At 42.3% G+C, this 144179-nt stretch overlaps 2 protein-coding genes across 19 annotated transcripts in view; one reads left to right on the forward strand and one right to left on the reverse strand.

Annotated features, from left to right (window-relative positions):
- Positions 1 to 21895: 21895 nt before the first annotated feature.
- SYT13 (synaptotagmin 13) lies at positions 21896 to 75936 on the forward strand. The gene is made up of 6 exons (XM_056801896.1): positions 21896 to 22507; positions 43760 to 43988; positions 47229 to 47363; positions 55027 to 55328; positions 67517 to 67646; positions 72000 to 75936. Exons 1-6 carry the CDS (start codon positions 22319 to 22321, stop codon positions 72302 to 72304), a joined length of 1290 nt encoding a protein of 429 aa, XP_056657874.1. The 5' UTR covers positions 21896 to 22318; the 3' UTR covers positions 72305 to 75936.
- Positions 75937 to 94993: 19057 nt separating this feature from the next.
- Positions 94994 to 144179, reverse strand: part of PRDM11 (PR/SET domain 11) — a 100538-nt gene continuing 51352 nt past the window's right edge. For 4 of the 18 annotated variants that reach the window (XM_056801898.1, XM_056801899.1, XM_056801900.1 and 1 more), the window contains exons 2-8: positions 142998 to 143119; positions 141067 to 141170; positions 137016 to 137278; positions 133181 to 133248; positions 118440 to 118627; positions 109346 to 109987; positions 94994 to 105845 (exon numbers count right to left, since the gene is read on the reverse strand). In XM_056801898.1, coding sequence (XP_056657876.1) covers positions 103681 to 105845; positions 109346 to 109987; positions 118440 to 118627; positions 133181 to 133248; positions 137016 to 137278; positions 141067 to 141170; positions 142998 to 143113 — 3546 coding nt within the window. In that variant the 5' untranslated portion in view covers positions 143114 to 143119 and the 3' untranslated portion in view covers positions 94994 to 103680. Of the gene's footprint in view, positions 105846 to 108048; positions 109988 to 118439; positions 118628 to 123963; positions 126219 to 129102; positions 129525 to 133180; positions 133249 to 137015; positions 137279 to 141066; positions 141171 to 142644; positions 142766 to 142997; positions 143120 to 144179 lie in introns of those variants that run through there. The other 14 variants (XM_056801912.1, XM_056801911.1, XM_056801910.1 and 11 more) reach the window with 8 other exon arrangements.

Raw genomic sequence — 144179 nt, forward strand, 5'->3', positions numbered from 1 at the left:
AAGACAAAAATTAAGGTGAATTTGATGGTCTAGGATGCAGTGGATGGTCTTGATGTCTTTGATGTTTTGACCAAGCTCTCAGGGCTCTATAGAACATGCTGAAATAAAAGTCCTTCCTAGATGGATGGGAGATGATAACCATCCACCTAGGGACCTCTTCAGGGCCAGTAAAGCACAAAACCCCTTGGCTATAGAAAAAAGTTTTATTTTTTTATAATAGAAATAAAGGGGAAATGATAGATAGATAGGTTCCTAAAAGTATAGATCTAATTTCCACTCACCTTCTTTCACCTCACTGTGAATTATTTCTTCTTCTTAAGAATTCACTCAAGCTATTCTGAACTCCTTATCTTTAACTAAGATCCAGGAAAAACCCAGCAATCTGACTATAAACTAACCTAATTAATATTGACTATCAAAAGGATAAAAAGGAAGGGCTCATATGTATTTAAGCCCTTACCTAAAGCCTGGGGTTGGCTTCACTAGGTAACCCAGAGTCCCAGGTAACAAACCCTTGGGATTACTTTAGCAAAGTGGATTTCTGACAAATTGATCTCAGGCAGATGGTCTCTGTACTTCAGGGAAAAAGCAGTCCACTCCAAGGCAAACTCTCAAACCTAGGAATCACTAACCTCTCCAGGAGATTAGGATTTCCAAGGGAAAATTGCCAGAACAAAGATCCTCTTTCCAGCTCAGACAAAACAGGAGTGAAAGTTAAAACACTCAAACCCCAGAATCTTTTCCCCCAAGGCTTGTATACAAATTCTCCTCTTTTCCTCTTAAAGCTAATCCATGAAATTTACTCTATCCCTTACTTACTTCCTAAAATGTTTCAGCCACTTCATGGCTGTTGGAACTAATAGCTCTCCTCTGTCCATTCTGTCAGTTGGAAGTCTTCACATGCTTGGAGTAGAAACCCCTCTACCTCACTGACAGAAGTTTGTTGGTTAACCTTAATCTTGTGTTGCCTGTCTGCTGAGATGGTTTTTACCAGGATGTGGCCACCACCCACTCTACAGCTTCTTGGAGCTAGGGGTGGGTGTGGGAGGGGAGAGAAATGAACACTCATGGTGGCTGAGCAGCTCTGAAAAGGATTTAGCAAGCACTCACACCAGATGTGCTAGTCCTTTTTAAAATTAATTAATTTAGACTCTTTTTCCATGCTTACATGTTTCATGATTTTTTCCACCCCTTTTACCTCTCCTCTCCCAGCACTGACAAGCAATTCCACTGGGTTATACATGTATCATTGTTCAAGACCTATTTACATATTATTCATATTTGCAATAGAGTGATTTTTTTATGCCCAAACCCCAATCACATCCCATGTGAATCATGTGATCGATCATATGTTTTTCTTCTGCATTTCTACTCCCACAGTTCTTTCTCTGGATGTGGATAGCATTCTTTCTCATAAGTTCCTCAGTGCTAGTCCTTCTTAAACACCCCTTATACCCAAGGATAAATTAGACATAATCAAAAGGCACTAGCTTAATGGGATTGAGAATGACTTCTTTAGGAGGTGAGATTTTAGCTGGGATTTGAAGGAAACCAGAAGGCAGAGACGAGGGAGAGAGTTCTAAGTATGTGGGATAGCCAGTGAAAATATCTGGAGTTGAGAGATGGAAGGTTTTTATATAAGGAATAGCAAAAAGGTGAATGTCCTGGGATGGGAGAGTACTTAAAAGTTAAAAGACTGGAAAGAAGATTTCAATTTCATTTGGTGGCCACAATAACCCTGTTAGATCAGGAGGCAAAGATATTGTTATTCCCATTACATAGATGAGAAAAGTGGTGTGATATGAACCTCTGGGAGGTGGTATGGTGTATACCTTAATTGCCATGGAAGCAGACTGGACATAAATCTATAGTAGGCCAAGTGACATCATCATAGGATTGTAGGTCTAGGGCTGGAAGGCCACTCAGATCAAGCTTTCCATTTTCCAGATAAATAAACCAAGGCCAGGAGAGTTTAAGTAGCTGTAATCTTACAGATAAGAAGTAGCAGAGCTGAAATTTAAGCCTAGCTCTGACTTCAAATTCAGCCTCCTTTCCATTGAACAATAGGCTGCAAAGAAATGTTTCAAAACTTGTCCAGGAGTTTGTTTGTATTGTTTTTATTATGCAAGAGTATCCTCAAATTGACAGATTCCCTAAGTACGCTTAGAAAATATCAAGTTCAATGTCCTACCTATTACTTTATTTAAGTGAAGTGGGCACCTGTGGCTTCCTCTACGTAAGAAAAAACCAGGATGGAAAGTCCTTCCAATGAGAAAGATTGCAAGTTGGTGGTAATTTATAGTTTAAAAATATTTCCTAGAAGACCCAGAGGTTAAAGTTATAGTCACATAACCAACTTATTTGAAGTCATACATGTAGTAAGAGAGTCATGAACTGAAAGTGGGCCCTCTGACTCCTGTCATTTAATATATGTGTGACTTTGAGGAAACTTGGAATCTAGGCTTTGCTTCCCCACTAGCCAAATAAAAACATTGTGGAACCATGTAATGCTGGAGTGGGTAAAAATTCTTTGAGGTTCCACCTAATATTTCTTGAGATGGGGAGCTCACTACCTCACAAAGTAGTCTATTCTGTCCTTTGACAACTCCAGGTGTTAGGAAATTCTGTCTTATAGGGAGGTGATTTCTGCCTCTGTAACTCTCACTAATTCCTCCTAGTTATGCCCCTTGAAGCCAATCAATCAACCATTTATTAAGTGTCTACTATGTACTAGGCAGAAAGGAAGCTAGGAAGTATATGACTAATCCCTCTCCCACATGATATTCCTTCAGATGCCTGAAGACAATGAACACGTCTCTGTCTTTTCTTTCTCAGGTTAAATAGCCACAGCTTCCATTCTTCATGGGGAATGATTTTAAGTCCCCTAAGTTATCCTAGATGGTCTCTTTTGGATGAACTGTTATAGGGAGAGACTGGTGTCATGGTGTGGCTTGAAGGGAGGTAGAAGAGACATTTCTAGCTTCTTCCCCCACCCTTCTCCAAGGGAGATAGGAGGGACAGCAAGAATTTAGGGCTAGAGGCCACTCTGCTCTCCTCAGAGAGATGGAGCGCTGGGCTAGATTTATATCTCATTGCTCCCTTAAATAGTATTTGTCTAGGGAATATGGCAGCTAGAGCTAACTTTTAATTACTATGTCACTATTGAGGGGAAGAAGGACTCCAGGCTTCATATTCAAGGCTGGACCCTTTCCCCCCAAAATGCCAATTAAGCAATGAATATACATGGTGAATAGCAAAAATACCTATTTATTCAAATTGCAACCAAACAGAAATCAGAGAAGGTCTACATAGGACAATAAATGCCAGACAATACAAAGAAGATAACTCCAGAGAGTTCTGGATCTTACCCAAGGGGAGAGATCTGTATCAATGAAAAAGGAGTACCACATCGATGGGCTTTGGGGCAGGAGTTATGCTCTAATTGGTTAAGGGTCCACTGAGTCAACTAATAGTTATAGATGGGAGAAAAGCCAACCTTAGGACAAAGAAGATTGGTCCTCTGGACTTTGGTGAGGGCAGAGTAGGTGGTGTGGGGATGTTTTTGCTTTTGGTGTTGGATAGTATTCCAAGAGACAATAGAAGGGGGAATTTTGCTGCTAGTGAGGACAAAGACTTGAGCCTCATGTGTCTCATATAGCCTTCAATTTGTCTACCTGTCAAGGTGAATTAGGTAGACAACTTCTCTCTCTTTTCTCATCTTCCTCACAACAAGGATACACTTTTACCCAAAGGGAGCACTTTACATATCAGAAAGAACACTGAACTGGGAGTCAGGAAAACAGATCTAGTCTTGGCTTTGTCACTGGGTCATCATCTGATATGGGGAAAAGTCACTCAATGCCACACGGCTTCCATTTCTTCACAGGTAACAGGAAGAGGTTGAATGAGAGGATGTTCAAGGTTCCTTCTAACTTTGGTTTCAGTTCTATGGTCTCAGTCACCATCTAGCTCCTTGTAAGATGATGTTTTGTTTGAGTATTGGGGGTCTCTGCTCGAAATATATATTCTAAATTTCGTATTCTAATGATTAATATGAAGAACTTAGGATAGCATGAAAAGACATGGGAATGAGCCAAAAGTGAAATAGAAAAAGGAAAATGATATACACAATAATGACAGTGATGTAAATGGAAAGAAAATGAAATAGACACTACATAATTATAAAGAAAAAACCTGGCCTCAATAGAATCACTTGGTGTGTGGATTAGTTGTGCTGAACTAACTTGACTTTTTTCCTCTTTATTCTTTCATTAATGGTTCTAAAGAATGGCTCTCTATATAGGGAAGGGGAGAGAATATATCCAGATTATGGTGATGTAAAAACCAAAGATAACAATAGTTTTTAAATTAAAAGAAAGTGCAGAAATAATCTAGGTTCTAAGACCCTTTCAAGCTCTAGGAAGGAAGGAAATCAACATTTATTAAGTGCCTACGATGGGCAAGGCATTGTACTAGGTGCTTTATAAATTGTCATAACAACCCTATGAGATAGGTGCTAGTATCCTCATTTTACAGTTGAGGAAATCAAGGCAGAGGTTAAGTGACTTGCCTAGGGTCACATAGCTATAAAAGTATCTTGTCTTTTTGACTCTATGTCCAGAGCTCTGAAGGTGCAAAGGAAAGAATTAGTAGGACAATGTGATTATGTAAGGGAGAGTATGCTTTGGTTTACCTAGTTCTACTATTTTGTGTTATATATGGCTCCCTCTAGCCTTAGCCTTCCATGTTCTAGGTTCTAAGCTCCCTTCTGTATCTAACATTATATTATTCAGTGATCTCATCTATATAAAAATATGATGAATGGGATGATGGAATGATACCATGATATGGAGGACTACCATTGATGGTTGGCAGCTAGGTGGTACAGTGGATAGAGTGGGCCAAGAGTCAGAAAGACTCTTCTTTCTGAGTTCAATATGGTTCCAGACACTTGCTAGCTGTATGGCCTTAGGCAAACCACTTAGCCATGCCTGCCTTGTTTCCTCATCTGGAAAATTAGCTGGACAAGGGAATGACAAACCACTCTAATATCTTTTCTAAGAAAACCCCAAATGGGATCATGAAGAGTCAGACATGACTAAAAACAATTGAATAACAACAATACCATAGAAGGGTGGGAAGGACTCTTGGATTTTCTTCTCCATTATTCCCTGGGAGCTAGCCAGTAGTGACCAATAATGAATGGATTCATAATATCAGTAAGCAAAATACTCCCTATGCTCAGGGAACTTATTTTCAATCAGGAAAGACAAAAATAACTATTCAGTATATATTGAATAAATACATAGAAAGTATTTAAATGCAAGGTTGTTTGGGAGGAAGAGCTCAAGCAATTGGAGTGGTCCAGTGATGGCCAGTGTCCCCAGAACTCCTATATCCACACAAAGAGTTTGCCTTGGATGCAGGGAGAAGCTAAGGGCTTCCCTACCCTGCTCCTCTTATACTCTTTTGGGAAGCTTTAAAGCATATAAGCCAGATCTACTATGGAATCAATCCAAAGAACTCCTTGGTTTCTTTCTTTTTTTCCTGAAAAATAATAGCTACCTCATGAGTCATCTTTTTTCTTTCTTATTTGCATATGGGATCTTTTTCCTTGTTATTTAATATTTTATTCCATTTTAATTAAGTGCTTTTTGCATTGAAATCAGTGTACTATTTGAACATGTTGATGATGTTGGTGATGTTGTTATTGATGATGATGTTATTGTTGATGATTTGGATGATGATGATTAAATTTGGAGTTGGAGGTTTTCCTTACATTTGAACTTTTCTGACCCTTCCCACTGTAATGATTAAAATTTTCTTAGAGACTGTCTCCAACCTCTTTCACCCTTCCATTGTATTGGCATTCTCCCTACCTCCCCCAATGCACTTCTTTATGCAATATATATTTATGACATTTTATCTCTTTCCCCATTTCTCTTAGTATTATCCTCTTTTTTAACCCTAGTTTTTTATATATCATCCTATAAAGTTTGTCACTGTACCCTCTAAGCATACTTCTTCTAGCTACTCTGATGACAATAATAATTTTAAGAGTTATCAATATCATCTTTTCTTATAGGAATACAAATCATTTGAACTTACTGGGTTCCTTAAAATTTCCCCCCTTTCTTAATTACCTTTTGGTGATTTTCATGAGTTCTGTGTTTGGGTATCAAATTTTATGTTTAAGTCAGCTCTTTTCTTTATGAATGCTTGGAAGTCTTCTATTTTATTAAATGACAATACTTTACTCTGCAAGAATATAGTCAATTTTATTGGGTAGTTGATTCTTGGTTGTAGATCCAGTTCTGATGGTTTCCAGAATATCATATTCCTTGCCTTCTGGTCCATCAGTGTGGATGCAGCCAGTTCCATGTTATCCTAACTGTAGTTCCATGATATCTGAATTGTTTCTTCTTAGCAGTTTGCAGTATCTTTTCCTTGGTCTAGTGGTTCTTGAATTTGGTTATAACATTGCTGGGCATTGTCAATTGTGGATTAAATGTAGGAGGTGACCTGTGGATTCTTTCAATTTCCACTTTTCCCTCTTGTTCAAGAATGTTGGGGCAGTTTTCTTAGATAATTTCCCATAGCATGATGTCTAGGCTTTTTCTTTTGTCATGATTTATTGATAGTCCAATAATTCCTAAATTATCTCTTCTCGATCTATTTTCCAGATCTGTAGTTTTATCAATGAGGTGTTTCACATTTTCCTCAATTTTTTCATTCTTTTTATTTTGTTTTATAGACTCTTGCTGCCTTGTGAAGTCATTTGCTTCTAGTTGTTAGATTCTAATTTTTAAAGACTGAATTTCATCTCTGGCTTTTTGGTCATCCTTCTCCTTCTGGTCTCTTTTTCTTTGTAGATCATCTTTCACTTTCTTTGCCCATTTTCAAGTCGGTTAATTCTGGCTTTCAAGACAATATTTTCCTGTTTTAGTCCATGTGCCTTTATTTCCAGATGACTTTTTTTTTGCTTTTTAAGTTTTTTCCCCAATTGTATTCAGTCTCTTTTAATTTTTTTTTTGAATTGTGTTTTGAGTTATTCCAAAGCATGTATCCAGTTCACTGGAATTTCTGAGTTTTTACTTGGTGTTTCTTGATGTTCCTCTGTTCCATTTGCTCTTTGTTTATTAACTAGATAGAAGCTGTCGATTGTAATTTTTTTCTTTTTCTGATGTTTACTCATATTTTCCCCTTCTTTGCCCTCTGTCATTGGCTCCTCTGATTATTTGCTGGATTTATGGGTTTGGGCTATTCTGTCCTGAAGGGGCTTCTTCTCTGCTCTTCTGATTGACTAGATTAGGCTGATGGAATACTAATGAGCCCTGAAATCAGTTCTTCCCCAGCTGGCAGCAGAAGCTGAAGGTGAGGGTGAAGGTATGGAGGCTGAAGGGAGCTGTGATTCCTGCCCTATTATCAAGGTATTCTGTCTTGCTTGCAGCCTTTGCCCTGGGATCCAAGTCAGTAGGATTCTTACAGAGGCTCTCAGTATAGTTGGTAGGGGAAGGGTATTGGAGATTCTTGAGCAATCCTTAATGGGAAATATCCCTCAAGTAATGGACTTTGTTCTAGGTCTTTGCTTTGATTTTCTGAAGCCAAATGCATTTAATAAATAAACTCTTATTCAATAGAAGTGAGTAAACATAGTCTCCATCCTTGGGAATCCCTTAGAGTAGAACTACTTGAGGCAATCCAGGGTCTTTGTAAGGAAGGACAAGAAGTTCTTGGAGTATTTTACTGTTACCAGGGTATCCTCTGGGCTGGACAGATACAGGGCTGACTGGGGAACCAATCACTGAACCTCCCACTGGATTTGCCATCTTATTTCCTTGTAGGTACTTTCAATTTGAAATCAACCCCTAGCATCAGTTGCCCATCAAAACCCTTTCCAAAGTCATCTGTAAGATTCCAATAAAGAATGAGCATGGCTGTAGACACATTTATAGGTAGGTGAAGGTGACCCTAGAAAGGAGTTCTCAATCCTGATTTATAGAGTTATAGAATGTCAGGGCTAAAAGAGAGCTTATGACATAGAACATAAAATAAAGGTACTAGAAAAGACCTTAAGACACAGAATATCAGAGCTGGAAGGGGTCTTTGAACAGGGAATGTTAGAACTTGGAGAGACCTTAGGACATTGAAGAAAGGTCAGAGATGGGAGGTCTTTATAACATAGAACAATTACAGTGAACCTTTTAGATATTGAGTGCCCAAATGGCAACCTTCATGCCACATGCGAGCCCCCTGCCTTACCCCAGACAAAAGAGGTAGGAAGTGCCACCATTATATAGGCTGCTGGGCAGAGGGATGGGTGATTTGAGAAATGTCCTCAGGTGTGATGGAGAGGGGAAAGAGAGTAGTCCCCTCTGGCATAGGTGCCATAGGTTCACCAACCCAGGTATAGAAGATCATACGTGGGTGGATGGGGATCTTACAACATAGAAGAAAGACAAGAGCTGGAAGAAACCTTAGAGTATAGGATCAATCACAAATTTTGAGGTGGAAAGGACTTTAAAGACTATACAATCAAACCCTCTCATTCTACAGTATATGCTTAAGAAATGTTTATTGAATGAATGAATGAATTCTATAGCTGAATAAACTTACAACCCGAGAAGTAAAGGGGGACTTGCCTCACATCAGTCAACATTCATTAATGAAGGACTCACTGTGTGCCAGGAGACACTCTGCTAAATTCTGAAATACAAATAGACGTTCTCTGCCCTTAAAGAAAACCCATAATGCCCATATAAGGGCCATATAGCATAGATAGAAAGAAGTTCACTGAAAGTGGAAGGTCTCTGGGAGGGGATCCTGCAGATGGGATGAGAGATAGCATTGGAAGGAAGGTGGGAAAACTGAGGTGGATGTGAGGAGGATTGGAGAACATTCCTGGTATAGGGCAACACTGTGAGAGCAAAGGTTAAGACTCTTCCCTACATAGTGGTATATAAGAATTTCAGGAGCCAGAGGACCTACCTTTGCAGTCCCTCCGACAGGATTCTGTGGAGTGGTAGACAGAACACTACCTCAAGTTCAAATCCCTGAACACAAACTGTGAGAACCAGAAGGAAGTTTACACCATAATAACTGTTGACATTTATAGAACATTATTAGCTCTAATATTATATCGCTTATATATATATAATATTAGCATTATAAAAACAGAAATAGCTGATGTTTATAGAGCCCTTAAAAGTTTACAAGGCATAATTTCAATTGAGCCTTACAACAATTTTATAAAGTAGGTATTGCTATTAAGATAAAGCTATGGAGAAAGCACTGAGCCTGGAGGCAGAGGGACTTGAGTTCAAATCCAGTTACAGGCACTTACCAGCTGCCTGACCCTGGGTAAGTTACTTTGCCTCAGCTTACCTCTTGTCATTATCATCATTATTATCAAGCTTATCATTACCTAGTTGTAATGATACCCAACTCACAGAAATGTGAGAATCAAATGAGATAATACTTTTACTTAGCACAGTACCTGGCACATAGTAGGTACAATATAAATGCTAGCTATTGTGTTGGAGTAGTAATAATAATAATAATAGTAAATAAATGAATGAATGAATGAATGAATAAGTAAGTAAGTAAAAAAATAAATAAATGAAGATGAGGAAACCAGAGCTCATAGAGATTAAATGACTTCCCTCAAGACCCAGGGTGGGATTTGAGCTATTCAAACTAGATTTGAACTACTACTCCACATTTTCTCTGGGAAAGTGGAACATTAGAAGTGGAAAGTTCCTCACAGTTCATCTCATCCATCCTTCCCAAAGTTTGATGAACCAGAGCCTTCTGAGAGGGTGGAGAGAGGACTTTTCTTAGCTAAAGAGAGCTGAAGAAGTTAGTCTAGCCAGAAGTAGTGATGGAAAAGCACTGGAAGTCACAGGGGGAAATTCAGGAGCCCTCTGAGCTTCAGTCCTATTAAGCAGCAACTCCAGGCTCGGCTGGGGGCTAATGTACTTTCATGTTCTCCTGAAAGCTGTAATTAAGCTGATAAGAAGGGAAGGGGGGAAAATCCCATCTTTACAGCCTACTGAATAATAATAACAATGAAACCACTAGCAACAGTATGGCCCCCAATGGGTTCCAGGCACTAAACAGACATTAACTAATTAAGCTTCTTGATGGCTTGTTCCAGAGGAGCTGTCCCTAGCAGCCTGCTCCAAGAGGTGTTCTACCTCCTCGCTGGAGGGAGTCCAAAAGCCTCTGTCCCAGCCCTCCCTATTCTAGTCATTCTGATCTCCTTGTTGTTACACTATGTTGTACCCACTCCATAAGGCTGGGATACTCTCAATCCTCATTTACACCTCATGGAATTGTTCAGGATGCCACGTCAAAGGGGGCATCAAGGAGGCTCAGTGGATTGAGAGGCAGACCTAGAGACAGGAGGTCCTGGAATCAAATCTTACGTCAGACATTTCCTAGCTGGGTGACGCTGGGCAAATCACTTAGCTCTAGTTCTTACTGCTCTTCTGCCTTAGAACCTATACATGATATAGATTCTAAGACAGAAGGTAAGGGCTTAAAAAAAAGAGGGAAGGTATGTCTCATGAGAGCCTGCAGTTGGACTATTTATTCTCAAGGTTCCTTTGAAGGAGGTAAAGGATCCTGTGAATTAGAAATGCCTTTCAGACAAAGGTCTGGAGGATTGGAATGTATAATTCTATATTTCTGTCCCCAGCACTGGCATTAAATCTAATAGTCATTGTAATAAATGTTTGCTGACCTGAACTGAATATAGAATTTGCAGATCGGGGCAGAGATTTAGAGCTGAAAGAAGCTGGAGAATATAGACTTCAAGTCAAGAATTATTTCAATGTTTGTCCTTGCCCTCAAGAACCTTGCATTCTGTCAACATGGAATCTAGAAACCCCAAACTTGTAGCCTAGTAAGATCTGATGAACCCCAAGTTTTAGGACTAGATTGTAAGTTGGGGACCCCAAAGTTTGTACTTGTTCCCTGTTCCTGTAAGAATCCACCCTGAAGGGAATCTCTAGAATCTATAATCTAGTCCTAAAACTTGAAGTTCATCAGATATTACTAGGCTACAAATTTTGGGTTTCTAGAATCCATGTTGACAATTCTAACAGTGGAAGGCTATGCATAAATGAAGTTGAAAAGTGCATGTTGGGAGGAAAAGTACCCACATAAAGGCAAGGTGGCTAAGCCAAAAAACACAAACAAGAGGGGTTTGATGCATGACTGCCCTGGGCCCATCCCCCAAATAAAGGCTCTTGGAAGGAACTCAACAGTGGGAGAAAGGGACTGATATGGTGAAAGGATGTCATGTCATGTTAAACAGGGAGAAAGACATACATAAATAACCATACTTTAGAGGAGAGCTTGGTAAGTTGAAAGGAGCAGTAGAGATGGCTATGAATAAAATGAGGAAAGAGCTATCATTTTAGGAGCCTTTAAATTCCTTCCCCATCCTGACCACCCTTCTTTTACTATTCTCTAGCTTCTCCACATCCTTCTTCAAATGCTAATTTCATAACTGGACTCACTACTCAAAATGTTAGTGCTAAAATAAATCCACAATACAGAATACAGAATGGTAGAACTAGCAGGCACTATAGCAATCAGTCATCTAGTTCTAGGGGTTCTTAAACTGGGACCAATGAATTTATAAAACATTTTGATAATTCAATTTTAATTGACATTCTTTGTAATGCTGTGTTTTTTATTTTATGCATTTAAAAGTATTATTTTGAGACAGGGTCCAATGACCACACCGTCAAAGTAGTCTTTGAGCCAACAAAGGTTAAAAATCCCTCTCTGATCTGGTCTAACTTCCTCATTTTAGTGATATAAATTCCATGTGATCAAGGGGCTTGATGAATACTGTCTAGTGGGCACAGAATCCTTAGCACTGTGCCTGGTACATAGTAAGAGTTTAATAAATGCTTGTTGACTTTACCTGAGTTAGTCACCTCTTGTGTAGGAAATGTCTTCCTTTTAATGCAGTATAAAACTTTGTATTGGCCACTCTTTGATACACAGAGGGATAGGTTCCATCATTGCCATCTTTAAGAATGTCTCTAAAGGAGGACTTGCAGTCCCAGATCTCAAACTATACTATAAAGCAGTGGTCATCAAAAAAAAATGTGGTACTGGCTAAGAGACAGAAAGGAGGATCAGTGGAATAGACTTGGGGTAAATGACCTCAGCCAGACAGTCTATGATAAGCCCAAAGATCCCACTATTTGACAAAAACTGCAGGGAAATTTGGAAGATGTATGGGAGAGATTAGGTTTGGATCAACACCTCACACCCTACACCAAGATAAACTCAGAAAGGGTGAATGACTTGAATATAAAGAAGGAAACTATAAGCAAATTAGGTGAACACAGAATAGCATAAATGTCATATCTTTGGGAAAGGACTTTAAAACCAAGCAAGAGCTAGAAAAAAATCACAAAATGTAAAATCAATAATTTTTATTACATCAAATTAAAAAGGTTTTGTACAAACAAAACCAATGCAACCAAAATTAGAAGGGAAGCAACAAATTGGGAAACAATCTTCATAACAAAAACCTCTGACAAAGGTCTCATTACTCAAATTTATAAAGAGCTAAACCAATTGTAAAAAAAAAAATAAGCCATTCTCCAATTGATAAATGGGCAAGGGACATGAATAGGCAATTTTCAGTTCAAGAAATCAAAACTATTCATAAGTACATGAAAAAGTGTTGTAATGCTCTTAAAATCAGAGAGATGCAAATCAAAAACAACTCTGAGGTATCACCTCACACCTAGCAGATTGGCTAACATGACAGTAATGGAAAGTAATGAATGCTAGAGGGAATGTAACAAAGTCAGGACATTAATGCATTGTTGGTAGAGTTGTGAATTAATCCAACCATTCTAGAGGGCAATTTGGAACTATGCCCAAAGGGCGCTAAAAGATTGCCTGCCCTTTGATCCAGCCATAGCACTGCTGGGTTTGTACCCCAAAGAGATAATAAGGGAAAAGACTTGTACAAGAATATTCATAGCTACACTCTTTGTAGTGGCCAAAAATTGGAAAAATGAGGGGATGCCCTTCAATTAGGGAATGGCTGAACAAATTGTGGTATATGTTGGTGATGGAATACTATTGTGCTCAAAGGAATAATAAAGTGGAGGAATTCCATGGGGACTGGAATGACCTCCCAGAATTGATGCAGAGCAAAAGGAGCAGAACCAGGAGAACATTGTACACAGAGACTGATATACTGCGGTACAATCGAATGTAATGGACTTCTCCATTAGTGGCAATGCAGTGATCCTGAACAACTTGGAGGGATCTACGAGAAAAAAAACACAACACTATCCACATTCAGAGGAAAAACTGTGGGAGTAGAAACACAGAAGAAAAACAACTGCTTGATTACATGGGTCGAGGGGGATATGGCTGAGGATGTAGACTCTAAATGAACATCCTAATGCAAACATCAACAACATGGAAATAGGTTTTGAACAAGGACACATGTAATACCCAGTGAAATTGCATGTCAGCTATGGGAAGGGTGGGGTAGGGGAGGGAGGGAAATAATATGATTCTTGTAGCCAAGGAATAATGTTCTAAATTGACTAAATAAATTAATTTAAATTAAAAAAATAAAAAGAGCAAGCCAAAAAAATGTCTCTAGTCCCACAGGATTTGGACTTCCTCACTCTGAATGAATAGAATTTGAAACTAGAGAGGCAGAAAGAAAGAATAGATGATGAGATAGCTCTGGAGTCAGAAAGATCTGAGTTTAACTCCTGACATGAACTTAGACAAATTGTGTGACCATAGTTAAATAACTTGTTAAAAAAAAGAAATCTAAATTATCAATGAGTTGCTGTTCTGCATTGGTGGAGGGAGTTCCCCTACTGGGGGTTCCCTGTCCTTATGAAAATCTCAGGTTAGGAACCATAGGGTAATAACTGCAAAGAACTTATCCTGTGACTGTGACGAATTGTTACACTTCTGGAGACCTGCATAAGACTCCATTAAACAGAAAAGTGTAAACTAAAGTTTGGAGAAGAGTCTTAAGAAGAATCATATCTGGTTGCAGATCAAATAATGATTCAGTGAAAGATGGATGGTTACTATGGAACTAACATTTGGCCAATCCTAAATCTTACAATTTGCCTTTTCTCTCACTTTGTTTTCATCATTGTTTATGGTTGGTTTTTTGTTTTTCAGAGGGAAATGGTGGTTGGGGAATGGTTTAAAGGAACACATTATTGGACAAAGCCTATGAAGGAAAGATCCCTTGTTCCCTCATCTTTCTGGTTTCAATTCCTCACTCCTGCCTGGAAAATGAAAACGTGGGCTGACTCTCAGCCACTGGGGAAATGCCTGATACCTTTGAGAAGCAGGAGTAGAAGCTTACAGATACAGTAGGTCAAGGGTTCTTATGGCTCCCCAAGGGTCTGAAACTGGATAGATTTCAGGGGCTCTGTGAATGTAGATGGGAAGAAGTCTTTATTTTCCATAACCTTTTGCTTTCTTTGTAATCTCATGTATTTTGTGAATTTAAAAGCATTGTTCTCTGAAGGGATCCCTAAATTGCCAAAGGAATCAATGAACCAATGAACCAACCAACCAATCAGCTAACCAAAAAAAGGTTAAGAATTTCACACGTAGGTAGAGGAATATAGGCAATGTGGTGTGGTAGGAGAATAGGACTTGAAGTCCCAGGATCACAAAATCTTCAAGAGAATGGCTAGATGTTATTAAAAGATTTTTGACCAAGTGTAAATTGGACCAGATGGTCTCTTATTTTGAGATTCTATGATCTGCCTTTGAATTTTAGCTTCCTTACTATCTGAATGGCTAATGTTAAATTCTTTCCCTTCTATGAACCTATATTTCCTCACATATAAAATGAGGGGTTGTATTTGATGATCTATTTAATTAAGGATATTCAAAAGTGAAATGGGCTACTTTGGGAAGTAGGAAACTTTCTCATTCCTAGAGGTCTTTAATGAAAGATGAAATGACCTCTTGTCAAAATTTTTTGAAGAAGGAAATCTTAGTTAGGTTGGACTAGATAGCCTCTGAAACCAACCAAACCTTAGAGATAAAACCCCCTCATTTTGCAAATGAGGAAAACTGAAGGGAAATGATTTGTCAAAGTCACTCAATTGGGAAGTAGAAAAAGTCAGGACTCCAACTCAGAACTTTCAACTTTTTAATCTAATTCTCCTTTAACCACTCCAAAATATTTCACTTTTCTTTTGGAAACAGCAAGAGAACACATTTGATAGAACATCACATAGTTTTTAGAGGTGGAATGGACTTAAAGTTTATCTAGACTCATGTAATTTCTGAGTTGAGTGGACAGTGAGGCATCATCTAGACCTGTGTTGGTAAACCTATGGCACATATACCAGAGGGAACTGCTTCCTTCCCCCTTTCCATTACCTCTGAGGACATTTTTCACTTCACCAATTCCTCTTCTCAGCAGCCTAATGGGAGTGTTTCCTACCTCCCTTGACTGGGGTAAGGGGGCAGCTTACATGCAGCATGAGGGTTGTGGTTTGGGCACTTGATCTCTAAAAGGTTTGCCATCACTGATCTAGACCAATGCATCTTTGAAGAAGAGTTATTTCTACAATACACCAGACAAGTAGTTGTCTAACCATTTTTTTAATCAGTCATTGTACTAATGAGGAGAAGTTTGCCTTTTCCTGAGGTAGCTTATGGAGTTCTAACTGGAAAGTCATTTCCCCCCTCATATCCAACCTCAATTTGCCATTTTTAAAAACTTCTACCCATTACTCATATGTAACCAAATAGAACAAGTATATTCTACCTTATTTTGCAGATTAGGAAATGGAAATCAAGAGAAGTAAAGACTTTAAAAAAGAAACATGAATGATAAGTGACTAAGCAGGATTTCAAGCCAAGACTAGTATAAATCCTGTAGTCCAATAGTTCATACTTTTACTTCAGTTTTAATACTTAATAGCTGTGTCACCATAGACAAACCATTTCATTTCTCAGTATTTTACATCTGTAAAATAGGAAACAAAAACCTTTGTACTACCTTCCTTTAAAGAGATAATGTGAAAAATAATGTTATATATGCTTGAATTAGTCTAATAATAATATATACCATTTATATAGCACCTATTATATATGCCTAGTGCTTTAAAAATATTGATTTGATCCTCATAACAATGGTGGGAGATAGGTACTATTTTTATGTCTTTATAGATGGGGAAACTGAGGCAAAGCAAGGTTAAGTGACTTTCCCAGGTTCACAGAGCTAGGAAGTATTTGAGATGTTAGATCTAAACTTATTTTCCTGACTCCAGTGCCTAAGTTTTATCCAGAGCACCACTCAGCTGCCTCTAAACTAGAAGAGATACACATGGGATATTATGAGGTTATAGAAAGAGTGTTGTATTTAGGGCCAGAGGGTATGGGTTTGAATCCTAGCTCTACTACTTATTACCTGTATGTCATTGCAGAAGTCAATATGGGCCTCAGTTTGCTCTTCGGAAAAATGAGGCTTGGACTATTTGGTTTCCTATGATCTGGTGAAAGGAGCTTTGTACAAGAACCCCTCCCTCAGAGTCGCTGGGCCAGAGAGATGTGTTTCATCGCCTCTAGGTGGCAGATTCCTCTCATATTGATATGCATGGACAACTGTGTTAGAAGAGAATAAATAGCTTTGGAGAAGGCTGGATTTTTTCTTAGGTAGGTAGCCTTAGAAAGAGCCATAACCCTGACTCCCCTCTGCTGTTAGAAGCCCTGTCGAGCCTGCCCAGCTGGACCACAGTTCTTGTTTGGGGAAGAGGGCAGGGGGAAAACCTCAGCAAGTCTTTGGCTTCATCCCTCCAGTATCCTTGCCATCAAGCAATTGCAATATTCTGGGAGCATTTAATAACATCCCTGCTTAGAGGCTTTCTCGAACACTGGGAGAGACTAGTATTATATAATGGAAAGAATACTGGAATTGGGAGTCAGAAGGTTTGGGTTCAAATTTCACTTCTAGCACTGTGTGACCTGTTAAAACTATATTTAGGAAAGGGGGGAGGAAGGTAATACAAAGGGAAAATAGCATATATAAATAATATTGCATTTATTAACAGAGAAGGGATAAAGGGAGGGAGGAAAATGGGGAAAAGGAAATCTTACTGCTTTGCCCTCTAATTAAACCCACTATTGAACTACCTTAACTAATTACATAAATTCCTAAAGGCAAGTACAACAGGTAACCAGATTTCTCACAAAGAGTCCTTGGTGAGTCAGGAACAGGAGTTCAGCTGAGGTCCTCAGATGTCCCAGCAAGGTAGAGATCTTTTTCCCAGTTCAGCTGTCCACCAGGAAAACTGGAGATAATTCTCTCACCACAGCTAGTAAATCCTCAAGGCCAGTTGTTAGATGGATGGATTTCCAGGATTTTTCAGCCACACACCTTTCTCCTTCAACTTGCAGCTCCAGAGTGCTGTTGGAAAAACTGGCTCTTCAACAGTTTGGAACCCTGACCCAGTAGCTTGGATCCAGGCCTGTCAATCTTGCTATAATTCCCTTTCCTTGCTACAGTCCCCCCCTTTGCACAAAGCCTAAATCATGTTAAAAACACTATTTTGGCATTTGTGCACAAACTAATTTACTTACAGATTACCTAAACTAAAATATCTACCCAAAATAACAAACAACCTACACTCAAGTATCTTAACTTATCTAATACTATCCTATTCTAGGGATTTTATCAAGGAAAGGGAAAAAGGCATTAAATAATGAACAAGTACAAATTTCAAACATATGCAAAAGCACAAGCAAATAATATCAAAAGCAAAAGATAAACACTACTTCCATGCAAACATTAAACTCATAAATACTACTCTTATCTATGAATACAAAACATTTTACTACTATTGTAATGTATTAACATCAAACTTAGAGAAAAATTTTTTGAAAATTATAATAAACACAACATTGCATAAGTTTTACAAAGAAAATAAACCAAAACATTAAACTCACTTATGCAAACTATATGTAACAATAGATAAAATTACACATAAGTGATCTATTTACATAAAATTTACATATCTATATAGTACAAACATACAATGGTCACAGGCAAGTCATTGACTTCTCTGAATCTCAGTTTCCTCATCTATGAAATGGTGATATGAATACTTTTATGATCTATACATATATGTATATATGCATATATAGATATAGATATCCACACCATGTGGAAAATACTTTGCTAACTAATCATGCAATGTATTTTATAAAGTTATTTATAATAACACTAATTACCTACTAGACTGTAAACTCTCTAGAGGCAGGGACAGAGTTTTATATATATTTATAGTACTCAAAATGTCATTGAGAATCAAGAGACATGTTTGACCTGGGGCAAATCATTTTCCTACTCTAGTCTTCAGCATACTCCTCTGTAAAATAAGAAAGTTGGCCTAAAGAGGGCATTAAAAATCATTTGTCCATTTGTTCAACAAACATTTGCTTTCAACAAAGTAAAAAAAATCATTTTTGTACAATTTGTTTTTAAAATATTCAACATGTGGTACAATTGAATATAATGGACTTCTCCATTAGTGGCAATGCATTGGTCCTGAACAACTCAGAGGGATTTATGAGAAAGAACACTATCCACATTCAGAGGAAGAACTGTGGGAGTAGAAACATGGAAGAAAAACAACTGCTTTATTTCATGGGTTGAAGGGGATATTAATGAGTATGTAGACTCTAAATGATCATCCTAGTGAAAACACCCACAACATGAAATAGGTTCTGATCAAGGACACACGTAAAACCCAGTGGAATTGCATGAAGACTACGGAGAGGGGTGGGGGAGGGGAGGGAAAGAATATGATTCTTGTAACCAAGAAATAATGTTCTAAGCTGACTAATTAAATTAAAAAAAAAACAATTCACAGTTTTTATGACCAAAGAGCTTTAAAAGAATACATATCCTTTGATCTAGTGATACTATTATTAGGTTTGTACCCAAAAAAGATAATTATGAAAAATTTTTGTACAAAAATATTCATAGCGACACTCTTTGTGATGGCAAAAAAATGGAAAATGAGGGAGTGCCGCTCGATTGGGGAATGGCTGAACAAATGGTGTTGTCTGATGGTGATGGAATACTATTGGGCTGTAAGAAATGATGAAATGGAGGATTTCTATATGAATGGAAGAACCTCCAGGAACTGATGAAGAGTGAAATGAACAGAACCATGAGCACATTGTATGCGGAAAGTGAAACATTGTGAAACAATCCAATGTAATGAATTTTGCTATTACAAGACAATGCTAAGAGACTTATAAGAAAGAATGCTATCCATATTGAGAGAAAGAACTGTGGGAGTAGAAACACAAAAGAAAAAAATAACTTGGGGGCAGCTGGGTAGCTCAGTGGATTGAGAGCCAGGCCTAGAGATGGGAGGTCCTAGGTTCAAATCTGGCCTCAGACACTTCCCAGCTGTGTGACCCTGGGCAAGTCACTTGACCCCCATTGCCTAGCCCTTACCACTCTTCTGCCTTGGAGTCAATACACAGTATTGACTCCAAGGCAGAAGGTAAGGGTTTAAAAAAAATAACTTATCATTTGTTTATAGGGACATATGATTGGGAATTTTGATTTTAAAAGATTGCTCTATGCACAAATGAATAATATGAAAATAGGTATAAGTGATAACATTTGTATAACCCAGTGGAAGTGTTTGTTGGATCCAGGAGGGAAGAGGAAAGAGGGGAGGGAAAGAAAATTATGTAAACATGGCAAAAATATTTTAAAAATAAAATACATTTTAAAAAGATCACACAAATATTTGTCAAATGAATGAATGAAGGCATGCATATAGCCACCTTCTGAATTTACAGACCTTTTTCCTTGACATAGGAGGCATTTTAATGGCTCAGCTGCCCAATGGTTCATCAAAGAGGAAACATGGAGATTGTTTAATGTGTCTAAACTTCAAATACGCAACAGCAAGATTCAGAACATATGGCTTCTAGTCTTGTTTTGGTCACTAACTACATGACTGAGGTTGAAAAAGTTTCTTTCCTTTTCTAAGTCTTGCTTCCTTATCTGGAAAATTAGAGAAGAAAACTACATGATCTCCGAGGTTCCTTCCAGGTGTACCATTTCATGTTCTGAGCTGGCATTCCATGTTTTATATTTGAATTAAATATTCAACTCATAAATACTACTCTTATCTTCTTATCTATCTTATACTACTTATCTGTCAAAATATTCAAGAGTTCAACTCTAATATTCCATGTTTTAAGGTCTCTCTGGGCTCCTATACACTGTTTTATGTACTAAAATTTGGGCTTCAATGTTTTATGTTTTGCATTTTAAGGTTTCTCCAGCCTTGAAAGTCTATATTTTAAGTTCCTTTCTAGCTCTAAAATTCTATGTTCCATGTTCCAAGGATTCTTTTAGATCTCACATTCTGTTTTAAGGTTCCTTCCAGGTCTGGCATCCTCTTTTCTCTGTTCTAAGCCTCTTCTTGGTTGTAATGTTCTGAGTCTTTAATTTTTTTAATTTTGACATTTCATCAAAGCCAAGAGGACTCCTCAGTCTTTTATTTCTTTTCTCCTCCCCTTTCTCTTTTAGACTGGTATCTCCTGTGTCTCCAGGATGTTTGCAGACAGAGCACTCAGGTATTTCCAGATACTCACTACCCTCTGCCAACTGTCTCTCTATCAATAAGGTTTATCCAGTTTTCAAAGAAAATAGTCACTGGTTTTCTTGAAGGATAGTCTCACTAAAAGCGTGGGCAAAAATATCAGAGGAAACATTGCTCTGTTCCCCAAACTGTAGGAGATTAAGAGGAGACTGGGGGTGACTCAAGGACAGGCCTGAGAGTCAGAACTCCTTTGTCTTTCTCCTGATTTTGCCAAAGACTTGCTGTGTGAGCTAGGGAAAGTCAGTTAACTTCTCTGTGACACTGCCTCTCTACACGTTAAAAAGATGGGAACCCTATCTTCATAGAGGGACCTGTAACCATATGGTGAGAGACACTCCCTCTACTCACAGATGTTGCCTTACTCATCTGCCCTGGATACCTTTGAGGGTAATTGTTGTCAGGGAGTTTCAGGCACCAGGAGGTTTGGAGAAGACAGTTTTAATTAAACATTTTATTTCCCAAGGACATTTTGCAGCGCTGGGCATAGGAACCAAGAAATACTATGGATCATCCCTGGGGAAGCCTTTCTTGGAGGTCTGCTAAGTCTCACATCAGCTATTGGGGGGGGGTGTCTCATCCTTGGGGTTGGGGAGGAGAAACAGAGTCAGACAGAAAGAAACAGAGAGAGACAGAGAGACAGAGACAGAGACAGAGAGAGAGACAGAGACAGACAGACAGACAGAGAGCACAAGCCAGAGGCAGAGGAAATCAAAGACCTAGGGTCTAAATCTAAGTAGGCACACCTCTTCCCCTTCATCACTTCAGATTCCTCATCTGTGAATAAGATTGTAGAAATGACCTCTAAGATTCTCTCCAGCTCAAAATAAATGATTGTATGATTTTAGTTCAACTTTCTCATTTCAGATGAGTTAACTGAGGTCCAGAGAAGGAAAATTACTTGTCCAAGGTCAAACAAGTCCATAATTCAGAGCTCTGCCCACAGTTAACGACCCCATAACACCTCGCCTTTGAGAGCTGCTGATCAGAGAAGATTCTAAGACTAAGAATTTCAGAGATTTATTCTCCAGGTGATGTTCTGATTTGGGGGCTAGTGGGGGTGGAAGAGCTGAGAAAATCTGACGTGATACCATGGGGTTTGGGGGGGCTGCAGGAGGGATGAAAGTGAGCCTGGAAGGAGAGAGCTTGGCTGGGGTGGGAGGGTTTTGGGGGGAGGGAGGGAAGGCTGTTCCCAATCTCTGACGTCTTCCTGTCTCCACTGCATAGTGGCTGCTCCTCTCCCCAACCCCTAACCCGCCCCCAGCCCCAGCCCCGCCCCTCCCGCCCCTTCCATTCCCTCCCTTCTGGGCCTCTCTGCCAGCTTCAATGAGAGCTGCGGGTTCCAGAGGAGACCAGGGGCCGTGGAGCTCCGGTAGTGGGCACCGGAGGGCGGCGCCAGGGGTCAAACCCTGGTCCCTGGGGAGCCGCCCCGCGGGGACTAGCGTCTCTCCTGTCCCCTCCCGGGCCGCTCGGATCCAGGGACCGCTGGGACAGTAATCTCTGTAGTGGTTGGGGGTCCAGGGAAAGCGGAACTGAGCCCCAAGGGGAAGGGCAGGCCAGAGAGGTCCAGGGACAGAGGGAGGTGGGAGGACGCCCTTAGTCGCAGCCCTGCCCTGAAAGGATTGGGATCTACCGGCCAGACCATGGTGGTGTCGGTGCCCATCATCGCCCTGGGTGCCACGCTTGGCACGGCCACCAGCATCCTCGCCCTGTGCGGCTTCACCTGCTTGTGCCGCCGCCTGAACCCCAAACACGGGCTCCGAGAGCAGGACCAAGGCCAGGATGCTGAGAAGGCACCGTCCAGCGTGTTTCGGCCCGCGCAGCAGCAGCAGGTACCCGGGCGCCTTGTGCTCCCGGCACGCGGATGGCAGCTGGGAGCCAGGGGCAGACCTCTGCGGCCGCGCCCCCTCCCTCTTCTGGGGGCGGGGCAATCTGCTTCTGGAGTGGGGGGTGGGGACTGGCTCCCTGGGGTGGGGGTGTCACCTTGTGGGCCAAGGGTGGGAAGTGGCTGTAAAGGGGGAGACAGGGAGAAAGAGAAGGTTGGGGATACTGGGTATAATAAGAAAGATCTTGGGGCTGGGACATGGAGGAGGCAGGGCATTCTGGGGGAAGAATGGATTGAATGGAGGGGCTACGGGAGAGTGAAAACAGAGGGTTCTGAGAGCGAATGGGGGGGCAGTGAAGAAGGTCCGAAGATGGAGGCTAGGGGGTGAGAGTGGAGGCTGCGCGGGGTTGTGGGGGGATGCACTGGGGGCTGAAAAAAGAAAGTGGTGGCACCCAGGGGTACAGTAGTGTTGTGAATATGGTGAGAGAGATGATGAGTGGTGGGCTTCAACCTTGGAAGTGGAGGATACTGGTGGAGCTCTAAATAGATGCTTTGACTTGGAGAAATAGGGACGTGCCAGTTAACAATAGAATTGGGAAATTGGACGGCTGTGGCCAGGCAAGGGGTGGGAGGAAGAGTGAAGAGGGGACTCGGGGAACATGGAGAATGGGGGCGGGGTGAGAATTGGAGAATTGTAACAGGAATGAGGGAGGTTAATACCTGGAGGAAGGTGGGGGAACAGGAGATGGGAGGGGAGTGCTTGGGAAGTGAAGGAGTCCCTGACGACTGAGTAGTGGTGCTGTGAGGAGAGGGCAAATTAGGGAAGGAAGGATGGAGTTATAACAGGAGGAAGAAGGATTAGGGACTGAAGGGAGGAAGACTGGGGGATGGGAAAAGTAGGGAGATGGGAAAAGTGTAGGATTATGGTAAACAGGGACTGTGAGGAAGGGGTAGAGGAGTGGGCTTTGATGGAGGAGTGGGAGATGGGGAAAGCATGGGGGCCAGTAGGGAATTGTAAAAGGGGAATAAAGGATTCTGAGGTTAGACTGGAGGATGGGCTTCAGGGAGATGGTGGAGCATATGTGTGTGGAGTGAAAATAGAGATTGGAAAAAAAAAACCACCAACAAAACAAGTGATGTGGGTCAGGGACCAAAATGAACTCCAAATAAGGAAAAATGCAGGGATCTCTGCAAGAGGGAAAATTCTTCCTTGTGGGTAGATTTACAAGGAGGTGGGGTTACCTGGGTCTACAAGCTCTCATTTATCCAGAAGACTTGGGAGAGGAAGCAGATAAGACACTGGAGGCTGGAAAGACTGCTCCCTTCTTCAACACAATCCTTCTCCCCATGCTGACCCCCCCCCAAGCTCCTATTGTTGACCTACAACCACACATGCTGGAGTTGGTTCCATTTCCCTGAAAGGGGTCCCTGGGAGTGACTGGCATTTTATGGGGAATACCAGCACCTGACCTCTGGAGAGCAGGGTTTGGAAACAGCTCTGTATTGTTAAATTGCCAAGGTAGGGATGAGAGGATGGATGTGTATGTACTCTGTCCCTGGAGAGCCAAAGAGGAAAGTCACCTTTTTTGGGTGATTTGAAGAAAGGAGATGAGTTAACTAGAATGAGTTTCAGGACTGAATTGTAAACAGCCTGGAGAACTGGGAAGACACTGGACCAAGTCGGTATAGTCAGGCCCCAGAGTGGAAGTTCCACCCTAGAATCCATTAACTTTGGGTTTAGATTTCTTCTTTTCATTCTTTTCAGTAGGAGGCTCACATGAATATTGGGAAGAGTTCAGAATCATATAATCTTAGCTTATTTGAATAGCTTCAAGGAAACTCTAGAACATAGAATGTTAGAGCTAAGAGGAACCTTAGAACATTGTCAGTCAAAAAAGAGATTTTTAAATAGTTCCAGGCACTGTGCTAAATTCTGGGGATACTAAGAAAGGCAAACATATAGCCCCTGCCCTTAAGGAGCTCACAGTCTAAGGGGGAAACCATATATAAATAACTAGGTACAATTAAGATATACACATACTAGATAGAAGGTAACCTAACAGAATACTGAAATGTCAGAAGTGGGAGGGACATTAAAATATAGAATGTTAAAACTAGGAAGAACCTTAAAAGATAGAATGCCAGAGCTGGAAGATACCTCGCATCATAGCATGTTAGAACTGAGAGGGACCTTAGAACAGAAAATGTAGTAGGAAGAGACCTCAGGGCACTTGAAGTTAGAGCTAGAAAAGATGTTAGGAGAGAGAATATTAAATGGAAAAGGATCTTGGGACCTAACATATCAGCTTTAGAGAAGACATTAAACCTAGAACTAGAAGGGGCCTTAGAACAAAGAATGTCAAATTTGAAAGAAACCTTAGAATATACAATGTTAGAACTGAGATAGACCTTAGGACATAGCAAGTTTAGAATTGGAAGGGATCTTAGAATGAAGAGCATAGAATACCAGAGCTGGAAAGGAGGAACCTTAAATACAGACCTGGAATGTTAGACCTAGAAGACCTGTAATGTCAGCATTAGATGGGATTTTAGCACAAAGAATTTAAATTGTTCCTCTGTAGTTAGCTATTTCGGGGAATAGCTTCCTGAAGCATAAGTGCACCATCAATATGTATTCCAGTCTACATAAGCTTTTCTTCACAGACCCATCTAGAGGTGACCCCTTTCATAAAGAAGGCTACCATGTCTCTACTGACACTGTGCCATCTTCTTTTTCTAAATCTCCCCCCCCCATTGTGCTAAAGATCACCCTACTTAATTCACTATAAGAAACACCTATCTTTGTAGATTCCGTGGTGCCTAGCACATGATAGATCTCAATAGCCTATAAAAGGCCCTTTCCACCACAGAGCAAAAAACTTAGAACTGGAAAGGACCTTCGAGATCATTTAGTCTAAGCCATGTCATTGACTAAGGATGAAACCAGGGCTCAAAAAGGCCTTGACTCCCAAGTTACAGAGGCAGAATCCAGTCTCTATTTGAGACCATCTGACTCCAGATTCAAGCCTTGAGAAGTCACTATGTATTCCAGATATAGGGAGAGGAGAAAAAAGTGAAGGGAAGGGAGGAGAGGAGAGGAGAGGAGGGAGGTATTGACTGAAAAAGATGGAGAGGTAAAGGTGGAGAGTTTCGTTTTATGGAGGAGTTGGCATTGGGGCTGGCAAGACCAGGTACTTGCCATGGGTCATTGCCAGAAATGAGAAAGAGGGTATTCTGGCTCTGAGATACAATATGGGTAGAGTTTGAAAAAGCAGGATGAGTTTCTTCTGGTCAGTGCTGGTTTGGCCAGAAGGAAGGTCCTATCTATCCCCTTTTAGTCTTGGTCTCAGTCCCAGCTTAGGCTTGGTATGATAAACATGTTGTGGCTGGTTGCTTAGCAATGGGGAAGGCAGCCGGCTGTATGAATTTTTCATCAAGAAATTAGCATGGGTTATTTCAGGGAGATGTGCAGAACGCTGCCTACTGGAGATGAAAAGCGTCCTTAGAAACCTCTGACATGCTGACAGTTTGTTCCCTGAGGTTGTACTCAAAGGGCAAGCCTGGAGTCAGCTGAAATCTGATGGCTCTCTTCAATTTCTCCTCCTGGTAAGGCATGGGAGTCCTCATGATAATGGCTTCTGTTCACCACAGAGTCAATAAACACCTTTCACTTTATTCCAACCCAAAGCATTTTTATGATCTTGGCATTCTTCAAGCTTTTAATCACAAACCACTGGCTGTGGTCAGTTGTACTGGAGAAACAGAAAATAGGGAGAGGAGAAAAAAGTGAAAGGAGGGGAGGAGAGGAGAGGAGGGAGGTATTGACTGAAAGAAGTGGAGAGATAAATAAACAGAAAATAAGGTAGGAGAGAAGATTGAGGAGAGAGACACCAAATGGGAAAGTAGAGAGATAGGGGGAGGGAAAGGAAGAGAAAGATGGAGTTGAAGGGTAGAGACTGAGAGAAAAATGGGGAGGGAGAAGGGAGAGCTAAAGGCTGAAAAGAAAGAAAAGAGCAGGATGAAAAAAAGCAAGAAAAAGCAGTAGAATGGAGGGGGAAAGAAGAAAGCAAATGGAAAAGAGAGGAAGAAGGAGAAGGGTGGAGAAGGTAGAAAGGAGAAACATGAAAAAGATCACAATTTAGATAGAGAAGAGAGGAAATAGTGGGGTGGGGAGAGGAAGAAGAAGATAAAAAGGAGAATCAGACAGGATTGGGAAGAAGAGGGGAGTAATGGAAAAACACAGGAGAGGAGATAGAGAGGAGACAGGAGAAAAGAAATAAACTGAGAAGGGAAAGGAGATAAGGAGAGTTGAAAATAGTTGATTGAGAGGAGAAATAGATGATGAGAGGAAAGAGACTGAAAAGGAAAAGAGAATAATTGGAAAATAGCCCACAAAAGGGGCTGATGGAAACAGAGAGGAAGTAGAGAAAGCAAGAGAGAATATAAGAATGGTCTGATATTGTGACCTATGTATATTATGAAGAAAAGGAAAGAAAGAAAAGAGAGAATTAGACTAATCAGAAGGAAAGAGAGATATGGAAACTCAAAATTAACTGGGCCTAGTAAGAGAAAGAGGCAAGGAGGATTGAAGATGCTGTAGAAGAAGGAAGAGGATGACTTAGACCAAAACAGAGGGAAAGGCAAAGGAAGACAGAGACCCAGACAAAACTCAGAGGAAGGAAGGAGTGCTCAATATCAATGGCATGTGCTCTCTTTCCACCACCTTCACCAAAGAGGATCACATTTTTCTCAGTGTCTCCTAATAACTTCAGAGCGGTTTACCCATTATTCCTATCATCAATTTTCCTATGCTCATTCCTCACTAATAAATTGTATAAAATCCTTTTGGGTTTGGGGTGGCAAATAGCCTCAGAGATGAATTATAATCACTGATGAGTCCTAGCTCAATTCCTTCTAGGAGGATTCATTTCTAGGTAGTATGATATAGTAGGTAAAATCTTCAATTTTGAGTCAAAAGACTTAGAGTCTCTTCTCATCTCTGCCTTTATGGATCCTTTGTTAAGTCACTTCCTATCAAAGGATCTTCCATTAAAAAATGATGGACTTGGACCAATTAACCACTATGGTCCTAACTGGCTATAACTATCTGGTCCTTTGAATCCTGGTCAAATAGGCAAAAACAATAGTTTTAGGACATTTAATTGAACATTCAAAAGTGGGCATAGACACAATTATATTGAAAGTGCTAAGGTAGTTAGGTGAATTCAAGTCTGGCCTCAGACATTTATTAGCTGTGTGACTGTGGGCAAGTCTTTTCACCCAGTTTGCCTCAGTTTCTTCATCTATCAAATGACCTGGAGAAGGAAATGGCCAACCAGTCCAGTATCTCTGCTAACAAAACCTTAAACAGGATCACAAAGAGTCAGGTATGACTACATAAAATGCTGAACAACAACAACATGTACCAGCCACTTTGCCAAGCTCTGGAGATACAAAGAAAGTCAAGGACATGGTCCTTGCCTTCAAGGCAGTTTAACTTGAACCCAGTCTCCTAACTCCAGGTTCCTACCAAAGCCTGGAGCAGCCCACCTTCCTCCCTCCCTCTCTCTTGATTATTGCCTCATTTCTAAAAACATGAACTTCTAGCCCTGTATGAAGCCTGTGCTTAGTGAGGCAGAACCAGCCCTCCCTCCTTGACACCCCAACCTGCTAGGAAGACCCAAGAATCTTGGGGTAGGCTTGGAAAGGCCATTATGTTCAAATTTAATGAGGATCTAAGGCTTAAAGAGGATAATGGACAGAGTAGAGGCAGTTCTCAGAAGCCAGGACATTCTTAATTCAGATGTAGACAGTGTGTTAGAAGTCCTGAGTTGGCTTCCAACCACTTAGTATGGACAAACCACTCTAAAGCCCCCATTTCCTTTTCTGTAAAATGGGAATAAGAACACTTGCCCTCCCCAGCTCACAGGACTGTTGATGCAAGTGTAAAGAGACTAGGTTATGAAGTATGGCTGCTAAATAAGGGTCAACAGCTGGTGTGGACCCTTGTGCCAAGTCCCCTTCCTCAACTCCCCCCCTCCCAAACTCAGCAACACGTGATAGCTTTTCTGTGTCTCCCCTCTTAGCTCAGTGCATCACACATGGTACTCATTTAATAAATGCTTGTCAATTGCCTGCCTGGTGGCTTGATTTTCTCAGGTCTATATTAGGAAATTATTTTGTAAATTCAAGAATATGATATAAAGAAGAGAAATGGCATTTGAGAGGAAGGGCTTCTAAACACACTGGACTTGGAATTAATATACCTCCATTCGAGTCTTTTATGATCTCTAAGTGAGCCCAGATATAGAAATGGGAGGGATTGGGAAGGCTACAATTGCCTTCCTCTCCAGTTTTACAGATAAAGAAACTGAGGCCCAAGAAGCAAAGTATTTCACCTAAGGTCACACATCAGATCATCTATCTTAGATATATCTATATCTAGAACTAGAAGGGACCTCAGAAGCCATCGTAATTTTTTAATTGAAATTTTTTATTTAATTAATTTAGAATATTTTTCCATGGTTACATGATTCATGTTTTTTCCCTCCCCTCCTCTCCCAACCCTGTAGCCAATACACAATTCCACTGGGTTTTACATGTATCATTGATCAAGACCTATTTCTATATTATTGATAATTGCACGAGGGCAATCGTTTAGAGTCTACATCCCTAATCATGTCCCCATCGAACCATGTGATCAAGCAGTTGTTTTTCTTCTGTATTTCTACTCCCACAGTTCTTCCTCTGGATGTGGATGGTGCTCTTTCTCATAAGTCCCTCAGAATTATCCTGGATCATTGATTGCTGCTAGTAGAGAAGTCCATTACATTCAATTGTACCACAGTGTATCAGTCTCTGTGTACAATGTTCTCCTGGTTCTGCTCCTTTCGCTCTACATCACTTCCTGGAGGTCGTTCCAGTCTATGTGGAATTCCTCCACTTTATTATTCCTTTTAGCACAATAGTATTCCATCACCAACATATACCACAATTTGTTCAGCCATTCCCCAATTGAAGGGCATCCCCTCATTTTCCAATTTTTTGCCATCAGAAGCCATCTAGTTAAACCTTCACCATTCCACATTTTATGGATGAGGAAATAGACCAAAGCAAAGAGAAATGACTTCCCCTATGCTCCGCTGGTAAGTAAGTGGCACAGCAGACATTTGAACCCAGGCCAATTCCAAAGCCAAGGCGCCAACATGACCTTGATTCTTCTAGGGTATAGCTCTATACCTCTCTACAGATTATTTTACCTTTCTGCATTCCAGTTTTATACTCTGTAAAATAAGCATGATACTGCCTATTTGACCTGATTATAGTAAGGAAAGAGCCTTGTAGAAGGGTGATCCATTCTTTGTTGGTGTATGAGGCATCCTCAGTACTCAAAACAAGTATTTCCTGTGCAGTGAAGTGGAATAAAACAAAGGTCACAGGCTTCATTTATTAACAAATATTTATCGAGTACCTGAGAGGGTACCAGTTCTGTATAAACAACAACAACAAAAAGGAGAATAATGCATTAATGGAAAGAAAAGGTTTTTATTTCTCTCATTTTTGTTGAGATTAGGTGAAACCAAGAAAGATCATGTGATTTGGGTTGAAGTCTCTTGTTAGCTCAGTCACTTAGTATCTGACAATTGTCCAAATGTCGGCAAACACCTACTTGCATCCCTTCCTGGGCTTTCAGTTTCCTCATTTATGAGAGTGGAAAGAACATTGGCTTTCAAGTCAGAGGACCTGGGGGTCAGATCCTGCTTCTAATACTACCTGTTGAACATTGGGGAAAGTCAGTCCATCTCCCTGGGACTCAGTTTTCCAACATACAAAATGAGGGGGTTAGACCAAATGGCCTCTGAGATCCCTTCTTGACTCTAGACCTCTGGTCTTCTGATACTAGATCATCTCTAAGGTCTCTTCTACCCCCCTCCCCCTTATGATTCTATTTCCTCTAAGCTTTCCAAGAAAAATGGGCTGTGATTAAATGAGATAACAGTGCTCCTGAACAGCGATAAACCATAGAAACATGAGCTGCCTTTAATAAGAGCATTGCCTTGCATCCTTGCTGCCTCTTCCAGGCAAAGAGCCTGTTGAATCCCCCATTTAAGAGCTTGTTTCCACCCCCCACGATGGAGAGTTCCCTATCTGTCCTTCCCACTCCCATTGTTCATTCCCAGGCCCAGCAACTCCAAAGAAATGAAAGGACAGGCTGCTCTCAGAGACAAAGCCAGGCAGGGCCATCTCAGCTCAGCCATTCTGGGCAAGTGCGTCAGTCAGAGGGAAGCCATCTTTCCCCAGGCAGCTGAAACAGACCTTTTTAGCCTGCTGATGAGCAATAGCATATGATTAATGTCTGTGACACAAGTAGACCTACAGAGAGAGGTTTTTGATGAAGGGAACAAGAGAGTTTTTCTCTAATTCTGTCAAGGAAGGATTTTGGTAGGGCTGGAGGTTGATTGGTCCCTGTTTGCTTCCCCCCTTCCCCATCCTCCCACTCCAAATCAACAGCTGGGTTTATTTTTAGGCAAAGTTCTGTTCCTTAGAGATGATGGCCTTGTCTGTTAACTGAAAAGCATCCATGTAGTGTCTGAGGACCTTGGACTCAATGCCTGGCTTTTCCACTTTTCTACTTGTGAGACCTGGTCTCTCTCTCTCTCTCTCTCTCTCTCTCTCTCTCTCTCTCTCTCTCTCTCTGATCTTTCATTTCTGAAATCTAGGTCATATGCAGGAATTTATTATTTAAAAGGCTTCATAAATAGTTATAAGGGATGGAGAAGATCATGCCTACTCCTCTTGCTACCAATGTCATTGAATGGCTGAGCTGTCAATCACGCGTCACTCAAAGCTTAAATTGGTTATTAGACAGTCTGTTATTAGCTTCTCTTCGCTATGCCTCAGTGAGAATAGTAGGGCCACAGTATAAAAAGCATAATAGTAGGGACACCTATAAGAAAGAATACAGAGAATTCTGGATTTAAAGTCAAGAAGACCTGAATTCTAGTTGTGCCTTGGACATTTACCGGTAGTGTGACCCTGGCTAAGTCACTTCATCTCTTCTGTGCTTCAGTTTCCTCAGATATAAAATGGGAATTGTAAAATTTGGAATGCTAACCCACAGGACTGTTGTAAGGATCACAAAAAGATGAATTAATTGTCTATTGATCAATTAAGAGATATTTATTAAGCATGGCTTGGTGCTGAGTGCTGTCCTAGGTGCTGGGGAACAAAAGGCATTAATACCAGCTGGTTCTGAAGGATCTCACAGGGGTTCTTAATCCTCTGTGTGTGTGTGTGTGTGTGTGTGTGTGTGTGTGTGTGTGTTACAGACCCCTTTCACAGTCTGGATTGCTTTTAGAAAAATGTTTTTAAGTAATTAAAGAAAATGCTAAATTTCAGTTAGAGGTTAGTGAAAATAAAGATTTTTCTTTTGTGGGTTCATGGGCTCTCCTAAAATGTATCTACTAACCTCTTGAGTATCTGCAGACCCTACCTTAAGAATATCTGTTTAAAGATATATAGAATGTATGGGCACTATACAGTATCTTATTGCTATTTATAATTTAGTAACACTAATTCCTATTAACCTTTAGAATTGGGAAGAATCTTAAAGGTCTTGGAATCCAAAGATCTCATTTTATAGACAGGGAGACTGAGGCCTAGAGAGGCTAAGTGATTTTCCCAAGGTCACACAGGTAACAATGTAGATAGTCTGGATTCCATCAGTAGATATTCTGCCTCCTTTTTCTTCACTTAGTTCATGGTGATAAAGAGGACACATGAGGTCCTTTGCTTATCTATGCTTTGCTCAAGTAGGCAATTGTTTGAATGTTTAGCATATTGCTTCTACCCAAAGTATCCTATAATCATCCTGGGGTAGTTGTGGGGTTCTGGCCTCTGAGGGGAACCTAGGACCTCACCTGGAAGCTCCTCCCATTCATTTCTTTATGATCAAAGATCAGAGAGGACCTACTTGAACCTGTTCACTTTCCATAGGAGAAAATAAGTCCAGAGAAGGCAAGCAATTTGCCCATTGGCTATACAGAGTGTAAGTAAATTGGAAATCTACCAGTTCACTATAGTCTGTAATTTCCAGCATAACAACACATGCACATACTTGCTCATTCATTCATTAGCTGTTTATTAAGACCTACTATGTTTGATACTCCTTGCATATTTGGACTGCTGCCAAGGATTTTCAATTTGTGTTGAATCAGAAGAAAAGAAAGTGTTCCAGTGTTCTCTGTCACTGGCTGGCCAAACTGTCACTTAACATCCCACAACCAATTTAAATGATGAATGATGCTTATTGATTGCTCAGTCAGTCAGTGACATTAGTAGCAATAGGAGTAGGCATGGTTTATCCTCACCATAGGACTATTTATGGAGATTTTAAAAAATAATTTCCTGCATATGACCTAGATTTCAGAGATGAAAGACTAGAGGGGTGGATGATTAGAGGGAAGGGGAGAGGGAAAGGGAGAGGAGGAGGGAGAGGGAGAGGAGAAGGAGAGGGAGAGGTAGAGAGTGAGAGATGGGGAGAGGGGGAAGAGAGAGAGGGGGGGGGAGAATTTCCTAAATATTTTCAGACTCAAATGTCTTCTACTTATAATAGGTCCAGCTTCCCTATAGCTGCCATATTGATATTTCCAAAACAAAGATCTGATCAATTACTCTCCTTCTCAAGAACTTCACTCCTGATTGTCTATATTATGAAATACAGACTGTCCTGGAATTTAAAGCCCTACACAATCGGGCTTCAGATTATCATTTTGGGCTTATTACATAGTATTCCAGGTGGCTTAGGGGGAAAAGCACTGGGCTCAGAGTAAGGAAGCCCTGAGTTCCCATCTCAGACATATATTAGCTATGTGACCTTGGGCAAATCACTTAACCTCAATTTGCCTCAGTTTCCTCACTTATAAAAATGAGGATAATAATAGCATCTACCTCCTAGGGTTGGTGTGAAGTTCAAATAAGATAATATTTGTGAAGAACTTAGCACAGTCCCTGGCACATAGTATCCACCTAATAGTACAGAAAGAAATATCATGGTATATTGGATAGGGCAAGTAGGTGACACTCTGCCAGAACTAAAGTCAAGAAGACTCATCTTCTTGAGTTTAAATTTGGCCTCAGATTTAGCTATGTGACCCTGAGCAAGTCACTTAACCCTCTTTGCCTCAGTTTCTTCATCTGTCAAATGATCTAGAGAAGGAAATGGTAAACTGCTTCCATATCTTTGCCAAGAAAACCCTAACCGGAGTCATAAAGAGTTTGACATGATTGAAATGACTGACCAAGAACAAAAATAGTGGACAGAGAGCTGGCCTCTCATAGCCAGGAAGTCTTTGGTTCAAAGTCTTTTTAAAAAAATCCAAACATCTTCTCAGTGCTTTGGCAACTCTAGTATCCTTTCTAAGATCCTAAGTGGCAGAGGTATTGTCAACTTCTTTGGTAGTGGGAGTTTTCTTATCTGGGAATTCTCTCTGCCTATGAAATCAATTGTCAGATCCCCATCTTTCCCCCTTTAGATGCTCTACATTCCAGTCAAATAGGTCTATTTGTTGGGGTCCCTGTGTATAAAATTCCCATCTCCTCACTTCTGCCTAGGCTGCCCTCCCTACTCATTTCCACCTCGTGGGACCCCTTGTGGCTGTTGTTCAGTCATTTTAGTCATGTCCATCTCTTCATGATTCAATTTGGGGTTTGGGGGGGATAGAAATGCTGGAGTGCTTTACCATTTCCTTCTCCAGCTCATTTTACAGGTGAAGAAATGGAGGCAAAAAGGGTGAAGTGACTCTCAACAAGGGTCACAGCTGGTAAATATCTGAGGTGGGTTTTTAATTCAGGTCTTCCTGACTCCAGGTCCAGTGCTCTATCTACTGTTTGGGATCCCTATTTTCCTTCAAAACTCAGCTCAAGTACCAATCATCCAAGAGGTTTATCCTGATCCTGATACTTCTTAACTCCAGTTTTTACCAGTATATATAAAAAAAAAACAATTAGATCAGATGAAGTCTAACGTCCCTTTCTCCATCTAATCCTATGATTCTATTCTCCTACTTTCCTTTCAAAATTACTTTGTATTTACTTAATGGGTTGTTTCCCCTTGATGGAATTTAAGTTTCCTGAGGGGAGGTTCTATTTCATTTTTTCTTCTATATCTCCAGTGCTTAGATCAATTCCCTCCACACATCAGATGCTTAATAGATGCTTCCTGATTATATGAATGAATGGAGGGAAGTAACATGGTGCAGTGAAAAGAACCCACTTTAAAATCAAAGGTCTTGGATTAAAATCCTAACTTTGTCATTTACTATTTATGTAACCTTGGGCCAGTTATTAAGGGCTTTACTTACCTTATCTTTAAAGTGAAATATAGATCTAAGATCCTTTCCAACTTAATCCAAGATCCAATGAATGAATAAGATCTAAAGAGAAAGAAGCACCAATAATTTGGGCCTCTCTTGTAGTTCACTGAACTCAGAGATGATGCTATTATGGACAGAGAGGAAGTATCAGCATGATAGAATGGAAAAAAAAACTGGATTGGAAGGCATAGAATCCGAGTTCAAATCTTGGTTTTGCTACTTGCCTACCTATGTGACCTTGAACAAGTCCCTTGACCTCTAGCATTCACGTTCATCTTCCACAAAATAAGAAGGTTGAATTCAATGATCTCTGAAGTCTTTAAAATACATAATTCTAAGCTCCTGTCTCCCAACAAGAATCTGAGAATAGAATAAGTCAGGTATGGGGGAGGTTGGAGGAATGGGTGGAGGGGTGATGCCAGCTGGGAGGAAGGGAGAGTAAGAAGAGAAAAGAGCTGCTTTTTAGAGTGAGTAATTTATGTAATTAAAGTTATTAGTAAGGAAGAGCTCAGTTATTAAGAGGCAAATGAGTCAGCAGCAAGTGGAAGCCAGAGGCTCAGTGCCATGTGGTGTGTCTAGAATTCTGGTATATTTCAGGAAATCTTGATTCCCTGTAGGATGAACACCTTGGATCTGTTATCCTTAGAGTGGATGAAAATAACTTAGCTCACTTCAGTGGACCATATTCTTGACATTAGTGGGCTGCTAAGTAAGGGAGTCCCTGAGAGAGGTAATGAGTGGTGGAGCCAACTGGTGTTAAAGGAAACCCAAGGCTCATAGACATAAAGCTGCCCTTAACCCTTCTCTACTGTTATAGGTACATAAATTAAGACCTGGAAAGGACCTCGGAGATCATTTGGTCCAACCTTATCACTTTATAGATGAGGAAATGAGCCTGAGGCAAGTTAAGTGAAAGATCTGTTGCCCCAAAAGTCATTTGAATAAAAAGTGATAGTAATAAAAAGATCCAGGACTCTTTGACTGTCCTGATGTCCTTCTTGTACTGTAATGGTGACTGGGGTTATCAAAGTCTAAAAGGAAACCAGTTTTGATGGATTTACCAGTCTTGAAAAAGTGTCCAATGAGTAGTTTGTGCATCTATTGTATGATCCTGGCTAAGTTTGGAGATGCTCATCACCAACTTGGCCATGTAATGATGAACTCTTTCACTCTAGCAACTCTTTTAAGTTCATTGACTCAGTTTAGAGAATTTTTGCCCCCTTAGGATAAATATATATAGTACTCATCCTGGCCTTTAGAACCTTCCTACAATTTGGTTTTCGATGACCTTCATATTTTGTTTAATTTATGTTAATTAGCTAAACTCTTTCCCCCCTATGCTCTGGGTTCCAGTCAAATGGTTCATGACATTCCATTTCCAGTCTCTATCCAATTGCCCAAATTTTTTGGGGGGGAAGTTGGGAAGCTCAGTGCTTTGAGAGCCAGTCTAGAGAGAAGAGATCTTAGTTCAAGTCTGGCCTCAGACACTTTCTAGTTGTGTGACCCTGGGCAAGTCATAATCCCCATTGTCTAATAAATCCAAAACAAAAACAATTGTCCCAATTTTCATCCCTTGTGTAGAATTCTCTCTGTCCTTATTGAATTTGTACTTCCTTCAAAGTATAGCACCCTGCATAAGACCCTTATTTCAGTTATTAAAGCTCCCTTCCCCTTGAAGTTAGTTAGCTATATAGTCGATGGGGGACTATATCCATTCTCCTATTCCCTGCAGCATCGAGCAAAGTACCCATAACATAGTTGGCACTTAATTATGTGTTGAATAAAATTAAATTGCAATCTGGTTTCTGACACCATCACTTGACTGCAGCTGCTCTTTCTAAAGTTTCCAGAGAGCTCTTCATTGCTAAATCTAATGGCCTTTTCTTAGTCTTCATCTTTCTTGATCTTTGTGCTGCTTTTCTCACTCCCTTACTTACTTCTTTCCTTCCTTCCTCACTCCCTTCTTTCCTTCCTTCCTTCATTCCTTCCTTCCTTCCTTCCTTGCTCCCTCTCTCTCTTCATTATTTCTCCCTCACCCCTCCTCTGGTAGCTAGGCAGAATAGTGAAAAGAGTGCTGGGGTTGGATTCTGGAAGACTTGTGTTCAAATTTGACCTCACACACTTACCAGATGTGTGATCCTAGGCAAGTCTCTTAACCTCAGTTTCCTCAATCATAGAATAAGGATAATAATATAGATAATAATAGCACCTACCTTGCAGGTTGTTGTGAGGATTGAATAAAATTATTTTTTAATGCTCAGAACAGTACCTGGTACATAGTTATAATATAATAATTGTTAATTTTTGTCATATTATTTTATAATATATATGTATATAAATAATATAAATGTTATTATTATTTTATGTGAATCTATCTTGCTGTTTCTCTATCTTTCCTTTTCTCTCTCTGTCTGTTTGCCCCATATCATCACATCAGTTCCACTGGATCCTTTATGCAGTTGACCTTCTTTTCTCTCTGAATACCATCCCTTGGTGATTTCTCATTATTATCTCATTTCTTTCTATGGATTCAGTAGTTATCTTCATGCAGGTAGCTCCCAGATCTACATGTGCAGCTCTCCTCTCTGCTTCAAATCCCTGCTAGACATTTCCAACTCGATGTCTCCAAACTACCTCAAATTTAACATGTTCAAAATTAAACTGATTTTCTTATTCTCTAAGCCTAGCTGTCCTTCTGAATTCCTTTTATCAGTGGCCCCACCATCCTTCCAGACATCTGGGTCTCCAACCTTAGAGTCACCCATGACCCTTCCCTCTTCTTCGCTCCCATAGATGAAGTCACCAAATCTTCTATTTTCATGTCTCTCACATTCATCCCTTTATTTCTATTCAGCCAACCTCCATGTTCAGGCCATCATCACCTCTTTAATAGACTATTGTAATACCACCCTATTTGGTCTGGTATCAGGAAAAGCAATTCAGGAAAGGTTAATGGGGCAGGTAGGTGGCTCAACAAATAGAGAGCCAGGCTTGGAGATGGGAGATCCTGAGTACAAATCTGGCCTCAGATACATACTAGCAGTGTGACCCTGGGCAACCCCCATTGCCTAGCCCTAACCATTGTTCTGCCTTGGAATCAATACATAGTATTGACTCTAAGACAGAAAGTAAGAGTTTTTTAAAAAGAAGGTAACATTGTCTGGGACACAAGACACATGAAGAATAATGGGTAACAAGGTGGAAAAATAAATCTAAGAAATGTTGCAGAGAATTCTGAATGCTAAATAGAAGTCTCAGGCAATACCCACTGATTGCAGAGTATGTTATTCTAAGAACAATCATGGGAAACCACTCCAGTATTTCTGTCAAGAAAACCCCAAACGGGATCATGAAGAGTTGGACACAACTGAAAAGACTGAACAATCATCACTGCTTTGGAAGCTAGGTGGCAAAGTGGATAGAGAATTGGACTTGGAATTGGGAAGAACCAAGATGGGATCCCACCTTAGACCCCAGCAAACTACAGAAGCTCTCTGAGCTTTTCTTTATTTCCTCATGCTCTTGCCTCGTAGGGTTTTGGTGAGGATCAAATGAGATACCAAATGCTCTGCAAACCTTAAAGTGCACTGCAAACATTAGCTCTGGTTATTATGATTATTATTTGAAAAATGCTTTTCTCAGTACTGTTGAAGGCAGGAACCAAGTCATCTATAATGCTTTTTGACTAAGTCCTCACATAATTCAGGACATTCCATCTCCCATCTCTATGCCTTTGTATTGACTATCTCCCAATGCACTCCTTCCTCTTAGAAGCTCTAGTTTCATAATTTAGCGCAGGCGTCCTCTTCTCTATGATTATGAGTTACCAATATCTTCCCTCCCATTCCTTCCATTATCTTATATCTATTTTATATACTTAAAAATGTACATTTATCAAATGACCAAATGTCTGGTCCTTGAGGGCAGAGGCTGTTTCACCTTCATCTTTCTTCCTAAAAGCTAAGCTTTGTAGATGCTTACTGACTAATTGGTTGATTTATCAAGGGAATAATGGTCTGATTGCCCAGGGAGTCAGAAAATCTCTTACAGATTTCCTGGTCCATCAATGGTAGATCTAGGCTCTGCCATTGACTGTAAAGCTGGGGCTCAGTTTCTTCATCTCTAAAACGAGTGTAGTGGATTTTGTCCAAGATCCCTTCCAATTCCTATGTTCTGTGCTTATAATCACAGCCAAAGGTAGAATCAATGTATCCTCAGCTATTCTGAGCTAGGTCACAGAAGCAGGGAAAGAAAGGATGTTATTTATAGTAACTAGAATGAAGTACTCTGGGAAAAAATCTGTTCCAAACATTTGCAGATGTTCTAAGATCAGACTCTATTTTTACAAAGAAATGCACTGCATTTCTTCTATATAGTATACAGTAGCCTGTATAGTATACAGGCGGCTCAGACATTGTCCTTTCCAGTGGGAAAGGAGTTTGTAAACTGTTCCTCTCCTCCTCCCTCAATTACCTTGTATTTATGTGGTATATATTTTACACATATTTATATACATGCATTTTGTCTTCCCTGATAGGATGTGAGTTCCTTGAGAGCAGGGACTCTTTTATCTTTGTCTTTGTTGCCCCATTGCCTTTACGATACTCAGCAGTTATTGAATGAAAAAAAGAATCTCTGAACTGAGCTAAATGGTAATGTCATTCCCATATCAGATCAAGATAGAGGAAGAAGTAGAGAAATGAATCACCAGCCTTTCTGCATAGTTACAACCAAACCAAGAAAGGACAACTATAAAGAGAAATTCCATCCAAGATAACTCCAGAATATATAAAACTTTTTGGAGTTTGTATACCAACTCACCCACAGGAATGATAGGAGTATAAGAATGTTCTTTGCAGAAGTGAATGTGAGTCTAAATAATTGAAGTGTTACAAATTGCTCATGTTTGGGTGTTGCTAGCATAATTAAAATGACAACACTGACTAAGTCAATGTATTTATTTAGTTTGGAACCCATCACACTGCCAAAGAATTACTTTATAGAACTAGAGATAAAATAATGAAACTCATCTGGAAGAATAAAAGGTTAAGAAACGGGAAGGAAATGAACCCAGAAGTATAAGATCTCAAATTATACTACGAAGTAGCAATCATTAAAACTATTTAAAACTGATTTAAAAATAGAAAAGTCAATTAATAGGTCATATTGGGAACATAATCTCCAAAAATAAATATAGCATCATAGTTTTTTCTTTTGGGGGAAATATTTTCATTTTTACTTTTAAAGTTTATTTACTTAATTTAGAATAGTTTTCCATGGTTACATGATTCATGCTCTTTCCCTCCCCTCCTCCTACCCCCTCCCATAGCCAATGATCACTTGATCACTTCAATTGGGTTTTACATGTGTCGTTGAGTATCCTAGTTTTTGATAAATCTAAATATCCAATTTCTGGAATAAGAATCAGAAAGAAACTGTTGGAAAAACTAGAAAGGAGTCTGGAAGAAATTAGGTTTAGACCAATGTCTTACATGATATACCACAATTTCCAAATAGATACATGGCCTAGACATAAAAGATCACATCATAAACAAATTAGAAAAGAATGGAAATGTCTTTCACAACAATGAATAGAAGAAGACTTTTTGGGGGGCAGCTGGATGGCTCAGAGAATTGAGAGTCAGGTGTTCCTGACTTTCTGGCCTCATACACTTCCTAGCTGTGTGACCCTAGGTAAGCCACTTGACCCCCATTTACTAGCCCTTACTGCTCTTCTGCCGTGGAACCAATACATAGCATTGATTCTAAGATGGTAGGTAAGGGGTTAAAAAAATCAAAAGTGAAGTGTTTATTTGGAAAAAATCAATGGAGAAAATTTTTCTAATAAAGGTCTCATGTTCACGATATATAAGGAATTAATTCAAAGATTTTTTAAAAAGCTATTTTCCTATAGCTTAAGATGCTCAAGGAATAAGAACACATTTCTCAAAAGAAGAAAGCCATCAATAACTACATGTAAAAGTATTCCAAAATATGAATTACATGAGAAACATAAATTAAAACAGCTCTGAAATTTTATCTCATGTTTGTCAAATTGGAAAAGATGGCAAAGAAAGGGAAATGATAGTTGTAAGAAGGGATTTGGGAAGACAGGTACATTAATGCACTTCTGGTGGAATTGGAAATTGACAGACATTCTGGAAAGAAATTTGGAACCATGCCTCCAAAGTCACGAAACTGTACATATCCTCTGACACAGCAATACTCCACTAGGCACGTACCCCAAAGAAATAAAATCAAGAAGACAAGAACCCATACATGGGAAATATTCATGGAAGTACTTTGTTATAGTAAAAACTAGAAACTAAAGAGGTGATCATCAACTGGGGAATGATTGAACACATTCTAGTATATGGATGTGTGGAATAGTATTTCACCATAAGAAGTTGGACAAGAGATTAAGAGAAACCTGGAAAGCCTTTAATAAACTGATACAGAAGGGAGTGAGCAGAACCAAGAGAACAATTTATACAACTACAATATTATAAAGAAAAATGACTTCAAAAGACTTAAAAATCGATGCAATAACTGACCTTGGCTCCAGAGGACCAAGGATGAAGCATGCTTGTCACCTCTTGACAAAGAAGATGTGAGAAATAAAGTCATATTTTGGGGGAATTTCTTATATTTAGATTATTTTATTTGATTATACTATCTTCCAATATACTATGTTCCAAAATCCAGATAGGTTAGTGATAGAATAACAAAAAAAGAGAGGAAAAAAACATCAGCAAAGCATTTTTGAAAGTTCATAGAAGAAAACCATGAAAATCAGAGAGATACAGGAACAAATGGGAAAGCTTTTATTTAGTATATACTTAATTTAAAAAAAACAAACTATGATTTATCATAAAGTATTTTCTTCCATTTTAAATATATGGAAAGTTTGTGTTTATTGGTATTTGTCTAGTTCAGAATAAAATATATTTAAGAGATGTAGGGAATCTGAGATCCAGAGGGATTGAGTGATTTCCTACAGGTTCCAATAAATGGCGATTAGCAGAGGTATGGATCAAATGTGGATTCTTTGGCTTTGTTCAGATGCCTTTCTACTTTTTTTCCAAACTATTTTTTTCAATCTTTATTTTTCAAAGATGATTAAACATAGGGGAATGTAATCACATTATTGAAAGGATTGTCTCAAGGAAGAGGGATTAGGCTTGTTCTATTTGACCCCCAAGAGCAGAACTGGAAATGATGGGTGGGAATGAGAAAGAAGCAAATTTGGGCTTGGTGAGAAGACCTGGCAATATAGACTATCTGAGAGTATCTCCTTACCCCTTGCCTCTGACCAACCCTAAAACACTACTTACTAATAAGTCCAATGTCTTCTCCTCCTTGACATCCTTATGGTACCATGTGCCATTATGGAACATTTATTTTATTTTAAACCCTTACCTTTTATTTTAGAATCAATACTGTTTGTACTGGCTCCAAGGTAGCTAGACAACACTAGGGAGCTAAGTGACTTGTCTAGGGTCACCCAGCTAGGAAGTTTCTGAGGCCATATGTGACCCTAGGACTTCCCATCTCTAGGCCTGGCTCTCAATCCACTAAGCCATCTAGCTGCTTCCTGGAACCTATATTTTAGAAAGGCTGTTGACTAGCTGGATGGGTGTCTAGAAGAGGATGAGCTGAATGTTAAAGGGCCTAGAAATTGTGCCAATCAGTCAACATTTGTTAAGCTCCTACTATGTGTTAGGCACTGTGCTGAGAACTGAAAATATGAAAAGTGGGAAAACAAAGTCTCCCTCCTTAAGGAGTTTACAATCTAATGTCATAGTAGGAAAGATTAAAGGGATTAGAGACATTGAGCCTGGAAGAAAAGATTTAGGGGAGGCACATTATTTCCAACTCTTTGAAAAGATGTTATGTTTATGAGCGGTTAGATATATTTTGAGGGCAGAATTAGGAATGAGGAAAAGTTACAGGGAGTTAGATTTCAGTTCCACATATAGAAAATCTTCATTATGTCCAAAAGTAGATTGAAACATCTAAGAAGGCAGTTAGTTCCCCCTCAATTCAATTTCATTCTTATTTATTAATATCTTCTATGAGCCAGCATTGGGCTCAGTGTTAGAGTGCAAAGAAAAAGAATCTTTCAGCAGAGGGTCGCTGACCACTTTGTAGGGGTGTTCCAGTGAAGATGGTCTTCCAATGGACTACCAAGCTCCCATCTGAGAGTCTATCAGGTTCAAAGAAGGTTCAATGATGATCTCTTTTCTTTATTGGATTAGCCTCCTTAGACCACTGGAATGGGGAGATATCTAAATTTGGTTTATTTACGTTGTGATCTTAGGCAATTCACCAGAGATCCAAGTAGTATGGGGTCTGGCTCTATTTTGGAGGAAGCATAACTCCCTTCTCAGCTGTTTGTCCATACTAGTTGTGGTGCTGGGTAGCACCATTTTGGTAAGGAGGAAAGTGGATTTGCATTCTGAATTCTAGTGCTGGTTCTGTCTTTCAATATGGGGATATGACCTTGGAAGAGTCATTTCACTTTTAGGGGGTCTCAGTGTCCTATATAAAATTAAGGGTTTGGATCATGGTTTCTAAAGTCCCTTCTGGTACCTTAATCCAATGGGATTATTTATCCTTTTGGGACCTAAAATGTCCTTTTAACCTAAAATCTGCTGATCCTAAGATCCAGTGCTGTTCTTAGAGGTTAATCCTTCTCCAGTGCTTAGGATCAATTGATCAATCAATAAAGATTTATTAAGCACCACTTATGTGGTGCTAAGCAATGAGGATGAAAATGAGGTGAAATAGAGTCTCTGCCCCTAAGGAATTCACAATCTAAGGAGAGGCAGTATGGAGATGATGGGAAAGTAGGTAACTACTAATAAAGGCAATTTATGTTTCAGTTCAATATTAAAAAGTCCACAGAGCCTGTCCAGCCCAGAGCCCTCCTGAAGTTCCCAGACATCTATGGACCAAAGCCAGCAGTGACTGCCCCAGAAGTCATCAACTATGCTGATTATTCCTTGAAGACCACGGAGGAGGAGGAGTCTGTCCCTGCCAGCACACAGGCCCTAAATGACAGTCGCCTCAAAAGACAGGTCACAGAGGAGCTCTTCATCCTTCCTCAGAACGGTAGGCTCCCTTCCTCCCAATTCCTCCTCCTCCTCCACCACCATAGCATCAATTTTGTTGGTCATTGGCTTTGCCAAATAACTTGCCTCTGAGGCATTGATGCCACCAGGAATGATGGAGTCAAAAACTTTCCTGACTGGGATGGAACAATGGGATTTTCCAATGGAAAAGCATTATGGTCCAAGTTTCAGGGTCCCAGATTAAAGTAAGTGGCCGTTGAGATCCCAGGCATAATTGGCTAGTAAAACTGCCCATCCTTCTGTTTCCGTGCTTTGCTGGGAAATTGGAAATCTCAATCTCACTCAAGTCGGCTCTAGAGGGGTTGAGCCTAATGCTAAGAACTATGAGGGACGTAAGGAGAGCAACAGTGTTTAAACACAGGGAGAAGCTTATTGTCTCTGGTCTCTTTCCCAAGTAATTTCCTCTAATCAGGTAACTCATGTATCCAGCTGCTCTTATCCTCTGCAGAGATGGGGTCCAAATGCCCAACGTCCTGCTCCTCTAGGAGAGGGACAGTGAGGAAGGAAAATGGGTTGTTGGGAGGATCTTGGAGGAAAGGATCGTGAGGAACAATGGAAAGGACATTGATTCTGGAGGCAGAATCTCAATGCTAGAGTTTATGAGTTGCCTGTGAATTAGGCACTGTGCTAAGTGATGATGATGCAAAGAAAGGTAAGAAGCAGACCCATCCCTCAAGGAGCTCACACTCTAATGGAGGCAACAATATGCTAAGAAACCAGCTACGCACAGGGCGTCCCAAAAGTCTTAGTGTGATTTTAAGTCTTAATACTTTAATAAGCTTTAAGTGATTTAATAGGCTTTAAGGTTTAATAGCTTAAAGCCACACTTAGACTTTTGGAACAGTCTGGACATTTGGTAAATTGGAGCCAATCATCAGAGGGAGGGGACTATTATTCAAGTCACTTTACCTTTTCAACTCTCAACATGCTTCATCTGTAAAATGAAGGGACTGGAGGAGAGACTCTGAGACTCCTGCCAGCTCCAGGGATATGATCCTATGGAGGGAGGAAGTCCTGGATTGGGTGCCTGCCCCATGAACCCTGAGCATCTTAGTCTTGGTCTCTCCAGCTATGAAATGAGGGTGATATCCTGAAGCCTACCTACTGAATACAGGTATAATAAGGATTAAATAAAATGGAGGGAGAGGATTCTGTTTTAGAGACTCCAAGATTCTTGAAATGTAATCTATTATTCACTTATGTTTCCATAGTTTGCAAGGAAAAACCCTCTGCTTATTCTCCAGGGAAACCTGCCTAGATTATAGGGTTTAATTCTGGAATGGAATTATAGCAATCACTACTCTAACCCAACCATTTAATATGGGGTAGCTAGGTAGCAGGCCTGGAATCAGGAAGATTTGTCTTCCTGAGTTCAAATCTGGCCATAGGTACTTATTGGCTGTGTGACCCTGGGCAAGTCACTTCAACCTGCTTACCTCAGTTTCCTCATCTCTCAAATAATCTAGAGAAGGAAATGGCAAATCATGCCAGTATTTTTTAATATACCCTTACTTTCTATCTTAGAATCAATACTGAATATCAGTTTCAAGGCAGAAGAGTGGCAAGGATTAAGCAATTAAGATGAAGTGACTTGCCCAGGGTCACACAGCTAGGATATGTCTACATTCTGATTTGAACCCAGGACCTCCCATCTCCAGATCTGGTTCTCTAGCTATATAAACTACACAGGTGCCCCTACTCCAGTGTCTTTGCCAAGAAAACCCCAAATGAGATCATGTAGAGCTGGACACAACAGAACTGGAACTGAGAAGGAAAGTGACTCCCCTGAAGTTGCATAAAACAGAGTCTGTCTCCAACATCCACTGCTCCTGGATATATTCCATCTTTGGGGCTGCTTTAGGAACTCTGGGAGTTCTCCTTTCATCTTGTTTCTGTGCCTCCAGTTTTGAATTCTGTCTCAGAGTTATTTAGTGTTTTTAAATAGGAGGTGTGTCTGTGTCTGCCCACATTCCCCACCAATCCCCCAGCAGGGAAAGGCTGCCAAGAGAGAGCCATTGATTCTGAAGTTGGAACTGTCTGCAAGCTGGAAGCTTGAGAACGTGGTGCTCTCCAAGGTGTTTGATTGTCTCCAGAGCACTGTGCTGTTCAGATGATGATGACCCCTTTAGAGAGTCTAGGAACATCCGAGTCCTCATGCTCTTGGCCTTATACAGAATGAAAAAGAACACAGAAGATAAAATGACAGGGCTAAAAGGGCTCTTTGAATGTGCAACAAAGAACCCCAGAGCTGGAAGGGACCATGGATCGGTGTAACATAGACCATTAGAGCTAGGAACATGGAATGTTGAATATCCTAGCAGGAGAGGTCCTTTGATCTAGAACCTAGAATGACAGAGCTGGAAAGGGACTTTCTAGAATGTAGGATCTGAGCTAGGACAATATATAGCATTAAAAATAGTTTACCATCTAAGATCTTAGAATTGATACTAAATTTTGGTTCCCAGGCAAAAAAAAAAGTGGTAAGGGTTAGACAATTAGGGTTAAGTGACTTGCCCAGGGTCACACAGCTAGAAAGTATCTGAGGCCATATTTGAACCAAGGACCTCCTGTCTCCAGGTCTGACTCTCTATCCACTGAGCAACCCAGTTGTCCCAGCCATATAGACCATTTAACTGGCTACACCTTTGGGAATTTTTGAGACCATCTGGTCCAATTCTTTAATTTTACAGTCAAGAAAACAAGTCTAGAGAGGGAAAGTAACTTGCTCAAAGATACACAGCTGATGAGTGACATTCACCTGACCAATTAATTAGTCACTGAGTATTTACAAAGTGCCTACTCTTTGTCAGGGGCTAAACTTGGCAGTGGATGTGGGCACATCTCTGAATTAGATGTTGTTCACTTATTTTCAGTTGTGTCTAACTGGGTTTTCTTGGCAAAGACCCTGAACTGGTTCCCCATTTCCTTCTTCTGCTCATTTTTCCAAATGAGGAAATTGAGGCAAACAGGGTTAAGTGATTTGTCCAGGGTCACATAGCTAATAAGTGCTGGAGGTTGGATTTGAACTCAAGTTTTCCTGACTCCAGACCTTATGCTTTATCCACTCTCCTACCTAGCTTCCCCACCTCTATATTGTGGAATTTTTTTGGCTGGTTTTGCTAGCAAAGCATTAAGTAGGAGCATAGGGGAAAGATGGAGAGGGGAAGAGATGGGATCCCTAGGGGACTGAAGATGACTCCTGTATGCCTCTTCCTCACAGGTGTGGTAGAAGATGTCTGTGTGATTGAGACCTGGAACCCGGAGAAAGCTGCCAGCTGGAACCAGGCCCCCAAACTCCACTACTCCCTGGGCTATGACCAGCAGAAAGCCCAGCTGTCTGTGACTCTCCTGGAAGGTAAAAGTCTCATCCTTCCTTCTGCTTCCATCCTAATCCTTCACCAGAAGTTTCTTTACATTTCAAGGCAGTGAAAGAAGGGGAGAAGCACTGACGGAGAACATATTTCATAAAGAGACTCTTGAGATTATTCAATTTACTTCATCTTCTTTTTCCAAATCTCTCAAAAAACTTTTATCTGGCCAGAAGTAACCATGAAAATTCCCCCATGGCTCTGATTTGTGATTGCAGCTATTTTTGTTAGCGATAGGATAGGCATTCCAGAGGGCACAATGGAAGGGAAGGTCCTTGCCTACATTTCCCAATATATCTCTTCCCTTCTACTTCTCAGGTAGCCACCCCTTATAAAGGAAAAAGTTAGCAGACCTAATGAACCATTGCATCCATCCAAGCTGTCATTGCCTACATGTTCCATACCCATCATCCTCTACTTCAGCAAAGAAGAGATGGAGGTGCATTCTTCTATCTGCTTTGGGACTAATGCCCTCTTTTTACAGATGAAGAAATAAATGCTCAGGGAAGTTAATGAACTTATTATCCAGGGTTACAAGCCCAGTAAATAGTAGAGCTGGGCTTCAAACTAGCCTTCTGGTTTCTTTTTTTTCCTTTTTTTTTTAAATCCTTACCTTCCGCCTTGGAGTCAATACTGTGTATTGGCTCCAAGGCAGAAGAGTGGTAAGGGCTAGGCAATAGGGGTCAAGTGACTTGCCCAGGGTCACACAGCTGGGAAGTGGCTGAGGCCAGATTTGAACCTAGGACCTCCCATCTCTAGGCCTGGTTCTCAATCCACTGAGCTACCCAGCTGCCCCCCTAGCCTTCTGGTTTCTTAACAGGAAGGATATCTCTACAATATCCCAGATAAATGGTCATTTAGCTTCTGTTTGAAAACATTTAGTGACAAGGACCTCACTGCCTCCCAAGATAGCTCATTTTACCTTTTGACAGCTCCAAGTATTTGTAAAGTTTTTCTTTGTACTTAACTGAAATCCCCCTCTTTGCAGATACTACCCACTAAGATGCTGTGAGGTAGTGCTGGAGAGAGTACTAGGCTTTCACTTAGAAGATGCATTAGAATTCCGCCTCAGCTACTTACTACCTGTGAGACCTTGGTAAATAAAGTCAGCTAGACTGGGTCTCATTTTCCTCCTTAAAATGAGGGTTGGTTTGATGGCTTCTAAGATCTCTTCCAGGTCTAAAATCTTTGATTTATCCTGTGAATTTCTTTCTGGCCAGAAATAACCATGAAATTTCTCCCATGGCTCTGATTTGTGATTGCAGCTATTTTTGTTAGCGATAGGATAGGCATTCCAGAGGGCACGATGGAAGGGAAGGTCAGAGCAGGATAAAGACTTGGGAAGGGAAAGGCTGAGGTGGATGGGAATTTGGGACCAGAGGATGATGGCAAGTAGAGGGAGTTTTTACCTAGGCAGTCTGCAAATCCAAATCATAGAATAAGAAAGAAACAAAAACGATCCTTGGGACAGGTGATTTTCATCCTAACTTTGTCCACTTTGGCTCAGTTGAACTTACCCGAATTGCCCCAATGTCTAGTGGCTGCTCTGCTCCTGACCTTTCTTCTGTCTCCAAGGCTATGATTCTGTGGTTGATCGCCTACCTGGAGAAGTATTTAGGTCTAAATCATTAGGAGCTTGCAAGCAATAGAAGGCTATTACAGTGTTCTTGGCTCAGGGCAGTAGAGCTTGTGTGGGATGATTAGGGGGTGTTGGCAGTTATCAGATAAGCTTCTGCTTCTGTGTTCCCAAATACAGTGGAAGGTGCCAACTTTCTAAAGGAACAGGGTGTCCCCTGGTCTCCTTCCCTCCACCTTAGACAAACAAAGCTGAATATACACCCACCACGATGGGCTGCTTTGGTTCTAGAACCTCAGGCTTGAAATTGGGAGGAGAGGGGGCTCTAGATTTTTTTTTATCTTTCTAGATCAACATTTGAGAGCAACCTGTTAGAATGGAAACTTTGGGAGAGATCCAAGTTCAAATCCCAACTCTGGTTCTTGTTAGGCATGTGAAATTGGAGAAATAAATTGATCTCTCAGAGCCTTTTATTCACTCCCAGAATAGGAATAATAACACCCATATTTCCAATATCACCAAGCTCTTAGTAAGACTCCATGTTGTAAAGCTTGAAGTGATATAGAACTGTTTAATTTTATCCAGAGCGCCTCCTTCTCCTATTCTTGATTTTCCCCCTTTTCTTTAAAAAAGCTCCTTTGATTTATTTTTGGTTGTTACATCACATTCATTTTTTAAGTCCTTGCCTTCTGTCTTAGAACCAATGTTACGTATCCGTTCCAAGGTAGAAGAGTGGCATAGCCTAGTCCATCTTAGAATCAGTATTGATTCTAAGGAAGAAGACTGGTAAGGGTTTGGCAATTGGGGTTGAGTTCCTTATGCATTTATTAAGTACCTGTTAGGTTCTGGGCACTGTGCCAAGTATTACAGACCCAAATAAAAAGGCAAAAAAACCAGTCCCCATCTTCTAGGATCTCACAATCTCATGAGGACACCTCACAGGGTCATAAGAATGATAAAGTATTCAGCACAATGCCTGGCACATAGTGAGAGCTTAATAAATACTTCTTCCCTTCCTTGACCCCCCAGGGCCAAACTTAGTCTTAATTACATAGCCACCTCTTCTTAATTAATTATAATTACATAGACACCTCTTAATTAGTTGATCCTCTTAGTGATTAGATTGCAGTGAGCACATTGAGGGAAGAGATTGTTTTTGTGTTTCTTTGTGTCTCCAAATGCCTTCAGTCAGTGCCTGGCACATAGTAGGTACAAATACTTGTTGATATGAACATTATCCTGAACAGTCAATTGGGACACACTTGAATGGCCCACCCTTGAACAATGAGTAGAACCTTTCAGAGCACTTCAATTTGGATTGTCTCTCATGTTCTGAAAGCACAAATCTGACCACACTACCATCCAGTTCAAGAACACTCACTGGCTCCCTACTGCTCCTGGGATAAAATAGAAACTCCTTGGCTTGGCATTTGAATCCTTCACCATCTGGCTCTTGTCCTTTCCAAGATCATTGTAAAGTCACTCCCCTTAGTGCATTCTATGTTCCTGCCAATCTGCAGGGCTCCAAAATGAATGTACCATCTTCCTTTGCCTGGCTTGTGGCTCATGCTTGGAAGGCACTCCCGACTCACCATTGTCATCATTTAGCATCCTCAGCTCCCTTCAAGGATCAGCTCCTGTGTCACCTCTTATGGGAAGCCTTTCTTGGTTCCCTTAATTATGGATGGTCCTTCCTTCCTCCTGCTTCTCCTCCTCCAGTTATGATGTATATATTTACTTGTTTGTGTGTTTTCTCCTCCACCACCTCTTCTAGGAGTATGCCAGTTCCTGATAGGCAAGGACTATTTCACTTCCCCCCTCCCCTGTCTCCAGCACCCAGCTGTTATCAAATAAAATAAGAATATTCATAAGTTACTAGTAAGTGCTCATTAGATTGGTTGGAATGGATTGAATTGGATTAGAATGGATGGGTTGAGTTGGATTGGAGTGGACTCAATGAGAATAGATTAGAATGGGTTAGATTAGCTTGGAATGGATCATACTGGATGGCATAGGATTGGGTTGCATTAGCTCAATAGAATTATTTATAACAATTATAATGTACTTCATTTCCACTTTATAGGTAAGTTGATCTCCTTGGGGTCACACAGTTAGACCGTGGCTGCCCAGGTCATCTGATTCTCAGAGCCCCAGTTTTCCACTTATTCGTGTTATTTTGCTTCCTTTTCTTTTTCAAGTACCCATGAACCCTTCCCAAGTCAAAAATGTGATTTGGGGAGCCTGAGCAACCAGGTGAGACAGGGATGTGTTGGAGTAGCTTATTTCTTGTGGAATTTTCAGAGTGAGCATTAAGACACCTCAGAAATGGACAAATGCTACAGAATTGACTTATGGGTTTGTTGATTGTCTAGACTTACGAAAGTCTTGGAGAAAATCTTTAAGATTCAGATTACAGGCAGCTGGGTGGTTCTGTGGATAGAGAACCAGATTGGAGAAGGGAAATATAGGGTTCAAATCTGACCTCATGTACATCCTAGCTGTGTGACCCTGGACAAGTCACTTAACCCCATTGCCTAGCCCTTACCACTCTTCTTCCTTAGAACCAATACACAGTAAGGTAAGGTTTTTTTTTTTTTTTTAATGCAGATTAAACTTAAAAATGGGCACATTAAAAAGAATTATAGATCTGGTTGTTAAACATTTACCAGCGTTCTCCTTGGTTTTCACCATATTTAAATATGCTTTTCAGCATATTTAGGGATGCAGTTATGATGGTAGGGGCACTTGGCCAGGAAATATGATGTCATTCTAGGGACATGTAGCTACATTTCTCTCTCAACTGATTCAGTGTTGAAGCCTGGAAACTGTCATTTTGCCAGAATAGGGGGATCAGGAGGCAACATTTTTCTGCCAGCCTGGAAGTGATCAGTCCTGGGCAGTCCCTTCCCTGAGGGCTATGAGTCAGGGCAGACTATAGCCAAGTGTCCCTATTTCCAACCCCAAGACTATTCTGGCTCTCTTCCTCCTGAGTATCACTTTTCCTCACCTTAGGCCTCAGTTTCCTCCCCTGCAAAATTGGAGGATAAATGGAACATTCCCACTATTACTCAAGCTGGGAATGAGTAATGGGAAAGAATGCACCAGTGTGTATTCTCTGAGAGCCTCCCGTGCCAGGTTCTGGATAAACACAAATTAAAAATCATTAAGAATGTCAGTGATCAGAATACAAAATCCTGTTAATGAGTTAGCATCCAAATGATTCCAATTACAAATAGTTTTGTTGTAAATATTTTAAATACAGAATAATCTAATTATCATACTTATGAAATAGAAGAAACAACAAGCAATTTGGCCCCGTTGCTTTGGTAGCACTAACAATAAAATCTTCTGGCTGGGAAATCTCTGGAGAAACAGGTCACAGAGACACAGGTAAGGGATCATAGGATTGAGAGGTGAAAGGGAAATAGAACCTAGAATTTCAGAGCTGGGAGGAACCTCAGAACTTAGAATGCCAGAGCTCAGAGGGACGTTAGAATACAGAATGTCAGAGCTAAAAGGGACCTCTAGACATAGAATGTAGAATGTTCAATCTGAAAGGAACTTTAGGATAGAGAATGTGAGAGCTGGAAGAGGTTATGGATTATAGAACACAAATTGTTAGATCTAAGAAGGACTTTGGAATATAGAACAATATTAGGTTGAAAAGGGACATAACATACAGAATTTAGAATGTTAGAGCTGGAAGAAATCAAACATAGAATGTTAAAATTTGAAGAAACCATTGAACATGAAATCAGAATGTTAGATGAGAGCCTAGAACATGGAATGTCAGTTCTAGAAGACACTAACAGCCATGTGATCCAACAGCTTCATTTTTACAAATTAAGAGACTGACACTCAGAAAAGGGAAATGACTTGCTGAAGGTCATATGTGTAGTAGCAGGAAGGAAAGGAGGAAGGAAGGAAAGAAATGGAGGGAGGGAGGAAATGAGGAAGACAAGAAACATTTACTTACTAAAAGGGGCTAAGTGCTTTACAAATATTATTTAATTTGATCCTCATAAGTGTATGAGGAAGGTGCTGCTATAAACCTCATTTTACAGTTGTGGAAAATGAGGAAAATTGAAGTTAAATCACACAGCTAGTATATGAGACTGGATTTGAATTCAGGTCTTCCCTGCTTTAGCTCAGTGCTCTATCCATGGTGCTACTTAATAGTAAATAGAAAAGAGAAAACTCAAATCCAGACTTCCCAAATTTCAGTGCATTATTTTTTTCCATTATATGGATATCATTGCTAGTCCCTAAAAATAACTCCTATTTCTACAGGCAGCTAGGTGGCACAGTGGGTAGAGTTCCAGGCTTGGAATCACAAAGACCTAAATTCAGATCTGGCTTCAGATGTTTATATGCTGTGTGACCTTGGGCTAGTCCCTCAATCCTGTTTGCCTCCATTTCCTCAAAAGCAGTTGAAGGAAATGGTAAATTACTCCAGTATCATTGCCAAAAAAGCCCAAATAGGGTCTTAAAGAGTCAGATGCCACTAAAAGTGACTGAATGTCATCATCCTCATTTCTCCTTTTAAGTAGGGCTTTTAAGGTTAACAGATCTTTTTCTCATAACCTCACCTCAGGATGATGTAGCTTGTACAAATATTCTCACTAGCATTTTTTAATCAAGAGAACTGAGGTTTCCAGCATTGAGGGGTTAAATAGCCAGTGAGGGATGGAGCCAAGACTCAGGTCTGTTGACTCCCACTCTGGGACTTTGATCCTAGTCCCCAAGACCATACTGTATTATCCTCAATGGGTTTTTCTGGACCTCTTTTGTAAAAAGACATTTCTATGTGTAAAAGGGATCAGTAATTCTTTATATTATTATTTATTTCTATTCTTATTTATTTCTATTTTAGTATTTATAATTATTATTTGTATTATTATTTACTTATATTTTAGTATTTATAATTATTTATCTGTATTATTATTTTAAATTATTATTTATATTTTAGTATTTATATTTATTTTTGTATTCTTATTTACATTCTTATTATTTATAATTTGTATTTATTTGTATTCTTATTCACAATTATTTTTATTATTTATACTTATTATTTATAATATTAATTTATTATTCATTATTTATGTTTATTATTATTTATATTCTTAACATATTTTAGTCAAACCATTAAAATGTAATTCTTACATATGGAAGGTGTTTCCTCCAAGGGGATGTGATTTAGACATGACTCGGGAAAGCCGGGATTTAGTCCTGGATTTGCTTTTGATTTTGCTGTGTGACTTTTGGCAAGTCATTCCCCATCTCTGTGCCCCAGGATACTCATCTATAAGAATAAAAAGGAGCGGATTAAATGATCCTTGCAGCCCCACTCTGCTCTAACAGCCTCTGAATCCATTGTATTTCTGTGTTGACATGAACCTCTTCCATCAAATGTGAATTTCCATTGCTTCCGTTGGACTCTAATATAGAATGCTGGGCTAAGTTTGGAGTCAGGACCAGTTTCAACCTCAACTCTGCGAATTATTATCTAGATGATTGTGGACAAGTTCTGTTAAGCCTTGGTTTCCTCCTTGTCAAATGGGAGAATTGGAAGGGGTTCTCTGCCCTTTTGAAGCCCTATATATGAAGCTGTTTCTTCCAAAACCTTCTCAGGCTTTCACATGCTTTTCCCAGCAGTGCTGGAGGGGTCATGAGGTGGGGAGGTAGTAGGTACATACCCTGTGTTTTATAAAGAACTTTGTACAGTCTTTGGGAAATCAAATATGAGGTGCCTCAACTGATCCATCTGGAATCCGGAGTTGGGGAAAATGGATGTTGAGTATTTGAAGAACAACTGAGCATTCTCCAGCTTCTGTTGACAATTCCCATCTTCGCTAATGAATTTCCTTTGGGGGAAATATGACCTAAAAACTGGGTAGCTTGTCCAAGTTGTTATAAGTGCCCCTCCTTGAGAAAAAAAATGGGAAAATGCCCTAAGTCCCTTCCCATCCTGATGTCCTGGGATCAGCAGTGCTGGGCTCAGTAGTTCTCTCCTTAGCCCTCTCTTAGATCCCGTATTTTGATGGTTGACTCTCTTCCCTCTGCCTGTCCTGCAGCTGTGACAGGGGACCATGATGTAGGCTGTGACTGCTACATCCAAGGAAGTATGGCCAGCCGGTCGGGCACTGTAGAAGCACAGACAGCCCTTAAGAAGAGGTTGCCACACACCTCTTGGGAGGAGGCGCTGGTTTTCCCTCTGCCTGAGGAAGAGCGGCCAGCGGCCACCCTGACCCTGACCTTGAGGACCTGTGACAGGTTCTCCCGCCATAGTGTGGTGGGAGAGCTCCAGTTGCCCCTGGATGGTGTCTCGCTACCCCTGGGGATGGCCCAGTGGGGGGAATTGAAGACCTCAGCCAAGGTAGGTCCATCCCTTACTGCTTCACTGGCCCCCTTCCACTAGGTAAAAAAGATGTTCTGGATAGAATGGAAGAGGAGGAAAAGCCCCTGACATAATCTGGGTCAGAGGATCATCTCAGGTATTTACTAGCTCTGTGACTCTAGGCAAGTCCCTTTACTTGTTCTAACCTTTATTTTAAAAAAACTGAGCCTTTCTCCTTCTCCCTTTCTCTAAACTCCAAATTCTCCTTTTCCCTTTCTCCCTTCCTTCCTCTCTCCCTGAGATGGCAAGTAATCTGATAGAGATCTTATATGTGCAATAATGTAAAACATTGTCCCATATTAGTCATTTTTTGCAAGAGAACTCAAACAAAAAATGAAGAAAGAAAGTAAATATTATATGTTGTATTGTATTAAGATTCCATCAGTTCTTTCTCTGGAGGTGGATGACATTTTTCATCATGAGCCCTTGAGGATTATTTTGGCTCATGCATGCTAAGAATTTGCTCCTCCCCTCCTCCCCCCAGATTCAGTGTTCTTGGGTAACTAAGTGGATTGAGAGCCAGACCTGGAGGAGGGGGGGTCCAAGGTTTCAATCTGGCCTCAGACATTTCTTAGTTGTGTGACCCTGGGTAAGTCACTTAACCCTCATTGCCTAGCCCTTACCACTCTTCTGCCTTGAAACCAATACATAGTATTGAATCTAAGACAGAAGATGAGAGTTAAAAAAAGAAAATAAAAATGCTCAGTGTCCCCAACTGACAAATGGGAATAATACCTGGCTGCCTTTCCCATAAGGTAGTTGTGAGATATCAAATGAGATATTTTATAAATCTTTGAGCACTATAGAAATATGTGTTGTTATTATTTGGCGTACAAGAAGATAGAATCATCATCACGATGAAACAGATAAATAAACATCACAGAATCCTGGATTTGGAGCAGGAAGGGACCTGGAAGTTTCTCTTCATCAGAGCTGCAACAGACTTTTTCTTCTCAGGCAAGTATCCCACTCACCCCCACTCCACCATCTCACGCTCTACTTAGAACATCAAAGTCACTTGCCTCTAACTGCCATCTTCCCACTCTTCTTCATCTGGCAACTCTGCCTGCACATTTTGTATCTCCCATGATATTCGCTTCTATGCCTGCCTTTGATGAAGAGATGGCCATTCTCTATTCTAAAACCAACACCTCTACATGTACTCTTGGTCCCATTCAACCCTCTCTTCTCCATCAGATTACCCTGATATCAACTCTTCTCTTAATCTTAAAATTTCTAATAATCTTAATATCTCTAATCTTAAATCTCCATCAGCTAGTCCATTCTTGCTACTCTCTTCCTTTAAAAATCTTCACTGGGGGGGGCAGCTGGGTAGCTCAGTGGACTGAGAGTCAGGCCTAGAGATGGAAGGTCCTAGGTTCAAATCTGGCCTCAGCCACTTCCCAGCTGTGTGACCCTGGGCAAGTCACTTGACCCCCATTGCCTAGCCCTTACCACTCTTCTGCCTTGGAACCAATACCCAGTATTGACTTCAAGACGGAAGGTGAGGGTTTAAAAAAAAATCTTCACTGGAATCCTACATCCCCACAAGTCCTCCAATCCTTTATTTCTCAAACTCCTTGGAAAAGTTGTCTTCACTTTCTTCTTCCTTCTTCTTTTTTGTGGTTTGGTTTCCACTCATCAGTCAGTTGAAGACTGCTCTCTCCAAGGTTACTGGTGATCTCTTAATTTCCTGCCTCTTCTCAACCCTCCTCCTCCTCTTCAGATCTTTCCACAGTATATAACACTGTTGATTGCTCTCTCCTCCTGGACATTCTCTATGCCCCAGATTTACCTGTCCCTACTTTTTTCCAGTTCTCTCTACTTATCTGCCTGCTCCTTCTCGTTACCTTTATCAGTCATATCATAGCTGTTCTGAGCCCCCCAAATCTTTGTCTTTCTACTCTCCCACTTAGTGATGTCATCAAGTCCCATGGATTAATTATTATCCCTTTTCTGATGACTCCAGATTTATATATCCAGAGTTACGTGTGTGTACCCTCAGCTCCGATACTGTATCCCTATTCACCTATATGACATTTCAAATTGGATGCCCCATAGGCATCTCAAACATCTCAAAATATCCAAAGCAGAATTTGTAATTTGCCCCCAAACTCACCCTTCTTCTAAACGTCCTTATTTCTGTCAAGGGCACCATCATCCTTCCAGTCACCCGGATGCTCGGTTGCAGGGTCATCCTCAACTCCTACTAAAATCACTTCACATGTCCATGTTTTTGTTTTTCGGTCCCAACTTTTTGTGACCCCTTTTGGGGTTTTCTTGGCAAAGTTACCAGAATGGTTTATAATTTCCTTCTTCAATTCATTGTATATTTGGGGAAACCAAGACAAACAGGGTAAAGTGACTTGACCAGGGTCACACGGCTAGTAAATGTCTGAGACCAGATCTGAACTTGAAGATGAGTGAGTTCAGACTCCCTCTCTATCCACTGTGTCGCCTTGCCAACCACTTGCCAAATATTGTCTCCTCCTTCCCATCTATATGTCTCTTGAACATTCCTTTCTCTCTGCTGATACAGTCACCACTTCATTTCTGTCTCTCATCACCTTGTACCTGGACAATTACAATAACTTCCTCTTTAAATTTCCTTACTTCAAATCCTTCCACTCTTCAAGTCATCCTCTAAAGAGCTATCAGAGTAGGTTTCTGAAAGGACCATGTCACTTCCCAACTCAAAACTCCAGTAGCTATCTAGTACCTCCAGGATCAAATAGAAACTCTTCTGTCTGACCTTTAAAACTCTCTACAAGTCGGTGTTCTACTTGTCCAGTCATCTTGTCTTCTCTCCCTCTACTCTACACACACCATGGTCTAGTCAAATGGGGCTCTCTGTTATTCCATATACATCATTTTCCATTTCCCATCTCCATGCCTTTGTACTGCTTTTCTCCTATGCCATCGCCATTCTTCTTCCTCATCTCCATCTCTTGGAGTCCTTGGTTTTCTTCCATTCCCAGATCACTATCTTCTTAATGAAATTTTCCCTACTCCCCACTCCCTCCTCTTCCTAGGTGTTGCTAGTGCCCTCTCTCCCTACATTTCCCAATATTTCTATTGCGGATGGTCTGTATAGACTCAGATACCAAATCCCTTTTCTTACTGTTACACTATGAACTCTGTGAGAGTAGAAATGATGGCATTCTCTGCTTCTGTATCTCTAGTGCCTAGAAGATTGCCTAGAACTTAGGGGACTCTAAATGAATGCTTAGTGATGGATTAATTGCTCTGGTTTAATCACCCTCATTTTACAGAAAAGGAAACTGAGACCTTAACTATAGAAGTTAAGTGAATTTCCTGAGGTAAGACCCTAGTTCAAATCTAACCTTAGACATTTACTAATTCTTTGACTCTAGGCAAGTCCCCTCGCTTCAGTTGGCCTCAGTTTCCTCTTTTATAAAATGATAGAGTTGGACTATGACCTTTGAGGTCCTTTCCAAACCTTGAGCCATGATGCTAGAATCTCATGAAATGGAAACATCTTCAAAGTCTAGAACCAGTGGTCCCCCTTTTGTTACTTAACAATAACTTACACTGACATGATGCTTTTAAGATTGGCAAGAGGCTTTCCTCACAATGACCCTCTGAAGTGGATAATAAAAGAATTAATGTCATCTTGTTACAGATGGGGAATGCCTACTAAAGTCTTCCTCTGAGGACACAGCATGTCATGGAGGTGACCCTGGGTTCTTCAAGGCTATGTTAGCTGACCACAAGCCCTGGCAGGTCTTACCGGAGAGGTTCTAATATGCCTGAATGCAGGGAAGACCTAGACAAAACACAATCACAGATTGTAGCCTCATAGATCCTTGAAGTATCAAGGTAGAGATGAGTAAAATGGAGTCTTGGAGAGGCTAAACAACTTGCTCAGCACCACACATCTAGTTTTGCAAAAGCTCTAAGATTAATTTTGTTGTTACTGCTATTATCACTTTTGCCCCCAGTATTTTAATGCTTCTGGGCAGCTCTGATTCAGGGCTGTCTGAATACATTCCTTAGCCTTTTCTAGACAAATTCCTAAGAGATCATAAATTCAGGATTATAGCTTTTAGAGCTATAATGACACCTCTATTACATATGAGGAAACTGAGTCTCAGTTAAGTGTTAAGTGGCTTGGTCATGGTCACACAGGCAGAAGGCATCAGAATAAAGATTTGAACTCAGGTCCCCTGACTCCAAATCCTGTGTCCTCCAGGTCTGACAGTCTGTGTTCTAAGGTACCTTCCAGCTCTGGAATTCTATGTACTAATGTTCCTTTCATCTCTAACATTCTAAGTTCCACATCAAGTTCTTTTCACTTCTAACTTTCTACATTCAAATCTTTCCAAGGAGCAGTCATTTTTACCTACCACATTTATTTTTATGGCAGATGCCTCCCCCAAGTAGATGGCTGAACTTCAGGAGAGAGCTGGGCACTTACACATCCCACCTTGCCCATTCTTTGTACTTTTATAATTCCCTTTTTCCCTTTTAACTATGAAAAATTGATCTGGAGAAAGTACATCATATTTGGAGGAAGCTGAGACCACACAATAAATCCAGATCGGTAGGCTGGAATATAATAAACATTTGCACTTGGATTTTCTGGGCAATCATTGACTGAAAGCCTGGGATGGAGGACTCACATTTTTGCTCATTAAATTAATAAACAAGTCATCTCAGGAGATGGCAGTGCTCCTTGGCTGTGCATTTTGGGGTTTCCCCAGTTGCCTCTAAGGCTAATATCTGGCAAACTTGGGGAGAGGAATTGGCAGAACTACTGGGGAAATCTAATGCAAATTTCACCAAAGACAAGAAGTTTGGCGTGGGGAAAAGTGAAAATATGATGGGAAAGAGAAACACTGAGCGACCTGGGCACAGATCTCAGCTAAATTCATTCCCTGTGAATATTCTTCATATGCTACCTGATCTAGTCCTTCCCTCTCCCCATCTCGTGTTGGGGAGGGAAGCTCAAAGTCCACCATTAGGGTATTTTTGAAGATCCTTTGGTTTCCGAATTTCTGTTTCATATTCTAAAGTTGGGGGGATCTTTTCCAGCACTGCCAAGAAGAAACTTTAGATATAACCCAGGAGCATAGAAATCATCCTCATTGGGCCTCACTATCCTCATGTAGAAAATAAAGGTGGCAAAAGCAACATGCTACAGTGGAAAGAAAGAAGCTGGCTTTAGCTTCAGAGGATCTGGATTCAAATCTTGACTCTGATGTTCTCTAGCTGTGAGACCTTAGGCAAGTTCCTTGATTTTCCTGGGCCTCAGTTTCCTCATCTGTCAAGTGAGGGGGTTGAATTAGAGACTTTCTGAAGTCTCCTCCAGTTCTAAATCTCTGATTAAGTGGTCTATAAATGTCCTATTTCTGACTTTCTCAGTTTCCTATTCTAAAGTTCCTTCTAGTCTTAGGGACTTTCCTCAAGTTCTGCCTTTTAATGTGCTAAGGATCCTCCCTACCCTGCCTTCTCCATTCTTGGTCCTTTATCTCTCCAAAATCCTGTGTTCTATGATTTTTCTTTCCTCAAATAGCTTAACAAAGGTAACATGCTTTTGAAGTCTTAAGATTACTATGCAAATATCATTTGTTATAATTATTATTCACTATACATATATCCATGTATCTATAACATGGTAGCCAGAAAAGCTAATAAAATAATATTTAAGAGAGGGATGGCTCCCTGAAATAGGGAGGCAGAGTCCCACTATACTCTGCTTTCATCAGACTTCATCTGGACTATCACATTAGTTCTAGGCACCACCATTTTAGAATGAGACTCCTAGTAGAAATGCAGATGAAAACATGTTTATTGGGTATGTTTGAGGGTTTGGGTTTTATGGGATTGTTCACTTACAAGAATGAATAATATGGGGGGGGGGCAGGTAGATGGCTCAGTGGGTTGAGAGCCAGGTCTAGAAACTAGGTTCAAATCTGGCTTCAGATGCTTTCTAGCTGGGTGACGCTGGGTAAGTCACTTAAGCCCCCATTGCCTAGTTCTTACTACTCTTCTGCCTTAGAACGAATACACAGTAAAGATTTTAAAATAAATTTTTTAAAAAAATGAATAATGCTGATATTTAAAACAAAAAAGAGTGATGCTCCTGGGGGCAGCATAGGTGATCAGTAGATACAGAACCAGGCTTAGAGATGGGAGGTCCTGGGTGACTTCTTAGCTGTGTGACCCTGGGCAAGTCACTTAACCCAATTGCCTAACCCTTGCTATTCTTCTACCTTGGAACCAATACTTAGTACTGATTCTAAGACAGAAGGTCTTAGGGTTTCTCAAAAAAAAAAAAAAAAGAATGAAGCTCCTCCCATTAGATTGTGAGCTCCTTGAGGGTGAAACCTGTCTTTTGCCTCTTTTTTCTATCCTTAGTGCTTAGCCTGGGCATGTAGTAGGTACTTAATAAATATTGACTGACTAATTGATTGATTGAAATCAATAGTGTGGAATGTCTCAAAGAGGCTAACCTTCAGTTAGTGTAATATAAGGCTCAGTTGAAGGAAGCAGATGGGTTTAACTTGGACAAGAGAAGAGTCAGGAGGCATTATAGCTGTCTTCAAGGATCTGAAAGGCAACTGTGTGGAAGAAAGACTAGACTTGCTCTGTTTGGCCTTGTAAGTCAGAACCAGGAGCCTTGGGGTGGAGGCTGAAAAGAGGCATATTTATTTAGCTTTGAAGTCAGGGAAAACTTGCTACCAATTAGAGCTGGCTCAAAAAGGAATAGAGTGCCTCCAGGGGAGGTGGGCTCTCTCCCTCTTTAGAGGTCTCCAAGTTAGCTTTTTTATTGGGATTCCTTTTGTATATGGGTTAGACTAGATGGGTGCTGAGGCTCCATCCAAGTATCAAGCCTTGGGAGCCTGTGATTTTGTCACACACACATTTAAATGTCACATATACACACCCACATCTATCTGTATTTGTAAGGTTTCTAGTATGAGCACTCACCAAGAAGGCAGAGTGGAGCCTGGGCTAAGACTGGGGGTGTTTCCAGCAGAATAAAATCACTCATCAGGGAGACCAGCTTAAAAAGGTACTATGAAATAGTGGCAAATCTGTAAGTTGTTGCATCTTGGATAAATGACTTATCTGGACAGGAAGGGGTTAATAGCAGGACTAGCCATGCCCTAGTTCTAAGGAAGATGCTCAGCAAGAAAGGGAAGAAAAAAAAGTGGTTTACGTCACTAGGGACCCTGGAGAGCGACAGGCTGCCCAAATACACAGCTTGAATCATTCATTGAGAACTGGGAGCAAAGGAGAGGGGGAGTGGAGAAAAGAGGAAATGACCTGGGAAGAATAAGAAGGGAGAGGAGTTATTTTAGTCAGTCACTCCTTTGAAGATGGAGGCGGATGGGTCAGGCAGGTATTAAAAACATGATGTGGTACAAACAGTAGGGAGCTTAGGAATCAGAACTCGTGAAGTGGTGAGTCAGTTCTGCCGTTAGCTGTGTGACCCAGTACAAGTCATCTCCCCTTTCTTGGACTCAGTATCTTTATCTGTAATGGACTAGATAACCTCTGAGTTTCCTTCCAGGCTTGATGCTAGGTTATAGGATTTAGAGTAGGAAAGGACTTCAGAAGTCATCTAATCCACCCTCCCCCCTCATTTTACAGACTAGGAAATTGAGATCTAGACAGATGATTTATTTGCCCAAGGTCACACATGTATTTAGAGACAGAACAAGGATTTGAACTGAGGTCCTCCAACTCCTAATCCAGCACTTTGCATTAAAATTGATTGATTAGGTAGATGTCTAAAACTTGAAACAATCAATCGATAAACACTTATAAAGTGCTTTTTATGTACCTAGATTCTGTGAAAGGGGCTGAGGACACAAAGGAAAAGCAATAACAGTCCCTGCCCTCAAGGAGCTTACATTCTAATGGGAAAATTAACATTTACTTAATACTAGTACCTACAAAGTAGCAATAATATCTTATTAAATCAGTTGTATCTTATATCCCAAATTTGAGCTTTCAAACTCTTTAAGTCCAGGCTCAATTGCCTTACCCCTCTGAAATCTAAGGCTTCTTCCTGGTCACCTGGCCCTTATAATGAATATGCATAGTCAAGAAAAACAAAGTCCCACATAGTCTTTTTTTTTTTAAAACCTTTACCTTCCATCTTGGAGTCAATATTGTGTATTGGCTCCAAGGCAGAAGAGTGGTAAGGGCTAGGCAATGGGGGTCAAGTGACTTGCCCAGGGTTACCACATAGTCTCATTGTGCAGTTTAAATCCAGTGATTTATCTCCAGTCCTTGGGCATCATGGCTTATCCTTGCATTGATCCAAGTTTTAAAATCAAATTCTCTGCAAATGGCAGACAAAGTGCTGACCTGCATTGATCCTGGGGGTTTCCTCTCCAGGAAGGTCCTTCTCTCCATGAAAAGCAGTACCAGTGTCTACCCCATCTCCTGCAATATTTAGTGACAGCTAAGTGGCACAGTGGAACAAAGAGGGGATAAAGAGGAAGGAAGACCCAAGTCTGAATCCTACCCAAGATACCTACTAGCCATGTAGCCTTGGGCAGGTCACTGCATTTCTTTGTTTTCTAGTTTTTCCATCTGAAAAATGAGTATGATAAAAATAGCATCTGTTTTCTAGGATTGTTTGAAAAAGCAGATGAAATATTTGTAAAGCACTAGATCAAGGCTAGTTAATGTTCATATTATATAGGGTGGCCACCTTATGTTTATGTAAAACAGATTTCTATAAGGCTAACAAAACAATTGTTCTGTTCTTTTTCTTTTCTTAAATCCTTCCCTTCTGTCTTAGTACCAGGGCTGGGTAATTGGGATTAAAGGATTTATCCATGGGCATTTAGCTAGGAAGTGTCTGAAGTCATATTTGAACCCAGATCCTCCCAACTCCATGCCCTTTCCATTGTGCTACCTACCTGCCCCTACAAAACATGTTTCCTAAGAATTGTGTTACCTGATCCTCACAGATATCTGTGATCTCTGTGATCTGATCCTTACACTGATTTCCTGTGAGGGAAGTGCTGCATTTTATCCCCATTTTACAAATAAGGAGACTAAGGTCCGAAAAGGGAAGGGGTTTCCAAAGCAAAAGTTGATCTCCAGTTTTCATGACTGTCTAGTATTTTAGCCATTGTTATAATTAGACATCATCACTCTTTGGAAAGAAAACAGCCTGGTACAGTGGGGAAAGAGCTTGCACCTTGAGAGTCACAGGGCTTGGGTCTGAATCCCAGCTCGGTAATTCACTAGTTCTGACTTTGGACAGGTCATATCACCTTTGTGGGTTTGGGGGCTTTATCTGGAGAATGAGGATAACCTACCTGGAAGAACTGTTTAGGAGAAACCAGCTGGTGACCCAGAAAGTGCCAAAGAAAAGAGCTTTGATGCACATCAGCATATCCTTTGTGATTCCCATGACCACCACCCACTCTCATTGCTTTCCAGTGTTATTATTTCTGCTCACTCCTACACAAAGCCTGAAGTCTGCTGGGGGTAGCTGGGCTGCAGTGATTAATTTCCTGTTTCACCTTCCCCAGGAATGATGCCATCCTAGAAGGTAGGTAGCTAGCTAGGGGAAGAGAGCTCAGCTCTGCGTCAGCCACGGACTGGAGAGGAAGGACTTCCTGAGGATAGGAGGAGGCTCCATCATCTCCCTGACTTTAGGGCAGTCTGGGGATTTTCTTTGAAATGACCCACATTGAAAAAGAAGTACAATATCATCCCTCTGCTCGATAGAAATGATTTGGTTGCCTTACCTGCATTTCTGTCTTCCCTTTCTCTCTTTCTCCCATGCACTGGATGAATCTCGACGTGCTGGAAGAAGCATCAAGGTTTTAGAGTGAGACATCTCCCCTCTAACTTAAATCCCTCGTCCCCAGTTACCTAAAGTAAGGATGTTTTAGTCTGGACTCCCCAGAGACGTCTCACACTCAACAGGTCCAAAGTGCTCTTCCTTCTCTCTAAGCCCTTTCTTCTTCCAAACTTGTCTCTTTCTGCCAAAGGCATCACCATTCTTCCCAGTTCTTAGGCTACTAACCTTATTATTCTACTCAGCTTATCCTGTTCCCTCCCCTCATGTATCCAATCAGTTTTTCTCTACAGCTCTCACACCTACCTCCTTCTCTCTGCTCATGCAGCTTCCCCCTTAGTTCAGATCCTCCTCACCTGGGTCCTGAATTATCCCAACCACCTCCTCCCTGGGCTCCCTGCCTTAAGTCTCACTACTCCACTCCGTTCTCCATATTGTTGACAGTGATCTTCCTTAAGCACAGATTTCACTGTCACCCCCCTACTCAATAGACTCCCTGTTTCCTGTAGGAGAATGAAATTGCTATTGTTAAAAATATGCATATATGCATGTTTGTTACACATATTCCTGTTTCATTTTTAAATCTCTTCCCAACTTAGCTTACCAGTCTCATTGAAAATTACCTCTTTTCTACACTGTGAGCCAGTCAAACTAACCTTATTCCCTGTTCCTCACCGAGATTGCCTTTGCACTGTCTGTTCCCCATGCCAGGAATGCATACACTCCCTCCTCACCTTTTCTTTTAAAGCAAAATTCAATTATGTTAGCTTGGAAATAAATACAGAACTTCCAAGTAGTCAGAACATTAATCAGGAATAAGGATAGACTCATTAATCTGGGCACCACACTGACTCATAAATCAAATTCCACCCAGAACCAAAGACTCTGGGCACCACATCCCTTCAAGAAGACACAGCTCTCGATACCAATTCCAAAGAGATACTGGACCTGAGAGTCTCTTTATACCTTCGGGAAGCCTACAAAGGCTAACTACAGACAGGTGTATAAACCTCCAAACACTCAACAGCAATGGCATTAGAAAATGGTCAGTTGTAACCAATTAGAGATAAAGGTCAAACTCAGGAGCTGGACTTCCTGAGAGGAAACTTTCAACCAATAGAGAAACCTTCATAACAAAAAAAGGTGCCTAATATTCAAATCAAAATAGGTGTGCTTGGTACCCGGTTTCTCAAAAGTAAAAGGTAAACTGAGTCATCCCAAAATTCACACTGACAAGTATAGCCTTATACTGGAAGCCATTACTGATCCCCTCAGTTGTTAATACCTCCCTTCCTTAATTACCTTGTATTTAAGGACTTTGTATTTATTTTTATTTAGGCAGCTAGGTAGCACTATGGACAGAGCACTGGCTTTAGAATCAGGAAAAACTCATCTTTATGAGTTCAAATCCACCCTAAGACAATTACTAGCTTTGTGACTCTGGGCAAGTCCCTTCACCCTGTTTGCCTCAGTTTCTTTATCTGTAAAATAAGCTGAAGAAGGAAATGGCAGACCATTGCAGTATCTTTGCCAAGAAAACCCCAAATAGAATCATAAAGAGTAGCAAATGATTGGACAATTTATTTATTCTCTTCATTTTTTTTTCCTCTCACAGGGTATTCCAAAAGTCTTAATGTACATAAAGCTTTAATAGTCTTTGGTCTGGATGATCTCTAAATTTTCTTCCAGTTCTAAGACTTTTGGGACACTCTGTATACATGTCCTTGTTTCCTCTTACATTAGGATAAAAGTTCCTTTTGAGTAGGAGTCATTCCATTTACTGTCTTTGTATCTCCAGTATGTCGTTCAGCACCAGACATCGACTCTTCTACTTCTGATTCTGGCCATCAATTTTCAATGTCTACATAATAATAGCTTTGACATCTTAGAGCTCAGTTAGCTCAGTCCCTCATTTTACAGATGGGGAACCAGGATCAGATGGATTGGGGAAGTCTCCATACAAATACTATGTGCCAGAGCCAGCCAGGTCTTGGCTTAAACCATTACCTTACATCTTAGAATCGATACTCTGTATTGGTTCCAAAACAGAAAAGTGGTAAAGGCTAGGCAATGGGGTGGGGGGTGTTAAGTGAATTGCTTTGGGTCATACAGCTAGGAAGTGTCTGAAGCTATTTGAACTCTGGACCTCCCACGTCAAGACCTGGCTGTCTATCCACTGTTCCACTTAGCTGCCCTGGGTTCAGATATTTTTGACTTTCTATAAAGTTGATTTCTGTTATTGCCATTGTAGCAAGATTTCCTGATTGTCCATGAGACCTCATAGTACGTGCTGTGTCTGGAACTCTGATTGGCCCTGACCCTACCTTGTTCAGACTGAAACCAGCTCAGAGTAAGCCTCTTTCCTTCTTAGGACCTGGCCACTGGCTCTGGTGAAGTCCTCCTCTCCATCAGCTACCTCCCAGCAGCCAACCGGCTCCTTGTGGTATTGATCAAGGCAAAGAATCTCCATTCCAACCAGTCCAAAGATGTCCTGGGGAAAGGTGAGTGGGGCAGTGGAGTGATGGGTTTACTCAAGCTCTAGGAGACATGTGAAGAGAGCCATGGGGGGATAGCAGGATTTATAACGAGAAAGCTTGGTTCTGAGTACCACTCTACCAACCACTAATTAAATGGGTTGGGGAAATTTCTTTACCTCTCAGTTTCCTCATTTGTATAATGAAGAGGTTGGTCTACATCAGCAATTCTCAAACTTTTTGGTCTTAACTCCATGACTCAGTGGATAAAGATCAAACCTAAAGTCATAAAGACCTGAATTTAAATCCAGTTTCAGATACTTACTGGCTGTGTGACCCTAGTTAAGTCACTTACTCTGTCTGGCTTGGTTTCCTCATCTGTTAAGTGGAGACAATAATAGAACCTATCTCCCAGGATAGGGATTTGAGGATCTAGTGAGATATAATATCTATATATATATACATATATATATATATATATAACATAATAACTCATTTGTTTCCTTCTCTTGCCTTCCCAGGACCCCTTTGCACTCTAATTAAATTATTGAGGCTTGACCCCTTCCCCCAAAACTCTGTTTCTGTGGTTACATTTATCTATAGTTACCATTTTAGAAATTAAAATGTATTAATGTTATTAAAATAGTTTTGTCCTCATGGGCTCCCTGAAAAGGTCTTAGGGACTTCCAGGGCTTTCCACCATATTTTGAGAACTGCTGATTTGGATGATCTCTAAATTTCCCTCCATTTCTAAGTCTATGAGTCCAACTTGCTACCTGTGGGACTTTGGGTAATTCCCTTTCCTAGGTGGTACAGTGGATAGAATGTTGGATTTGGGATTAGGAAGTTCCAAGAGTGAATCTTGCTCCAGATACTTACAAGCTGTGTGACCAGGGCAAGTCACTTCATCTTTCTTTGCCTCCATTTCTTCATTCACAATATGAAGGGATTGATATTGATGGCCTTTAAGATTCTTTGATCCTGGGACTCTGTTTCTTCATCTATAAAATGAAAATATTCCCTTCCAGCTTTAAAATGTCGTAGACAGACAACTGGACTTGTGGGTAGGAAAATCTGGGTTCCTATCCTGCCTATCTGAGATTAGATTTGATCTCAGGAAAATAAGTCTTCCTGACTTTAGTCCAGAGACTCTATTCACTGTACCACCTAGCTGTCTGCCCTGTGGCACATAGTAGGTGCTTAATAAATGTTGATTGAATTTATTGAATTTTCTTTATAACTCACTTCAGGTCAGTCCTCTCACAATACTTCATCTCTCAAATGTCTTTGGCAAAGCAAAGAACTAATGACCCAGGGGTGATAATTATAGCAATAAACATTGAGTTGTAATTATTTCCACATTAGCTTCCATAACCCTGATCTAATTGAAAACATCTCTGGCTGTTAGATTATATATGAAAAATCTATTGTGGCATAATGGGAATGCGTTGGTTTTTGGAGTCAAGGGATCTGAGACTGAATCTTTGCTCTTTGTGACCTTGGTCAAGTCTCTTCCCCACCTGGGCCTCAGTTTCCTTGCCTAGAAAATGAGACAGATGGATCAGATGATCCCTATGATCTCTTCCATCTTTAAAAACAATGAATTCCTATATTGTCCTTGGACTTAAAATTTCTGGGAGGAATTTCTGATAGTGCTTCAGGATCCTTTTTCCCTCAGCCCCCTTGAGGGAGAATGTGGAACAATTTGAAGCCAGTAGAGGTTGATTTGAAGGTGGAGAGGCAAGGGGGGAGCAGTGCAAAGAAAATTGGTACTAGAGTTAGAGGACCTGAGTTCAATCACACCTGAAATACTAGCTGGGTAATCTTGGGAGAGTCATTGAGCTTCCCTGGGTCTCTTTCCTCACCTGTAAAGTGAGAGTGTTGGAACAGACGACCTTGGATGAGCAGTCCCTTCCAGAGCTATAATTGTGTGTCTTTGGGCAAGTAACTGCCTCTCTTACTCTCTGTTTCCCCAGCTGTTAAATGGAGGCTGAGACAACCTCCAAGTTCCCTTTTAATTTTAAATCTGTGAGGGTTAAGCCAAGGTTTATGGTTGAATAAGCCTCCCCACCCCCCAAAGAACAAAAGACAGATGAGAAGAAATGAGCCAGACAGTCAGCCAAGAGACAAGTCATTTAAACTTGGAAGGACGTCGAAAACAAGGGAGAGGAAGATGAATGCCAGTTGGTCCATCCCAGCCCCCATTTGTACTTAGAGGGCTGCCTTCTCTAGGAAGCCTTCTTTTCTCTCCCTATTCATCAGCTTTTTCTCTTTTTGATACAGAGAAAAAAGTGCTGATCTAGGAGTGAAAAGATAGCTTCCAACCCCACCTGTGTGACCTTGGGCAAGTGCTTAGGACAGTACCTGGCACATAGTAGACACCTAATTAATGACTTTGAACTGAATTATTGAAGTTAGTTCACTTCCTTGGCCTCAGTTTCTGCCTCTGTAAAATAAAAGAAATTGGACTAGATGATCTCTGAGGTCCTTTCCAACACTAGATCTATGACCCTATTATCTTCTATTCTCCCAGGCCCTTGTCTGAACCCTCTCCCTTCATTTAACAGATTCTGATTGGAACTATAGTTTCCTATGACCCTGGGTATTTTTGTTGTTTAATAGAAAGAACATTGGCCTTGAGGTCAGGAGAGACTTGAATCCCAATCTTGGCTTTGCCACTTACTGGGAGAAAGTTGCTTACCCTTTAAGTGCCTCAGTTTCTTCATGTGTAAAATAGAAATAATAATAAACAACAAACAAACAACCTTTCCCTACCCTATTAGAATCAGTAATGTGTATTGGTTCTAAGGTAAAAGAGTTGGTAAGAATGAGACAATGGATTTGCCCAGGGTCACACACTTGGGAAGTGTCTGTAGTCAGATTTGAATCTAGGACTTCCTGTCTCTAGGCTTGACTCTCAATCCACTGAGCCACACAGTTGTCCCCAATAATGATTCTTACATTGTGTTCTGCATATGATTTTGAAGATGGTATTGTGCAGCCCTTAGCTTTTTGTTTGTTTTTGGATTAATTCTGTGATTTAATAGGCATTAGGAGCTCCCAAAGAGGAAATTCTCATAACCAGTGAAGATCAGCTTTTACCCCCAAATTTATAATCTTAGAGATTAAATGGCTTACCAAGAATCACAGTCAGCACTAACTCTGAGCATGGCCTCTGTCCATCATACCATGGCTGGCTCTTGATCTTTGGACTGGTAGAATTTCATCTCTGACACTTATACCATTTGTGACCCTTAGCCAGTCAAGTAACTTCTTTGGGTCTTGATTATCCCCTCCATAAAATGAAGGGATTATAGTATGTGGTCAACTCCTAAGGTGCCTTCTAGATTGATTAATTGATTCATCTATCTGTCTGTCTGTCTATCTGTCTATCTATCTATCTATCTATCTATCTATCTATCTATGTCTGTCCATCCATCTATCTATCTGTCTGTCTGTCTGTCTCTCTCTGTCCATTTGTCCATCTATCTATCTATCTATCTATCTATCTATCTATCTATCTATCTATCTATCTATGTCTGTCCATCCATCTGTCTGTCTCTCTGTCCATCCATCCATCCATCCATCCATCCATCCACCCATCCATCCGTCCGTCCGTCGGTCCATCTGTCTGTCTGTCTGTCTGTCTGTCTGTCTGTCTGTCTGTCTGTCTGTCTAACTGTCTGTCTGTCTGCCTATCTCCTTTGTTGCTTATTTATTTAGTGACTGAATTGCTCTCTTGCCCAGGCTAGAAGCCTAGGATCATCATGAGAATTTTGACGGGTGCCCTTTCTGACCTGGGCTGTTTCAGCCTGCCTTAGGAAGGCTGATGTCCCTGTTCCCAAACCTACCATATTCTTGCTGGAAACACGCTAAAAAAACTTTAAAAAAATTAGCCTACTGTAGCTCAGACCTCCTGAGTCTAAGCAATCCACCAGCCTCAGTCCTTCTCAAGATCAAACATTATAAGCATGTACCATGATGCCCAGTATTCCTTCTAGCATGAAATCTATGATCCCAAAATGCAAACTAATTGAAATCCCAGTAGGAGAACCTCTATATAATTGTGTTCAGGAATAGGTGGACAAAGGGGTGGGAATGTATAGGGTAAAAATCCAGGTTCCTTGGCCCCATCCCCACATTCTTCATCTCTAGAAAAAGAGGAGGCTGGATTAGATTTCCCCTCAGGTCTCTTTCAGATTCCAAATTCTAGGTTTCTTCAGCTAGTTCCACTCTGCCCCTTGTTCCCCAATGATTGGCTGGAGCCCCAAGGAGTTGCGAGGAGGTCCCTCTAGACCAGTTGGGAGGGACAACATGGGTGGGATCGAGTGGCAGAAACTCACCAAATTCCCCCCCCCCTTGATGCTCCATCCTTTGCAGATGTCTCTGTCAAGGTGACCTTGAAACACCAAGCCCTGAAACTGAAGAAGAAGCAGACAAAACGGGCCAAACACAAGCTGAACCCGGTGTGGAACGAGATGATCATGTTCGAGGTGCCCGATGACCTCCTGCGGGCCTCCAGCGTGGAGCTGGAGATGTTGGGTCAGGATGGGGCCGGCCAGAGCCACGTGCTAGGTCGCTGCAGCCTGGGCCTGCACTCGTCTGGCACTCAGCGCAGCCACTGGGAAGAGATGCTCAAGAATCCTCGCCGGCAGATCGCCATGTGGCATCAGCTCCAGATGTAGCTCCATGAGGCCTCTGCCATGATGCCTCCTCCTTGTGGCGCCCACTTTCATCCATCTGTCTCCCTGACTTCCCCCCATTCTGCTCTCAGTCTGTGGCTCAGGAGACCATGGAAGATGCTTGGGAAGGCCAAGGCCCCCCTGGGACACCCATCAATGAGCACTGATTACGCACTTAGAGTGCTAAGGCAAAGGCTCTTCATATCTGGCCCCAGAGTAGAAACAGGACCTCTGAGGTCACTCGACTAAGTGCAGACAGTTAGTCCCTTCCTACTCGCCAAAGAAATGGGTGAGTACAGCTTGTGTGCACGAGACAGCCCACACACAGATGGGCAGGAGGCCCTGGGAAAAGGCAAAGGAAAGCTTGATTTAGCAAACATTTCATTAGTTTTGAAATGACTGTTCTTCAATGCCATGTTCCTTTTATTGAATGAATAAAAGAGAGTTTCCTTATTTTTTAAAAACTTAAAAGAATCCCAGAATGTCAACAAGGAAGGACTTTGCAGGTCTAATCTTCCACTCCCCCCTCAAACAGGAATAAATTCCACACCATTGCAGAGACATCGTTATTATAAGGAATCTACCAAAATTTGTTAAACATAGGTCTACCCTCTGCTTAAATATGTCTAGTCATGGTGAACTGGAGTGGCAGAAAGAGTGTTGGGTTTGGAGTCAGAGGACCTACATTCGAATTCTGACACAGACTTCTATTTGTTCCCTGTCTTTGATTCTCTGAGGAACACTGGACCACTCACTCCATCTTTAATTATCTTGGTATGGCCATCTCTAAAACCAGATCTCTGTGGCCTTGGGCAAGGGAGGTGAAGCTCTCTCACCTCTTCTGAAAAATGAGAGGGGTTAACTAGATGATCTCTAGCATCTCTTCTGTCTCCAAAGGTGTGCTCCTAATGAAGCAACCAAGAAGTAGAATATCTATTTTTAAAAAAAATAAGTTCTATAAATTATCTTTTATTTTTAAACCATAGTTCTGGAAATACCTCTCTCCTGCAGAATGAAGCTGTTTTCCAATCCCCTATGCCCTTGTGAATTAAAAATAATTTGGATTCTAGTTTTGGCCCATCACTTACTCTCCATGTCACTGCAGGCAAGTCATATGGTATCTTGAGGCCTCAATCTTCTCATCTGTAAAATGGAAACATTAAGGTTATTCCCTACCTACCTACCTGATCAACCCCTTTGTAAGGAGTAAAGTGCCAATGAAATATCAGCTACCATGATTATTTTCTGTTAACTTCACTATATAGTTCTTGAATTGAGCTTTCCTCTGCATTTTGGGCAATGCCCAGAGGGGTCTACCCACTAGCAAATGGGAGGTGGTCACCATGCCTGAACTGAACCAGGTTCTTTGTTTACATAATAAAGAGGACCGCCTTTGGGAAATGTTACCCTCAGCCTGTGAGCCAAAATATTGGGAGGCAGTTGTGGTACGGTGGGAAGAATCCTGGCTCTGGATGTAGAGCACACAGGTTCAAAACCTGCCTCTGACATTCACCCTCTATGAGAGTTTGGGTTTGTCTCTGCCCAGGGCCTCAGTTTCTCCATTCTAAAAATGATGGGGATTTCTGAAATCCTTTCCAGCTCTAGATCAGAGAGCCTCCTTCTCTATAATGAGAATCTCTAAAGAGTTGACCACATGGATAGAACATGCATTGTAGAATGACATGAGCCCAGGGACACCCAACTTCTATTTGTTCCCTGTCTTTGATTCACTGAGGAACACTGGACCTCTCACTCCATCTTTAATTATCTTGGTATGGCCGTCTCTAAAACCCAATGAACAATGCATGACCAGGCTAGAAGTTGTAGGTAGACAAGATACCAGAACAGTCCTGGAGGCCTCCTGAGGAATTTTTTCTTTTAATGAGGAATCCAAATTATTATTTTTAGCTTGGATTACTGTCTTTCCCTTCTAGTTTTCCAAGAGGGAGCATCAAAAATACTGTAGGAGTATGCACATAGTTTCTAGACCTGAGAGGTTCAATTCAGGTACCAAGAAACAGATGAAATTTGGGTTTCTATTAGTCAAACCCTTATCCTTTAATATTCTCAAAGTAAACCCATTGCTCCAAAAATTGGAAAAACAAATCCTAGAACCCAAAGAATATCTGTATTCTAAGGAAAATAAGAAAGTAAAATTAGTGCTTTAAGGAACTTTATAATCTGAAACATGCAATGCTAGAGCTGGAAGGAACCTTAGAACACAGAATGAAAGAATTGGAAAGGACCTTAGACTATAGAATGAAAGAATTGGAAAGGACCTTGGAACATAGAATGAAAGTCTTGGAAAGAACCTGAGAACATAGAAGGAAAGAATTGGAAAGGACCTTAGAACACAGAATGAAAGAATTGGAAAGGATCTGAGAACATAGAATGAAAGAACTGGAAAGGACCTTAGAACACAGAACAAAAGAATTGGAAAGGATCTGAGAACATAGAATGAAATAATTGGAAAGAACCTGAGAATATAGAAGGAAAGAATTGGAAAGGACCTTAGAACATAGAATGAAAGAACTGGAAAGAACCTTAGGACACAGAACGAAAGAATTGAAAAGGATCTGAGAACATAGAATGAAAGAACTGGAAAGGACCTTAGAACACAGAAGAAAAGAATTGGAAAGGACTTTAGAACACAGAATGAAAGAATTGGAAAGGACCTTAGAACACAGAATGAAAGAATTGGAAAGGACCTTAGAACATAGAATGAAAGTATTGGAAAGGACCTTAGAACACAGAATGAAAGAATTGGAAAGGACCTTGGAACATAGAATGAAAGTATTGGAAAGAACCTGAGAACATAGAAGGAAAAATTGGAAAGGACCTTAGAACATAGAATGAAAGTATTGGAAAGAACCTTAGAACACAGAATGAAAGAATTGGAAAGGACTTTAGAACACAGAATGAAAGAATTGGAAAGGATCTGAAAACATAGAATGAAAGAACCTTAGGACACAGAACGAAAGAATTGGAAAGGATCTGAGAACATAGAATGAAAGAATTGGAAAGGACCTTGGAACATAGAATGAAAGAATTGGAAAGGACCTTAGAACATAGAATGAAAGAACTGGAAAGGACCTTGGAACATAGAATGAAAGTATTGGAAAGAATCTGAGAACATAGAAGGAAAGAACTGGAAAGGACCTTAGAACATAGAATGAAAGTAATGGAAAGAACCTGAGAACATAGAATGAAAGAATTGGAAAGGACCTTAGAACACAGAATGAAAGAATTGGAAAGGACCTTAGAACATAGAATGAAAGAACTGGAAAGAACCTTAGGACACAGAACGAAAGAATTGAAAAGGATCTGAGAACATAGAATGAAAGAACTGGAAAGGACCTTAGAACACAGAACAAAAGAATTGGAAAGGACCTGCGAACACATAACGAAAGAATTGGAAAGGGTCTGAGAACATAGAATGAGATAATTGGAAAGGGCCTTAGAAGATAGAATGAAAGAATTGGAAAGGACCTTAGAACACAGAATGAAAGAATTGGAAAGGATCTGAGAACATAGAATGAAAGAACTGGAAAGGACCTTAGAACACAGAACAAAAGAATTGGAAAGGATCTGAGAACATAGAATGAAATAATTGGAAAGAACCTGAGAACATAGAAGGAAAGAATTGGAAAGGACCTTAGAACATAGAATGAAAGAACTGGAAAGAACCTTAGGACACAGAACGAAAGAATTGAAAAGGATCTGAGAACATAGAATGAAAGAACTGGAAAGGACCTTAGAACACAGAAGAAAAGAATTGGAAAGGACCTGCGAACACATAACGAAAGAATTGGAAAGGGTCTGAGAACATAGAATGAAATAATTGGAAAGGGCCTTAGAACACAGAATGAAAGAATTGGAAAGGACCTTAGAACATAGAATGAAAGAATTGGAAAGGACCTTAGAACACAGAATGAAAGAATTGGAAAGGACCTTAGAACATAGAATGAAAGTATTGGAAAGGACCTTAGAACACAGAATGAAAGAATTGGAAAGGACCTTGGAACATAGAATGAAAGTATTGGAAAGAACCTGAGAACATAGAAGGAAAAATTGGAAAGGACCTTAGAACATAGAATGAAAGTATTGGAAAGAACCTTAGAACACAGAATGAAAGAATTGGAAAGGACTTTAGAACACAGAATGAAAGAATTGGAAAGGATCTGAAAACATAGAATGAAAGAACCTTAGGACACAGAACGAAAGAATTGGAAAGGATCTGAGAACATAGAATGAAAGAATTGGAAAGGACCTTGGAACATAGAATGAAAGAATTGGAAAGGACCTTAGAACATAGAATGAAAGAACTGGAAAGGACCTTGGAACATAGAATGAAAGTATTGGAAAGAATCTGAGAACATAGAAGGAAAGAACTGGAAAGGACCTTAGAACATAGAATGAAAGTAATGGAAAGAACCTGAGAACATAGAATGAAAGAATTGGAAAGGACCTTAGAACACAGAATGAAAGAATTGGAAAGGACCTTAGAACATAGAATGAAAGAACTGGAAAGGACCTTGGAACATAGAATGAAAGTATTGGAAAGAATCTGAGAACAAAGAAGGAAAGAACTGGAAAGGACCTTAGAACATAGAATGAAAGTATTGGAAAGAACCTGAGAACATAGAATGAAAGAATTGGAAAGGACCTTAGAACACAGAATGAAAGAATTGGAAAGGACCTTAGAACATAGAATGAAAGAATTGGAAAGGACCTTAGAACACAGAATGAAAGAATTGGAAAGGACCTTAGAACATAGAATGAAAGAACTGGAAAGAACCTTAGGACACAGAACGAAAGAATTGAAAAGGATCTGAGAACATAGAATGAAAGAACTGGAAAGGACCTTAGAACACAGAAGAAAAGAATTGGAAAGGACCTGCGAACACATAACGAAAGAATTGGAAAGGGTCTGAGAACATAGAATGAAATAATTGGAAAGGGCCTTAGAACACAGAATGAAAGAATTGGAAAGGACCTTAGAACATAGAATGAAAGAATTGGAAAGGACCTTAGAACACAGAATGAAAGAATTGGAAAGGACCTTAGAACATAGAATGAAAGTATTGGAAAGGACCTTAGAACACAGAATGAAAGAATTGGAAAGGACCTTGGAACATAGAATGAAAGTATTGGAAAGAACCTGAGAACATAGAAGGAAAAATTGGAAAGGACCTTAGAACATAGAATGAAAGTATTGGAAAGAACCTTAGAACACAGAATGAAAGAATTGGAAAGGACTTTAGAACACAGAATGAAAGAATTGGAAAGGATCTGAAAACATAGAATGAAAGAACCTTAGGACACAGAACGAAAGAATTGGAAAGGATCTGAGAACATAGAATGAAAGAATTGGAAAGGACCTTGGAACATAGAATGAAAGAATTGGAAAGGACCTTAGAACATAGAATGAAAGAACTGGAAAGGACCTTGGAACATAGAATGAAAGTATTGGAAAGAATCTGAGAACATAGAAGGAAAGAACTGGAAAGGACCTTAGAACATAGAATGAAAGTAATGGAAAGAACCTGAGAACATAGAATGAAAGAATTGGAAAGGACCTTAGAACACAGAATGAAAGAATTGGAAAGGACCTTAGAACATAGAATGAAAGAACTGGAAAGGACCTTGGAACATAGAATGAAAGTATTGGAAAGAATCTGAGAACAAAGAAGGAAAGAACTGGAAAGGACCTTAGAACATAGAATGAAAGTATTGGAAAGAACCTGAGAACATAGAATGAAAGAATTGGAAAGGACCTTAGAACACAGAATGAAAGAATTGGAAAGGACCTTAGAACATAGAATGAAAGAATTGGAAAGGACCTTAGAACACAGAATGAAAGAATTGGAAAGGACCTTAGAACATAGAATGAAAGTATTGGAAAGGACCTTAGAACACAGAATGAAAGAATTGGAAAGGACCTTGGAACATAGAATGAAAGTATTGGAAAGAACCTTAGAACACAAAATGAAAGAATTGGAAAGGACTTTAGAACACAGAATGAAAGAATTGGAAAGGATCTGAAAACATAGAATGAAAGAACCTTAGGACACAGAACGAAAGAATTGGAAAGGATCTGAGAACATAGAATGAAAGAATTGGAAAGGACCTTGGAACATAGAATGAAAGAATTGGAAAGGACCTTAGAACATAGAATGAAAGAACTGGAAAGGACCTTGGAACATAGAATGAAAGTATTGGAAAGAATCTGAGAACATAGAAGGAAAGAACTGGAAAGGACCTTAGAACATAGAATGAAAGTAATGGAAAGAACCTGAGAACATAGAATGAAAGAATTGGAAAGGACCTTAGAACACAGAATGAAAGAATTGGAAAGGACCTTAGAACATAGAATGAAAGAACTGGAAAGGACCTTGGAACATAGAATGAAAGTATTGGAAAGAATCTGAGAACAAAGAAGGAAAGAACTGGAAAGGACCTTAGAACATAGAATGAAAGTATTGGAAAGAACCTGAGAACATAGAATGAAAGAATTGGAAAGGACTTTAGAACACAGAATGAAAGAATTGGAAAGGACCTTAGAACACAGAATGAAAGAATTGGAAAGAATCTGAGAACATAGAAGGAAAGAACTGGAAAGGACCTTAGAACACAGAATGAAAGAATTGGAAAGGACCTGAGAACAAAGAATGAAAGAACTGGAAAGGATCTTAGAACACAGAACGAAAGAATTGGAAAGGACCTTAGAACACATAACGAAAGAATTGGAAATGATCTGAGAACATAGAATGAAATAATTGGAAAGGGCCTTAGAAGATAGAATGAAAGAATTGGAAAGGACCTTGGAACATAGAATGAAAGAATTGGAAAGGACCTTGGAACATAGAATGAAAGAATTGGAAAGGACCTTAGAACATAGAATGAAAGAATTGGAAAGGACCTTAAAACATAGAATGAAAGAATTGGAAAGAACCTTAGAACACAGAATGAAAGAATTGGAAAGGATCTTAAAACATAAAATGCTTGTATTTAAAGGGATCTCAGAAAAGAATATGTCAGAGCTGAATGGGGCCTTTTAGAACAAAGAATTCTGGAATTGGTTGGGGTGTTAGACCATAGAGTACTGGAACCAAAGGGCATTTGGAGAACCTTTACTCAATCCTTCATTGAACATATGAGAAAACTGAGGACCTGAGAGGGGGAGAGACTTGTCTAAGGTTATGAAAGGAATGAGTAGCAAAATCAGGACTTGAAGTCATATCTCCAGATTCCTAGTCCCTTGCTCTTGCCAGTGAACTGCATGGTAGACAGTTCCCAGGAAAGCACATTGCCCCATCTGTAGATCCCCCTTGGCATCTCTTATTAGAATTCTACTGGTAAAACTTGGAGCCTTTGTTCCCTGATGAAGAGGTTTCTTGGAAGCTCTCTATTTGTCTTCTGTAATGAGAACTTGGTGTGCCTAGTAAACTAGAAGGTTGGTGCTTGAGATAAGAGAGTTAAGGAGTTGGACATAGGGAAGAGGAAAGAGAACCTCTGAGCAATGACCTGGGAACATATTCTCTGGGTCCTTGTTGGCTCCCTAAAAGGTTTTGGGGGTAAAAGTGGCCAGACATTGTGTCTGGATTCTTTTTTTTTCTCCTTTGATTCAGGACTTACTTATTATTTATTCTGAGAGCACAGAGTTTGTGGACTCTCAGCTCTTCCTTTCAAGCATTTCCCCTTCCTCTCCTATGTGTTAACAAAAGTTCATGCTTGGCAAGGCGAAACTATGAGGGCAGTCACATCTGTGGCAGTTCAGCCACACATTGGGCCATGTTGTGGCCCAAGGCTTGACAGTATCCTGGCTAGACCTTGCCCCTTGTGGCCTGGCTTGATGAACCCCATCCAGCAGGCAAGCCTGAATCCTAACTGAATTCTAGTCTCTGTCCAGTTGTACCTAGTGTGCTAAAAAGGGTGTATCATGGCACACCCATGGTGGCATGATTTTAAGAGTCCTGAAAAGACTCAGTTGACTCTAAAAAGGCTTCTTCCTCCTAGATTGCTTATGTCTGACTGGCATTGTAGTTTAGACTTGATTTAAGACTTTATTGTCCTGTTGAAATACAGATGCAAAAAGGGGGGGGGATGGACAGGATGGCCTCAGTGATCCTTTTTAGTTCTGAATCGATGGCCTTATAGTTTTTGATGCTATGATCCTATGGTCCCATGATGCCTAGGAACCTATCTATGTTCTCTCCCTGGGAGAGGTGACCCACCATTACTTATTTGTAGTGCAATATAGTTGAGTTTTCAGATCTCTTTCAGGGATCAAGTTCAGAGAAAGAAGAAAGTAGAATGATCAGGAGGCTCCTGGGTCCCTGTAGAGCAGAGGGGTGAGTGAAAGGAGTGACAAGGAGATATATACTAAGTGCATTGAAAAGATACCCAGAACAAATGGAAAGTAATCTGAGAGCAGAAGGCACTAGCAGCTTGTGGAGACCAGGAAAGTCCTCCTACAAAAACTGAGTCTTAAAGGAAGCCAAGTAACAAAGAAGTAGACATGAGGATGAAGAGCCTTCTGGCAGGGGAGACCGGGACTTTTGAAGCTCAGAGATAGGATAGGAAGTGCAACTTTACAGGATCCGTTGTTCTAGATGGAAGAGATTAAAGTGTCCAAAGATCAGAAAGGAAGGAAGAGACCAATTTGTGGAGAGCTTTAAATGTTGAGTTTTAGATTTGATCCTAGAGGTGATAAGGAGCCAACAAAATTGGTAAAGAGGTGACATGAGCCAACCTTTAGAAAAATCATTTTGGCATCTGGGTGGAAGATGGATAAGAATGGGAAGAGTCAAAGCAGAGATGAAAGTTAAAAGAGTATTCCAGGTGAGAGGTGATAAAGGCTTGATCTAGAGAAGTGGCTATGTGAGGGGAGAGAAAGATATACACATATGGGTATATGTGTATATAATATATAAAATGATGTTATATATTACAGATGTGTATGTGAGAAAGAAAGAAGAGAGCAAGAAAGAGAGAGGGAAATATGTATAGAGAAATTACAGGATATGGTAATGGATTCCATATTTAGGAGTGAGGAAGAGTGAGGTGCTGGAGATGATCCCCAGGTTGTGATTCTAGGAATTTGATGGTGCCCGTCATAGTAATAGGAAAGTTGAGAAGAAACTAAGGTATATAACGGGAAAGATGATGAGCTCCATTTTGAACACTGTTGGGTTTGAGGTTCCAACAGGACATTCAGTTTGAGATGTCCAAAAGATGGTTGGTAAAACAGGTTGATAACTCAGGAGAGAGACTAGTGCTGGGTAGATAGATCTTGGAACCATCTGTATAGAGATGATAACTGAACCCTGGCAGTTGATGAGTTTACCACGTGAGATAGTATAAAGAGAAAAGATAAGAGGTTCCAGGACAGAACCTTAGGGCAAACACATCCATGGTTATTATGTGTGACATAGATGAAGAGCAAGTTAAGGAGACAGAGAAGGAGCAGTCAGATATGTTGGAGGGGAACCAGGAGAGAGCAATGTCACAGAAACCCAGAGAGGAGAGAGGATCCTAAAGAATGCGTTTGGTGGTCTCAGATGCTGCAGAGAGGTCATGATGAATGAGGAAGAAGAACAGGCCATTAGACTTGGCAATGAATGTCATGGACATCTGTAATTTTTTTGGTGCCCAGCTGGTACACATCCATGTTGTGGAGCAATGCTATATCAAACTGTTTTAGGCTCATAGGATTTAACACCCAAAGGGACATTAGGGATTGCCTAATCCGTACCCTTTCTGTCTAACCGGTAGTTATTTTTGAGGGTCAGTCCTGCTGTCCTATGTCCTGGTCAGACCATACTGATAGTGTAGTGTTCTGTTATGGGGGCCAAATTATGAGAAGGATGTTGTCAACTTGGAGTGTCCTGCGGAGAGCAGTTAGAATGGTGAAAAGACTTAAACATGCCATCCAAATATCATTTGAAGGTTCTGGGGATCCCTAACCCAAAGAAAAGAAGATTCAGAGTGGGGCGTCAAACAGCCAAAAGAAAGAATCTTTAATGGTGGAGGGGGACAAGTGGTAGAATTGATATTGTTGTGGGACAGTAAACTATATCAGGGGTTTTATATTCAGTTTTAGGTAGCACCTTTTAAAGGGGAATCAACAATTAAACATATCTGGAGAGAAGCAATGAGAATGGCAGAGAATCTGTTATAGAATGAATGGTCCAAGGCATTAGAGATGTATAGTTAAGAGAAGAGATGTCTTAATGAAAGTGAGGATTTGACAGCCATTGTGGATGGAAACCACACCTGTGTGACATTGTGCAACTAAGTCCCCTCATCTAGAAAAGGAATGGATCAGATTAAATGATCGTTAAGGTACCTTCTAGTCCTTGGTCCAATAATTCTGTAGAAAAGATTCAGTGAGAAACAAATTTAGCCTGCCTGGTCTGTCAGATGACATTTCTCCTCATCCTTAAAGCTAGAGCTCTGAATAGAGAATGAATGGCAGGGCCGGAGGGAACCTTAAAATAGAATAAGGGCAAAAGGAACCTTAGACTAACTGTACATGAATGTTAAGGCAGAAAGAAATTTGAGAAAATACAAAACAGAATGTTAATGCTAGAAGATCCCTTTAACAACAGACTATCTGAGATGGAGGGGAGATTAGAATGCTGAATGTCAGAGATGGAAGAGACTTCACAATGGAGGATGTTGGGACTATGTTAGTAAACACTGAATGGCAGAGCTGGGAGGAACTTGAAAACATGGACTATGTCCTTCATTGAGAAAAGAGAAGAGGACCGAGAACAGAATCCTAGAGCAGACACATCCATGGTTAATGGGTATGATATGGGTGAAGAAGCAGTAAATGTGTCAGACATGTAGGAAGAGAACCAGGAGACAGCAGTGTCACAAAAACCCAGAAAGGAGAGAAGATCCTGGAGAATGTGGGATTTTAGGACATGGAAAAAAGAATGTCAGATCTGGAAGGATATTAGAAATGAAGGAGAGGCCTAAGAGATAGAATATGGAATTTCAAAACTAGGAGGGACTTTAGAACATGGAAAATGGAACACCAGATCAGGAAGACACTCTAAAATCAGAATTTTAGAAATGGAAGAAGAGCTTAGAACATAGAATGTCAATACTGGGAGGGACTTTAGACATTGGAAAATGGAATACCAGATCTAGAAGTCACTCTAAAAATAGAATATAAGAAATGGAAGAGGAGTTTAAGAACATAAAATGTCAGGGGTAGGAAGGACCTTAGGACACAGAATGTCAAAGCAGGATGGGCTTTGTAGGAGAGACCACTGTATGTTAGCACTGGACTGGACCCTAGAACATAGCTCATGAAATGCTAGAACTTAATGTTCTAAGTACCCTGATGGGATATTTTTACCACATTTAGGTCATGGAATATGGAAAAACACTATGAGACTCACTTCAGAATGTCTTCTGACTTCATTTCAGTTCAACAGTCATTTTCTAGTTGGTCAGCAAGGCATCAGGATGACAGCCAACATGTGAAAAGGCATATCGTAGGCACTGAGGTTCCAACATTAAAGGAGAAGCTAAGTGGCTCTCTTAATCCTGGTCTTTACAGATTGATATGTGTCCCTCATAGATATGTTGAAGAATAGTTGTTCATTCACTTCAGTTGTGTCCAACTGAATCAGTTCATGATCCCATTTGGGATTTTCTTGGCAGAGGTACTGGAGGAGTTTGCCATTTCCTTCTCCAGTTCATTTTACAGATGGAGAAAATGAGGAAAACAGAGTAAAAATGACTTGTACAGGGTCATACAATGTCTGAGGTCAGATTTGAACTCAAGAAGATGAGTCCTCCTGACCCCACTGCACTATCTAGTGGCCTTCAGGAAAAGGAAACAGTGATCCAGAATAGGCTTGTTATGTGTCACCACCAGGTAAATGGGTTTAACTAAGCCAGTTGTAGGCTCTGATGAAACTTAAGGATACTGGTTATTTCCAGATCAAAACTGGCGTTAGGTTCACAGAATTATTCATCCATGAGATCTTAAAATTGGAAGGGAATGTTGGTATCCCCTCTATGCTATTCTTGACAGAGGCCACAACATCTATGCTTGCATACTTACAATGATAAGTAGCTCATTACCATTCAAGGGCACCTATTCCATTTTTAGACAAGTCTAGTTGTCAGAAAGTCTTTTTCTGGCTACTGAAACAAAATTGGTCTTCCTGAAGCTCCTACCCATTGCTGCTAGTTCTGCTCTCTCAAATCTTATGCATTTTCTCTATGACAGGTCTTCCAAATTGAAAGACAATTAATATCTCCCCCATTTCTCCCCAGGTCTTCTCTCCTCCAATCTCACCTTCCCCAGTTCCTTAAATCATAATATCTCATGTCTGTATAGCTCATTAAAGTTTGCTAAGTGTTTTCCCACAATAAATGTGGTTAGTAAAGACGTTATTATTGAAAATATTATCCTGACTTTACCGATAGGTAAATTGAGGCCCAGGGAGTGCAGAAGACTTACTCAAATCTAAATAACTAGTAACCAGAATGGGAGGGGGGGACCCAAGTCTGATATATTGAGAGTGTGCTCTTTTCACCAAGCTAGGCATCCTTTCACGTGTTTTCTACCATCCTAATGCACTTCCTCTAGACACACTGGTGTGTCAATGCTCATTTTAAAATCTGGTGCCCAGAACTAGTCACAAACTCACAAAAGGGGTCCTAATAGCCCTTTGGGATGCTGAAATATCATCTCTCCCTCCATCATTAGAGATTCATTCTTTTGGCATTGAAGTCTTTTCAATCGTTTAGAATCTATTCTCCAATCAAAATGTAAATTCCTTGAGGTGGGTCACATCTTAACCTTTTATCAGAGAACATCTTGGTCAGTCTTCAAACAGCCTGGCAGGGGTGGAAGGAGAGAATCATGGCTCTGAATTTAGAGGACTTGATTTCAAATCCTCTCTCAGGTTTATTATTTGTGTGACTTTGGGAAGCCACTTATCATCACTGAACCTCAGCTTCTTCCTTTTTAAAAAGTATGAGTTGGACTAGATGTTCTCTGAAGGTCCTTCTATATCCTTCATCCTCTGACCTTAAGGAAAGGGCAGAAATGGGTCTCAGGATGGGGGTGGAGAAGATAGGGTGCTAGAGGGAATGAACTGAGTCCTGATGGTAAAAAGGGAGAATCTAGTATGGGAAGAGTATTGATCTTAGAGTTCAGAGATAACCTAGTAGACTACTGAATCAGTCAAATAACATGACATTTAATAGGAATAACTGCAAAGATTTACATTTAGACTAAAACCTTTACCCATGAAAGATGGCAGAATCATGGGTAGAATGTAGTTTATCTGAAAAAGATCTGTAGAGGGGCAGCAAGGCAGCAGTGAAGAGTATTGGAATCAGGAGGACCAGGATTGAAATCTCGCCTCAGACACTTTCTAGATGTGACTCTTGGTAGATCACTTAACCTTAATTACTTAGCCCTTACTGCTCTTCTTTGGAACTGATGCTTAGTATTGATTTGAAGCAGAAGATTAGGGTTTAAAAAAAGAAGAAAAAGATCTGTGGGTCTTAATGGCCCGATAACTCAATAAGTCAGTAGTATAATTTGGCAACCAAGAAAGTTGTAAGGGTAAACTTCATTAAGAGAGGTCTAGCTAATATCCAGGAACTGGTCGCCTGGGATTAATTCAAATCCCAATAAAATACTCAAGTCAGTTTGGGAATTTTATGGTGGTTTAATTAATATAGAGGGAAGGAATTAGCTGACAATGTCCTTTGATATGCTGGGCCACAGGGATTTTAGTAGCTGTACCCTTTTGTCCCTCCAAAGGACCTCAAAGCTTGGTCAACAAATTATGGCCATTTTTGTTGCCCTCATATTTTTGAGTTTGAGATGCTACAGACAAATTTGATAATAATGGACAGAGCATTGGATGTGGAGTTACAGAACCTGAATTTGAATCCTTTTGGAGTTCTCTAAAAAAAAGGGAGATAAGGTCTTAGCTATGGGCCCCCAAACCTAAGATTCATAATTCAGATTCAATTATAATTATTTTGGTTTCATTTACCAGAGCTAGATGGAAATGCCTTTTGGCATAGTACATAGAATGCTAGATTGAGAGTCAGGAAGATCTAAGTTCAAATCCCATCTCTGAGACACTTTGTACTAGTTGTGTAGATGACCAAACCATCATAGGGTCAAACAATTCACAACGATATGTTAAGCTCCTATTATTTGCCAGGCATTGTTCTAGATGCTGGGGATACAAAGAAAGGAACAAATTCTACTCTCATAGAGGCTCTCGAGTGTCATGTAGTACAACCCCCTCATTTTAGAGATCAAAAGACTGAAGCAATGGTTACATGGCCTTCCCAAGGTCACATAGGGAGTGACTGAGCTGGCTCTGATTCTTCAGGGTCCACTCCCTTTCCACTGTGCCATACTTCTTTTTTTTCTTTTAATTGACATTTTTATTTAATTAATTCATTTAGAATATTTTTCCATGGTTACATGATTCATGTTCTTTCTTTCTCCTCCCCCCCCCCCATAGCTGATGCACAAGTCCACTGGGTTTTACTTGTGTCATTGATAAAGACCTATTTTCATATTATTGATAATTTGGGCCACACTTCTTGATGATGATGCAACCTCTCTGAACCTCAGTGTCCTCATCTTTAAAATGGAGAAAACAAAGCATCCTTCTCAGAATTGTCCAGAGCATCAAATGCTATAATGGATTGCTTTTCAAACCATAAAACACTATGGAAATATGAGCTGAGAAAAAGAACAGGGGACTGGTATTAGAGCCAGGAGGACCTGGGCTTAAAACCATTTTTGACCACATACTAGCTGAATGGCCCTGGACAATTCACTTAACCTCTGAAAGTCCAAGGCAACTCCCTAAAGCAAATAAATGGCAAAGAAGGTGCCCTTTAGCATTGGGAGAAGTTACTCCCTGAAAGCAGGAGATCCCTAAACCAATGAAATCACTGGGCTGAAAACAAAATTGAGCTGTTTTTCTTAATATCCTCATTTCTGTTTAGATATAAGTGGTTCTGCTATTATTGTCCTTTAATGTTTCACATTTGGTCAATTATTGCCCTGGTGAATAAAATGACTGATTTTGCAGTTGAATGAAAGTATTGGGATTGAGGTTCATCTGTAGATTCAGTGAACTATTATTATATTACTTGTGATCACCACTCCCAGTTACCAACATGTGAAAAGATCCTTTGTTGTGTCATCTGACCATGTATGTATTGGACTTGTTTATGGTGACCCCACAAATTAGAGTAATTTACTATGTGTGAAATAAACATATCATTCTGGGATAGACCCAGAAAGTCTGAGTTCATTTGATTATGGAAGAGTTTTTAAAGAATTGAATCAAGGACGTGAATCAGAGATGAGGCAATTAAGAGGCACCAGCTCAAGCAAGATCATGGCTACCACTGGGATGCAAAAGGAAAAAAAAATCTGCTCCCTCCAGAACTCAACCTGTGGTCCAGCAGTCTGCCTCTCCATGTGTCAGACCATTTTATCTTGCATTGAATCCAAATGGATTAGCCACCATTTTCTGGACGTCTGCTATGGACAAGGGATGCTGTGTGCACATCTGTTACTATCCATTCCAGATGTGGTCCTAGATATGGATCCTCCAGTAAAATTACCAAAGGGAATCCCAAGAAATACTTTTTTTCCAGGAAACTGGCTGCTGTTGGATCTCAAGTAAGCTGGGTATAAGAGATGAATGAAAAGACAAATGGCATTGGGAGATAGAGAGCTGATCAAGAGAATGCTATCCCTGGTGATCCTGTGTTCCTGTTTCCTATTGTCTGTTCAAGTACTAAGTGTTTTGGTGTTTGTATTTCAATCATGCTCTGAAGCACAAGGAGACAGCATGGGATTTCTGTTGTTATATGTCTGATGTGATGGTGCCAGAGATCAAAAGCACCCTGTGGTAAATAAATAACCTTCAACTGGGAGATTTTAGTGGTACTTTCTTTCTTAGGCTCTGATGGGGCTCTTTGTGTTTGGGGCCTATTTAATTCAGTTCAATTGTAGTCAACAAATACTTTTAAATTATTTTAATTAAATTTTCTTTTCTTTTTCTGTGAAACTCCTTTCTTTTTTCTTTTCTTTTTAAAAAAATGTATTTGTGAGAAATATTCATTGCTCATGGATGGGCAGAGCCAATATAATTAAAATGACAACCTTAGTTAAATCAATTTACTTACTCAATGCCAACCTAATTAAGTTACCAAAATTTTTTATTGAACTAGAAAAAAATAATATTCATATTATTTTTTAAATTGAGATTTGCCTTCTCTGCCATTCCCCTCCACTCCCTACCCATCAGTGACAAAACAAGAAAAATGAAATTCCTCCTACAAACATGTACAGTCAAATAAAAACAAATTCCTTCATTGGCCACATCCAAAAAATAAATTAATATGTATTCTGAGATCATATCTTTTCTATCTGTAGATGAATAGCATGCTTCATTCATGACTCCTCTGGATATTGTATTCCATCAGCATTCTTATACCTTTGAAGAACAACAGTATTGTACAGACAAAGCTGTTTGTCTGTATATCATTAAAAATAAATTCTGCTCATGGTTCTGCTTACCTTACTCCGCATCAGTTCACATAAGTCTTCTCAGATATCTTAAGATATCCCCTTCATTGCTTCATTGCACAGTAATACTCCATCACATATCTGTATCATAACTTGCTCAATCATTCCCTAATTGAGAGATATACCCTTAGTTGCCAGCTTTTGTCATCACAAAAATGTATAAATATTTTCATACATATGGATCCTTTTCTTCTTTCTTTGATATCTTTGTGGGATAGACTTAGTTGTGGTATCTCTGGGTGAAAGGGAATATAGAGTTTCATAGCTTTTGAGGCATGGTTCCAAATGGCTTTCCAGAATGCTGGACCAGTTCACAGCTCAACCAACAGTACATTGTTGGATCCTGTTATCCATTGAAACCCCCCTTCCTCAAGTATTTGTCATTTTCCCTTTTTATTTGTCAACTTTGCCAATCTGATACATATGAAGCCAATACACATTTATTAAGTGTCTGAAAGGTAAGAGGAATGGTAGATAGAATATTAGAGCAGGAAATAGAAGAATTCAAGTCACAATCCAGCCTTTCACATTGATCATAGGCAAAGTACAGATTTTCTGAGCCCCTAACCACTCTCTAAGATTTAGTTATTTATTGTGACATAGCTAACAAAAGAAGACATTCCCTGGCCATCCCCACATAAGTGAACTCAACACAGTGAAGTTTAAATCATTCGAGAAGATCCATTGGTTGGATCTACCAATTTATAGCTGGTTGTAGTCTATCTTGGTGGTCCTTCTTGTTGAAATCCCAAAGCCTTCATATGCTAATAAATGTTTAAGTCACTATATACATATATATATATATATATATAATATATATATATATACATTTTTATGGATGGGTGGGAGCAAAAAACAATATAATCCTTGGTTTCCAGACTCATATTCTATTTGGGTGGAGAGGGGCAAGAGATTGACATGTGTTTGTGTTACGTGCCCAATGTTAGAAGAAAGTCCACATAGAATTTACGTAGGGGACAATTTGATGTAGTGGAAAGAACGTTGTAATTTGAGCCCCAGTCATAGAGTTGCAAGGGATCTTAGAGATTATTTGGTTCAATCTTCTCATTATGTAGATAAGGAATCTGAGTCGTAGGTTATGGGATTTGCTCAAGGTCACATAGGCATCTGGGATTCAAACTCAGGACTTGTGTTAGATCTTCTTTTCACTAAACCACAAAATCCTGGGATTGAATCTTGGCGCTTCTATTTGCTAACATGTATGACCCTGAGTCAATCTCCTTCCATCTCTGCGTCTCTATGTATCTTCCTCTGTAAAAGGAGTAGGTTGAACTAAAAGATCACTAAGGTCTATTCCAGCTCTGTGTCCTGGGATCCTAAGAGATGTGTCACAAAGGGACCTTTGTGGTTCTGGCAAAAATAAGGCAGGAAGCAACATCATCTTCCTTTGGACAAAGAGTTTGAGCAGCTGGGCTGATATTCACATACTCAAGGGTAAGAAGGATTCCTGGATTCCAGAATTTCACTGACATCAGGTCAACTGAGGTGCCACGAAGATGCCATCTGTGGCCAATTGCTTGATCATGAGCTTCTCTGCACTGAGTGGAATCCACCAGCATTCCTTTCTACCTCCAGCATTTTCAGGTTTGTCAGATCTAGAGAATTCTTTCTGATGGCACAGATTTTCAGGACTCAAGAAAAACTCCCCACCATATTGAGGAATTTAAGGACGACTTTATTTTTATTTATTTAATTAATTTAAAATATTTTCCCATGGTTACCTGATTCATGTTCTTTCCCTTCCCTCTTCCCTCCCCTCTCCTGGAGCCAATGAGCAGTTCCACTGGGTTTTACATGTGTCACTGATCAAGACCTATTTCCATATTATTGATATTTGCACTAAGGTGATCCTTTAGAGTCTAAATCCCCAGTCATATCCCCATTAACCCATGTGATCAAGCAGTTGTTTTTCTTCTGTGTTTCTACTCCCACAGTTCTTTCTCAAGGAGAACTTGTACCAAAACCTACCCTTCTGTCATAGAACTAATAGCACTTCCCCACTGTACCCACCTTTAAGGTACTGCGCTCTGGTTGTCCCAGTAACTGTCCTCCCTCATCCCCAAAATGGTCTAGCTAACATCTAACATCCTTGTTAGCTCTTTAAAAAAATCCCCCCAAAACAAATTTACCTTCCATCTTAGAATCAATACTGTGTATTGGTTCCAAGGTGGAAGAGTGGTAAGGGCTAGGCAATGGGGGTTAAGTGACTTGCCCAGGGTCACACAGCTAGGAAGTGCCTGAGGCCAGAATGGAACCAAGAACTCCCATCTCTGGGCCTGGCTCTCAATCTACTGAGTCATACAGTGCTAGCTCTTACATTCAATGTTCTGTGCTCTAATGTCCCTTCCAAATCAGACATTGTATGTTTTTTGTACTAAAGTCCTTTCCAATTCTAACATTCCCTTCTCATTTCTCAGGTCCCCTCCAGTCTGGCCATTCTTAGTTCAATGTTTTAAGGCCCCATCTGGCTCAAACATTTATTGTCCTCTGTTTCAATGTCCCTTCCAGCTCAGACATTGTTATGTGAGCTAAGATCCCTCCAGCCCTCACATTCTTTTTTTCTATGTTCCTTCCAGATATGAATGACATTCTCTATTTTAAGTTCCAATGCCTCTTTTGGCTCTAATATGCTCTGCTCCAATGTCTTTCTGGTCTGTGTTTTAAGTTCAAATGATTTTTTCCCAAAAATTTCAAATGCTTTTCGCTGTGCCATACTATGCTCTGTCTCTGTCAGCTCAAAAATTTTGTTTTCTGGGACTCTTCCAGGCCTTGGTACTCTGCCCCTAGTCGTGTCCCTTGAGGCCCTAGATAAACCATTTCTCGTTTGTTTAAGTGCCCAAATGGTATTTTCCACCAAACACTTTCTAGACCTGAAGATCCAGTTAGAAACACTCAACCCCACACAACCAGGATAGGCAAACCATCAGCTCCCATCATCCTCCCAGGGCAGACACCTGGCAAGGAGAGAGACACAGAATGTGGTAGGCAGCAATTTCAGGGTTCCAGCCATTTTCCTGATGGAAGTACTGGATCATTGCCCCTATTCTTTCTTCCTTCATCCTGTAAAGGTGAGTCAGCCCAGATGGTCCTTTGGCATGAGCTCTTGCCTTAGCAGGTCTGTCCAATCAAATGGTGGAGGCACCTACCTGTGAGGGGAACAGAGCAGAGCTGGCCTTTACCTTGAAAAGGCATGTGTTGCCATGGAAACCAGCCTAGAGTTAGGCTATATCCTGATGGAGAAATCTCACAGTGAAGGCTTCCATGACATGGAAAACAAAATGACCCTTAGTTCTGTCCACTCTCTTACCATCTTTCAGACACTGTGTCTTCTCCCTCTCATTTCCTCAGCCTCTTCTTCGGACAGCCTACTGTCAAGAGACCAATGGCATGGGGCAGCTAGGTGACCCAGTGGAGTGTGAGCCAGGCCTGGAGGTGGGAGGTCCTGAGTTCAAATCTGGCCTCAGACACTTCCCAGCTGGGTGACCCTGGGCAAGTCACTTAACCCCCACTGCCTAGCCCTTAACACTCTTCTGCCTTGGAACCAATATACAGTATTGACTCCAAGATGGAAGGTAAGGGTTTAAAAAAGGGGGCCAGTGGCAGAGATTCTGCCCCATACAAGTCCCATTACAGCTAAGAAAACCAACCCATGGATCGGACAAGGAACCTGGTCTCCTCCAATTGCCAAGTGTTATGGTGGTTCCAAAACAAATTTGGTTCATGGAAGGAAGAAGGAAGGAATTTGGGTCTAGCCATCCAGTGAAGCATGAAGCCTGGAATATAGGCAGATAGACTCATGAAATGCTACCAGTGGCTGCCATTTTGCTAAAGGAGCCATCATGGCCAATGAAGACTTCAATCTTGGGTATCATTAGGAGCTTTGAGGAAAAGACCCTGGTGGTGACAAAAACCAAGCATCACTTCTTTATGTAGCTAAAACCAGGTAGAGGGGAAATAAATGCATTTGGGGTCAGGAGATTTGGGTCTGCATCATAGCTTAGACACGGACAAGCGCGGGTCCCTGGACAAATCACTTCACATCTCTAAAAGGCAATTTCTTCACCTGTAAAAACTGAATTAGGTGTCTGCCAACCCAAACATTCCAAGTTCTCTAGCTGATCAAACTGGCTTTCATCATGGAATTAACAGCCACTAGTTCCTCTCCCTTGGGTCCTGGCAGCTGCACACTTTGGGATTTGAGGGCATGAAGGCAGAGATCTCCCCTTATTCTCTCAGCCTTCCTGTTCCTATAGTTTCTATGATTTGTCATCATTGCTTTGGTCTGGGCCTGGTCTTTCATGGGAATGCTAATCTCCAAGGTGAGATAATTCCATCTATCAGGGCAGATGATAACCTGCCCTGCAATTTATAGGCAGAAAGAGTGCCCTTAAGCTCGGAGGCTGAATTAACTTGCCCACAGGATGTATAGTCAGGCAGAATTAGAACTCAGATCTTCTTCCCCTCAGGGCTGGCTTTTCTCCATGAAGTCATGTGGCCTCTTCCTATTAATATTACTTATATCATCCATCAAAAAGCATTCATTTTATGACAACTTTTGTCACATGCTAGGGAAAGAAAGACAAAAACAGTCTCTGCTCTCAAGGAGCTTACATACTAAGGGAAGAAACAGCATGTACAAGACTTTAGAGACCAGCCAGTCCAAAAGCTGCTTCTACCCATGTCTGGTAATGTCTGGCAGATAGTACCAAATCTCATCAGTTCTACCTCTTTCTTTTAAAACCCTTACCTTCTTACTTGGAATCATTACTGTGTATTGGTTCTAAGGCAGAAGAATGGTAAGGGCTAGGCAAGGGGGGTCAAGTGACTTGCCCAGGGTCACATAGCTTGGAAGTGTCTAAGGCCAGATTTGAACCTAGGACCTCCTGTCTCTAGGCCTGGTTCTCCATCCACTGAGTCATCCAGCTTCCCCCAGTTCTACCTCTTGAATATCTCTCAAATCAGTCTTCTTCTCTCCATGAACACGGCAATGACTCTAGTGCTGTATCCCTGTGCTGGTTAGTATCTGACACATAGAAGGTACTAATGAATGCACATAGTAGGTACCAAACAAATAGTAGGAACTAATGAACACACTTAGTAGGTGCCAAACAAATAGTAGGTACTAATGAATGCACATAGTAGGTACCTGCTGGGCGCCATCAAAGACCACGCTGTTTGACACAGTCCACGTGGAAACCAGGGACTGCAAAGCAGCCCCCAGGAAGGATGGAAACATCCACTGAAACCCCCCAAGTAACTTTCATTATTAACATCCCCTTATTATTGGAATTGCTATAATTATTATCCTTACTTAGCCTAAGGAAAAATAGATGAGAGCAACATGCTTGCAGGGTTAATACAAATGCCCCACTCTTTCCCCCTAGGATATTACCAAGAGATCCCACTTATAAAATTAAACCTAAGGATTCTTATATACCTATTTAGATAGAACTCTCTTTTTGAGGCATAAAAACTTCTGGCAAATCTGTGCTCTGAATTCCCTAACCTATATCTGGGTCATGTTTATTCTACCCACTGATCCTTCCCTTAGCAACAATGTTTCATTGACTATGTCCCTAGGCTTCCTGTCTGTTGTTAGGTTCCATGGAAACATGTATATTGAAAATGAAACTGTGTGCCAAGTAGATGTGTGATCATGAGGGTATAAAATAAAGCCAGGCCTCAGCCACAGTGGAGCAGTATCCTGTGAAACCTGTGCTGCGGGTTAAATGTGAAAGCTGTGTCCCATCCATCCTTTCATCGACACCGTCCCACCTCCAAGACCCCATCCCCTGTGGGAGGCTGGCTCACCCCACAGCAGGTACCAAACAAATAGTAGGTACTAATGAACACACATAGTAGGTACAAAACAAATAGAAGGTACTAATGAATGCACATAGTAGGTACCAAACAAAATAGTAGGTACTAATGAACACACATAGTGGGTACCAAACAAATCCTTATCGATACGAGTTTTGACAAATGATGGAGAATGACAGGGATGGGGTTGTGAGGTGAGGAAGGGAAAAAGGCAAGTAGTTGAGGCCAGCAAGTAGATTTAAATGATTTTATTAACAATCATCTTACATTACAAGGATAATATGACAATAGGAAAGTCTCCGTGTACATACTATGGTATACCAACATAGCTCTATTTGTATCCAGTGTCCTAGGGCCCGTCACACAGGTACTATAAAGCAGAGTCTGTCAAATAATAACATTGAGAGGTTTTTTTTTTCTTTCAGAAAAGTGATATTAACATATTAATACATATGTAATAATAGACTTCTAGATACTCCCCATTATCCCCCCCTTTTTTATTTTAGCTTTTCTTGGTGACTGAAATGAACTGTTCAGCAGCAAAGGGAGAGGGAGGAGAAAGAACAGGTTGAGAAAAGCCCCCAAACCAATCTCTTGGTTTTCCCTAAAAGACAAAAGTGAAGATCTGTAGTGGGTGGGGGTAGAGGGATGGAGGTATGGAATCCTGTGCCTTCACTTTTTTTTTTCAGCATTGTCCCTCCAGGGCCCCCTGATCATCTTCTCTCACAGAGGGTCTAGAATTGCCTCCGTGCCCTGAGGAGCTGAGGTACAGTGCATGAGGGAGCCCTAGCCACACCAGGAATGCCCTATCTCCTGATAGCCCACTTGATTTGATTTCTATGAGGGGAGAGGCAGAGATCAAGTTGGGACCGTATTTATCTCAAGCTGGGCACTGAGGGTCTTGTTGAAGCCTGTTTGGCAGTTGTGGCTCAGCAGAGACCATGATGGATGGGGGCGGGGTGGTAGTGGTGGTGGTGGTGGTGGTGGCGGCAGAGCACTGGTCGAGCCAGGAGGTTGGGCACACCAGAGGCAAGATCCTAGGACCCCGGATTGCAGTAGAAATGGGGATCTATTGGAAGATGAGGTACGTCTGTAAAATGGTGGGGAGGTGGGGACAGGATCAGAGGGGGCGGCTTCGTCTCTGAGCCTCAGTTTCCTCATCTGTAAAGTCAGTGGAGGAGAGGGAACCAGAGGACCTGACTCGGAGATTTTAGGAAGCGGCCCAGTCTGAGAGCTGGAGAGTGACATTGGCCAAGGGGCCATCCAGCCATCCATTTCTGGGGGAACCACCAGGCCTCTTCTGACCCTTCCCTCTTCCGCCTTCCCCTGTCTCCTGCAGAAAGAAAACGATTCGGCTGCAGGTTATCTGATTCTGTCAGGGCTAGATGAGCCCTCCGTCTCGGGTACAGACAAGATGGCGCACACAAGCTGCTCTATTTGCGGGGTTCCTGCTGCCCCAGAAGCCTTCCCCCATGCCCTCCCGGGAGCCGGGGAAGGGCAGAAGAAGGAGGCCCTACTGCTGGGTGCTCAGGCACTGGCCCTCGAATCACAGAATCAGAACAGTGTAAAAGGACTAAATAAACCTGCCTGGGGTCGGGCGTGGGACTGAACCTCGCGAGAGGAGAGAGAGGAAGAGGATGGGGGGGAAAGTGCTGTCCTGAGCTGAAGCCAGGTTGTGCAAAGTTGAATGGGCTTCCGGAAGCCCTTGGTTCTGAACTTGAGTAGCTACTGTGTGTGTGTGTGTGCGCGTGCGTGCGTGAGACCCCACTCTAGCAGCAAGTGCCTACTCTGACCTTCCCAGGGCCATCCGCGTCCTGTCTTCGCCTGTAAGGACGCTGGTGAATCCATCCGGAGGGGCAGAGCTAGGCTGCTGAACTTCCGGCCAGGAGAGGAAGAGGTCTTGGACATCCTGCCTAGGACAGCTCTGCTGGCCCCGGATGCACCCGGTGTGTCCCTTGGCTACCAGCTCCGAAAATCCTTGGCCCGACTCCGGTGGCCCCCGAGCCCCTAGCCTGGGGGGAGGAGGACAGGAGGGGGCGCCACTGCACGCCTCATGGGGGAGCCCCATCTCCCTGTCCAGGACAAAGAGCCGATGGTCCCAGCGGGTGGGAGCCGGTGATGGAGTTCATGAGAGGGAGGCAGCAAGCTGCTCCTTGTCATCCCGGCAACCCAGCGTGGCCCAAGAGCCTCTCTTGGAAGGCTCTTTTCCTGCCCCCACTCCCTCGTGCCCCACAAAGATAGGCATTCGGCGGGGCTACCTCAGCTCTCATAGACTCTATTTTTATATCTATCCAAAACATAGAAATGTATAAATATATAGGATATTATTTATAGATATATAGACACGATTTCATCTCTTCCTCTGCATGGATACATACCGTATATGCCCATATATACTACATATGTGTGTGTATATATATGTATGTATTATGCACCTATATTATACACTGATATAACCCCTGCATCCATGCACACACTCTATGGAATTGCATAGGTCGAAGGGGGGTGATACCATTTAAAGATTCAGGCGGGAGGCTCTGTGAAGAGAGGCATGTACCATACCATTTCCTCCTACCCCAAGAGGACTCCTTTCTGTAGGCGAACATGCAAAGATGAACTAAGGGGGCGCCACATCTACCCATCCCCCCCATCTCTAGCCAAGGAAAGCATACTGGCCAGTAGGGCAAAAGGAGCCCTTCCTCCAAAGCAGGATTGAGGATTCCGGAAGGCAAGAATCTCCAGAGCAGCCTCAAAGAGGCTGGAATGTGGAACAGGGGTAGCGGGGAGAGGAGCACTTCAATCTCACCGATCCACAAAGGGCCCTGCTCTTCCCCAAGCGTCCCACCTCTCCCAGGGCCTTCGACTTGGGTTAGGACAGTCACATCAGAGCTCGAGTCAGTCCCTGACCCTCCTGCCCCAGATACTGGCTGGGCAGGCCCAGGAGAAATGGGGAGAGGGGACTCAGGTTTGGTAACCAACAGAGTGCTTCAAGAAAAAAAATATCAAGACATTTGCAAACCGAAGAGAAAAGATTCTAATTCTAATTTCCAAGTCAAACCCGTTACCCACTGGACCAGATGGAGTTAAAAAAAAAAAGAGGTGGTAGGGAGTTGGATGTTCCTAGTCCAAAAGCTGGAGGTTGGATGCAAAATGCTAAACAGGAAGAGAGAAGATAGGGTTATGGTGATGACCAAAGGAGCAAGAACATGAGGAACCGAAATGAGAAAAATGGCGGACAAGGAAAGAAGATTTGAGTTTGGAGTTTTTCCTACCTCCTAATACCACTTCTCAGGGCAAAGGAACATCATTTCATGCCTTTCTGACACCTCCCATTTAGAGGGAACTCAAACTCCTGTCTCATTCCCTCAGCCCACAAGGGGAAGGGCAGGAGACATCCTTGCTCTCATCAGTCTTTCCCATGGAGGCAAACAAGTGTCTTCAATTCCTCCATCCCTCCTCTGCTCTAGTATCACCCCTACGCCTTTCCTCTTGGTTGTAAGAAGGGAAATACATAACCCTTAATGATATTATTTGCTAGCAAGGCTGGATGGTGTTTGAAGGCTAGCTGGCTTTCAGCTCCACTCTGTATTAACCTCTATTCCTACATGGCATACTTCTGGAATCACACACACACAAACACAACTAAACTGGGGGGGAAATTCTGTTCTAGACAACCAAAACATTGGCACCAACTGCTGGATGGTGAAATATGACACAGAAACACTTGGCAAGACCAAGTCATAGAGGAGCAATCTTGAATGACTTCCATGGGATAGTGTTCCTTCTCTTGGGGGCAACCAAACTAGGAGGGTCCCATACCTGACTGAGAACAGGAGCATAAAGATATGAGATCTTGGGGGTTTAGAGCTAGAAAGGACCTTGGATAATGGAAAACAGAATGCCAGAGCTAGAAGGAACTCGGAATACAAAACAAGGAATGTCAAAGCTGGAAGAGAGCTCAGAACAGAGAATGTCATGGCCAGAAAGGTTTTCAATGTTTTCTCACTGAGAATGTTGAATGTTAGAGTGATAATGGACCTTAGAACCCAGAAAACATAATATCAGACCTGTTAGAGATCTGAGAATACAGAATGTTAGACCTTGGAAGAGAATGGTAGACCTTGGAAGCACCTTAGACCATGTTATATTAGAGGTTAATAGAACTTCATCTTGTATTAAGAGCAAATTATGATAAAAGGAAAGATTCCAACCATATATTATGAAACGTATGAACTTGGTAAACAGAATATCAAAGCTGGAAAGGATCTCCTTCAGAAAATAGAAACAAAGTGTTAAAATTGAATGGCTCTTCAGAACACAGAATGCCAGCATGGGAATGGGACTTAGAACTCAGAATGTCCGAGGTAGAAGGAATTTTAGACATAGAACATTAAAATGAAGAGACTATAGAACATAGACTGATCTATAATGGACTTTAGAACATAGAAAATAGAATGTTTGAGTTGGAAGGAACCTTAGAACATAGAATATCTGAGGTAGAAGGGATCTTAGAACATCAGACTGAAAAGGAACTTTAGAACATAGACTGTTTTGAGCTATAATGGACCTTGGAACACAGAAAGCAGAATGTTTGAGTTGGAAGGAATTTTAGAACATAAACTGTAAAAACAGAGTGACCTCAGAACCCCAAATGCCAGAGCTAAATTGGACCCTGGATAGACTGAAGAGAGTTAGAGCAGGCTTTAGAACCTAGAATATTCAAGTTGAAAAAAGGCTTTGGGAATACAGAATGTTGGAGCTAGAAGAGATCTGAGAACATAGAAAGCCTAGTCTTCACAAACAACCTAGCCAAATTCCTTCATTTTCCAGATGAAGAAACTGAAGCCCAGACTCTTCTCTCTGGCCATGGTTTCCCCAAAGTCCTACAGGTCCTTCTACCTCAAAACTCTATCCTCCTATAAATGGAAGAGCTGTTGTGAATGACCTAGTCTAGGGCCTCAGTGGGTTGTTCTGGCTATTGTGTGAATGACCTGGGTCTTGGCAGGCTTTAGGTCATTTGGAAAAGTCATCTCTCAAGTGCTTATCTTGAAGATCACAGGGAACTATTCTCCCATTAGATAGGCAAAGGCAACAATGGGCACTCCCTCTCCTCCAGTTTAGAAGGATATGACTCCGCCATTACAAGAACTTCCCTCTTTGTCAGGGATGTATTGTACCTACTTGAACTGTTTTCAAATTCAACCAGTGCCCCAAGCTTGCCCAAACATAAAGGACTAGATCCATTTTCCTCAGTTAGCCTATGGCAAGAGCTCCAAGTGGACAAAGGTAATTCCTAATTAGACAGAGTAAGCACTGAATGTCAGGTCCACAAGTCTTACTTTGGAGCCAAATGATCCTGCTTTAGACTAAAATGAAGATAACAAGGTGGCCTGAGGCCCCGAGAAAATAAAAAACCATCAGTGGTAACTGGAGGAAGGGGGGAAATCTGAGAATCAAGTGAAGGGAACAAAAAATAGGGTTTTCTGGGCAGTTCACCTGAGAGTGCCATCTACCAAAAGACCCCTTTTCAAGGATGCTGAAGGGTGAGAAGCTGCTTCGGAGCACAAGAATTCACAGGTTAGATCTGGTGTAGAGGAGGTATTGATCCCTTGAAACTAAATGGCATGTGAAAGGAGGTCTAAAACTATAAGTGAGAGCACCAGGGATGCTGCCCCAGTCCCTCTACGTGGGGCAGAGGTTTACTTCCCCTGGAAGCCTTGCCTGGGGGTAGCCAGTAGCCTCTGCTTCTTCAGGCCCCCTTCCATGTCCCACCACATCTTAGGCCTGGCTGGGACTGCAGAGGTCCACCTGGCCTCGCACACGTCTGGACAGGCTATGGTAACTTACTATTGTCCTCGTCTGGAGGTTGGAAGGACTTGGGATGGAAAGCTGGCCATAGAGTTCTGGGAACACGTCTCTGTTCACTCTTACAAGCTCAGAGTTGAGGCCAAACCCCAAAAGGCTAGTCCCTGAGGCCAGCAAGCAGAACCCCCTTCTGGATTCTACATCGAGTGGTTTTGAGATGGGTCAAGGAAACAGTATAGTATGGGAGGGGCTAGAAAAAGGTGCAAGGGTCCAGTTGGCCTTGAGAGTTCCTTGCTTTGGGGGTTTCCCAGGCATTAATCTTATTAATGTCCAACTCTGCCCTCACACATTTCTCCCTGTCTTGTCTAGCCTTTCCAAGCTGCCTCAATGGAAATCTTACTGAAAGATATGCTTGTGAGTCTGAGTAGAGTCCAAGAGGGGACCCAAAGGGGAAAGGAGGGGGTTCTGATGAGTGCTTACCAGTAGTACCCTACTTGGATGATAAGATCTAGAGCAGGAAGGGGACTTAGAGGCCAATGACTCCAACACCCTTTTGTGACAGAGGAGGAAACCAGGAGTGCAGTGCCTTACCCAAAGCCACCAAGGGAGTAAGTAGCAGAAGCAGGAATGGAACCCAGACCTCCTGGCTCCAAATTGAGTGCTCTTTCCATGACCTCACAGCTGCCTCCCATCACCATGCCCACAGGATGCATGCAAGGGAGTCGGGTCACGTCACTGTGAAGCCAGGTCAATGGGCCCACCTTTGGGGGCAGGCAGGAAGTGCTTGGGTCCTCGGGCACAGGTCCTGCCCCATTCCCTCCTTGAGACGGGGTGGGGGAGGCTGCCAGGGCAGGGGATGCTGAGTGAGAGCCAGGCAGAGTTGCTTTCCTTCATGGCAGAAGGCAGCTAAGGAGGCCCAGTGGTGGAACAAGTGGGAGAGATGGGATTTTGACAACATGCTACATCACTGTTGAAAACAAACAAACAAACAAAGTTTCAAAAATAATATATATATAATATATAATATATTTATATAATGAAAAGCTATCAACTAGCAGCAATGGTTCTAGAGTTCTCTTAGCACCAAGACCAAGGAGAGGGGTAGGGATGAGGGATAGGGGCGGAAGGACAGGGAAGGGAGACCGGGAAAGGTTCAGTGTTGATGACATCTACACTATGGGTTCTAGATGGCCCAGCTTCTGGTCCAAGACCAGGTCCTCTGAGATAGAAGAAAGTGAAAAAGGAAACCTTCTCGGCCTGGCTGGTTCTCCACAAGCCAGGCGGAGGATGCTGGTGACCCAACAGGCTGATCCCCATCTGACCCATTCCGCTGCCTATGATGAGGTGTGTGAAATGTGGATGGTTCCCATCCCCACCCAACAAAATGGACCCACGTCCATATTCGAGGGAATTGGATTTTGATTTAAATACACATATATGCCATCCTTATAAATAAGTACAAAAGTGTATCAGCCCACACAATTATTTTTGACTCCCTCAGGAGGTACAGTGGTAGCAAATGAAGGAAATAGCCCTAATTTAGACGATCCGGGTCTAAATTGGTCCTTGTCTTAGAGGGGCGGGCGAGTGGCTATTTCTAAAGCTTATGACATTTGTGTGTGTCTGGTGTGTGCATGTGTGTGTGTGTGTGACTATGCATTCAGGCATACGTGGTTTGGACCCCATGTCCAAACATGTAAGCGTGTCCAGGATCATGGGCTGGTTTGGGTATGTGCGTGTGTGAAAGTGCATATGTGTGCAACCTTAGAAGTGTGGCTGTGTGTAGGCTATTCACGGAGAGGCCTGTCCCATTTTTTGCTTTTTTCCTTCTCTTTAGGACATTTGGACCCTTCCAAGAAGAAAGATTTCACAGGGATAGACGAAGCGTCCAGCTTCTTGCCAGGCTCTGAACTGACTGTGTGATCGATCGCCTTGGTCACAAGAGAAGGCGTGAACCTCTGGGAAGTCCCTGATGGGACGAGCCCAGGACTCACCTTGCATGGATAGCCCCTGCTATGGAATAAAAGCAGGTATTCTGTGACTCTATTATAAAATAATAATAACAACACCATCCCACCCCCCAACACAACAATCTATGACTATAAAGAGAGAGTATAAATAATTAGAATATCTTTTGTTGTTGTCGTCGTCGTTTTCTTACTTTCAGCCCCAAATCCTTGCCTCGTTTGGGGCCTAGATTTGGAGGCCATTGACGGTTCCCAAAGGCCCTGGAACTGAATGGGTGTCACTTTCTTATCCCTTATGACATCATAACAGAAATGCAAAAAGTCCACCTTCTCTTCCCTATCATCGATTGCCATTGGTTGACCATGTACTGAGGGGCCTCTTTGGAGAGACCAGAGGAGAAGCAAGGGGAGGTGAATGGCCAAGTTTTCCTCCCTTTCCCATCTGTAGAACCTGGGGAGGAGGGAAGGGATGAAAGACGTCGCCGTTTGGCTGACCCTTTTGCTTCTAAGACAGTTGAGAAAAATAACATGGAGAAGATTCCCAAACTGAAATAAGTGGAGGGAGGAGAAGGGAGGAAACGCTTCGATTTACAAATTGCCATTAGAAATAAGAAACATGACTCCAAATGGGCCCAAACCAGCCTACAGAGCCCCCTTCCCCTAAAACAAATAGAGGACCAAATACACAACAACCCCTCCAACAGAGGAACCAAAAAACCGAACGAACCAACAACAACGACAACGAAAAAAAACACCAAAAACCGAAATGAGAACATACATGAGGTGAGCTACCAGAGAGGTGGTTGACAGAGACCCGTCATTTTAGCTTATACTGTTGGTTGATTGTTAGATTGGAACCCCAGTGGCCCCCAGCACGGGCCATGATGAGTAAGAGTGAATTGCCATGGTTACTGCAGCTGCCAGGTTTTGTAGATAAGAGGAAAGTGTCTGACATCATCCCGTTCTGAAAACTCCAAGTAGCTTCAGTTAGATGCATGTCCCCTTAATTTTTTTTAAATTTTCAGTGTGGGTTTATATATATATAATATATATATATATTTATATAATATATCAAAGCTTAGGAGTATAGATATTTTTTCTTTTAAAAAATTATTCAACAGCTTGGTAAAATCTGAGACAACAACTCCCTAAAGATCTGAGTAAAACTCTGACCCGTGGTCCATGGTGGGAAGCATTGGCTTCTGGTCCAGGGCAGACATCCTACTGAGAACTTCCGCAGACAGTGTGTAACTATTGCCCGACTTCTCCTCGAACCAGCTATCCAGTGCCCTCTTGGCATCAAAGTTGGCAATGGGGGGGCCATTTACAGCAATTGTCAAAAGGTCACTGAGCTGTTCCAAGGTCAGGCGAGAGCGGTTGTTCTTACGCACTCGCTGGAGGGCGACTCGGCCTTTCTCGCAGCAGGCGGTAGAGGTGGGGAGGACCTTAAGGATTTGGATGATTTTATTCAATAGAGGAAACCTCTGTTTGTACTTGCAAATGTGGCTGATCAGGTCTTTGAAACCATTTTTGGTGTAGTAGTCAGCCTTGAGTTCCCGCCACTCCATCAACAAGCTTCCGCGCGGGTCCATCCCTTCGCGGCAGATTTCCCTGGAGAACGATGGGATGGTTTCCAGATGGTCAAATATCTGGATCATGTCCTCTTTGCCATAGCTCATGAGCTCCTCGGTGCTTCTGGGCCAGGCCGCGAGGTCAAACACCTGGCAGGCTTTCACAAAGGTCCGGCTGCGGGAATCAAACCTCTGGGCCAAAATCACCTGGGTCTTCTGGCAGATCTTCTCCCGGATGGACTGGAATTTGGCCTCGGCCACGCGCAGGTTCTTCACGGCGACGCCGTTGAAGCTCTCTCGGAAGTTCTCCTCAAACTCCTGAAGATATTCCCCAGGAGAGTCGGCCAGCCGACTGATCTCCTGGATGGCCTCCTCGATCTTGTCGTCCACCTGGGACACGAGGAGGTATTCGCCCTGGAAGATGTAGGCCAAGCGGGAAAGCACGGCGATCACATCGAGTAAGAAGTAGATGAGTTTGATGGACTGGTAGTCCATGAGGAACTGGAGCAGGGCCAGGGCGATGGCCGAGGCATCCGCACGCTGTGTTTGCCCACTCACGTCCTTGAGGTGGGCCACCACTTCCAGGTAGTCTTTGATCAGTGCATTGAGAACGTTTTGCTCCCCGATGATCCACCTCACGGCCCGGATATCTCCCAGGAACTCCGTCTCCTCGCAAAGGGTAGAGGCCGTCAAACGGAGCTCACACATCAGCCGGGGGGAATAGCGGTAGAAACTCAACAGCTGCTTTAGGTTATTCTCGAGCTCCTCCAGGCAGGGGAGCTCCTTTCCACTGATAGCATCCAAGATCTCCAGATGGGGTCGGTGCACCATGAAAGGCAAACAGAGGAGCCACGGCAACGTCTTCCTGATCGTCATGAACATGCTCGCGCGCAAACTAGCCGTGATGTTGGCCCCATCCACTCCCAAGCCGATGGTGGGCTTCTCGTCCTGCAGCCTGATCCCCAAGGAAGAGAAAGCCCGGTCTAAAGCCTGGAGATAACTATCGGTGGTGGAGAACCCCAGCTCCTGTAAGGAAAGGAATTCCGTAGCGGGGGGCCCATCACTACTCGTGTACTGGACGTAGACGGCCACCGTGTCGGCAAGGATGTCGTCGCTCTGCCCGTCCAGGATGATGCTAAGGAACGGCGACTGACGGATGCGCTCCACCAGGTCTTCCCGCAGAGCCCGGGCGATGTGGTGGATCAGGATTTGGCAGTCGCCCTCGTTCATGTACTGGTCCACCACTTTGAGCTCGCACTTCCTCAGTAATTCCGCCAAGGGCCGGAAATCGAAGTAGGGTCTGCCCTCCAGGGCCAAGTGGTAGGCAGTATTGAACAGCAGAGTCATGTTCCGGCACATCTCCTCTGTCTTTTCCGGGTGCATCCGGAGCTTGTAGAGTTGCAGGCATTTCTTATGGAGGTTGCTTTGGCTATGGAGTTTGATGGTGTGGATCTTGAACTGCTTGGAGCCGATGATGAAGGCTGAGGTCCGGGAAGACTGCACCGTGTACTGGCGGCACACGTGGCACCACATTTCATTGAGCGTCGGGGAGTACCGCAGGAACCAGAACTTTTTCAGCCACTCCTGTTTGAAGCGCCGGATCCGGCGACCGGTGGCAGAGGACATCTTGGAAGGCTCGTCTGTGGCCGTGATCATCTCGTTGGACACGGACTCGTCGGCCGAGTCCACCTCCTGGTCGTCGTCCTCCAGCATGGTTGGGACGGAGACCACGCTCTCCGAGGCTGAAAGAGAAATAGAAAGGGAAGCTTTATGCCCTGTTGGAAAGGACGTGGGATCTTCCAGAGCTAATTCACCATTGTCCAAGGCAGTCCAAGGGTTCTGTCGTACCAAACAAGTTAATGACAATTATAAGTTGAATTCCCACTTTCAGATCCTATTTCTAAGGGAACTGATTGAATTAAATTTATTTATTTATTTAAGGATATATTTTTAATTTATTCTTAAATATTTCACAACTAAATTGTTTAAAGTTTTTTTTAACATTCATCTTCATATTCTTTTGATGCTTTCAGCTTCCAATTCTCTCCCACCCCATTGAGAAGGCAAGCAATAGGCTCTCCATTATCCATGTCAAGTCACACAAAACACATTTCCATATCCGTAAGGGATCTGATTGATCAATAACACCAGTGGTTCACGTTGATCACCAACCTAGAAATGACAACCCCCCCCCCCAGCGTGTTCCTGTGCTGCCCGTCCTCCCTCCGAGTCGGGGCATCCCTTGAAATGCAAACAAGCTTCCAGCACTCTGGCTTTGACAACGAAGAGCATTTACTTAAGCAAGACCCTCCTTAGTCCAGGTCTGTCAAATGGGGGCGATAGAGACGTGTCCCACTCACCTGAAAAGAAAAGGCTTAGGAAATCTTAGAGCCCTCGGGTCCCAAGTACTCAGAGTTGTCGTTTCTGCAGACTGCAAGCCCTCTCTGCCTTAGTGAACACTCTGGCGTCTACTACGCGGTCAGGGGACCACAACAAGGACACTTAGGACCCCGAGGCCAACTTGGAGGGGTGAGCTGGGCTGGTCCTCAAAGGGTCCGTCCCTGGGCAAAATGGTCTCAAAAGCCTCTCTGGCTTGGTAGACTTGGTCAGTGAAGTCCAACCGCCACCGCCTTTGAGAGTCCAGGCTTACGTCTCTAACGTGATGAGACACTGAAGTACAACTGAGAGAAGGAAATCACTCTTAGGATAACGGAATCCCTAATATATTCTCTACGGACTTCTGTAAGGCAAACTGGAGGCCAACAGAGAGAATCAGAGAAAGCATTCAGGAGACAAAGCAATGACTTCTCTTCTGGATGAGCTATGGTCACCTGGAGATAGTCCTCAAAGAAGGACTCAATGAGATTTTAGCTAATACCCGACCTTCATGCCCTCCCTTCCCACAAATGACTTTGTATTTATTTTAAATATTTTGTGTACAAGAGGTAGCATGGTATAGGGGATTGGTTTTCAGTTTTAGAACCTGGAAGACCTGGGTTCAAATCCTGCCTGTGACATGACCCCAGGTACTTTTCTTTGCAACTGACAATTTTCTAAGATTAATAAATAATAAATTTAACTAATGCTAATGAACACAATTAATAAAACGTAGCACATATATTAATCTGCACTGATAGAGGAAGTTTCTGAATTCAGAGTTCCATATTCTCACAACATCACACATCCAATAAAAAAGCTAATGTTTTGCATATACTCCATATCATCTCCTCCCAAATAAATATAAGCTGCCAGAAGGCAAGGACTGTTCCATTTTCATCCTTTTATCCCCTAAATTTACAGACAAACAGTTACAGACAATTAATAAATGCTTGCTGACTAACTACTGATTGATGACACCATTGGGTAGGTAAGTCAGTATCCCTGATGGGGCACAGCGGACCTTTCAATGGGATGGCCAATCAGGCTTAACACATACAAGTGGTCAAAAGAAAGTGGGAAGTCCATTGAACCAAATGTGGCTACCAGGGGCTCTTCAACTTACCACCCAAAGCCAGTCTGTTCCTTTGGTCACTTTAGCCCTGGATGGAAAGATGGGAGAACGGTAGAAGGTAGGGGTAAGGGGGAGTCAGGGGCAAGGTTTAGACAGTTCCCCTGGAAGCAACATTCTCAGGCCACACTCCTAGATTAAACTATTAGATCTCAGTCTCTGGGTTTTGATAAGGCTTCACAAATGGATAAATGGCAAACAGTTTCTGCAGCCTGAATATACATCTATGCATTGCTATTCTCTATGTAGAAGCAGATTTTATATATACATATATATGTACATACAAATGTATCGATGTGTCTGTGTATGTGATAAAAATACACATTTATTTCTTAGAGAGTTTATAAGATTTTTATCTCATAGATTTGAACATCTTAAAGATGTTCAATGTGTCAGAAATTTTTTGACAGGTTTTTATTTTAAATCCATTCTATGGCTTTCTTTTTTATTTTGTCAACATTGATTTTAATTATGCAAATTCTTTTCATTTTATGTAATTAACAGTTTTGGCATTTATGATGTCTTCTATCCTGTTTCTAGTTACACATTTTTCTCTATTTCTAGTCATGATAGATTTAACTTTCCATCATTCTCAACTTGTCCAGCAGACAGATGTCAGATATAGATATACAGGAGCTAAGTACAGAGATCAGGAAATTTTCCAATCATTTGATACTAAGCGGACAACTACTATTGGGAAGCAAGGGGTTCTCATATCCAAAGGCTAAGAACCATGGGACTAGATTGTATGTTCTACTCACAGTAATAAATACCATTTATATAGCACTTTATGGTTTACCTAGTGCTTTACAAATATTAAATCATTTTATCATCACAATAACCCTGGAAGGTAGGGGCCATGATTATCCCCATTTATAAATGAGGAAACTGAGGCAGAGAAGTGATTTGCCCAAGGTCCAATAGCTAGTAAGTGTTGGAGGCTGGATTTGAATTCAGGTTTTCCTGACTCCATGTCCAGTGCACTATCCACCTACCTGGGCAGGGACTACTCCTTATTTATATTTGGATACCCTTCACACATAGTAGCTACTTACTCTTGGTCAGATTGATGTAGGTTAGGCCACTTTCAGACAAGGTAACAAGGCTCTCCACTCCATGGATACTACCCAACTTGCCTCTTGCCCCTACTATGGACATAGTGATGGACTGGGAATGGAGACTGGCTGGTCTAAGAAGCCAGGCTCTGGGACAAGCTCTAGGGCAGTGATGGTGAACCTTTTAGAGACCGAATGCCCAAGCTGCAACCCTAACATGGCCTGTGAGCGCCTTGACTTACCCCAGACAGGGAAGGGAGGAAGAATTCCCATTGGGCTGCTGGGCAGAGGGGCAGGTCATGTGAGAAATGTCCTCAGGTGCATGTAGAGAGGGTAAAGAGAGCATCCTCTCTAGCATGTGTGCCATGGGTTTGCCAACACCACTCCAGGGGGTTCCACCACAAAGAGGTCAAGAACAGAGCACATACCCTCTTCCTGGGGTGGAACCTGCTTTATTGACAAGGGGTGAGGGTACAATGGAAAGCCCACCCACTGTCATGTAACACAGACCTCTGGGCACTTTCGGAAGGCCATGGATAATCTCTGCCCAAGGTCCACCCTGACTTCAGACACTCCACATCTCTCCTTGGAAATTCAAACAGTGGCAATTCTGGCCACTCTCTGCACTGCCTACTCTGTTCTCCTCCCTCTAGCCATCATCTCAATCAGGCCAACTTACCTGTGGGGTCTGAAAACTCGGGGAGCTCCGGTACCTGGGGTGGCAGCAGAGGGGGCTCAGGTAGCTTCCCAGACTTGAGCATGTCCAGTTCTGCCTGTAGCTCTCGTATCTTCTTTTTTAGACGAATACAGTTAGGGCAGAAGGAGGTGGTGGGGAGCTCGTGAGGGTCCGATGCAAGGGAAGCCTCTGCTGGGCTGTCGGCCTTGAATGATGAAGGCTCTTCTTCCTCATCCTCCAACAAGCTTGTGTCCTTGGAGGGACCATATGAAGCCCCTTGGGGAGCCTTCCACTCCTTTTCCCCCTGATTCCTAGAGAGATCTTGGGGCCCATGGGATATAGCCATCCCACACTGATCATACACATCTTCTGTGTGGAACTTAGGAGCTTTCCTGAGGACAAGGGGGGTTCCTGGGGCCAGAGGGTGCTCCTCTATCTTTGAAGTCTCCAGTGAGGCCTCCAAGACATCCTTGAAGATGAGGTCAATCTTCTTCTTCTTGGGTGGAGGGTGGGCATCCACCTCATCAAAGCCACGCTTGTAGGCGCTCTTGCCATGCCTCAAGACCGTAAGCTGAAGAGGGCCTCGAAGGTCCTCCTGGTGATCCAAAGCCTTCTCAGGCTTCTCTCGCTGCAGCTTTTTATCTCCTAGGAAGGAAAACCAGGGTGTGAGGAGGTGGGGAGAAAAGATCAAATTGGAAACACCAAGCTAGATCAACACAACTATCCTTTGATCAACCATGGCTGGTGCTGGCTTCCAGATACCACCCAAAATGGTGGGTGGGTCACCCAGAGAATCATGAATGGAGGGTCCTAGAAGCAGATGTGAAGATGGAGTCTCTATGGAGTCTTAATGGGAAAGCAGTGTGCTGTAATGGAAAGAGTCCTGGAGAATTGGAGTCAGCAGACATGGGTTCAAATCTTGGCTCTTCTATTCACTACCCATTAGATCTTGGGCAATAATAATAAGAATACAGGCCTGGAGACAGGAGGTCCTGGGTTCAAATTTGACCTCATACATTTTCTAGTTATGTAACCCTGGGCAAGTCACTTAACCCCAATTACCCTTACCACTTCTGCCTTGGAACTAACATGAAGCATTGATTCCAAGATGGAAGGTAAGTGTTTAAAAAATAATAATGATAAATAACATTGATATAGTGCTTTAAGGTATATTATCTCATTTGATGATTTGGTTTGAATAAGCTACTTCCTCCTTCAGACTTCAGTTTCCTCACTCTATAAAATGAGGGCTTTAGACTAGATGAGTTCTAAGGTTCCTTCCAGCTCCAAAGCCTAAGATCTCATGAGCCATTCATTCATTGAAAAAGGAAAAACTTGAATAATCTCTAAGGTTCCTCCTATGCCCAGGACTCTAGAAGAAGAGGACTTCCATAACCAAGATGGTGGGAGGAGGCAAGGCTGGAAAAGTGAAGTCACTCATCACTCCCCCCAGATCCCAAGAACTCCTCCTTCCCTCCACCCTCCCATCTTCACTCCTAAGAAGCCGAGGGAGATATCTTCAACTTGGTAAAAGGTATCAACCACATGAAATTGAAGAACTGGCATTTTCCATGAGTCACCGACTTTCCCATTCCCCATCCCAAGAGAACCTGTTTTGCAATAAGACTTTTCCTATGGATTCTTCTCTAGTGGAAAAAGAACATTGACTCTGGAGTCATTGAACCTGGGTTCAAATCCCATCTCAGATAATTGCTACTCTTGTGACACTTAAGTACCTCAGTTTCCTCATCTGTAAGCTAGGGAGCTGAACTAGAAGATCTCTAAGTTTCGTTCCAGGGCTAGATCGAAGAATCATTTTTTCTTGATTAAAAAATTGGACAACATAAGAGCAAGCAAAGCTTCTTCATCCCCATAGCTGCTATTGTTCTCCTTGACAAAACCCTCCTCTAGAACACACACACACACACACACACACACACACACACCACACACAGAAAAGTTGCCTTAGATATAGGGTGATACTGAAGAAAAGAATGGTAAGTTTGGAGCCAGGAGGATCTAGGTTCAAATTCTAGGTTTGCTATATGACCACAAATAAGTAATTTAACCTACTTGGTCTAGTATTAGTTTAACTGTAGTAACTTTTTTATAAAGACACACATGGTTTGGAATCGGGAAAGTGCTACCATCCCCAGGTAGGACGGAGGCTAAGTAGACAAAGGAAACATGACTCTGAGCTCTTTTCCAATCACAGTGTGATGGCATGTGTGCCCCAGTTCTCAGAAGGCTTTGGGGGAAGGTCCTAGACTCTTTGGGTATATGAAGAGAGGAAACAGGAAGGAAAAGATGATTAGACTTAGAGTCAGGAAGTATGACACTTCCTGGTTATGGGACCATGGATAAGTTGTTTGGCTTCTCTGAGCCTCAGTTTCCTCCTCTGTAAAATGGGGGTAGCAATACCTATAGCACTCTTCTCAAGAGGCTTTCATGAGGTGTAAGTGTGGTAATATGGGGAAAAATTAAAATGCTATAGAAGTAGGCATGATTACTAGTCCATCCTAACATCCTGAAAGCCAGGGATTATTAGTTCAATTTGAAGCCTCAATATATACCTGAAGTTATAAAGACAGATATGTAGGTAGAAAGATAAGATTAGATAGATAGATAGATAGATAGATAGATAGATAGATAGATAGATAGATAGATAGATAGATGGATGGATAGATAGATAGATAGATAGATAGATAGATAGATAGATAGATAGATAGATAGATAGATGGATGGATAGATAAGTAGATAGATAGATAGATAGATAGATAGATAGATAGATAGATAGATAGATAGATAGATAGATAGATGGATGGATGGATGGATAGATAGGTAGATAGATGGATACCTAGATCAATAGATAGATAGATCGATTGATGGATAGATGGATGGATGGATGGATGGATGGATGGATGGATGGATGGATGGATGGATGGATGGATGGATGGATAGATGGATAGATAGATAGATCAATAGACAGACAGACAGACAGACAGACAGATAGATAGATAGATAGATAGATAGATAGATAGATAGATAGATAGATAGATAGATAGATGGATGGATGGATGGATGGATGGATGGATGGATGGATAGATAGATAGATAGATAGATAGATAGATAGATAGATAGATAGATAGATAGATAGATAGATAGATAGAAAGAAGATGGATGATAAATGGCTGGCTGGATAGAGATAAATGGGATAGATGATCAGTAGATGGAGAGATGATTGGGTAGATCAACAATTGATTGAAAGAGATGGCTATATTTAGATATGATAAGTAAGTAGATATATGCATAAATAGATGGATATAGATGCATAAGAGATAGATAAATAGATGGATGGAAAAGTGGTTAGATAGAAGGAAAGATAATAAATAAACAAGGATAGATGATAAATGGGCAGATAGATGATAGTTATATTGACATTTGGATAGAAAGATAGATGGGGGACAGCTAGGTAGCTAAGTAGATTGAGAGCCAGGCCTAGCCAGAAGATCCTGAGTTCAAATGTGACCTCATATATTTCCTAGCTATGTGACCCTGGGTTCATTACTGGACCCCCATTATCTAACCCTTGCTGCTCTTCTGCCTTAGAACTAATGTCCAGTATTGATTATAAAATAGAAGGTAAAGGTTTTATTTTTAAAGAAAGCTGGGTGGGGGGCAGCTGGGTGACTCAGTGGATTGAGAGTCAGGCCTAGAGATGGGAGATCCTGGGTTCAAATCTTCCCTCAGACACTTCCCAGCTGTGTGACCCTGGGCAAGTCACTTGACCCCCATTGCCTAGCCCTTATCACTCTTCTCCCTTGGAGCCAATACACAGTATTAGAAGGTAAGGGTTTTAAAAAAAGAAAGCTAGATGGGTAACTATATGAATAGACAGATGACTAAGATGGATAGATGCATGGGTAGAAAGAAGAACTTGTCTGAGTACTAATACAGTTGAATTGCTTGTCCATTCTGGGAGGAGAGAGGAAATAGGGAAGGGAGACAACATGAATCATGTAACTTTGGAAAACTTATGTGTAAATTTGTATTGGAATAAAATAAAGATAAATTTAATTAGAAAAAAGAATAACTAGATGGATAGTAAGATGGGTAGGTAGATGATAAATAGATGGCCATCTGCCTGAATAGATAGATATACAGATAAATGATGGAGGTAGATAGATAGAAGCATTTATTAAGCACTTACTATGGACTAGGCACTGTGCTAAGTAATCGTTGGGGATACATATACAAGTGAGTATAACAACATAACTTAAAAATTACCTTGTTCAATAGCCTCATCTTACAAATGAAGAAACTGAGACTCACAGAAATTGTTATCCTCCCTATTTTACAAATTAGGAAACAGACTCTGAGAAATTAAACCTGTTCATTCCTATTCTGCAGATGACCACACTGAGGTACAGTGATATGATATGATTTGCCTAAAGCTAATAAGTGGTAAAGCTTGGATTTAATCTCAGGACAATCAATTGATTTGCATTTATTTAAAAACCAAACCAAGAAGTCATGAAGGGTTTGGGTGTTATGTATAGTACTAGGCACTAGGGATCAAAAGGCAAAAAAAATAAAAATAAAAATAGGAATGTGCCATTGTCCTTTTATGGAGTTTCCATTCTTGATGTTCACCTGACTCTAAATCCAATGCACTTTCCATTCTACACTTTAATAGAAGGCATTTCTAACGCTCCTTCTGGACAAAGACTTTAAAGTCATTTGGAATTGTGATTCCCAAGCCACCCAAGAGAGCTTGGAATTCTCTGAGTCACACAGGAATCTAGCTGTTTAGGTCCGAGGTGCTGGTATGTCTCTGTGTGTTTACGTGTGCAACCTGCCCAGAATCACAGACCATTAGTGCTTGGATGGACCTTGTAGACTGTCTGCTCATTCACCTTTTCTGGAGTCCTTTGGTGGTTTGATGAAGGCTACAGACTCCTTCTCAGAATGTTTTTTGAATGCTTTAAAATGAAATGCATTGGGTTACAAAAGAAAATCATTCCACTGAAATAATTAAAATATTTAAAAAACAAAGTTCATGGACTCTCAGGTTAAGAAGCCTTGACCAAGGCAATTCCCCTTATCTTATAGGTAAAGAACTATAGCCTGAAGATGGGGGTTGAGAGATCCAAAGTTCTATTAATATTAAATTGCTGAGTTTTCTCCAGTGCCCCAAAGATAATGGAAAGTGGAAGGGAGATGTGGCTTTTAAAAGATCAGATCCTCATGTTCTTAAATCATCTCACCTGCTTGAGTGACTTCTTCACTTCTTCAGCTTCTGAACCATGAGGGAGACTGAGTCAGGGGAGGAGAGAGAGGCATAGCAAATCTCTTCATTATATATATATAAATTTCCCCAGGTATAAACCAGAGGAAACACCTGCTTATATGAGGTTTCTGAAAACCAGGGACTGCACTTCCTTTCTCCCTAGCTAGACAGAGACTTATTTATTTATTTGTTTATTCATTCATTCATTCATTCATTTATTTGTTTGTTTGTTTGTTTGTCTGTTTTTGCCATAAGACTATAGGGTCATGGTTTTAAGGGAAGGAAGGGACCTCACAAGCCATCAAATCTATATGTCTCATTTTAGAGCTGTTAGTGCTTTGGGAAGCAATGACACCAAATTGCCAGTATTGAACCCTGCTTCTCTCTATTCTCTGGTTGGGTCTTATCTGTTTCTTGAGGATGTTCTTTCAGCCTTAGAGTTCCACGAGTCCTAAAGACCACTGGGGTCATGGAATTCAACCCTTGATTCTAGGAAGGCTTGAAAACCCTATAATAAGCCAATGGAATCTTAGAGTTAGCAAGGAAAATGGAAAAATCAGAGCAAGTCCTAGCTTAGTTACTGACCAGATTGACCTTGGGCAAGTCATTTCCCCGACCTGGGTCTCTGTTGTTTGCTCAAATGTAAAATGAAGGGGTTAAAAAAGGTGATCTCAAAGGTCCCTTCCAGTTCTGACCTTCTGGGATTCAGAGGTCATATAATCCAATCCATATTCAAGGAAGAGTTTCCTCTACATCATCCCTGAAAACAGCTCCAACATGTGGTCATCCAGATTGACTTTTAGGCAGGGAACTCATTTTCTCATGAGTTGCCTATTTTAGTGCTGGGAAGATCAACTACTTAGGAAGTTCTTTATACTGAATCCAAATCAGGTTCTCTGAAACTTCAGCTATCAAATGTTTGTTAAATACCCACTCAAGGCAAATCATAGACATATCCTTTTCCTAAAGACCTACAGAGGCAAATATCCTGTGATATTCCCCAGACAACAAGGAATAACTCCTAGAGTTTTCTGATGAATAAAACAGAAGCTTAGAGCTGGAGAGGACCTTAGAGGTCATCTAATGATACAGCCTCATTTTAGAAATGAGGAAATCAAAGACCAGGAAGAATGATTCACATTGAATAGGTCATGCCATTGGTGAAGAGTCAAGGAGGCATCCAAATCAAGGACTTCTGGCACCAAATTCAGCCCTCTTTCCATTATGCCATATTGGTGAAAGGTAACTGACAGTTGAGTCTCTGGCCATGGGGTGCCTGGCCTCCACCAACCTCATTTTTGAGAGACTTGAGTCATTTCATCCTTCTAAGCAGACCCTTAAGAGAATGAAATAAAAAGATTCCAAATCCAGTGTTTAATAAGTGATTATTGGAGTGAAATGAAAGAGCAGTCTCAAAAGATAGTCAGTCACTAACTCTCTGTGTGACCCCCATGGGACTATCTGCATCCTTGCTTGGGCAAATCCAGGAGAACTTTTCCAAACACACACACACACACACACAAACACACCATTCTCTCTCTCTCTCTCTCTCTCTCTCTCTCTCTCTCTCTCTCTCTCTCTCTCTCTCTCTCTCTCTCTTCCTTTCTTCTCTCTCTCTCCTTCTCTCTCCCACTCTCTTTCTCTCTCCTTCTCCCTCCCTCTCTCTCTTTTTCTCTCTCCCTCCCTCTCTCTCTCTCTTCCCTCTTTTTTCTCTTTATCCCTCCCTCCCTCTTTCTCTTTTTCTCTCTCCCTCCCTCCCTTCCTCTCTCCCTCTCCTTTCTCTCTCTTTCTCTCTCCTTCTCCCTCCCTCTCTCTTTTTCTCTCTCTCCCTCCCCTCTCTCCCTCCCTCTCTCTTTCTCTCTCCTCCCTCCCTCTCTTTTTTCTTTTTCTCCCTCCCTCCCTCTCTCTTTTTTTCTCTCTCCCTCCCTCCCTTCCTCTCTCTCTATCCCTCTCCTTTCTCCCCCCCGCCTCACACACACACACAGACTCCCACCTCTAGTCCAAAAATTGATTATATCAATGCTTCTGGGCTTTGGGTTCAAGCTCATCCATTCCTTTCATCCTGCTTCTGCATCTATTAAAAGCCTCCATGAGTTTTTATCTGTTGTTTGGATGAAGATTTCCATTGACATGGCCCTCAATACCATCAGAGGCTGAAGCTTCCACTTCTTGTTCTCTTTCTTCTTTCTTTCCCATGGGCAGAAATATCATCTTTTGCGTCCTTATTTGTCTTCAGAACTTTTCCCATGTGGGCCTTGGGATCACCTACCAAAGCTCTCCTCCAAATGGCTCCCTATCATTCCCTTAAACAAGTTTTCCCTCCACTTCTCTCAGCCTCCTCTGACAATGACAGACGTTTGAGAAGGCACCAGAAAAAAAAATCAAAAAGACATTGTAAACATTCCTGGGGGGATCCAAGAAAGTAGAATAAGAGATGAAAGTTCAATGGCCCCAGACAAGACTTCTCCTCTGCTTCGTCTTCTTCTGGCCCCATGCTGCCTTCAGAGTTCTTTTCATGCCATCGTGTGCTCCTGATGCTTTGCTGATGTTCAAGAGGACAATATTCAGGTCTCTCCAAAGGTCAGATTAAAATCACACTGAGGAAATTTTCACCAAGAAAATGCTAACATTCCCAAATGCAAGTGCTAGAGTAGTCAGGAAATGAGCCTAACCAAAACATCCCATCCCAGTGCCCAGTGAGTCATGCGACACCTTTTACCAAGTCAGGTAGCTGCTACATGCTTAGTGGAAATCCAGAATTTCAAAGCAAAAAAGGACTTCTGAGGTCATGTAGGCTAATCTGTGCCTGAACAAGAAGCCTCACCTTGATGATCCCCAATGATGGGAAACTCACTACCTCCTGAGTCAGTCTATTTCACATTTTAACAGCTAGGATGGTTGGCAGTTTTGATTTTCTCTTTAAAAATTTTAATTTTAATGGGTCACTTCTATCCCTTCCCATCACATCCATTCTCCTGTAAGATGTCAGAGATGTTCAAGATCTAATGAGTTTGACCTTTTCCCTTATGGGAAGCCAATAGATCAAAGGGACTCTGGGGCTCCTGGACAAATTCCATCGGTGTGGACTAAGAAGACTATGGAGTTAGCTTGATGTTAATACTGAAAAGAACTTGGCTCTCATGGTTGACCAGCAAGCCCAAATGTAAATCAGCTTGTTGTAATGGGGATATTCTATAGTGATTCCCTCTTGTAGGATGTACTTGCCACTATGGATGAGGACCCATTGCCCTTTTTCTCTCTGGGTTTCCAAAGTTTATTTATATAAGCATTCTCCCTTCCATCAACATTATCTCTTGGACAGACAATACCTAGCTGAAAGGTCAAGGAAGAAAAAGAAGCCATTAGCTCAGCAAACGCATCTGAAAAGGAGACACAGGCCATGATGAGGTCCTTTGCTCCTCCCTCTGTTTCTGAGCCTCCATTTCTCCCTTCCTAATGCTCTGGAATATGTGATTAGTTACTCTTCTCCTCAGGTTACCAAGAGGAGGCACTCTATAAGGTGGTCTCTTGTAAACGTACAACCCCAAAAATTCTAAATCTCCCTACCTGATTCCATTCATCCTTCTTCTGTTTAAAAAATGTTTTTTTTCACACGTTTTCCATGAGAAATTCATTCATTTGTCCCTTTCATTCATCCCAAAGATAGTGGCAATGTGAGTGGGACAGTGAGTTACTAAGAACTGGGGGAAGAAGACATCCTGGAGTCCTCCATCAACCAGGAAGGAAGGTTAAAGATGCCCCAGCAGTAAGGGCAGGGAGAGGGTATGTGGGAAAGGAAAGACTTACCTCTGGTCAGATTGCGCTGTATTGTTTCCTGGGACATGCTGTGTAGACGTTTCATGTAATCCTCACTGTACCAGACGCGTAACCGCTCCCCAGGTCGGATATCACGGCACACTCGGAAGTAGATCTTCTCACTGTGCTGGAAGGCCATCAAATTCTGCTCTCTCTCCTCCCGTGAAATGACCACATATCTGATGGACAAGGGTAAAAATGGCACAGGCTCAAGCAGCGGGTCCTGGGCCCATCCCCGTGTGGGCATCCAAATGTATAGATGTACTCACATGGAAGAGGGGTTGGAGGACATGGGTTCAAATGCCAGGTGTGCCTGTGGGACTTTGAGTAAGTCACTTAGGGTTAGGGTTATCTAGTCCTAGGAAACTCTAGGTTATTCAAGGATATCCTAAATCTCGGCACACTCATCTATAAAATTAAAGGATTGAACAAGATTATCCATCTGGTCCTTTCTAGAACTCCATGAGCTCTAAACCTCTCTCAACAACTACCAGGCGCATAATTCTGATTATTTGTCTTGTAGACAACTCAAACTCAACAGGTTAAAAAATGGAACTTGTTGTCTTCCCTCTGAAACCCACTCCTCTCCAACGTGCACTTCTTCTGTTGACTCATGAACCTTCTAGTCATCCAGGTTCAAGAATCATCTTTGATTCTCGCCCTCTTAGTAGAGTCCAGTTATCGAGTCTTATCCATCCTTTCTCAACATCTCTCATACCCATCCCCTTTTCTACACTTAAAGGCCACTCCTCCAATTTAAGCCTTTATGGCCTCTTGCCTCAACTATTTTAACAGCTTCATAAATGGACTCCTGGTTTCTAGTCTTTGCCCCTTCGATCCATTCTTCATTTTGTTGCTAAAATAGTGTTCTAAAAGCAGACTTACCACGTAAAAGCTTCGGTGGCTTTTTTATTACCATTAGAATAAAATACAAATTTCTCAGATTGGCATTTAAGATCTTTTATAATCTGACTTCACAATGACCCTAATGCAAATACTAATAATATAGAAATAGGTCTTGATCAATGACACATGTAAAACCCAGTGGAATTGCTTGTTGGCTATAGGAAGGGAGTAGGAGGAGGAGAGGGAAAGAACATGAAATTTTAATTTAAATTATAAAAAATATAATCTGGCTTCAAACTACCTTTCCAGGCTTATGAATATCTTAAATTTTTTTTTCAAAAAAAATGTTTTTTCTTCCCCAGGGGCAGCTAAGCAACACAATAGATAGAATGCCAGGTCTAGAGTTGGGAAGACCTAGATTCAAATCTGACCTCAGACACTTCCTGGTTGTATGACCCTGGGGAAATCACTTAACCTCAATTGCCCAGTCCGTGCATCTCTTCTGCCTTAGAATTGGTAGTAAGAGGTAAGAGTTTAAAAAACTCTTTAAAAAAAATTTCCCCACTTTTTTCAATCATTTTTTCCAATTTGTTTCCCAATTTCCACGTATAATTTTTTAACATTCATAAAGAAAATCCCTTTGGATCAGGCTTATTGCATGCTTTACCTCTTCACCTAGTCTACACCGTGGACAAAGAGGAACACTAGCCATCTCATTTCCCACCACTATCCTTTGCACAGGCTGGTCCTCCCTGCCTAGAATGCATTTCTTCCCTAAATTCCTACTAGAATCTTCAGCTCTCTTTGAAGACCGAGCTCACAAGTCATCCATGGAAGGTTCTTCCTGCTCTCTGGTTATCAGTACTCTCTTCTTCCTCTTCAATTAATTATAGATGTCCTCCCCCATTTCTGTGTTGTATCCACCCAGCAGATAAAATAGATGTCAGCCAACTGGGGAGACATAAAGTAGGTACTTGATAAATATGTGCATTGGTTTGCACTAGGTTGTAAGATGGGGATAATAAACTCCCCCTTGTGAAAGGTAATATGTGACATTGGAAAGAAGAATGGCTTATGGACAGATGGTTTGCATCCCAAACTTGGCTCTGCCATTTACCCTCTGTTACCTTGGGCAGTGAATGCAGAACTAACCTGAAGCAAATTATAAAAAAAAATCTAGTGAATGCAAATGGCATTTATTAAGTACCTACTATGGGCTAAGCAGTAGCTTAGTGGTGTGGTGGATAAAGCACTGGATCTGAAGTAAGAAAGACTTATCTTGATGCATTCAGATCCAGTCTCAGATACTTATTGGCTAGGAGATCCTGGACAAGTAATTTAATAGAATCATAAATTTAGAACCAGAAGGTGCCTCAGAGGTCATCTAGTTGACCTCCCTCATGAGACATGGAAAGTCAAGAGGTTGTCTAAGAACTTTGCCTTTTCAGCCCAGCAATGAATGTTTATTATCTGGTCCCCAAGTTCTAGCAGCCAGAATTGATTTCTGCACTCCATTTTAATGAGGAAGAAAGAAATGGGTTCTTATTTCCAAAAACAAGCCCTGGGATAAGTCAAAGGATCCAGGAAAGATTAAAGATGGAGATTGACTTTCAGGACACATATTCTGGGGCTCTAAAGGATTCTGAGGGTAATTCTTGAATTATACAAGGAAGAATATTTTCTCTGTGATACTGCCTTGATGCCTCACTCATCATGGCACAGAGGTGTTCCTGGATCTCTGAAGGCTGCACCAGAAGCCTCTGGCAAGTCACTTAACAATTCTGTTGCCTCAGTTTCTTCAACTATAAAATGGGGATAATAATAGCATCTACCTTTCAGGGTTCTTGTGAGGATCAATTATATAATATTTGTAAAGTGCTTAGAATGGTGCTTGGCATATAGCAGGCACTATATAAATGCTTATTTCTTCCCTTCTTCCCTACTCTTCTGGGAGTAACACCTTGAGCATGTCCCATATGATGTCTTGTATTTCTACTGCCTCAAAACCCATCTTACTAAAGCTGGCCACCAGGGGACAATTTTCTAGTCCAGTGCCTGGGACATAGTAGGAGCTTAATAAAAGGTTTGATAAAAAAGAAAAAAAAATAAAAGGTTTGATAGATTAATTGAGTGATATTAGGTCACAGCAATTCAATGGACCATCTACACTGGTCATGGAGGGGTTTCTATGACTTATGTCTGTGGCATAAGTAATGATAATAATGAAATCATGGGGCTCTTAAGTCCTGTAGCATCATTTTAGTTAAATTAATTCTAGAATGGAATATCCCAAAAGAGAGTATAGTTTTAGGATTTGATGGCTTAAAAATAAACTAAAACTTTGGGGATACACTATATTTACACAATTCCTTAAGATTTGGAAAGCATTTTGTGTACATTATCTCACGTCTTTTGAAATGTCTTTTGGTACATTTTGAGTCATTAATCCTCCAGGCAGACAGAGGACATATAATAAGTCTCAATCCACTGAGATCATCAGAAATGTTTGCCTCCCTGTTCCAGATAACTGAATGTCTTCCCTACTTAAAGGAGGGTCACTTAAAATACTCTGATTTTAAAGGAGGGCTACTTAAAGTTACTCCTTAAAAGAGGTTCCCCTAAGTAAATTTTTGAAAAATATTGAAAGCATCCAACAAAAATATGGGGGGCTGAAAGGGATCTCAGAGGCCATTTAGTCCATTCATCTCATTTTACTGCTGAGAAAATTTAATCTTTGGCAAGGGAAGTGACTTGGTCAAGATATCTGTCAGGTCCAGAGGCAGGATTTCAACTTAAAGCCTTTGAGTGCTTCTTCTACTGTTCAAAATATTTTTAAACAATGTTGATTTTCTTATAGAAATTGCGAGTGTGAAGATATGATAGAGTTTGGATATGCTCCCAGAAGCCCAGGTCTTACCATGTGACAAATATCCTCATGACAAATACAAGTGATTTCAGTGTCCTATTATATACCTGCCTTGCCCTGTGGAAAGCACAGATGGCAACCATCTTTCCTGATTCTTCTAGGTGAGTGATTATTTGCAAGGTGGCTTGAAGGAGCTCCTAGGCCATCTTATATCACGTATCATGGAAGAAGTCAGAGTAGTAAATCCTTGGAAGGCAGGATGCATGATGGGTGGAGGGAGCGGGGAGCAACTCTCCCCCCTAAAGTCCCCCCAATATCCAGACAACTACCAATAGTAGACAGTTTGGTAGCTATTTCTGCCTCAGTTAAAGTTAGAAAAATCAACGAAATACAAGAATCCCAGACCAGACGTCTCAAGGTTTTCCCCCGCAACACTGCTGACTCTGAGTACACATGGAGAAGCTCCAAGAAAACTCATTGTCTAAAAAACTGTCGAATCCATTGTCTGTTGGCTTTTCTTGAAACAAAGCAGATTTCCCAGCCAGGTCCCCAAATGCCTCCGATCTAACTTAGGAAAAATAAAACTTGGTAGGTCCAGGTTTCTGGATAGCACGAGCCTAAAGGTGGGGGGGGGGGGGGGGAGGGGAAGAAGGAGGCATTTCAAACCTATCCCAAAACGATTCTGTTTTATATAGTTGTAGACATCAACCACCTCCCACCCATGGAAACGAGGGTATCGGTGCTACAGCTTGCACCCCTTACATTTGGGACAGTATATACAGCCAGTGCTTTTGTCTCGTCACTGGACAGCAATGACTCTGGAAGAGTGAGGCTGATGACTTTGTGCCACTTGGCCTCACTCCACTGCAATTCATGAGCAAGTCAAGACATCACCCATGATGTCATTGGACCTCTTCCAAAGGAAAAAGGAACTACAGTAAGCACTTAATACATTTGTGTCCAACTAAGAACTTAAAAAACACTTCCACCATTTCCTGGGTACATCACTTTCCTAAAAGCATCTTGAAGGTAGGGACAGTATCTTCAGCTTTTCTTTACCACAAGGCCTCATGAAAGACTAGACACATTTTTCATTCATTCATTCATTCATTCACTCATTCATTCATTCATTCATTCAATTCATCCTTTTCCATATCCCCAAAAAGGCCTACTTTAAGACTGGGCTCATTCACTCATTTTATTATTTTCTCTAGTGACAACTTGGCCTATTGGAAAAGTCGACTCAATTTTTATTCATCCACCCATCCATGCATCCACTGATCCATCCATCTTTATGCTTTTCTGAATCCAGAGTAATATCAAAAACAGGCTGGGCACATTCATTCATTCATTCATTCATATCTTTCTTAAGTGTCTACTGGGTGGGATGCAGGGGAAGGTAGAAAGAGAATTACCTTGACCTCAAGGCGCTTAAAGGCACAGGCAGAGAAATCTAATAAAAATTAGAATATGGCAAGTGCATGAAGAGTCCAAAGCTATCCCATCGGATCGGGAAGAACTCATCTTCTGGTAGAAATAATCCCCTCTGGAGGAGATGGCACGGGTCCTGGAGGAAGGGTAGTGGTGGGGAGGGGGGCAGAGCTCCACAGATACTCCTTGACTTGAGTGGCGTGGGAGGGATTGAGAAGGTAGACAGGGCTTCTCTGCCCACTGGCTTCTTTTTAACCATCTACACTGCTTCTCAAGGCCCCAAGGAAACACCATGGTGAATTGGCTGAGGGTTGGATGGGGTGGAGAGGAGAGGAAGTGAGCACACACAAAAGAAAGAACTTGAAGGCTAGGTATGTTAGAAGTGTTAGATATATCTTTTATTACCTTTTTAACAAAAATACTTCCAAAGGAAATTTTCTGGGGGGAAAAGGGGAAGGAGCAGGCGTGAAGCATAGCCAATAGTTATGGAGGAGATAAAGGGATTCTCAGCTCAGGTGGTCATGAAATGCTATCCTAAGAGAACAGAGTGGAGAAAGAAGGCTGAGGGCAGGTTGTGGGGCATCTAATGTCCCTTTCCCTACCTTAGGGCTGAAGACGATGGGGTTCAGTTGGCCATGGTGAATCTGGGAGGGCCCCACTCTCTAGGTCTAGGTGGGCTTGGGATGTCGGTCCTGACTTAGGAGGCTCTTGCTTGGGCCAGCCGTGAAGACAGGAGGCCAAAAAGAAGGCACAGTGAGGCTCACTGGGCTGACCCCCCCACACACACCATTTATGTTCATTAAAGCTACCTCCAGCCTCCCTCCTTGACACCTTGAGCACAGCTTGAACCACAGGCCAAATGCTGAAATCCAGGGAAAGCTAGAGATGTGCGTTTCTGTCTCCTTAGGTACGTTATCTGCAAGACAGCCGTGGACAGCCAGAGAAACTAAAGGGATGCCAATACCGCTGAAGGGCCAGGAGGAAGGGAAAAGAATGAGCCCTGTCAGGCGCCCTCCCACCTTCTCCTTCCAGACCTCACTCCCGTCCCCCCAGGACAGAGGACAACCACACTCCTGCGCCCTCAGCTTCCTCCACACCAAAGCCAAGGGATTAGGGTCAAGAACAGTCACAGGACGGGAGACAGTACTGGGCTAACCGCCAGGCTCCCTCCTTGCCAACGGCAGAAGAATCCTCCTCTTTTAAGCTACCCAAGATCAAACTCCTGGCTGGTGGAACGGAAAGAAGACCCTGAGGTACTTCCTATTGATCCTCCCGCCCGGGGCAGCTCACAAAAAGCCTCCCCGGGTCTCACTATCCCCCTCCGGGAAAGGGAGACGCAAAGTCTCTCCCCTGCCTCCCCGGCTCACGAGGGGGTTGTCGGGATCCAACAAGACGACAGAGGGTGAGAGGAGCTGACAAGTACGGAGCCTGCGCGGCAGGGAGGCGGGGCTATGGTTCGGGGGCTTCCCTCCACCTTCACCTGCTCTCCTTCATAAGCATCCCGTCCTGCCCCACCCAAGGCAAAACACAAAACTAGCTCCCATAATGGTTCGCCCAAAAGCATGCCAGCCAGGCACGGCCATCGTGGAGCGGAGGGCACGGCCAGTGTGTCTGAGCGTGCTGAGCTTGGCTGCACCCAGCTTCCCATCTTTCATCCGCAGAAGCCACGCCTAGGACTCTATGCTTGCGGAAGCGGAAGCGGAAGTGGAGCCACCTGCCCGCCTGGGCTACACGGGCGGCGCCGTTCCTGCCTCTTCTGAGTGGGAAAGTCGGGTTTCCCACCCAGACCCCCCCAACTTCCGCTGGCTACCTAACGGGTGGAAGCTTGGGGTGGGGTGGGGTTCCCTGAGAGCAGCGAGTACTGCTCCTGGCAGACCTCCAACCGGAGCAGGAGACAAGGGGGAGAAGGCGAGGGCTTGACCCCAGACGCGTCTGAGGAGTCGGCCCGGGACCTTCCCGATGACGTGCCTGGACATCCGGATAAAGACGGAGGAAGCGTGCTTTGCCAGGACGGCCCTGTGCACGGGGTCCACTAACCCTTCTCTAGTACGCTTTTCTTTTCAGCTCAACCCAGCTGGGTTAGACACGGTGCTTGCGTTTCCGAGAGCGAGTAGTCCTCGTAGGGGGGGTCGGCTCCAGGCGGGGCTCTGCTCGGTGGGGCTCAGGCTGGAGTGGTGTGGGGGGGGCAGCCGCCAGGCTGGGCCCTTGCTGGAGTGCGCGGACTCCATCTCGGATCTCACTCAGCATCTGGCACATCTGGCTGACCCACCCAGTCAGTTCGGCCATAGCCTGGCCAATAGTGTGCATGCTGTCTGCCATACTCCGGTGGACGGTCACCAGCTCCTGGCAAAACCGCTGGAAGGGCTCCGACTCCTGGGCTTGCGAGGGGAAGCCATGCCGTTCAAAGGCTGAGAGTGGGGGACTCTGGGAATGGGACGGTGGAGGACCCTGGGAGAGTGGGTGGGGCAGGTCCTCTGGCTTTGCTTCCACGGTCTCTGATGGGTGGGAGGAGGACAGTGATTGGAAGAGGGCTGGCCTGGCCAGGTGGGCAGCTTCTTCTTGATCTCGATGGAGAGATGTCAAGGGGGGCCGATGCGAGGGTCCAGGAGTCTCTTCATCTTCATCATCTTGGGAGAGAGAAATGGGACATGCAAAAGATTAGCAAGGCAGAAAACGCCTGAGGCCCCAAAGTATCTGCTGTTAGGCAAAGGGGAGTGGTGCTTACACCCCAAACTAAATAAGGGCCACCCACTTCCCTCGTCCCTATCCTCTCCATGCCAGATAGGCACCCTGCTAGGAGGGAGGTACACTCCCGCTGATGGCACACCTGGGAAGGTGGGGCAAGAGTCAGCAACAACCCTTATGGCTGCCCTCCTGTCCCTAGAAAGCATTTCCATTCTGCTTTGGATAGATCACTGCCCTAGGAATGAAAAGACTAAGGCCTCCCTAAGTTGCTGTGGGACTCTGGATGTCTCTCTGGGCATCGATTTCTCCAAAGTAAAATCACATATTAGAAAAGATGGTTTCTAAGGGATCCTCCAAACTCTGATAGCCCATGTCCATGTCCCAAGATCCCTTTCCTGCTCTGATAGTCTATGCTCAAAGGTCCCTTCCAGCTCTAACATTTTAGGTTCTAAGGTCTTTTTTAGCTCTTACTCTCTACCTTCTACCCTTTCTTATGCTTCTAAAGTCCCTCCCAGCTCTGACATTTTATATAGTCTATATATCCTCTCTTCTGGCTTTAGTGTTCTATGTTCTAAAGGCCCTCCCAGCTCTGACATTTTATATTCTAAGACTCCTGCCTTCTGGCTCTAATGTTCTATGTTCTAAAGACCCTCCCCAGCTCTGACATTTTATATATTCTATATATCCTCTCTTCTGGCTCTAGTGTTCTATGTTCTAAAGGCCCTCCCAGCTCTGACATTTTATATTCTAAGGCTCCTGCCTTCTGGCTCTAATGTTCTATGTTCTAAAGACCCTCCCCAGCTTTGACATTCTGTGTTCTTTGTACCAATTGTGACATTCCACATTCTTTGCTCTAAGGTTCCTTCCAGTCCTAACACGCTGTGTTCAACATTTTAACGACCATCCTAGACCTGATATTCCATGTTTTATGTGTTTTGATGTCCTGTGATTCTGAATAGCTGCTCACACTGCTCTGGACTCCAAAGCCTCAAGAGGTCATTAATGGGTTTTCTGGTGCCCCCTCGTGGCCACCATGGACACTACAGCTTTAAAATGTCAGTTTCCATTGTAGTTGGGGTGGGGAAAAGGGAGTGGAAGAGGGCAATGGTTTTTGAAACCGTGAGGACGTGGGATGATGGACTGCCGAAACCACAACTTTGGGGTCTACTCTCCCCACCACTAGCCTTTCCTGGTCATGAGAACAAATTTTGAGAATAGAGTGAGGACCCAGGAAGAAACACATTGTGGAATCTTCCTTGGGGCTGGACCTTTGCATCCCTTAGTCCACATGCGAAGGCCATCTTGAACAAGACAACTAGTCAAGCATGGTGTCCCTCAGTGTCTGAGGGAAGAATCTCCATGCGAGCAGGCTCCATGGTTTCTCCACCATCCTGGAAAGGAGGGCTTCCAAAGCTACAGCCGGTCTCCAGACACTACCCAGGCACCCAACCTCACCTATCGGCCCAACACTGCTCCCATCTCCATGAGGAACATGCCACCTATGGATGCACATCCACAAACACATTCCTAGCCCCACACTTGAGATCTCTGAGATCAGACAACCCATGGCCAATGAGTGATGAGGGACCTGCCCCTTAGGAAGGGAGCTTCATAAGATGACAAGTCGAGGAAATCAAGACTCAGTCTCTCCTCTTTGTCCCCTGCAATTGGACAGAGTCATAGAGAACTGGCAGCATGGTGCAGTGGATAGAGCACTGAACTTGGAGACAAAGACATGGGTTCAAATTCTACCTCAGACACTGCTTCTATGATGCTGAACAAGCCAAAGTCAACTAGCCTTGCTGACCCTCCCTCGACATTTTTATCTGCAAAATGGTCCTCTAAAATCCTTTCCATCTAGAAATCTATGATCTTATTATCTCTATCTTACACGAGGAAGTCAGCACAGGTTCAAATAACCGCTTTAAAGAGTGATTTTTGAGATCATGAAACATGACAAATAGAAAGTGTTGAACTAAGAATCAGGAAGATTTGGGTTTAAATCTCACTTCAGACATTAAGGTCTTGATCCTGGGAAAGCTACTTAACCTAGGCCTCAGTTTCCTCATCTGTAAAAAAAAAAAAAAAGAGGGCCCTGGGACAGATGGCCTTGTAAACTCACATCCAACTCAAAGGCTATATTCTTCTAGACAAAGCTAAATCCACCCTGTCCCCAAGCCTGTGCTCTATTGGCATGGAGTTTTGGGCCAGAAGCTCAGGCCTCCAAAGTCAACTTCCCACCAGCAGGGCTCCCCTGTACCCTACCTTGCACTCTAGTTTCTCATTAGTTAGCTGAATAAGCCCAATTCCAGCCTTTAAAGAAGTTTAGCCCTCAGCACGGAGAGTCGCTATGGAACCAAAAGTGAGACCTGAAGAATTTGGAAGCTCTGTGATGGGAAGAGATGCAAGTCCCTGGGTGGGCTCCCTCACTCGCTCAGAACTTCCAAATGATATCAAAACCCCAAATATCTCCAGGAGACCAGTCCAAGATACTCTGCTCCCCAAAACCCTGGTTTAAGAGCCGCTCTGTGTGATATTCAGGAAGGGAGTGTGAGAGTCAGGGAGGAAATGAGAGAAAACAAGGAGAGAGAAGTTAGGGACAAAGGGAAAACATGGAGGAGAGAGAAAGAGAGGAGGCTGAGACAAAGGACAGGGAGAAGGCAGAGAGAACTATAAGAAATGAGAAAAGACAGAGGAAAAACAAGGAGAGGGCAGAGAGACAGGAAGACCCAGAGAAGTCAAAGCAAGCCAGGAGGCCTCAGGGGAATAGGGAAGAGTCAGTGGGAGATAGAGAATAAGGCAGAAGGTGAAGGAAGTGATACTTACAGCTCGTTGAAGGACTGTCCACACCATTCAGATCTACTCTTGGAAAGCCATGGATGGAGCGGGAGGCGTGCAACGTGGATTCGATGGCTCTCTCATGGGCAGTAAGGATAATGGTTGGGGAGTGGTTGCCAGGGCCAGGGCCAGAGAGCGACTTCTGCATTATGGCCAGCTTGTCCTTTGTCCGCCTCTTCATATCATCCCATCTGTGCTTAATGTCTTTCACTGAGCGGGGCACTTGGCTGACTGAGGTGATTTTCCGAGCTATGCCTTCCCAGATCTTGTCCCTGTCGGCATGGGACAGCCTCATGGTCTCCCTTCCAAAGAGGACAGCTTCATTGTGGGTCACCTCGGTGACCAGAATGTCCAGCTCATCTTTGGAGAATTTGGGCTTCCTCTTACGTTCAGTCATGGACGTCATGTTCCTTGGGTTGAATATCCCACAAAGCACAATTGGGTAAATAGAAATCAATGAAGGATGGGGTTGGGGGATCCTGCTCCTATCTAACTGCTGGACTCCCCCAAGGAGGAGCTGACAGGAATTGGCTTCTTGCCCTCATCACCTTTCCTGTCTAAGTTAGCCCCCTCTATCTTCCCCCAGCAGATAGAGGGGACCACCAAGTCCAAGACAGACACGAGGGAAAGGGAACATTTCTAGATTCCAATAAGGATCGAGGCTATGTAGTATATGCTGGAGGTCCCAAAGAAAAGGGCAGAGTCAGAATCCTGCCTCTGTACCCCCACGGGCAAAGAAGTCACCTCATAGCTCAAGGCTGAGCACAAACCCTGCGACTATGAGAACGGCGCAGGACGCCAATGACATGAGGCCCTCCAAAGAACCAAGGAAGGAATTGCAAAAGAAGGAAAGTGCCTGACTTAAACGCAACCATGACTGGCCGACACGAGATAAGGCAAGCTGGCTGTAGGCTCAACTCCTTATCATGTGATGTCCCGTTGGTAAAATGAGGGCAAGCCCAAACTTTGATGCCCAGGTACAAAATCCACTTTGACCAACTTCCCAAATCTAAGCAACATCTAGAAGACTCCATTCAGCAGGAAGGCAGCTTAGGGGCAGGGATGAGGCAGATATCCATGAAGCTCACAGTCCCTGCCTGTCCTCAGCAAAACCCATCCTGAATGTTCAATATAGAGACCAGCCTCCTGGGCAGCCATGCTGAACCTTTTTCCAGCACAACATCTATAGAGTGTCAAGGAAAATGGACTTCAACGAGGGAACCAAGGCCAAGTCCACAGCTTGGGTCATCAGTAGAAATCATAGTGAATGGTAAGGGACTAGGCTGAGAATCTCATTCCTCACTGAATCAACCAGTCGAGCAATTATTAAGTCCTTACTATGTTCCAGGCACAGTGCTAAACTCTGGAACAGTAAAGACAAGCAATGGGTTTGGAATCGGAGGACCTGGGTACCAAAGGAAGTTCTACTCTTTGATGACCTAGGATCAAATCCTGACTTATTATTTGTATGGCCGTGGGTCAATCACTTAACCTTTGTTTCATTTTCCTTCAATAGTAAAATGAGTTGATCTAGGAGCCCTCTCACTTTTCTTCCAAGTCTAATCCTCTAATCCTTCCTCTCTCTGGGACTTGGTCTCTCTTGTAAAATGAAGGAGTGGAATGAAACAGCCTTTAAGGTCTCCTCTATATCCTCTGCATGAATCCAGAGAAATTCCACTTGTAGCCACATTTTGGGGCCACAATAAGGAGAAAGGGAAGGAGGTTGGCTACCTGGCTCTTCTGAGAGATCTTGTTTCTCTGGTCATTCCAACCAATCCCAAGGAGCTGGATACAGGCAGGGTTCCTGGCCCCTAAAAACAAGGCCTGTGGTCTCAAGCAACCCCAGTGAGTGGGAAGATGCATGACAACTTGTTGGGAATATCATAGAATAGATAACTATTGAGTACAGTGGCTAGAAAGGATCTGGAGTCAAAAAGACCTCCTAGCTGTGTGACCCTGGGAAAGTTATTTAATTTCTCTCATCTGTAAAAAGGGGACAACAATAGCACTTATCTCACAGTGTTGTAATAGGGATAAAATAAGATTATACATATAGATAAACTCTGATCTATTCATGTATCTACCCATCCACCTACCTACCCATCCATCCATCCAACCATCCATCCACCTGTGCATCTACCCATCCATCCATTTATCTAATCTGTCTAACCATTCATCCACATATCCACTTACCTATCTCTTCACTCATTGATCCATCTATCCACCCATCCATCCTGCAATCCCCTATCTTATCTGTCTGTCTGTCTATCCATTCATTCATCCATCCATCCATCCATCCCCAATCCCTTATCTACCTACCTACCTATCTATCTATCTATCTATCTATCTATCTATCTATCTATCAACCCATTTACCTATCCATTCATCCACATATCCACTTACCCATCCATTCATTGATCCATCCATCTATCCACTCATCCATCCCCAATCACTATCTATCTACCTATCCATTCATCCATCTACCCACCTACTTACTCATCCATCTATCAATCCTTTCATTTATCTAATCTAGCTAATCTGAGGTATACATATTCAAATATGGATGAGCCCTAATTGCATATATACATATTATATGGATATATAATACATTTTTACAAATATAGATATATATCATCATCACTGTCATCATTATCATCATCATTATCATTATTCTCATGCTCAGAAATGGGTGTAGACCTGAGCATTTTAAAACATTGGAGAAAGATTTTCTAATGCTTATCACTGACTCACTTCCCCTTTCCCCCCAGTCCTGGAACAAATTCATTTTTATTCATTCTAACAGTCAAAATAGGAATCCTTCCAGTGTGGCAGTGCCTCTGCAGCCTGAGTGTCCAGTTTCCCCAAAGGTTCTCATCTCAGTTGCCTCCAGTCCATTTCCTGATCTCTTCCCTCCTCAATCTCCCTTGCATTTCCCCAGTAGTTCTCTTTCTAGGGATCTCCCTACTGCGGGTAATAGCTTGACCAAAGAACAGCCAGACCACATGAGTTTGGCCCACTCCCCCATCCACATACAAACACTTTGGCCATCAGTACCTCATCCCTCATCCTGAGAGGTCAAACTCATTGCTCATGTGTCAGACCTGCTAGCTGGATCTATGGCACCACAGTGGGCAGATGGGAGTTTCTCAGCTCAGTTTGGAATACTGCTTGAATTAATTAAAATTGCCATTGAATATGGTCTTGACCTACAGTTTCCAGCTCCCTAAAGGGCCACCTCCTCCTCCTTCTCCCACCCCAGCCATGGAAAGAGAAGCACACTGTGTCCTGGTATAAATCAGTGGTTTTCAAATCAGAGGACCTGCATTCAGATCTTGGCACTGCCACTTATTTACTTTGTGGCATTTGACATCTTGGCTTCCATTTCTTTAGTTGTGAAATGGAGGGGTTTGTCTAGATGCTTCCTAGCTATAAAACTCTGGAACTTCTAATATTGGCTTGTCCACAGCTGAAGAGCTAGGAGAGCCATGGAGGGCACCTGGTAGGTACATTTCTGGATATATGCATTTCAGGACAAAGAAGGCATCCTCTGGGGGACAGAAGCAATAAAGGGACAGTGGGGAAGTTTTGGGAACTATTAGTGATATGAAGAACTCCACCCCTGACCCTGACCCTTATCCAAAGCTTCTTAAAGAGCCAGTCTCTCCCAAATAGAACAAGAGAGGGGGAAAGTCCATAGCCCCAGAAAGCTGGGGGGAGGGCTTACCCTGTTCTTGTGCCCAAGAGGCTTGACCCTCCACTGCCTGGCAGTATCCCCTTTAAGGAAAGGTTTGTGTAAAGCTAGCCATCAGTCAATTTCCACCCTATTCTTGGGATTCTGTTGGTGTCAGAGCCATTTCTTCTGACCCCTTTGGCTGAATGGTGGCAAGAAGCAGAGTCCCACTAAGTGAGAGATTTCCAAAGCATGGGAAATATGCGTGGATAGAACCTGCTGCCTGTAGGCTCTCCTCCCTCCCATGATCACTCCCACCCATGCCCCACACTCCCCGAGTCCCTCATTGGTGGGGCGACAGTGAGGCAGGCGCCCAGGACAGAGAGCACGACTCACCTCATCCAATTTGCTTTGGTCTCATCCGTCCCATCGATAGACTTGTAATGATTATTCTTGTCAACGATCTGGAAAGGCAAAGAGAAAAAGTCTGGCAAAAACAGGCCAGTACCCAACCAGCCAACCGAAGGGTAATGTCTCTCATCTCCACTGGGGCCATCCCTCAGATTCCAAATGTTAGTCTCAGTCCCTCAAGAGCCTTTCTCTCCATTCCCTTATGCCCACCCAGCCCGAGCTTGGCTCCATGGGACAGCTCCTAGCATTGCTGTGCAATCTTATGGAAGAGGCCAACACTCTAAGCCCTGCTCTGGATGGATGGATGAATGAAGAATGAATAAATGAATGAAAGCATTTACTATGTCTCCAATCTGGGCAGCAAGGCAGCACAATGGTTAGAATGCCAAGCCTGGAGTCAGGAAGATTCAACTCTGTGAGTTCAATTCTGGTCTCAGACACTTCCTATCTATGTGATGATTAAAGCCATCCCCAATAGAATGGATGGATTGACTGGGGAGATAGTAGGTAGGTTTGCCTCTCTAGAGGTTTTCAAACACAGACTGAATGGCCACCTGTTCAACATATATGTTGTTATTTTTTTCATTGCCACACTCTTCATGACCCCTTTTGAGGGTTTTCCTGGCAAAGATACCGTAGTAATTTGTCATGTCCTTAGGCAGCTCGTTTGACAGATGAGGAAATTGAGGCAAACAGGATTAAGTGACTTGCCAGGGTCACACATTAGAAAGCATCTGGGACCAGATTTGAACTCATGAAGTTGAGCCTTCCTGACTCCAGACCTGGCACTCTATCTACTATGAAACCTAGCTGCCTCAGTACATATAGGGAGGTTCTTATTCAGGTATGAGTTAAATCCCCATTGGAGAACCTATGACTGGTGTGCTGGAAGGGGCTTCTCTCCTCCCTCTCTCCACACACACTTAAAGACATTTCTCTTATCACCTGGTCCTCTGCCCAGCAGCCCAAAGGGAGAGCTTTCTCTCTCCTCTGTCTGGGGTAAGGCAAAGAGCTTGAATGCTGTGTAAGGCTTGCAATTTAGGCACTCGGTCTCTAAAAGGTTTGCCATCACTGGGGTAGATTCAGGTTGCAAGGTCCCTTCTAACTTAGAGATTCTGTGTATTCAGTAAAATGGGATAGTTGGTCTAGGTAATTGCAAAGGGCCATTCTATGTCTGACATTCAATATTCTGTGTTTTAAGGTCCCTCTCAGCTCTGATCTTCTTCTATAGAATGTTCTAAATTCCCTGCTAGCTCTGACATACTATATTCTAAGCTAAAGGTCCATGAACTAGTTTAAAATTTTTTGATAACTTTTAATATTTATATTCCAACATAACCATTTTCTTTTGTAATTCTGTTTATTTGATGTTGTGTACTTAAATGAAAATAATTGTCTGGAAAAAGATACTAATAGTCAATTTTCATTTGAAGAAATCAAAACTATATACAGTAGATGAAAAAATGCCCCAAGGCCCTACTGATTAGAGAAATGCAAACCAAAACAATTCTGAGATGTCATCAGATGGACTAAAATGACAAAAAGACAGTGACCAAAGGGCATATGGAAACATGGGGACACTAATACACTGTTGGTGGACCTGTGTACTGATCCAACCATTTTGCTGAGCAATTTTTAATTTCACCCAGAAAGTTAGAAAACTGTGTATACCCTTGCTGGGTCTATTTCCTAAGAGAGCAGGAAAAAGAACAAGAACTTATGAGTTCCAAAATATTTACAGCATTTCCTTTGTGGTGGCAGAGAACTAAAAACCGAGGGGATGCCCATCAACTGGGGAATGGCTAAACAAATTGTGGCACATGATTGTGATGGAATACCACTGAGTCAGAGGAAATAATGAGCAGGCTAATAAAAAAAATGAACTTGGAAAGAACCACATGGGATAATGAACAGTGAGATGAGCAGAACCAAGAGAACATTATATACAGCTACAACTTTAGTATTTGAAAAATAACTTGTGAATGACACCTCCATGAGCTGAAAAATGAAACATGGAAGACAGAATTTCTCTATATATATCTGTTTCCTTGATAATGCCTTCTATGATACAGAGAGGGGAGGGAGGGACTGAGACACTTCTAAATAAATTCTCTTAGTTAAAAAAGTACAAAATAAAAACAATAGTTTGAGAAGGGGTCCCTAGGCTTCACCAAACTGCTGCCAAAAGGGTCCACACGCACAAACAAGGTTAGGAATCCCTGTTCCAAAGATCCTCCAATTACCTAATGTCTTTCCTAACCTTGAGGCCTTTGTCCTGAGGTCTCAAAAAGAATCTGATATTCTACATTTTTATATTCTCCTCCTTTATTCATAAACACCCTCCCAGATACTCCATAAGCCAGTACGCTGGTCTTCTTACTGTTACTCACTCATTATATTCCCATCTCCTACCTCGGTGTTTTAACTTATTGTCTCCTATTTCTGCAATTCTCTTCCTCCTCATCCCTGTCTTCTGGTTTCTCTGACTTCCTTCAGCTCTCATTTTAAATGATACTTTCTCCAAGAAGCCTTTCCCAATTCCCCTTAATGCTAGGGCACTTCCTCTAAGACTCTCTCCAATTTATGCTGAATGCATCGTGTTTATATGTGGTCTTCCACAATGAAGGCTGTGAATTCCTTGAGAGCAGGGGTTGCTTCCCCCTCTTTTCTCTCTCCCACCCCCAGCAATTAGCACAATGCCTGGCATATAGTAGAAGCTTAGTAAATGTTTGCTGACTTTTCCCTTTTTCTTCTTCCCTGGAAGGTAACTGCAGTGTTTGGATTATAGGTCCAAATAGCACTTAGTGTTTGAGGCCAGTAATTTAGAGCAGCTTATGAGGAACCTGGGTACCTGGGAATCTTGGGAGCTCACGGTCACTTGAGCAGAATGGTGTGGTTTATTTCCTGGTCTTTTTGCTCCAACTTTATAACTGGTCAAACTTGCCACTTAACACCTCAGAAGTGATCCTGAGACACCAGACAGACCATACAGGGTGGCTGAACCTTTGCCTTTGCCTTTAGTTTTCACAAGGACCCCTGCATTATCTTCAAGATCTAGGAAAAACTATCCTTCCTCAGGCGTAACTTCCATCTCCAGAATACCACTGCAGAGTAGACTTTCTTTCGGATCTCTGGATTCCCGTCCCTGACCATGGCCACCATCATGTCAACAATCTCAGCTTCAGGAAGTCCGTTCCACTTTCCTAATCTCATTAACTGAGAGGATGTAGAGGTTTTTGTCCCCTTCTTAGCGCAGTTGGAAAGAGCTTTCCAAGGACCCAAGGAAATAGAAAACTTTGTTCCAGAAGACCCGCCAGGTTCTCGTTTAAGCATCTCCCATCCCAGAAAGCATGAGAGAGAGGAAATGCAAAGGACTACAAGATATGCCTCCCCCTCTGCCATTCTTTGTCCTAAGGGCATTCTGTTTGCCCTTAGCTGGTACTGGATTCGTTCAATATAATCATAGCTTTCAAGCTGAAAGGACTTTCACTGAATCCAATCTCCTTCATTTTGTAAATATGGAAACTGAGGCAGAGAAAGGTCAAGTGACTTGTCCAAAGTCATAGAGGTGGTAAGTGTTAGATCTGAATTTGAACTCAGGGCCCTGAACTCCAAATCCAGCATTCTTGTTCACTAATGGAACTGAATTCTCGTCTTGCAGGGCAGGCTCCTCAGCCAGCCTGGGTAAAGTCTGTGGGCACAAGAGTTACTACCCACATCTCTTATGTGATGGAAGAAGGACCCATGAGCTGAGATCTAGGCTCTGGTACCAAATGCCCCCTCAGGGATGAGCCGGACAAGCAGCAAAGGGGAGACTCACCAACCAGGAGAAGAAGCCGGCCGATTTATCCTGCGTCGAGATCTGCCCTTCGTATGGCCCAAAGATGTGTCCCTTGGGGATGACCTCATTCATGCAGCGGACATCGCTCTGCCCACTGGCCTCCTTGACCACCTCCATGCCAGGGGGGATGGTGAGGGCTGCTCGGTCAGGGATGCCCATGGGCACGGGTGTGTCAGACACAAACACGGGGGGGCCATGGTTGGGGCATTCATCCACAAAGTACTCTTGGCAGGACTCACAGACTGTAGGGGCAGAAGGTGGAAAGGGGGCGTTAGAGCCTGAGGAGCAGAGGGGGGCATTCACCACCAGCAGGCACTTTTTGCTAGTCTCGCCCGGCCTTCAAGGGAGGTGGGTGTAGGGACGCGGCATGGTGGAGTGTATTTGATCCTGAACTTGAAGTAAAAAAATCCTGGATTCAAATCTCATCTCTGACATTTACTAACTGGGTGACCCTGAGCAAGTCATTCAGCTCTGCCTACCTCAGTTTCCTCACTTGTAAAGTGGGGACAATAACAGCCCTTACCTCCCAGGGCTGCGAAAATCAAATGGGAAAATATTTGTAAAAGCACTGAGCATAATAGCTAGCAGACAGGAGGCGATAGAGAAAGAGTAGCTACTGTGACTCTTCAAATAAGGGCATCGGACTCGCTCTAAAGCCCACACTGCGGCTTACGTCCTGTGTGACCCCGAGTAGCTACCTAATCTCTCTGGCCTTCAATTTCCTCATCTATAAAAGGAGGGGACTGGACTCAATGGCTCAAGATCCTTCCAACTCTATATTTATTTGTCTGTCATTTATTTATTTATTCATTCATTCATTCATTCGTTTGTTTTTTAAACCCTCACTATCCACCTTAGAATCAACACTATGTATTAGTTCCAAGGCAGAAGAGCAGTAAAGGCAAGGCAATGGGAGTTAGTTGACTTGCCCAGGATCACCCAGTCCGGATGTGTCTAAATTCAGATTTGAACCCAGGACCTCCCATTTCTAGGCCTGGCTCTCAATCCACTGAGCTACCCAGCTATACCTCTCAACTGTAAATTCATAATCCATCAATGAGTAGTCATTACCATTCCCCATGGGAGGCTTCCCCAAGTCCCACCATGGCTGGCTTCTTCCCTCCTAAACCACAGTTGTACTCAGGCTACAACTTGTTTTATTTGCATTTAACGTGAATGGACTTCTAGCTACTGTTGTTGGTTCACTCTTATTATATGTATGTATCCCCATCACAATTCTAGCAATGCAGACACAGAGCAGGGGCTTAGTCAAGTCTTCTAGAGCAATGGCCAACCACAATTCTAAGGATGCTGGACACACGAGGCTACCCACTTCCTGATAGGGAGGTGGCATACCCAGCAGGTTGAGGAGCATATTTTTTGGCTATGGCCAATGAGGAAAATTTGCTTTCTTTTATACATATTAATTACAAGGCTTGTGGTTTTGTTTTTTTCTCTTTTCAAAGGAGGCAGAAATAGGAGGGAAAAAATATCTAAAAATAAATAAATTCTTATTGACTGATTGATCTCTATGGGCCTTTCAGTTGTAATAATGTCTTTTCCAAGATCTCCTCTAGCTCTGACATTCTATGTTCTAAGATCCCTTTGAGTGAATCCCATCTTTTAAAGCTCCTTCTATCTCTGACTTCCAACTGCCATTCCATGTTCTAATGCCCCTTCCAGCTCTGACATTCCATGTTCTAATGCCCCTTCCAACTCCTATATTCTGTGTTCTAATGCCTCTTCCAGCTAATGCCCCTTCCAACTCCTATATTCTGTGTTCTAATGCCTCTTCCAGCTCTGACATTCCATGTTCTAATGCCTCTTCCAGCTCTGACATTCCATGTTCTAATGCCTCTTCCAGCTCTGACATTCCATGTTCTAATGCCCCTTCCAACTCCTATATTCTGTGTTCTAATGCCTCTTCCAGCTCTGACATTCCATGTTCTAATGCCCCTTCCAACTCCTATATTCTGTGTTCTAATGCCTCTTCCAGCTCTGACATTCCATGTTCTAATGCCCCTTCCAACTCCTATATTCTGTGTTCTAATGCCTCTTCCAGCTCTGACATTCCATGTTCTAATGCCCCTTCCAACTCCTATATTCTGTGTTCTAATGCCTCTTCCAGCTAATGCCCCATCCAACTCTTATATTCTGTGTTCTAATGCCTCTTCCAGCTCTGACATTCCATGTTCTAATGCTCCTTCCAACTCCTATATTCTGTATTCTAATGCCTCTTCCAGCTCTGACATTCCATGTTCTAATGCCCCTTCCAACTCCTATATTCTGTGTTCTAATGCCTCTTCCAGCTAATGCCCCATCCAACTCTTATATTCTGTGTTCTAATGCCTCTTCCGGCTCTGACATTCCATGTTCTAATGCCCCTTCCAACTCTTATATTCTGTGTTCTAATGCCCCTTCCAGCTGACATTCCATGTTCTGATGCCCCTTCCAGCTGACATTCCATGTTCTGATGCCCCTTCCAGCTGACATTCCATGTTCTGATGCCCCTTCCAGCTGACATTCCATGTTCTGATGCCCCTTCCAGCTGACATTCCATGTTCTGATGCCCCTTCCAGCTCTGACATTCCATGTTCTAATGCCCCTTCCAACTCCTATATTCTGTGTTCTAATGCCTCTTCCAGCTAATGCCCCATCCAACTCTTATATTCTGTGTTCTAATGCCTCTTCCGGCTCTGACATTCCATGTTCTAATGCCCCTTCCAACTCCTATATTTTGTGTTCTAATGCCTCTTCCAGCTAATGCCCCATCCAACTCTTATATTCTGTGTTCTAATGCCTCTTCCGGCTCTGACATTCCATGTTCTAATGCCCCTTCCAACTCTTATATTCTGTGTTCTAATGCCTCTTCCAGCTCTGACATTCCATGTTCTAATGCCCCTTCCAACTCTTATATTCTGTGTTCTAATGCCCCTTCCAGCTGACATTCCATGTTCTAATGCCCCTTCCAACTCCTATATTCTGTGTTCTAATGCCTCTTCCAGCTAATGCCCCATCCAACTCTTATATTCTGTGTTCTAATGCCTCTTCCGGCTCTGACATTCCATGTTCTAATGCCCCTTCCAACTCTTATATTCTGTGTTCTAATGCCTCTTCCAGCTCTGACATTCCATGTTCTAATGCCCCTTCCAACTCTTATATTCTGTGTTCTAATGCCTCTTCCAGCTCTGACATTCCATGTTCTAATGCCCCTTCCAACTCTTATATTCTGTGTTCTAATGCCCCTTCCAGCTGACATTCCATGTTCTGATGCCCCTTCCAGCTGACATTCCATGTTCTGATGCCCCTTCCAGCTGACATTCCATGTTCTAATGCCCCTTCCAGCTGACATTCCATGTTCTGATGCCCCTTCCAGCTGACATTCCATGGTCTGATGCCCCTTCCAGCTGACATTCCATGTTCTAATGCCCCTTCCAGCTGACATTCCATGTTCTGATGCCCCTTCCAGCTCTGACATTCCATGTTCTAATGCCCCTTCCAACTATGATTCTCTAAGTTCTAAGGCTCCTAGCTTTGACATATCATGTTATAAGGCCCCTTCCAGTTATGACATTCTGTCCTCTAAGCTCCCTCTTTTAACTCTACCATTCTGTTCTAAGGCCTCTCCTAAACTCTTATCATTCTCTTTTCTCCATTTTGAGGTCTACTATGAGGTTCTTGGTTTATGCCATTTGTGAATAAGTTGAAGAAACTGGAGGTGGTTAGGCTGGAAGAGAGAAGACCGAGGCAGAGACGGAATACCTTTTGACCCCTGTCAACCCGTCAGAGGTGAAGTCAGGAGTGCCTACCCTTCGGTTCTGTCTGCACTTTCCTCACCCCTTTTAAGGTTCTGTATTCTAATAGTGCTCGCCAACGACCATTACCTCCTACAGTCTCTGGTATCTCTAAGAACTTGCTTGAGTATGTCATCCTGTTCCAAACTTGAGGTCCCTCCTGACCGCCTTCCCTAAGGAAGTGGAGGGAGGCTCACAGTTGGGGAGCAGGGAATGCCAGTCAAGGCCCCACTTACACCAGAAGTCTACTTGCTGGAAACTCTTGGTCATGATCAGCTCTCGCTTCCCCTTCGGTTTCTTGGGTTCCACTTCCATGGATGGAGGGTCAGGCCTCCCGGAGCTGGGAAGGTCAGGGGAGGAGACAAGGAAACAGAGAGGAGAAGCTTGGTTGGGCCAAGCACTAAGGAGAGTGAGAGGAGCTTTATAACGGCCAGGGTGGCCACCCTAGATTGGCTGTGGATCCCCCCTACCTCCACCCACGCCAGGCCCTCGCCTACCCTGCCCCATCAGAGGTAGCTGTCCAATCAGTCAGGCCAGACCCATCCCTTGCCCATCATGGCACCCTTCAAAGGGTCCCTTGGCTTCATCAAGGGCTGCTTAACCCTTTGGACTAAGTAAGAACAATCCTCTCTCTAGCCTCAGCTGTATACATGGAGATTTTGAATCTTTGCCTTCATTCCCCAGAAGTCCTTAGTATTTCCCAAAATTCCCTCTAATCTCTCCTGCGTCTTCACATGGGCAGGATCATGGGATTGGTGTTTCACTGTCGGTAACTCCTCCCACTTTCTTTTTGGGGGCGTGACACAACAACCAGCAGTGATGGTGGTGAGTGGGGACTTTAAAACCGGCTACCCGGCCATGGGCACGTGGTTTCTATTTTGTATCCTCCTTATTCCTTGATTTCTAATGATCCTTAATAAACCTCATGAAATATAATACTTTTATCATTTGAGCTATACATTTAATTTTTACTCAGTGCAAAATTGGGCAGATGCAAATATGAAAGCAGGGTGGTGGCCAATTTCATACCGGAATGAGCCACGTACCAGCACTCAGTAGAGCTGGGCTCAAGTCCTGCGTCTCCCCCTGAGTCCTGGCGACTCTGTGACCTTCGTGTGGTCACCGCAACTTTTCTGGGCCTGTTTTCTCTGATTTAAAACTAAGGAAGAGGGTGAGGGTGACTTTTCTGGGCCTTTTTTCTCTGACTTAAAACTAAGGGCGAGGGTGAAGGACGACCTCCGAGGACCCTTCTCGACCTCAGTCTGCGAGCCTACGGCCTCTCTGGCCTTCACCTTCTGTCCTGAGATCGTTCCATTTCTAACGTTCCGCGCTCTGCGTTCTAAGGCCCTGCTAGGCGGAACATTCCGTTCTAGGTTCTCGGTCCTTTCAGCTGTCCTCTAGGGCCCTTCGTCGCTCCCGGCCCGCGCGCTGGGCTCGGAAGTGCATCCTGTTCTAACAGGCAGCGCCACATCCTCGCGGTGTTGGCCGCCAATACGGATATGTAGCCAGCACCCAAAGAGATCAAAGAAAGAGCGAACGGATCCCAGGGACCAAGATATTGGCAGCAGCTTTGTAGGGGCCAAAACTGGAAACTAACTGGACTGATGAGCAGTGCAAAGGCATCCTACTGTCTCGTGGCTTCAGAGAAACCGGGGAGGACTCAAATGAAGCGATCCTGGGCAGTGCACGGAACCAGGAGAACCATTTAGGAAAAGCCACCTTTCCAAAGCAAACGACTTGAAGAGACCGAAGACCCCTGGTCAATGCAAGGAGCAAGGCCAGCCCAAGGGGACGGAGGACGCCTCGCTACCCACCTACCGCCGGAGAGGGGAGCCCCAAGAAGAAGAGCGAGGCGCGCTTTTGGAGATGACCAATTCAGGAATTTGTTTTGCTCTGACCAGGCAGGCGCTATGAGTCAGACTTTCTTTGTCTTTTCTAATGAGGAGGGAGAAGAAATTAGATGCTGGTGAACTGACAAAAATAATGCCTTAAAAAATCTAGCCCAAGTGCTAAGAAATTCTGTATTCTATGTTCTCAGGCTCTTTCTTTTTCTCTCTCAAATGCAATGATGCTGTGACTTGAGGCTTTCCCCCGAGGAGCCCCATGAAGCCCAACCCAGCCCCTACCCCAAGCGCCATCCCTGGCAGCATGGTGGGAGATGCCTTACCAGGGCTGACCATACTCCTGATCCCGTCGGGGTGAGCAGACCTCTGTCTTCACAGTCACCATCTCCCCCATGGAAGCCTGGGTATGAGCCAAGCAGGCCTTCAGGTTCTCGGTCATTCTGTTCTAGGGACAGGGGAAAAGGGGGTTGGGAGAAAGGAACACAGAAGGAGACGAGAGGAATGAGTGGCGGAGCAGGCGGGGGCAGAACGAGGGGAGGACACTCATTGGCTTCTTGTTACCCTGGTCGTGGCTGGAGGAAACTCCACGAACGTCAGTGACAAAAACAGCTGTATCCTGGCCAGGAGGAAATGCCATTTCCACCCCAAGCTGGTCTCGGGGATGCCCGGAGCCAGGAGAGACGGAGGGACGGGGCGGGGAGGGCACGAAGCAGCCCAGGCTGGAAGGCTGGTCGGAGGCGTCGGGGTCTGGACTTGGAGAGGGCACGAGCAAAAGCTGCCTTCAACCACGCTCCAGGGGACGGAGTCTGGGTCAAGAGGGCCTCACTCGGATTCTGGGCATGGAGCAGAATGGACCAGAGATGGGATGAGGATGAGCTCGAAATTCGAATCCTGAGCTCTGAGGTTTGGCTAGTCCTGCCCTTTTGTGTCTTCCCTGGTGGATAATATGATCACAGGATCAAGGGTTTGATGATGATGATGATGACGACCATCATCATCATAATAGCTGACCTCTATATAGCCTTTAAGGAATGGAAAGTGCTTTTATTATTAGCCTGTTTTGTCCTTGCAGCAACTGGAGTTGGGGAGGTGTCGTTTTTATTCCCATTTTACAGATGAAGAAACTGAGGCAGAGAGAGGGGCATGACATGCCCAGGTCACACAGGCACTAAAGGTCTAAGACTAGATTTGAATGCAGTTCTTCCCAAGTCAGGTCCAAAATTCTATCCACTTTAGAGCAGAAAGAAGCTAGAAACCATCACGTCTAGCTCTCTCATTTCACAGATGAGGGACGTTCCATGCCTGGCCCAGGATCGTGGAGGTGTATATGGGAGGTTGCTTAAATATTACTGCAGCTCCGTAGCCCAGGGGTTAAGGCACCGAGCCTCGAGTTGGGAAGATTTGAGTTCAAATCTAGCATCAGACGCCATCTTTGTGACCCTGGGCAAGTTACTTAACCTCTGTTTGCCTCCGTTTCTTCAACTGTAAATGGAGATCACACCAGC

This window comes from Monodelphis domestica, chromosome 6 (assembly GCF_027887165.1).
Source record: "Monodelphis domestica isolate mMonDom1 chromosome 6, mMonDom1.pri, whole genome shotgun sequence".
NCBI lineage: Eukaryota > Metazoa > Chordata > Mammalia > Didelphimorphia > Didelphidae > Monodelphis > Monodelphis domestica.

Coding starts and splice junctions, on each gene's coding strand:
- SYT13 (XM_056801896.1), top strand. CDS start 22,319: ATGGTGGTGTCGGTGCCCATCATCGCCCTGGGTGCCACGCTTGGCACG. Junction 47,364..55,026: donor GTCTGTGACTCTCCTGGAAG/GTAAAAGTCTCA, acceptor CCTGTCCTGCAG/CTGTGACAGGGGACCATGAT. Junction 55,329..67,516: donor AATTGAAGACCTCAGCCAAG/GTAGGTCCATCC, acceptor TTTCCTTCTTAG/GACCTGGCCACTGGCTCTGG.